Source organism: Pseudophryne corroboree, chromosome 4 (genome assembly GCF_028390025.1).
Source record: "Pseudophryne corroboree isolate aPseCor3 chromosome 4, aPseCor3.hap2, whole genome shotgun sequence".
NCBI lineage: Eukaryota > Metazoa > Chordata > Amphibia > Anura > Myobatrachidae > Pseudophryne > Pseudophryne corroboree.
Genome location: NC_086447.1, coordinates 403,368,506 through 403,512,684, shown reverse-complemented (window position 1 = coordinate 403,512,684; position 144,179 = coordinate 403,368,506).

Sequence of the window (144,179 nt, the reverse complement as noted above, 5' to 3'; positions counted from 1 at the left end):
AATCACATTGTGCAGTGTACTGTATACACATGTGGTAATTGCAGTGTTTTGTGCTGTGTACAGTACATGCATTGTATCATATTTTGCAGGGAAATGTGCAGTGTAACGTGCAGTGCAATGTGCAGTTTGTCGTATCACGCAGTGTATTGTGCAGTGTACTGTATCACATAGTGCAGTGCATATGCAGTATCATGCAGTGCATCGTGTGGTGTAATTGCAGTGTGTCGTGCAGTGTACCTGCAGCGTATTGTGCAGTGTATTGTGCAGTGTAATGTGCAGTTTGTCGTATCACGCAGTGTATTGTGCAGTGTACTGTATCACATAGTGCAGTGCATATGCAGTGTCGTGCAGTGCATCATGTGGTGTAATTGCAGTGTGTCGTGCAGTGTACCTGCAGCGTATTGTGCAGTATATAGTACATTATCATTCAGTGTAACATGCAGCTGTAATTGCAGTCTCCTGCCTCCCACGCTGAAAGTCCTGGGTTTTATTCCCAAAGTGCCAATCAATATTTTTTTGTTATAAGGGAGATTTGTGTTTCAGATAGTACAGTATTCTAAGGGACGTTACTGTGGCATAAATTATTCTAAGGGACGTTACAGTGGCCTAATGTGTTCTGACGTGCATTACTCTTGCATAATGTGTTATAAGGTTTATGACTGTGGCAGATCTCTACTTTGTGATGTGATGTGGATATACTACTGCACTACTGTGACATACAGTACAGTAATGTGAATAAGGTGACACAACGTGAAACAAGGACAGTACTGTGACGTGACGTGAATAAACTGCACTACTGTGACATGACGTGAATAAGATGAATTCAGGTGAGTGCTGCATCATTTATACTGTAAAGAACACTACTGAGATGGTTAAGAGTGGGAGGGCCACGTGTTGATGTGTGTCATAATGTTTATAAGGGCATTGCTGATGTGTGTCACAATGTCTATAAAGGTAGTGTTCTGTCTAATACCCTGGACCTACTGTACTGTAGCAATACTGTAAGTGTACTGTATGTCACATTTAGAAATGTGCCCCTTAAGTTTTGAAGACAGTACAGTACACTATGCCCTCCTGAGTGATTAGGTGCAGGGTACTAGAATGAACAATTCCACTGATTGTGATGTCATAAAGATGCTGTCAATGTTGAATTTCATTGGCTGTACAGTATGCTGCCATTATACTGTATATATATTTTACAGGGCTGGGAGCACGACGGCTCAGAAGGCGGGATAGGTGCCGCCAAGCTGGTAAGTATTGTCAAATACAATAGTGTACATAGTGATTTTTACAGTCCCACCCCCTGTCCTGACCAGCACAGATAACTCACTGCAATCCAAGTGGGAGGGAGGGTGGGACACTTCCTGTGAGATCTGGTGGCCCGTGATGTTAAGAATGTCTGTTTACAAAAATAAATGTAAATATTAAACAGTATAAATAATATTGTAGATAGCTGAATACCCGTGCTTCGCTACAGGATGAGGATGGTAATTACAGTGATAGTTGTTTGTTAATTTACGTTTGTTGGCGATCTAGTATACTGTATTCTTTAGGCATACTGTATCTTGCTTCTCTGATGCAGATTGTGTAGTGGCCAGACCCCTTTTTGGTCCCCTTGCTCTTCCCACTATACAACTCTCAGTATGTGGCTTCTTTCTGCCTCCATTCCCCTCCTCACATCATTTCACTGCCACTGTCACATGCAGCCCTGTCATCACTGACACATCACTCATCTCCTGATATACTCTGTGCTGCTGGGGACCCTGCTCCTCCCACTATATAATCTCATTCTGTGACTTCCTTCTGCCTCCATTCCCCTCCTCACATCATGTCGGTGCTCCTGTGAAATTATCTTTTTTTTATAGTTTCTTATATATCGCTGCACATTATCTATCTCCTGACATACTCTGTGCTGCAGGGGAACCATGCTACTGTACTTTCAGTATATAACTCTCAGTGTGTGGGTTTATTCTACCTGCATTCCCCTCCTCACATCATGTCACTGTCCGTGTCACATGCAGCTCTGTTATCACTGACATACTGTATCATGCATGTCCTGATATAGTCTGTGCTGCTGGCCCACCCCTAGGGGTGCTAGGGGTGTCTTATACCCACAGTGTTTGTTCCCAGCCTGTAAATCATATGTGTACCGAGTGTGTTGTAAATAGGTCCAGGCAGTCAGGAGTTATGCTGTCCGCTGATATACTCTGTGCTGCTGTCTCCCCCCTAGGGGTGCTAGGGATTTCTAATTGTATTAGTGATGTCCGCCGTGTTTTAATACGCTCGTATGACAAATTTTCCCACAGTACCACCACCACCACCCGCTGCCCGCCCGAACCCGGCGCATGGCCAGGAGGAGACGCCGCCAGGCACCAGTGCAGCCGGTAAGCTCGTTCTTCTCTGATTACTGCTTTGCTTCCCAATGGTATTGTGTAACGAGAATTCTGGTGTTACTGTCATCGTTACACTACTGTACATGTGTTCTGGATACTGTACAGTACATGTTACAACTTGACAGCTTCACTAACAGTACTGTTATTTTTTTTTCCACAGTACCACCACCACCACCACCACCACCTGCCCGCCCGCACCCGGCGCATGGCCAGGAGGAGGTGACGCCAGGCACCAGTGCAGCCGGTAATCACACTACTCTCTGATTACTGCTTTGCTTCCCAATGGTATTGTGTAACGAGAATTCTGGTGTGACTGTCATCGTTACACTACTGTACATGTGTCCTGGATACTGTACAGTACATGTTACAACTTGACAGCTTCACTTACAGCACTGTTATTTTTTTCCTACAGTACCACTGCCAGCTGCCCGCCCACACCCACCACAGGGCCAGAAGGAGGAAGTGCCACCAGGCCCCATCTCATCCAGTAAGCACACTACTCTCCGATTTTTGCCTCGCTTCCCAATGGGATTGTGTAACAAAAATTCTGTTGCGACTTTCATGACTTGGGATCACGGTGGTCGAGATCCTGGTGCTGGAATCCACACACCCCTGAAAATTGCGGTGCTGATGTCTCGAATTGGGTGGGAGACCGGCTTCATGATCCCAACAGACAGGATCCTGATCATAAGGACGCCGGATGCAATGCGTATACAGCCAGGGAAGGGAAAGTTATGTTTAGTCACCACCAGGGGGGACTTAGGGTTAAGCACCAAGGGGTAGGTTTAGGCTGCAGGAGGGAATCTTTAGGGTTAGATGGGAGAGGGTTATTACAGTCTCAGTGGTGCAAGTACAGTAGAATTTTTTTCTTAGTGGTACTGATAGTTAAAATTGGTGTCATGAGGGGGCGTGGTAACACAAAACTCGGGGAGTTGCTACATCACAATAGGGGCATGGCCACATTATGCCAGGCACCGTAATGCCCCTTACACATTATGCCAAACACCATAATGCCTTACATACAGCATTATACCACACACCATAATGCCTATTACAGTACACATTATGCCACACACAGTTATGCCACTGACACCATTTTATGTACCACACTCAAAATTACTCAAAATTACCCCTTATAAATTTTGCACCAGTGGAGGGCTGATGGTACTGTGTACCACCACCAAATTTCTTAATGGTACTCCATACCACCCTACTGTTCTTTCACAACTGCATACAGTACTATGCAGTACTTAGCGAACCATTGTTGAGATTTTTGCATTTGGTATTTTTGCATTCGTGGTGCCATCATTGGGATACTGAGTGCCAGCATCTCGAATGCCGGCATATCTTAAAGATATTTCATGATTTATTTTTATCCATTATTTATTGTACTGTATTTCATTGTACTGTACGGTAGCTTATGTTACAGTGTTATTTTTCCACAGCAGCACGTGCCCCACCCACCCAGGAGCCGATGGGTAGCAAGATCCGGAAGTGGTAATCATTATTATTGTTAGACACACTAGTTTCCTACAGTATTTTTTATGTTACAATACTTGTTATCTTTTACGCACAGACCGCCTCGTGATTGATACAGAGGCAGAGGAGGAGGAGATGGGGGAGCCCTCAGGCCAGCATGGTAAGAATTATAATCTACTGTACAGTACTCTACTGTACTGTGTTGTACATTTATTTATTCACAGTTTCTTATATAGTGCAGCATATTCCATTGCGCTTTACAATTAGAATAACAGTAATACTGTAGATCAAAACTGGGTAAAAACAGACAGACATACAGTAGAGGCAGGAAGGCCCTGATTCCCAAGGATACAGTAGATGCTACTATACCTATTGCATAATGGTCCACTAGATTTCTAGGTTCTTGATATGATCACCCTACAATGTTGTCAAAGGGTCAGGGGGTGTGAGAGTAAAGAAAGAGAAAATACTGGTACAGTATTTTAAATGCAGGTACAGTACGTCCCCTACCAATGGATGGTCATTCTACACTCCTACTAAAAATGTCTCTCTGCCTCCTGTACTCTACTTCCTGTAGCACTGTACTACTGTAAAGTATTGGACAATACTGTAGTACAGTAGTATTGGAAATAACAATGTAAAATTTTTCATTTCTTTTTTGGTTTATAATTTTTTTTTATATTCAACACAGATATCAGTTATGTGGAGTCGGGGGAGGAGGAGGAGGAGCCACAGCCACAGTATAGTAAGTACAGTAGGAATTTCTCAAGCCCATTCTTAAAAGTATTGACCAAGTCCGCCTTTATTTCTCTTTCAGGCAGGGAATTCCAAACATGTACAGTATTGCCATTACTGTGAAGAACCCTTTTCGCCTCTGTGTGTGAAATCTCCTCTCCTCCAAACTGAGCGGATGTGCACGTGTCCTCTGTGTCGATCTTATCAAAAACAGTTCTTCCGCAAGCTCTGTGTATTGTCCCCTTACTGTATGTATTTGTAAAGGTTAATCATGTCCCCTCTTAATCTCCTCTTTTACAATGTAAACATGCTTAGCCTAGCAAGCCTTTCCTCGTATTCCAGCGTCTCAATCCACTTGATCAGTTTGGTCGCCCGCCTCTGAACCTTTTCTAGTTCCACAATATCCATTTTGTAGTATGGTGCCCAAAATTGTGCATCCTACCCACCCTCCACTAGCCTAACCCTCCAATCATACTCTGATTCCGGACTCGGCATTCTGAATGTCGGGATCCCGACAACCGGTATTTTAAATACAGGTACAGTACAGTACTGTATGTCCCATACCACTGGACAGTCATTCTGCTCCTAATGTATTATGAATATCTCTCTGCTTCCTGTAGCACTGTACTACTGTAGACTATTGTGCAATTTTGTAGTAACTGTACTCTACTGTATTTTGTTTATAATATTTTTTTCCCCACTCAGTAATTATAATTGACAGCGAGGAGGAGGAAGAGGAAGGAGAGCAGGAAGAGGAGAAGCCATATCCCCAACTTGGTTAGTAATCTACAGTATTGTACTGTACTGTACATTGTGTTAAACCAATGGGTTGGGTTCGCGTGACCAGCGAACATCTGGTGGATGATCACAGGTATTACACGTAAAGGTAAAGCCAAATGCTCTGTCTGCCTCCGTGCAATTGGGCACTCCTCTCTGTGACTAGGCACACCTCCCTGCGCCCCGGTATGCTGCGTATGCCCGATAGGGACAAACGCCTCAGCCAGTCAAGATAACGGAGGCTACATCTGTAGCTGCAAACATACCACCTCCATATTTCATGACTTTTTACATTATGAGAAGGGAAATGAGGAAGGGGGTGGTGTCAAGGCTGTGATTGAAAATTAGAGAGGCACATGCAATCAGAAACAACACACAGGCTTTCACCTGCACTACTATCTTGGTGTGGAAAAGAAAGGACTTTAACCAAGCTAATGTATAATTACCACATTACTGGACAAACTGAAAAACTAGGGTCCAAAGTCTCTAAATTTGTATCCCCTTCTCCATTTTCAGGGATTACAATAATCTTGGATTTAATGCTGGGATGCAAATAAACTGGTGTGTAGTCTGTGTACCACAAGATCAAGATGGGATATATTCCCCTCCACAGAGTCTGGAGACTTATTTTGTGAAAAACTCATAGGTTTCTTTTTTTCCTTTTTTTATTGCATATTTATTTATTTTGTGCCAGATGCCTTATTTTCATTTTCACTGCTCCCAGTTAAAGGCATGTGAGCATACCTGAGTGTTCCAATTACATGCATGTGAGCATATCTGTGTGTTTTGTTTATTTTATTCATATATTATGTTTAAATAAAGCAGCCCCTTAGATGTTATAGCAGCACCTCGTGAGCACCTACAGCAGCCGCAGATCGGGCAAGTTGAGTTTGGGTGGGTTTGGTACAGTACTAAGCAGGACTGTGCAGTGAATTTTTCGTTATTGAGTATCTGCACTAGTGGAGCTTACCACTCTAGTATAAACTTATTTCATATTACAAGTAGGACTGTAGGAGGAAGCAATGCTAACCTCTGTGCCACTAGCATGCCTCAGCCTGGCAAGTCAGACTGCTTCCTGGCTGTAAGCCACCATGAGACTCCATACTAGGCCCTTATTCAGTAACTGTTTGTGCCTCACAGGAGCTCCTGGCCCATATTAGTGCTGCAGTGCACTGGAAAGATGATGCATTGAAAGATCACTGAAACTCTGTTCTTCTAACTCCGCAAGGTCTTGAGATAACCCTACACAGACCTTACATTGTACAATTTTTAAGGAAAAAACATTTACAAAATAAAGGAAACGAGCCCTGTACAACAAATGTGCATCTTGTAAATAATCCCAAAATGTTGAACATTAATAAATCAAAATTAAGGTTGACTAATTGGATCCATTAATTTGAGTCCCTAACATGAAATAATTAAGATGAACCTCTCTCTAATGCTAGGTACACAGTGCTCACTAGAAGATATATCTACTAGAAATGAAGAGGTTCAGACAGGGCACCCCTGGAAATTATATGGCAGACATATAGATATACAGATGGAGCCATGCTAGTTGTGGCTCCATCTGTGACTAGGAGTGCCCACCCAGATGCACCTAGTGCCGATGGCGTCCCCATCTGCCTGGGCGCGCACACCTGTGAGACGTGCCCCATTCACTTGAAGGGAGAGTGTCTCTGTCCGCACACCCAGACAGAGACGCTCTGAATGGGAGCATCTTTGTGCACTCCCAGCGTGACTAGGTGGACAAGTTGCATAGTCGCGCCAGCAGTGCTCATTTGTGATGGAACCACCTCAGATAGGCGTGGCTTCATCTGTAGGTGTGTTGGAAAATCTAGGAGATGTTGCCATGTCACGTTCCGCTGGATTATGATTCTGTAACTTCTGAGTCTGACTGATTTTGGCCACAAATGTGGTCCCTCCCCACTTTATTTGAAAACCATTTGTCAAACTTGGAATTTCCATTTCCACCTTTGCGTGTTTCCCTGATAATAAGCCCTACCCCGAAAATAAGCCCTACCCTTGATTTTGGAAACTGGTCCAAAATAAGCCCTACCCCGAAAATAAGCCCTATCAAAATTCCCATTACCCGAGTCCGTGCACTAAATTCAATGCCCCCAGCTCCACCCCCGCTAACCCCCTTCACCGCCACCCTGCTTGAGGGATGCTGTACAGTACTGAAGACTCCATCTCCAAGTCCCAGGGATGCATTGCGCCCTGCGCATGATGTCACCGCGCACATCACACGGCTTCTGTACACGGCGGGAGCGGAGTAGCAGTGGTGCTGGCAGAAAGCAAGAAGAAGAACTGGAACTGGAAAGTGCTGTAGGTGAGGAGCAGGACTGGGGGCATGGTGGCTGTAAAAGGAGGACTGGGGGCTGTGAAAGCAGGACTGGGGGCATGGTGGCTGTAAAAGGAGGACTGGGGGCTGTGAAAGCAGGACTGGGGGCATGGTGGCTGTAAAAGGAGGACTGGGGGCTGTGAAAGCAGGACTGGGGGAATGGTGGCTGTAAAAGGAGGACTGGGGGCTGTAAAAGCAGGACTGGGGGAATGGTGGCTGTAAAAGGAGGACTGGGGGCTGTAAAAGCAGGACTGGGGGCATGGTGACACCTGTTTTTTTAAATTTGCTGTCAATGTTAATTAAAATAAGCCCTACCCCGAAAATAAGCCCTATGGTGTTTTTTGTTGGAAAAATAATAATAAGACAGTGTCTTATTATCGGGGAAACACGGTATATGTTTTCACAAATCTGGTTGTGATGTTGAAGCTTGTTTTCTATTTTGCTCTAGGCTTTAGTTTAAACCTGGGATCAAGTACAGCAGCACCCCTGGAAATATATGGCAGCACCTCTGGACTATTCAGCAGATAGGCAACACCCTTGGATTTATACAGCATAGGCAGCACCCCTGGAGAATTACACAGCACAGCAGACAGGCAGTAGCACCCCTGGACTTAAATGGCAGTGGGGCAGCACCACATCATTCATTTATTTTTACAGCACCCAACAGAGCCACAGTGCTCCCTTATTTTTAAAGCACCCTTGTATTTTTACAGCATACAGGACAGGGCCACAGTGTTCCTTTATTTTTACAGCACCTCTGTATTTTTACATTATACAGGACAGGGCCACAGCGTTCCTTTATTTTAATATCACCACTGTATTTTTACAGCATACAGGAAAGGGCCACAGCGTTCCTTTATTTTGACAGCATACAGGATAGGGCCACAGTGTTCCTCTATTTTTACAGAACTCCTGTATTTTTACAGCATGCAGGATAGGGCCACAGCGTTCCTATATTTTTACAGCACCCCTGTATTTTTACTGCATACAGGACAGGGCCACAGTATTCCTGTATTGTTATAGCACACAATAGAACCACAGTGCTCCTTTATTTTTACATCACCCATGTATTTTTACAGCTTACAGGACAGGTCCACAGCTTGTCTTTATTTTTAAAGCACCCCTGTATTTTTACAGCATACAGGACAGGGCCACAGCTTTTCTTTATTTTTACAGCACCCCTGTATTTTTACAGCATACAGGACACGGCCACAGCATTACTTTATTTTTAAAGCACCCCTGTATTTTTAAAGCATACAGGACAGGGCCACAGCATTCCTTTATTTTTACAGCACCCGACAGGGCCACAGTGTTACTTTATTTTTACAGCACCCGACAGGGCCACAGTGCTCTTTTATTTTTAAAGTACCCTTGTATTTTTACAGCATACATGGCAGGGCCACAGCGTTACTTTATTTTTACAGCACCCCTGTATTTTTACAGCATACAGTACAGGGAGACAGCATTCCTTTATTTTTACAGCACTCAACAGGGCCACAGTACTCCTTTATTTTTACAGCACTCATGTATTTGTACAGCATACAGGAAAGGACCACAGCATTCCTTTAATTTAACAGCACCCATGTATATTTACAGCACACAGAACAGTGCTCCTTTATTTTTACAGCACACAGAAAAGTGCCCCTGTAAAGCTAGGACTGCAGCACCCCTGTACAGCACCCCTGTGCAGCACCCCAAACAGCACAGGACACCCCAAAACAGCACCCCTGTATAGCACAGGACAGCAGCACCCCTAACAGCACAGAACAGCAGCCCTGTACAGCACAAGATGGCAGCACCTCTAACAGCACAGGACAGCACCCCAGAACAGCACTTCATCTGTAAAGCCCAGAACAGCAGCACCCCTAACAGCACTGTACACCAGCAGAGGACACAACCCCAGAACAGCACAGGACAGCATCAACCTAACAGCACAGTACACCAGCACAGAACACCACCCCAGAACAGCACAGGACAGCAGCACCCCTGTACGCTAACACCCACAGCCAAACAAAGTTCTGTCTCCCTCACTCTCCAAGTCCGGAGTGAAAATGGTGGAGACATGCGGCTCCTTTTATAGAATCCAAAACCCGTGAGAATCCGACAGCAGGATGATGACATTTTCCCTCGATCTGGGATCTGAGTCTGGCGGGAAGTCTTGAGCCTAACTTGGATCCTGAAGTCCGGGTGGTTCGACTCTCAGAGATCCAAACCAGCTCATCACTAGTATGTTTAGATTTAAAGAAAAACATTATACCAACATATAATAGATAATAATAGTTCAGATTCATATGTTCATGTATGGAGTGATTGTTAAAATGTAACTTTTTTAGTATACAGTTAAGATATCAAAACGAGTTGAATAAAGTGTTACTAAGTCAAGAATATCCCCTTATAGTAAATTTGACTTCAGTGAGAATCAGCTCTCTTTCAATTGTTATATAGGTATATTGCACTGAAGAGATAGTATCAAGGTAGAGGGGAATTCCAAGTAAGTAATTAAAGATTATGACTTTATCAGAGTGAAAGTATATTCTATTTTCCTCTCACCCTATTAAATCTTGGGGATGAAGTTATATCCCAATTATTGTAAAGAAAAACAGAGGGCTGTGTTTCTACAAACACCCCCACAGAGAGCCCTTATTGCTGAGCAGTTCACCAATGTAGTATTATTATGTGTTAAGTACATTGCTGCCACAATCTTTCTTGAATTCGATTGAAAAGATTAAGAACTATAAATTCAATTCTGAACACTTGTGAATGTTGCATACTAAAATCAGGTGTTGGATATAGTTTATCTAATGCACCTTCTGCATTATGAATATACTGTACTGTATACTGTATACATGCAGTAGTGTGCAAAAGTTTTAGGTAGGTGTGGAAAAAATTGATTTTATAAATTAAAAAAATGCAATCAAAACCAATCAATATTTGTTGTGACCAAACTTTTGAAGCTCTCAGAGTGCCGATGACTGCATATATCTATGTATATATATGTATATATATATACTATATATATATAGCATATATATATATATATATATATACTATATATATATCCATTTAAAAAATATATATATATATATATATATATGGGTGGTTCAATAATGAAGGTAGTATATCATCAGTAGTACTGTATGGTCTTGGTGCAGATTATTTTTCAACAAAGTTCCCATACTTGTCTAAGCATTTGTACCAATGGTACACCAAAGCATCTATCCCGGCATATTGGTTTTGTGAACTTCTGTGAGTTGCTTTGGTACCTAGCGGGAACACTATTTCCTGTACCTCAGTTGCTCATGTGCAATGTTATGTACAGTACCTACTGAGGTGTTCAGTTTGTCAGCAATATCAATAACTAGAATGCATCTGTCCTCCTAAACAAGTAGTTAAATGCAGCACAAAAGTTCATATGTGGAGGATATTCTTGGCCAGCTGGATTGCTGCTTATCTTGAACATCTGTCCCATTATTATCAAAGGCAGTGCAATATACCCATACCTGTTTCCATGTCATGATGTTATCACTGTACGCCTTGACAAGTTGACAATGAATTGCAGCTGCTGATGTTAGATGCACTCAGAGTCTTCCAATAAACAAAAACTTAGGTGTATTGAAGCATCAATGTTTCAGGATGTGACCACCTAGGTCAAGAAAACACCAGCAACTACATTAAACAAAATCAGTGTAACTTATCCAAATCAATAGCCCACACACAGGTGTGGCCATGAGTGCCACCATTGCTGTAGGCTCCACTGCCCAGAAGGTCACAAATGACAAATTTCCGGTTGATGCAGCTCACCAGTACCCAGACGGAGCCAACATGTGTTCTACTGTTGCCATGGATACCCATAAACTAACAGGTCCAGCCACTCAGCTCTCCCATTTTGTTCGGTATGACCAACACCCGGCACTGTCAGACTGGGGTCCACTCTGGAGAGAGCACTGTAAGACAAAAGGACACACATAGTGACAATATGAAAAGACATTCATATTAATAAAATCTGTAATATTAAAAATGAAGTCAGGGAGAACTCATAACCATACTATCATATATAGTAGATATACAGAGTATATCTATATTGACTAGAGCTAGGGCCGGCTATACCATTAGGCAGCTTTAGTCAGGGGCACCAACCCCTGGAGGGTAACACTGAATTTATCTAGCGAAAAACTGAAGAATGTCTCTTTATGTGACCTCCTCCTTTTACACTGCTCTGGCTGCTGCTGGGGGTCTAATCAGGGGCAGCCGATGCTATCAGGCTGTCTCACATAGTGTCTCAATGCATACTCCATGCTGACATGTGTAACATCAAGTTATGTGAAGTGATTTATTAGTTAGTACTGTGGAAGTTATTGTAACATTACCCATTTCAAAACTCACATATTTCAAAGCTGGATATAAGAAAAATAAAACACAGCATAGAAACTAACACCACTGTATGAAAGCGGATAAAGCCATTTTTTTTCATTTAAAATGGGGTTTTTACATGCTTTATTGTCCACCTGTTTAGCTAAGTCAATGGAAATGAGCTATGATGTGTGAGAGATGTTTTAGTTATTTTTGGTTTAAGAATTTAGCTTTTTAAAGTTTGAACCTTCTTTAAAAAAAAAGAAAAGTAGGTGAACAAATGACCTTCAACCACATATAGAATTAGTTGTACAAAACATAACAAATGATACATTGCACATTTAAATCCCATGGGCATTTGTAAAACAACAAATTCCCAAGTAAACAGGAATATACAGGTTGAACACATTTAACGATAAGTCACAGAGTGTGACATCCAAAAGTCAAATGAAAATGGCATCTAGGAGGATAAGGCAGCTCAAGAAACCCATCAGCAGTCTATCTCCATGACAGTTCAAGTGATAACTGCAAAACTGCCAACACAACAAGTGCTGGAAAGTCTGCCAAAGAACTATAACTGTACAGAAATAAATATCTTAGACATCATGACATTTGTGATTGTTGTTTACAGATAAGGATGATGAATGGATCTATAAACTAGTTTATCAGCATTCAACCTTCTACTTTATACTGAATTTCAATCATTTTCTTTTAATGACAATAAAAAAAGAAATAATGTATGTCTTTGTGATTGTAAAATAAGTTTCTCAAGTCTATTCTGTTTTTTTTTGTTCGTTGTAAAAATTCATGTAGTTTTAGTTAAATTAAGCTTTTAAATGTTATTATTGAAATAATGTGAATTGTGTGATAAAATCTTATATAAACTTACACTGCATGTTTTCATAAAATCTAAATGGATAATATATGTTTATTTTAAGTGAACAATAATACTGTTGGACAGTAGAATATGCCAATCTTCCAACATCAAATAATATGCATCTTTGAAAATATATTTAATAGCAATTGATTGCTATTAAAATTATCACTTTTATGAGAAGTTTGTTACTTTTATTTGTTATTTTTAAACTCTATCAATGTATTTTATTTCTCCTTTTTTCACTTTATTTTAATAATTTACTATACAGTAGTTTACAAAAAAATTATTTTCATGCAGTACATAAAAAATAATTTTAATTTTAAAATGCATACTTTCCCACCAACACCCAATGAACTCGATTTTTAAATAGTTTATGAGAGGTTTATTTAAAGAAACTAGAGATGTGTTACAATAATCAGGGTTTTCACTATTAAGTTATTGCATTGTATTGATAACCACATGTGCATGATAGAGAATACTGTATGCAATAAGCACACTTATATTTCTAACATTAACAAGTGAGAATATTGTTTATCTAGCTTAGATAAAATACAGTATGACCTAAAGTATCATGTTGTTGTGATCTTTGCAAACAAACATAGCTATAACAGCCTTAAAGTACATTTGTCAAATTTGTCCAATTTGTCCAGTATGTCAGATCATTCTGTATCTGGTATTGACCTTATAATATACCGTAAATAAACCTAATTTGCCAACATTTACAGTTTTTGTCTCTTTATTTAGTTTGTACATATTTTTGCCTTTTTCTGTTCTTGATCCTACCATTTCCAGACAAACAGTGGTAGCTGCTCAATCATTCCTGGAGATAATTATATATCAGGTGCTAGAAAAGGGGAGGAGTCACTAACAAACAGCAGAGAGGGGGGTGCTTCCCCTCTCCCCTGGTATCCCACCAGCACACTAAAAATTACCTGTAACCATACCTGAACCTATCTGGTAATAGAATTTCAGAGAAATTGGTGACAGGCATTGCAAAGACATGTTTATCTGCTTGCCACATCAAGGTTTCTCTGATATCAGCAGTCCTAAACACTACATAATGGCAGTGACCACATAGGGCCATGTGATTTGTCTACAGTAAGGCCTCATGATAAAGGCTCATACAAAAACACATCCAGACAGAGGGCTAGCTTACCTGGGAGCCACCCCCATGATCTCCCACTAGCACTACAAGGAACAGCTTGCCTTCCAAATGCTGCTCCCATTTAATGCCTTCTCACACATGCAGATAATCAGTGGTAGCTGCTCAATCATTCCTGGAGTGTTTGTCTGCATGTGTGAGAATGCATTGAATGGGGTCGCTCCCAGGTAAGCTAGCCCTCTGTCTGGATGCTTTTTAGTATGAGCCTTTATCATGAGGCCTTACTGTAGACAAATCACATGGCCTTATGTGGGAATTGCCATTATGTAGTGTTAGGACTGCTGATATCAGAGAAGCCTTGACATGGCTCAGCAGCTAAACATGTCTTTGCAAATGCATGTGACCAATTTCTCTGAAATTATATTACCAGACAGGTTCAGGTATGGTTACAGGCAATTTTTAGTGTGCTGGGGGGATACCGGGCGTAGGGGGGGGGGGGGGAGCACCCCCCTCCATGTCTGCTGGTTATACCATTTCCATTGTGGATAAATTACATTTCTATTCCTGAAGTTTACATGCATTTGTTTGATACATATGTGCATTTAATTAGTGTGGTTATTATTTGTATATTAACGTTCATCCTACAGTATTATATCTCTTTATATTTAATTGACTAAGAAATTTTTGTTTGAAAACAGCTACTCCGCAATGATAATACCGATTTTAATATTTCAGGTGTCATTCGATATGGTGTGTGATGTAGATGTGAAATAAGGTTGCAGAATTTTCAGAAGTGGTCAGGTTGTTGAAGTATAATGCATCAAAGTCATGAATTTTTCCCAAAGAAAAAGTATTGAGTGGGGGGCACATGCTTTTTCTCTTTTAGTTGTAAACTGAAGCAATATCTTTGACAATTATTTACTGCTCTAAATTCAGTTGAATTATTTCTAAATAATATGTGTGTTTGTATAAAAGATAGATACCAGTCAAGGTTTCTGAACAGATGCTGATAAAGCCTATTTGAGAAGCAGCTACTATAAATAAGAATAGTCCCTCCCTTGAGCATAAACCAATGGTAGCAGAGTAGTAGTGCTAATATATCTTCAAATATATAAACATAAAATTGCAAATAGTCACTTACTGTATACTGTACCTTTGGATGGATACAAATCTGAAAATGTTATGCAAAATTACATACAGAAAATTAAAATTATCACTAAAATTTCTTATAACTTATATTACAGTGAAAACAACCTAATATCCCTGCATGCAAGATAAATATGGAATAGTTCAATACAATCCTTTTCCTAGATAGACTTACTGGAATTAATTTTGAAAAGAAACTGCTTTTAGCAGTAAAGGACTGTTTAATGGGTAATTAGTGGTCATACCCTATCATTGATAGAGGAGTAATCCCTTGAGTGTACAAATGTAGCCATGATAATCTTACTCCAATGTTGCATGCCACCTCATTTCATGCTGCATGGCATGCCAGGCTGTGACTATTCGCAGCCGGCAATTGCTGCATTAAATCCTTTATGAATTAATGGAGCAATTGCTAGCTGCAAGTAGTCACAGCCTGGCATGCCATGCAGCTAGCTGTGTTGCAGCATGCTGCAAGGCATGCCAGGCTGTGACTATTTGCAGCAAAGATAAGCATGGCAACATCTGTATGTCCTCAATGAAGCAAAACTGGAGCCCTCAAGCAATCACAATCACACTGTCAAAGAAAATATTGGTGATTGATGAAAAGTCCCAAAGAGAATGTTGGGCTTATGTCAGTCTGGAGGCTGGTTCAGGCATTTTAATAGCAGTTCCATAATCCAAGTGGGTAACTAGGATGGGTACACCTGATGTGTTTTGCTGCTAGGCATCTTTTTAGGTCTTTGGCAGACTAGGAAAAACCAGCACACATCAAGGATAAACTGGAGAATGTAGGCAGGTAAAAGCAGCATATGGTACTCAGAGTGAAGATGGCAGCAAGGGCTCCAAAGTAGGGAGAGCTATGTATCCAAAGGGGGAAGGCCCATCATCATAAAGAAAAGATAGAGAAGGAACCACCAACATTCCCAAATGGTAGATGGGAGACCCCATCCAGCAAAGCAATCCAAAGTGACAAAAGTATACAATAGCCTGAGAAAGGAACTGGCTTCCAGGATCCAAGAGGAGCACAGCAGCAACAGTCCACATGGCAAGAGTATCAGAAAGCACCATCAGGAGGGGCGTGACCTAGCTGCTGAGGAGACCGGTCACATTTAGCTGGAGCTCCTGTTTATCTGGCAATAAACCCTATTTGCCTCTCTCCCCTCAGATCCTACCCCACCTCATCTACCGACCTGGACCTCGCTGCACCAACTGGGAAGGACAGACACCGGCTGCGGAGCCAGGGAGCATCCTTTTGAGCTTCTGCAGACTGCAGCCTGTCCAGATCCCTCAGACCGGAACCTCGATTTGGCGCCCGGACCGCGTGCTCCTCCGGAGGCCTGTAAGCAGCTGAACACTGCTCCCACACCAACATAGCGCTCTGGCCGCCGTCGGATCCTCTGCTGCTACATCCCCAGCTGTCCATGCTCATTTACACGGCCGGAGACTGAAGGAGAAGCCCGCAGTTGGAAGGGCCAGAGAGACACCCGGCGGCCATATTAGAAGGTGCCTGGAGCTCACTAAGCTCTGCGACCTGCTCCTGTGTGTCACAACAACACAGGTACATTATCTGCAGCATTTACTCCCCCTCCTTGTTACCTCCAACCACAGCTGTTCTTTATTGAAGCAGATTACAGCTGGGCCCCACGCTATTTAAACAACTGGAGGAAGCATTCTATAGCTCTATTTGCTCTCCCCCTCTGGAATTGGCCTAAAGCTGAAAAATTTGGCTGAACATGAGCACCTATACATATACCTGTATGCTTACTCACCCTACTTATTATTTCATCCTCCTGTATAGAAATTCTGCCGGGACCCCCTGACACAGTCACTTGTGCACAGTAAGCATGTAATTTCAGTGTCACTTCCCTTCCTTACCCTCTATGACATGATATGACAGATTACCCTCCACGTAGAACTCTCCCTGATTGATATATTATACACCTTTTACCACATTTAACAGCCATTTTGCCTTTAACAAAAGACTTTGCTATGCCTCCCAAACGCAATAAAGGTGAGAAAACAGTTTCTCAGGTGACATTTTTTAGTCCTTCTCCTCTCACCACTAAGTCCAAAGAAGAGAAAAACAGGGTTTCTAAAGATCCCAGTCCTGTACCCTCGCCATCTGTGAAAATGCCCTCCCAAACCATAGCCGGCAGGCCTGCTTGCTCCCTTGAGGACAATGATTCACTTACAGTGGGCGCGATGAAGTATTTACTGGCGCAGTTCAAAGACGAGGTGGCGGCAGAATTTAGAGCCACCATGAGAGACTGCCAGAAGTCTATTGATGAGATTGGAGACTGCACCGGTAATTTGGAAACAAAGATGGGTGAAGTGGTGGCTTCCCATAACGACCTGATCTCCTCACATGAGTTGCTACAGACCAAGGTCTCAGCTCTTAGGAATAAAATCTCAAATTTGGAAGATAGATCAATACGTAACAATTTGAATTTGCGGGGGGTTCCAGAAAATGTCTCCAATAGAGCTCTGAATGAATATGCGATAGATCTTTTTGGCAAACTTCTCACTACATATAAAACTGTAGACCTTTTAATTGATCGCATTCATAGGCTCCCCAAAGCCAGGAACGCTCCTGACAGAGCTCCCTGGGATGTAATTATGAGGATGCACTACTTTCACGTGAAAGAAGCACTCTTAAAAGCTGCTAGACCCTCGAAGAAGTCCGCAGAGTCCCTCGGCTCGCTTCAGTTATTTGGAGACCTATCCCGTGACACTTTGACCCAAAGGCGATCTATACACCCCATCACCTCAATTTTGCGTAAAAGGAACATTCTATATAGATAGGGCTTCCCTAGAAAATTGTTGATTGCTCGTGAGGGTTCCACTATGGTAATAACGAATGTCGAGGAAGGTAAAAAGATCCTCGTGACATGGAACATTGCATGCCTCTCCCCGCATACTTCTCCTGACCTTGGTCTTCAGCGGGACTGGACCTAGTCGGTGACAGATACCTAAGTATAATATGCATCACATGTTTGCACTGTTCCCTTATGTGTTTACTTAAGGCATATCTCTTTAGTAGTTCTATGGAGATAGTTATGTATACTCCGAGATCTCCTTATGGTTTATACCTGTGTTTTAGCTTTGTTCGGGAAATTTAGAAGCTTTCACTCTGTGTCTTGGTTGCTTTTCCCGCCTGCTTCATTTGTTTTCAATTATATTTTTAAATAATAACTCGGTAAATTCACTGAACATTTCTCAGCTCAGAGAGAGAGCGGTCCGGAGTGCGGGACTGGAGCACTGTAGATCTATGTTTTAGACTACTTTAATCAGGGCGTTGGCAGTTCGGCCATTACCTCCCCCCTTCTTAGTTTAGTTTAGAGTCACCATGGTTAGGCGTCCAAATGTGCCCCCAAGAGGGGCGAATCCTTTCTCTCCTCTGTTATGTATTTTTTCCCCTCTTTTTTTCTGTCCTCCCCCTTTATAATATAGTCCCCCTCGGTACCGGGATTACAATGATATGCATACAATGTTTAAGCTGGTTGCATAAATTTTTGTTTTATTCTACATAACATTAATATGGTTAACATAGTATCTATGAACATGAAGGGACTTAACTCCCCACATAAAAGAAGGTTGGCACTCAATTACTTCCACAAACTTAAAGCACAGATTGTTGCTATTCAGGAGACACACTTTATTAAGTCTGCGCCTCCACAGTTCTCTAGTACGAGATTCCCTCACTGTTACCTAGCAAACGGACCAGCGAGGAACGCTGGAGTTGCAATTTTAATTTCTCGACACTGTTCATTCTCTTTTGTTTCACAATATAGTGATCCTGAGGGGAGATTCTTGATTGTATTGAGTAAACTAGAGAATAAATAGATGACCTTAGTGTCCTGTTACACCCCCAATAACAAACAGCTGACATTTTGCAAGAGACTCTGCGCTAAGGTGCAACAATTAACCAAAGGTGTGTTGCTTTTACTAGATGATTTTAATTTAACTGCGGACCCTGTGGTTGACAATTCACGCAGTCAAACTCCGCTCTCTGGTCAGCTCCGTAGGAATGCAAAGGGGTTTCACCAATTACTGGAATACGATTTATTGGATATATGGCATTTCAAACACCCGATTGATAGATGGATAAAGACTATACCTATTATTCTCATGTACACTCCTCCTACTCAAGAATAGATTTACCATTAGCAGACAAGTGGACTTCGCAGTCCATCAATAAAATTTCTATTCTCCCTATGTCATGGTCCGATCATTCGCCATTATTTAGTGGGATATACTGTAGTAAACAGATTAGTCTCCCCAGGCCCCTGGCATTTGGGCAAACAGAGTCTACTAAACCCAGAAACCAAACAAGCAATCCAATCCTTTATTAACCACTACCTCTCCGAGAATTCTCCCCAGGAAACGTTGGTGTTTAATTTTTGGTGTGCCCTCAAAGCAGTGCTACGAGGTACTGCAATACAAATAGTGGCAAGGCTCAAAAAGGAGTATCGAAAAAAAAAGTGAACTCACTGAACTTAAAGTTTCCTCCAAGAGTGACCCACATAACAAAACTCTCCTGAAAGCACTACATGATGCTAGAGATGAGGTGAATACTTTTATTTAGCAGAGGTCCACCACAACATACATAGATTAAACCAAAAATTTTATGTACAGATGTAGCCACCTTTATCTTGACCGATTCTCCGCCTAGATGGACGTTTAGTCACGCTAAGGCGATAGCTAAGGTGGTTCTAGATACTCAGCATGCATTAAACATCTCCACCACTGGGTGGCTAATGCTCCACTAATCCAGTACTTTCGATCGTACAGTATAGCGGCGGATTGATCTATAGCTCTGGCAATTGGTCAGTGATGACTGTAATGTTAATACTGTAGGCGTAACGGGAGGCAGTGGAAAAAGATGGTGATCTACTGTAGAGTACTGTATGTGTATGGAGACGCAACTAATTGTGTAAAAGGAAGAATGTACAGTACAATGTATAAACACTGTGCTTTTAAAATACATGTACAGTACATGATCGTCTGAGTTCCCTAAGGCATAATGGGAATGGTGGGCTAGCGGGAGGCAGTGGAAAATACCGTGCTTTACAAATGCGAGCGTCCGAGTCCCCTAAGGCATAAACCAACACCAATGGGGAGGGGGCCGGGCGCTGTTTGCTGTACTTTTACACATGAAATTGGGAATCTCTCATGAGGCATCGTGGGATAACGACGAAGGCTCCCACCTCCCACGCTGGGGTCCAGGGTTCGAGACCTGATGTGCCTTCTTTTTTTATTTTTTTTATTGTAATAATATACTGTATTATATTATTTTCATTGTAAGACAGTCAATGGAAAGGTGCACACAAGTTACATATAAATCAGAGTACATCTGCAGGAGCAATTCTTTACGCTAAATGCCACTACACAGCGGCAATGACAGTTTACCCTCACGACGGCGCTGTCATTCCTCCGGAGACAGTCGAGATCGGTTAATTTGCATGGGCTCGTCCGGACATGGTACAACCGCTTGCCTAGGAGGAAGAAGCCGAAACCTGGACCGATCCGACCGACTATGTTCACCACCACGCTCATGCGGAGGTCTACCTTGACGCAGAGTGAGATCAACTCTTCTAGTGGATCCGGCAGATCCCTAGTGACCAGCTCATCTTTCAGACGGTCAGAAAGCCTGTTCCAAAAGGCGGCCCTGAGAGCGTCATTATTCCAGCGTAGTTCTGAGGCAATGGTCTGGAAATGAACAACATACTGCCCCACAGAACGGGAGCCTTGACGAACATGAAGCAAATCAGAGGAAGCGGCGGTTGCCCTGCCAGGCTCGTCGAAGATTCTTCGGAAGGACGTGATGAAATTGGTGTAATTGGAAACCAATGGATCAGATCGTTCCCATAATGGAGACACCCAATCCAACGCTGACCCTTCGAGCAGGGAAATAATATACGCCACCTTAGACCGATCCGTAGGGAAATTATGAGAGAGAAGCTCAAAGTGCACCTCGCACTGGTTTAAAAAACCATGGCAATTCTTTGGATTCCCATTATAGCGGGAAGGAGTAGGAAGCTGAAGACGTGACCTGGTACCGGCCGGAGGTTGGACGTTACTGGAAACGGCAACTGGAGCAGTTACGGGAACTGAAACCGGAATTACGGAAGCTAAGGATGCTTGAATTTGATCCAATCGCCCGGACAATTCCTGGAGATATTGCATCACCTGGCCCTGTGTCGCTTCCTGAGTCTGAACTCGGGAAGCCAAACTTTGGGTGGCGCTCGACTCTGTGTTCCGATCCCCCGGGTCCATGTGGCCTGAGTATACTATCACTGACCTGGTTTGGGAGCGTTGTGGACTCTGGGTTTCTTCCGGTAACCGGGAAGAGGAACCGCAACTGGGCCGTAGCAGGGATGGCCGAATGTAAGTTTTCCTCATGCAGGATTAGGTCGGCAGACAGGAAGCACGTGTGGACGCTGAAGGTCTCCTGAAAGACAGAACTTGAAAGGCGCTGATGAATCAGTGAAGAATACCAGGTGCTGGAGGCACAAACTGCGCTAAAGTGCACTGGGTGCTTGGAGACACTGAGGTGCTTGGAGGCGCAGAGGCGCTTGGAGGCACCGAGGTGCTTAGAGGCACAGAGGTGTTTGGAGGCACAGATGTGCTTGGAGGTATAGAGGTGCTTGGAGGCGCGGAGGCGCTTGGAGACACTGAGATGCTTGGAGGTGCAGAGGCGCTTGGAGGCATGGAGGTGCTTGGAGGCGCTCAGGTGCTTGGAGGCACGGAGGTGCTTGGAGGCACAGAGATGCTTGGAGGGACGGAGGTGCTTGGAGGGACGGAGGTGCTTGGAGGCACGGAGGTGCTTGGAGGCACGGAGATGCTTGGAGGCACGGAGATGCTGAGAACACTGAAGACTGTGAGATGGAGGGCACGCTGAATGCTGAGAACACTGGAGACTGTGAAATGGAGGGCACGCTGAATGTTGAGAACACTGGAGACTGTGAAACAGGGAACACACTTGCACAAAGGGAGCACTGAAGTCTATCACTAAGGAGAGACGATACTCAGGCGCCGGGCTCTGTCCGGCGTCCACCTTTGAATTCCCCGCCTTCCTCCGATTGGTGGAGGGGAGCCAGCGACGTCACCCGCCCACCACCCACGTGACAGCCGGGCACAATGGCGGCGCCCACGCTCCGGGGAACCGCCGGGAGCAGCGCCGCCAGACGCCGGGACCCAGTGACCACCGGAGACGGGGACCGCCAGGAGAACCGGCGGACGCGCAGGGGTAAGCGCGGCGGCCGCTGCCCCTGGCGTGTGACAATGATATTGTTTAGTAGGGATTTAGGGATATCGGCTGGTTTAGTGTCTAGTAAAGCTGTAGGGAAGAATGGATGGAATAATGCCTGGTCTAGAGACGGGGAAGTGTATGTTGATATGTCTAGAGGCCAGTCACGTATATATCTGAAAAAAACTGCTAGTGTGAAATAGTGAAGAATGGGAGCCCTCATACCACTGTGTGATCTGGAAAGTTGTAGTTTAGCTAATGAAATCTGAGCCTTTTTTCTTGCCAAAGAAAACTGATTACAGACTTGTCGAAAAAAAGTAAATCAGATTTGTATAGGCCTATGGGTAACATTTGTATAAAATAAAATATCTTTTGAAATATAATGCTTTCGATGACTGCAAAATGACGTAATAATGAAAGAGGTAGAGACAACGATGTATCAAGAAGTGTATACATTTTGGTAAGAACAGAGGAAAAATAGGCTTTATATAATGTGTTGAGAGAAGAGGTGATGCATACACCTAAATATTTGATATGATCCAAGACCAATTTGAAGGGAAAAAAGAAGTATCCAGAATGGGATAGTTAGAGAGGTCAGAGATAGGAAGCAGTTCCGATGTGTCTACATTTATTCTATATCCCAAGAAATGGGCGAAGGAAGATATCAGGTTCATAATCTCAGGAATGCTAGAAGAAGGGTTAGAGATGAAAAGCAGCATATCATCTGCAAATAGAGATACTTTCAATTCTATATCTCTGATTGTAATGCCCGTGATTAAAGATGTGGTACGTATCGCTATCGCCAGTGGTTCTATTGCTACAGCAAATAGTAAAGGGGAGAGTGGGCACTCCTGTCGCATACCCCTGACGATGGGGAAAGGCAAAGAAAGGTGACCTTTACAATAGATCTGAGAGGACAAAGCATGATACAATGCCTTGAGCAAATTCACAAATAGTGGAGGAAAGCCAAACTGTATTAAGGATTGAAAGAGATGAGGCCACAAAATCAAATGAAAAGCCTTTTTGGCATCCAAGGCTAACATAACATTATCAGTATTAGACAGGGAGTCTGAGAGATGTTGAATAACTGAGAGGACACGTTGAACATTAACTGGGGAATGACAATTTGTTATAAATCCGGTTTGATCAGTATGTATAATAGAGGGAAGGATATACTTAAGGCAGTCTGCAAGAATTTTAGTCAGGATTTTATAGTCAAGATTCAGCAAAGATATAGGTCGATAGGAGTTTGGAGAAGATAAGTCCCTACCTGGTTTAGGAATGAGCTTAATTATGGCCATATCAAAGTGTAGGGCTAGATAACATAGAATTGTATGCAGAAACAAGGTGATTTGAGATCTGGGGGAGAAGAATCTTATAGAATTCCGATGTGAATCCATCAGGACCTGGAGCTTTTAAAGGTTTTAAAGTATCTAAGAAAGAAAAAGGGACTTGAGGAAAGCAGGAAGGAAATAAGCAAAAGAATTCTAAGGCATATGATGAAAAACTAGAGCCATCATCAGCTTGGACAGGGAAGGAGGGGGCGGTCGTGGGAGAGGACGGAGTGGAATATAGGGATTCATAGAATGAGCTTATCAATTGGGCTATTTGGAGATTATCATTGGTGAGAGAACCTCCCAGTAATTTGAGTGGATGTACAATCATGGTTGGACGAGAACCTCTAAGAAGAGATGTCAGTAATTTCCCCGTCTTGTTTCCAAATGTATGGAACGTATGCTCAATTACAAATAAATAATTGTCGCTCATGGTTTTTAATAAACTATGAAAGTGGTTTTTGGCTGTAATAAAAGTGGTTCTATTACCGGGTGTGGGGTGGAGTTTAAAGGTTTGTTATGAATCTGACATTGATTGCTGAAGAGATAAATATGATTAGGCATATTTCTTCTGTGTCGCAGAAGTGACCGACTTTGCCATTTTTCAGAATAAGATAGGGTCAGAGGTCGCATTCTGCCATTATAAAAAACAAAATCAATCCAGGCAAATTTTAGCCTATCATGGAAAGGTTGAGAATCTGAAAGGCCAGTAGGGAAGTGCCAAGGTTTACTAGAGTGTGATGGAGGTTTTAGCGAGAGCGAAAACCAAGTAAGTGCATTTTCAGAGATTGCAATAGGTTCAATGGAGGCTACTGAGATTTTAGGGAGAAAATGAGATGAGATAAAGGTAAAATCTATTCGTGAAAGTATTGTGTGCAGTGGATAGGCATGTAAATTCTCTTTCTGTGGGGTGTAATGCTCTCTACACACCCACAATCTGGAGCTGGTTAGAAATATTTGAAATTCCCAATTTAGGAGTAGAGGAAGTATTGCTGGAGGGATTAGACTTGTCCAAATAAGGTGAGGAAACTATATTAAAGTCACCACATAAAATGAGATTATCACGTTGTATAGGGGTGTGCAATGATAATAATGAAGAAAAAAAAGTTTTTTGTAGGAATTGGGGGCAGATACATTACACAATATAAAGGGTGTATCAGCTAATAAGACAGAGACAAGAACATAACGACCTTCCAGGTCTGTACGAACATCAGAAGGATACAACGATAGAAACTTTCTAGATAAAATCACAACTCCTCTGGATTTGGAGTTGCAGGGGGACATCACAAAACTTCCCAACCCAACATAGTAAGCTTAGCAGTTTCTATGGCAGTAAGGTGGGTTTCCTGCAGAAATGCCAAATCTAGACTTTGTTTGGTAATGTATTATTTTACGATGTTTTGGCAGGGAGTTAATACCACCCACATTTAATGAACCTATCTTCACATCTACAGGGGCCATAGTGAGTAAGGGGGATGGAGCATATCAAATAAATACCACGGTCCACATAACAGGTTCACTGCAAACATTGTATAGAAAAAAGAAGAGAAAAACAAGGGGAGGTAAAGACTTTGAAAAGAGAGAGAAACACGTAAATGCAGCTGCCACAAGCAGTATATGAAAAAGAAAAAAGACTTCTGGTGAAGAATAAAAATAAATGCATAACGTAGTAACATTATATCTAGAATCAAGATCCGGCAGAGATCACTAGGAGAGCCCTTATAAGTAAAGACAACAATCAGCTCCAAAGTGGTTAGTGTCTAAGGGTCTTAAAAGTTAGACAATAATGCATATTATTATAAGAAATAACATTCAAATACAATAAAGAGCGACAACAATTGTGAGTAACGCCTGAATAATATCAGGAAACATACAAACTTTGTGATCACAATAAGTAGTAGTATTAGAAAGCAGGTAATATGGAAAATACCATATGAACCAATAACTCGAGAAATGAGATGGGTAGAGGTCCATTTGCAGACTGGAGCAGGTATCAAGAAAGTAAACTGCATGGTGGGGATACAAAAGTTAAGGGTCAGCAATATCTTGCACTTGAGATTGATCTCGCTCACGAAGATAAGCGTTTGCATCAGACACATCATTGAAATCCACAAACAAATCACCTGAGTAAAGATGCAGATGTGCAGGGTATAAGAGTGCAAACTTCTTCTTTTCCTGGACAAGGCAAGAACATATAGGTGAGAATGCCTTCCTGGCTCTGGTCAATTCAAAAGAGAAGTCTTAAAACAGGAGCAATTTCCTATTTTCTCACTTAATGGGATGCTGCTTTCTGGAGGCCAACCAAAATGCTAGTTTGTGGAAATAATTCAAGCATCGTGAAAATCACCACTCTGGGACATTGATCTGATGATTTGCGGACAGGGCCATATACCGTGAATGCCTTCAATAATAAGATCTTTGCATTCAGTGGAGATTCCCAAGATGGAGAGCAAGGTAACACTCACAAATGTATGAAGAGCTTGACCCTTAACAGATTCCGGAAGGCTAACAATACAAATGTTGTTCTGATGAGATCTATTTTCAATGTCATCCAGCTTATTCCAAAGCTGGCAATTTTCCTTTTCAAGCCTGACCATAGCCTTTTGGATGGAAGCCATACCACGAGAAAGTCTGCCAATATTATATTCTGCAGTACTGACTCTGTGCAAAAGTTGTTGCAATTGTGACATTATGTCAGAGACTGCTTGTGTAAGAAGTGGACCAACTGTTGACTTAATAGCATCAACCATGTCAGTATAGGTAATGGGTGATTCAGTGGTACGACATGCTTTAGAAGATTCAGAGCAGTCTGATAAATATCTTTTCATGCAGGACTATATAATGCAGTAGAGAGAAGATATGTGATACTGCTCTTGTAGGACAGTAAAACTCTGTCAGCATCCAGAAAAAGGATTTGTCTGGATGCTGCTTATATGATAATATAATAGATAGCTGAAAAGTGTTTGGTGGGAGCTGAGAGTCCCAGGTATATAGAGGAGCAGTTAACAGTGGCACATTAACTGTGTGTGGTTAACCATGTGGGAGACTCTGGCGGTCCTGCCAGAGAAATGCTGGGTGGGTGTGAGCTGCATCAGCCCATCTACAGTCAGGCGATGCTGTATGGGAGGTCCCGGCTAGCAGGCTGCATAGTTCATTGGTAGATGGGTGAGTCAGCAGCAGATCTCCAGGCTGAGGGGGCCGCATGAGAGGCACTGACAGGCAAGCTGGGGAGATGCTGGGTGGGAGAACGCGGCAGCAATAAGCTCCGGTAATGTGACCCAGAAACAAGATTGTGGGAGGGGTGAGGTTAACCACAGCAGAGGATGACTGTTTGGAAGCCCAGATGGGCTTTGTAATAGATAGTTAGAAGGGGCTCTCCGGGAGATGCAATGCAGAGCTGCTCACCGCATCAAGCTGGAACCAAATTCTGTAGCCTTTTAAAAGACTATTGTCCATAGTTCTGTAGCCTTTTTGCTAGTATGTTTACTGTGAGAATTGTATTCATTAACCCATGGAAATACCATATCCAGATTTTTCCAGGTAGTAGGTGTCAAAATTTCCTGTCTATTTTTAACAATACCTTAACCCTTGCTTTTTTGAGTTCCTTGATGGGGTTTCCCCATAATCTAAACTTTTCCATCACTAGATCCAACTGCATTTCTGTTTCTGATTTCTCACTTGTCAACCTGCATATCCACAGGAATTGAGAGCAGGGTAACCCATTGATGGTTGTAGTAGGGTGAAAATGGTCATGTCATAACAACATGACCAGTGGATTTGGAATAAAAAGTTGTACTTAGCCTGCCTCACCTAATTTTAATAAGGATGTCCAAAAAACATATTTCTGTTCAAAGTCAATTTATTTGGACTGGTAGACTTCTTTTGTATCTGTACTAGGTCAATTAGTTTTTGTTCTTCAGACACCCAACTTATCAATATATCATTGATGTATAAATAATATAGAAACATTGATTGTGAGATGTCTAGATTAAAAAAAAAACAATGCTATTTCAACCTTCCACATGTAGTAGTTCAAAAATGATGGTGCCACAGGCAAACCTATGGCACAACCCTTCTTTTGTTTAATAAATTTTCCACTAACTAAAATAATTATGACATTGTGAACTCTAGTAAAGTTAGTAAGAATGCTATGCCAGAGCCATTATACTGCGTATTGTTTGTGATTGAATGTTTTACTGCCTTCCACCCAGCCTCATGTGGTATGCAAGTGTACAGGCTGGATATATCAATTATGGACAAAACCAACTAATCAGGAACAGAATCAATAGGCATAAAAATATTAAAAGCATACTCAAATCTTTTGAATGTATAAATGTGTTCTGAACACAGGGCTGTAGTAAGAGTCAAGATTGATTGCCAAAGGCTTGCACAGAGACCCCCGAGCAAATATAATAGGTCTACCTGGGGGTATCTAGGCATCCTTATCTATTTTTGGAATAGTATGAACCAGAGTTGTCACTGGGAAATCATTAGAAAACTTATGTACCACCTCTGTAGTAACAATGTTCTCAGAGCGTGCTACAATAACACATCAAGATAATTTTTATAAATCCCTGTGGGATCATTTTCTAACAAACAATATGTATCATTGTCAATAAGCAAACAATAACATTCAGCAATGTAGTCATGAGTATCCTGCACCACAATAGAGCCCCCCTCATCAGCCATTCATACCATAATGTCCTTTCTCTTTCCCAGGGCTTTGAGGGCATGGGGCCAGAAGTAATGGTTTGCAAGATGGCCTGAGCTCCGAGACTCCAGCCGAACTCAAATGTTTTTTACAACAGCAAATGTTTATAAGGCAAAACCTATAAGGATTTCAGCCGGAGTCTCGGAGTTCTGGACGTCTCGCAAGCCATTACGTCCAGCCCATTGTGTTCATCTGTAGACAGATTATAATGGACATGATTATTCAATTTCTGTTCAGAATAATCCAACACTACATGTAAGGTTTTAATCAAAGCATTTCAAAAGGCAGGATCAAATTGTCACTTGGGAACAAGTTTTTGCACCCTCAGTGGTAACTCAGTCTATCTTACAGGAGGAGGATTTTTAGCATAATGTTCCTTAAGTTTCAGGGATCTATGCAGTTTAAACATATCTACCTTCCACTGAGGGATGTTTGGTCTATTAGTTGGAATATACAGTAAGAAAGTCCTTTTCTCAGTATGTTCACTTCTGCTGATTTTAAAGGAGTAGAGGACAGGCAAAGATCAATTCCTTTTACCCTTTTGGAGGTTTGTTTCAATTTTGCCTCATCTGCCCACCCCTTGTATGTTTCTGCCTCGGGCTGATGACCCAGCCTGAGTGCTTACACCTAAAGGGGTGTCCCATTGCTGAGGTATAGGGGATGTCTTACTCTGATTCTCTGATTCACTTGCTGATGTACTGGAAAATATCACCTCAGGCTTGCATCTGTAAAAAAATGGTGCATGACTCTTGCCAGGTTGTGCATGTGTAGGCATGAAAATTAAACAGGTGTAGACCTGATGGTGAGCATAAGCCTGCAGAACTTTTCTGAATTTTTTACATTTGTGTTTTAATATATATATTTTTAGAAACTACCACATGTTCGTTTAATTTAGCAAGCCAATTAATAGATTGCTCAGACAACAAATGCTCTATTTTTGTCTCCTCAAACTTCTTCATTTTATCTATGGTGACATTGTGGACTCCTCAATAACCAATAAAAAGAGATCCATAGATCATTTACTGAGAATGGAAATTCACTGCTTAAATATTGTATTGTCCAATAGTTGGCATGTTGTGGATCCTGAACCCTCTAGGAATTTGCTTTCCTTGATAATAATCAGAAAGTCCTACTGTTATAAAGAAAATCTGATTCCAATTCTTTAAAGTTTCTACAGTTCTCTGTAAAGTTCTTCATTGGAAGTAATAGGGTATTAATCCAAAGTTGGATCTTTGTGTAGGATAATTTCTGCTTCAATATCAGAAAACCAGAGTGTTTCATAATTATCACATTGGGGGTAATTCTGAGTTGATCGCAGCAGGAATTTTGTTAGCAGTTGGGCAAAACCATGTGCACTGCAGGGGAGGCAGATATAACATGTGCAGAGAAAGTTAGATTTGGGTGGATTATTTTGTTTCTGTGCAGGGTAAATACTGGATGCTTTATTTTTACACTGCAATTTAGATTGCAGATTGAACACACCCCACCCAAACCTAACTCTCTCTGCACATGTTATATCTGCCTCACCTGCACTGCACATGGGGGGTCATTCCGAGTGGTTGTTCGCTCATTGCTGATTTTCGCATCGGAGTGATTAAGGCGAAAATGCGCATGCGCATGGTACGCAGTACGCATGCGCTAAGTATTTTAGCTCAAAACTTAGTAGATTTACTCACGTCCGAACGAAGAATTTCCATCGTTGAAGTGATCGGAGTGTGATTGACAGGAAGTGGGTGTTTCTGGGCGGAAACTGACCGTTTTCTGGGAGTGTGCGGAAAAACGCAGGCATGCCAGGATAAAACGCGGGAGTGTCTGGAGAAACGGGGGAGTGGCTGGCCGAACGCAGGGCGTGTTTGTGACGTAAAACCAGGAACGAAACGGGCTGAGCTGATCGTAGTGTAGAAGCAAGACTCGAGCTACTCAGAAAATGCTAAGAATTTTCTACTCGCAATTCTGCTAATCTTTTGTTCGCAATTCTGCTAAGCTAAGATTCACTCCCAGAGGGCGGCGGCCTAACGTGTGCAATGCTGCTAAAATCTGCTAGCGAGCGAACAACTCAGAATGACCCCCATGGTTTTGCCCAACTGCTAACAAAATTCCTGCTGCGATCAATTCAGAATTACCCCCATTGTTATAGAAATGTAGTGTAGTCACTGCCCTCTGCTTCAAATGCAGCCATCTTTTGTCATTGTGTATCAAAGTGCTACAGGTGCTGTAACGGGAAAACTGTACAAAAACGTGCACGTGCCAATAAAATGTGCAAAAAATGTGCAAATTAGAGAATCCTGCTGTACAAGGGGGGTAACTCTGAGCTGATCGCAGCAGCAAGTTTGTTAGCAATTGGGCAAAACCATGTGCACTGCAGGGGGGCAGATATAACATGTGCAGAGAGAGTTAGATTTGGGTGGGTTATTTTGTTTCTGTGCAGGGTAAATACTGGCTGCTTTATTTTTATACTGCAATTTAGATTTCAGTCTGAATACACCCCACCCAAATCTAACTCTCTCTGCACATGTTATATCTGCCCCCGCCCCCCCTGTTCACATGGTTTTGCCCAACTGCTAACAAATTTGCTGCTGCGATCAACTCAGAATTAGGCCCAATGTGTCTATATAGTCCTGGGTGCTTGAGTAGAACGTATTGCCTGCCCAGCAATGGTGAACCATATCCAAGCATAACCAAACTCCGGCACTCCAATACCTCCATGGGGTCCCTTGCTCTGGTGTTTTTCTAGGAGGACAGTGCCCCCACAAATAAAGTAATACCAGAAGGTGGCACACATAGTCTTGTAACAGCCAAATAGTTACAAAAGTGCATTTAATGTGCAGTCAACATTTTGGGGACATGTTCTCCTTCTTTAGGACAACATAAAATGACACAGCAAACAAGTGACAAATGAATACACTTACCCTGCAGATCCCTACAGCACTCATCACAGCCCTGCCATCCGGATCCCTGTTCTGTCCACTACTGGTTACTGCACATGTCAGGACAGAAGATATGCTGCCATGGGAGCGCTGTAAACAACATATATTTTCCATGAGAACACAGTACCAAATGTCTACATATCCGAAAGATATAATAATACAAAAAGTGTGTAATCAAATATATTACACACTGCTAAAACTATTATTTCTCTTACGTCCTAAAGGATGCTGGGGTCTATTTTAGTACCATTAGGTATAGACGATTCCGCAGGAGCCTTCGGCACTTTAAGACTTTTCAACAGTGTGAACTGACTCCTTCCTCTATGCCCCTCCTCCAGACCTCAGTTTAGAAAATGTGCCCGGGAGACTGGCTGCACATCAGTTAAGCTCTACTGAGTTTTGCTGAAAAAGACTTTGTTAGGTTTTTTTATTTACAGGGAAGCTGCTGGCAACAGTTCCCTGCTTCGTGGGACTTAGGGGGGATAGTAGGAACCAACTTCTAAGTTAGATTAATGGCTTTGCTTCCGCTGACAGGACACCATTAGCTCCTGAAGGGTACTGAACACAGCCCTTGCCTAACAGAGCCAGAAGTCAGAAGGCTGGTGAGTATTAACCGGAGACCTGCAGAGAGGGGCCCTCCGGTCATCATGGTGGCATAAAGGTACCAGTACAGCGCGGGATGCTGCGCAGCAACATGTCTCTCAGCATAGGGTGCAGGCCGCACGGGGGGATGCGTGCTCTGAGGGACATGATAAATCCTTACTCTCACTGGCAAAATGTACATACATGTGAGCCGCTGATGAACACTACCCCCGCCAGTATAAATATTACTGTGGCTGAACCGCACCATTACAGGGGGCGGGGCTTCACCTCAGAATTGCTTGTAACACTCATTTGGCGCCATTTTCTCCTCACAGAGATGCCGGAGCACTGATCTTACAGGCTGCTTCTTCTCACACATCGCTGATACAAGTACCAGGGTGTTGTGGAAGGGGAGGGGAGCACATAAATTATTGAAGTCTGCGGGCTTCACATTGGATATAAAGCACTGTTTTTGGTATATATGTATATTCACTATATGTAATACATATAGGGCGCGTGGTGTGGACTGGCAATCCCCTCTGGGTCTCTCTGACAGACGTTAGGTAGATCTGTCCCCAATAGCTCCCCTGTGTGTGTGAGTGGTGTGACTGTACACATTTGTAACATGTCTAAGAGAAAGTTCTTCCCCAGAGGAAACCATTTTGGAGGCACAAGAGTGTTCTGAGCCTGTATGGGTGAGAGAGCTGCATAGTAATATGTAAATTCTCTGAGTCTGAACAACAGACAAAGCAAGACAGTCTGTGGATGATGCTCTGTTTGCTGATTCCTCCACGTCACCCACTCCGGACCCCTCCTGTTCCCAGAAAAGGTCTCTGACCCAAATTATGAAAAGGGACACTGACACAGATTCCGACACTGGAGATTTGAGGGGGGTAGATCCTAAACTGGCTAAGAGCATTCAATGTATGATAGTCACTATAAAAGAGGTGTTGGAATTTCCTGACACAACATGATTATTTTAAATTAAATAAAAAAAACAGGTGGTGAATTTTCCTCCATCTAAAAATAGCGTACCCTTTCCCTGAAGAGGATAGGCGTAAGTGGGAGTCACCCCCAATGATAGACACCTCAGTCTCTAGGTTGTCAAAGAAAATAATTTTACCTGCTCCAGGGTCAGCTTCATTAAAAGAACCTGCTGATCGCAAATTAGAGACGACTTTATAGTCCATCTATGTTGCTATGGGTACGTTACTCAGGCCCGCGATTACTTCTGCGTGGGTAGGTAACGCAGTGAAAAAGTGGGCAGACAATTTAATTTTTAATATTGACACGGTCGATAAAGATGATATGCTGCAAATTCTAGGTCATATCAAAGATTCTGCAGTTTACTTGGTTGAGGCTATGAAGGACATAGGCTTACTAGGCTCAAGGGCCTCTACTATGGCGATTTCAGCCGCAGGGCGCTCTGGATCCGCCAATGGAATGCTGACGCTGAATCCAAAAGAAATATTGGGCGCTCCCCTACAATGGTGAGGCCCTCTTTGGAAATTAGATGCCATGATATCAACTACTACATCTGGCAAGTCAGCATTTCTGCCGTCGGCAGCTACACCAGCTAAAAAAAAAAGTATATCATTCTCATACTATGCAGTCCTTTCGGCCCAACAAGTACAAAAAGGCTAAGAGTACCCCTTTTGTCACAGGAAAAGGGAGAGGAAAAGGAAGAAAATCTACAACTCCGTCAAGCTCCCAGGAGCAGAAGTCAGCAACTACTTCTGCAAAAGCCAAAGCATGACGCTGGGGCTCGATCAGCGGGAGTGCGATCGGGTGGGGGCACGTCTATTATATTTTAGCCAGGTCTGGCTTCACTCAGACCTGGATCCTTGGGTATTACAGATAGTATCCCAAGGTTACAGGTTGGAATTTCTAGACCTTCCCCCATGCCGATTTTACAAGTCAGACTTGCCAGTTCTGCTCAGGACGGCACAAATGTCCTGAGCGCAATACACAATTTATGTCAAGACAAAATAATTGCCTTGGTTCCTGCCGAACAAAGAAACCAAGGTTTTTATTCAAGCCTGTTTGTGGTGCCGAAGCCGGATGGCTCGGTCAGACCAATTTTAAACCTAAAATCTCTGAATCTTTATTGGAAAAGATTAAAATTCAAGATGGAATCCTTGAGAGCGGTGATTTCCAGCTTGGAAGAAAAGTAATTTCTGGTGTCAGTGGACATCAAGGATGCTTACTTGCATGTCCCCATTTACCTGCCACATCAAGCATACCTGAGGTTTGCGGTTCAGGATTGCCACTACCAATTCCAGGCATTACCGTTCGGGCTATCCACGGCTCTGAGAATATTCACCAAGGTGATGGTGGAGATGATGGATCTCCTTCGCAAACAAGGAGTCAACATAATTCCATACTTGGACGATCTCCTCATAAAAGCGAGATCCAGGGACAAGTTACTCCAGAACATAGCATTGTCCCCGAAGGTGCTTCAACAGCATGGTTGGATCATCAACTTTCCAAAATCACAATCTGGTTTTCACTCAGAATACTCAGGAGCAGCTCCGGGAACAAAGGTCCATTAGCACAAACCATTGTTTGTGCTAATGGACCTTTGTTCCCGGAGCTGCTCCTGAGTATTCTGAGCAAAAACCAGATTGGTCTTATCCTGAGTTTGCCTGCCCGGGTGGTTTGTTCTTTGTGGATGAGTAATAAGAACGTGATTTGAGAACTGCTTTCCATCAGTTCTCCATCTATTCTGTGGACACCATACTGAATTGAATGTGGATCAGAAGATCTTGAAATGGTTGTAAGGAACGTACACTTTATTCCTTTTCACCTTTGTGGTGTCTACACTCTATATAGGTGGCGCCCATTTAGTGGAATCATATACCCCCACATTTTCCAGTATTGTATAAAGTGGTTTGGAGAGACACTTTTTTTGATTTCCACTATACAGGGCTGCCTTAATTTATTTGCGCAGGGATATATCACCATAAGTCTATTTTTTTGCATTTCCAAAATCACAGTTGGAACCGACAATGAGATTATAATTTTTGGGAATGATAATGGACACCGAGATACAGAGAGTATTTCTACCAGTGTAAAAGGCTCAGGAGATCCAGAGCATGGTCAAACAGCATTTGAGACCAAGAACATTATCAATTCATCAGTGCATTCGCCTGTTGGGGAAAATGGTAGCGACTTACGAGGCACTACAATATGGCCGATTCCATGCCAGGGTCTTCCAGTGGGCCTACTGGACAAGAGATCCGGGTCGCATCTCCACATCCATCAAAGGATAACCTTTTCAGCGAAAGACAGAATTTTGCTCTTGTGGTGGCTACAAATTTCTCACCTCGTGGAGGGATGCAGGTTCGGGATTCAGGCCTGTATCCTGGTGACCACAGATGCAAGTCTCTGAGGATGGGGAGCAGTCACGCAAGGCGAAAGCTTCCAAGGAAGAGGGTCAAGTTAAGAAACTTGCCTTCACATAAACATTCTGGAGTTGAGACAACAGTCTTCATCAAGCGGCACACCTTCTTCAAGGTCATCCCATACAGATCCAGTCAGACAATGTAACGACAGTAGCTTACATAAACCGTCAAAGCGGAACAAAAAGCAGAGCAACAATGGCAGAGATGACAAAGATACTCCTCTGTGCAGAAAGACATGCAAAAGCTCTGTCGGCAATTTTCATTCCAGGAGTGGACAACTGGGAAGCAGACTTCCTCAGCAGACATGATCTCCATCCAGGAGAATGGGGCCTCCACCCAGAAGTCTTTGTGGAGATAACAAGTCATTGGGGCATTCCTATGGTGGACATGATGGCCTCAAGCCTCAACAAGAAGCTTCAGAAATATTGTTCCAGGTCAAGAGACCCACAAGCAATAGCGATAGATGCACTGGTGACCCAGTGGGTGTTTCGGTCGGTGTATCTGTTCCCTCCACTTCCACTTATTCCAAAAGTTCTCAAGATCATCAGAAAAACAGGAGTTCAAGCAATACTCATTGCTCCAGACTGACCAAGGAGGGCTTGGTATCCAGATCTTTAGGAGTTATTACTGGAAGATCCTCGGCCACTTCCTCTTCGCGAGGACCTGCTTCAGCAGGGGGCATTAGTTTATCAGGACTTACCGCGGCTGCGTTTGACGGTATGGCTGTTGAGCGCCAGATCTTAGCCGTAAGGATATTCCCAATGAAGTCATTCCCACACTTATTCTGGCCAGGAAAGGGGTAACGTCCAAACATTACCATCAGATTTGGAGAAAATATGTATCTTGGTGTGTATCCAAGAAGTCTCCTGCGGTGGAGTTTTAATTAGGATGACTTCTCCTATTTCTACAGGCAGATGTGGATGCTGGATTGAGATTAGGATCTATCAAGGTTCAGATTTTGGCCTTGTTAGTTTTCTTCAGAAGCAATTGGCTTCTCTTCCTGAGGTCCAGACGTTCATGAAAGGGGTTCTGCGCATCCAACCTCCCTTTGTGCCTCCTGCGGCACCATGGGATCTTAATGTGGTGTTGCAGTTCCTTAAATCGGACTGTTTTGAGCCTCTGCAAGAGGTGGAGTTAAAGTTCTCACTTTAAAAGTGGTCATGCTTTTGGCCTTGGCTTCAGGCAGACAAGTGTCTGATTGAGAAGCTCTGTCACAGAGTCCTTATTTGATATTTCATGAAGATAGGGCTGAACTGAGAACACGTCAGCACTTTCTTCCGAAGGTTGTGTCTTCTTTTCATATCAACCAACCAGTGGTGGTGCCAGCAGCTTCTGACACCTCAGCCATCTCAAAGTCCTTGGATGTAGTCAGAGCGCTGAGGACTTATGTTGCAAAAACAGCTCGGATAAGGAAAACAGAATCTCTGTTTGTCCTCAATGATCCCAACAAGATTGGGGGTCCTGCTTCGAAGCAGACTATTGCGCATGGATCAGGGGTACCAATCAGGACGCTCATTCCACGACAGGATTGCCGTTACCGACTTCAGTAAAAGCCCACTCTACAAGGAAAGTGGGTTCGTCCTGGGCCGCTGTTTTATAAGTTTGACACCTTGGCTGCTGATGACCTTCAATTTGGTCAGTCAGTTCTGCAGGAACATTAGCACTTTCCCGCCCATACTGGGAGCTTTTGTATATCCCCATGGTACTAAAATGGATCCCAGTATCCTCTAGGATGTAGAGATAATAGAATTTTAATTACCTGCCGGTAAATCCTTTTCTCGTAGTCTGTTGAGGATGCTGGGCGCCCGCCCAGTGTTCTTTTTTCCTGCTGATTACGTTTATCTTCCTGCACATTTTTTCATGTGTTCAGTGTTAACAGTTGTTGCTGTTGCGTTATACATGCTGGTAGGCATGACTTATGTTTAAGGCCATGTTAGCCGACATGTTGTTTATGGATGGTGTGAGCTGGTGTGAATCTCGCCACAAGTTTAATAGTAATTCCTCTCTCGAGAATGTCCATCTCCTCGGGCACAGTTCCTATACTGAGGTCTGGAGGAGGGGCATAGAGGGAGGAGCCAGTTCACACTGTTGAAAAGTCTTAAAGTGCCGAAGGCTCCTGCGGAACCATCTACACCCCATGGTACTAAAATGGACCCCAGCATCCTCTACGGACTAAGAGAAAAGGATTTACCGACAGGTCATTAAAATCCTATTTTCAGCACTATTTATGAGTCATATAAAGCAAGGAATATTTTTATGACACCCCACTTTATATTGTTGAATCAAGGGGCCTAATTCAGACCTGATCGCTAGAAAGCAGTATTTTGAAGTGCTGTGATCAGATTGTCGCCGCTTATAGGGGAGTGTATTTTAACTGTGAATGTGTGCGAACACATGTGCAGCTGAGCAGTACAAAATTATCTTTTGCAGTTTCTGAGTAGCCCAGGACTTACTCAGCTGCTACGATCACTTCAGCCTGTCCGGGACCGGAATTGACGTCAGACACCCGCCCTGCAAATACTTGGACAATAGAGAAAAAAGAAGAAAGAAGCATTTTCCTGGACGCACTCTACCACTAATTGTTTACTTAAAATGTCTATTCTTTATTAGATATGCATTAAAATTTTTAGGAATTTGGTGAAATATTAAAATATAGTGTGAATAAGAAAAACAGAATGTGATATTAAAAACTACTCGTTTCCGAATGGTGATCCCTCAAAGTCTTAACTCAATAAAGGCTATATTGCATATGACATAATATCCGTGTCTTTTATTGGTGTTGTCCTATAAACTGCTTTTATGAATACAATAGGCTGCCTGTATTATTGCTTATCCCTTTATAACAATTTAGTATGTTCTCATACAATGTAGCTACTGATTACTGTTCTTATAAATTGTTGCTTTTAAGTGTGCTAGCTTTATTTCAAGGATGTGTCTCTTTTAGTCTTTCATACAGGGAAAATACTGCCTTCACTAATTATCCTTGATAACCACATGCAAATATATTCTTATATAATGCAGCTACTTGATAGCTTGATTCTATTTAATATTGCCCAGTTATCTGTGATTAACACACTGTCCTTTATAGGTTATGAATAATCCGTTAGCCTGTATCTAATAATCATCACATTTCTATCCCATCCCATCAGAGTGATTACATATATTTGAACAGCCGTGCACAACACTATTATTGCATTATACTCTCTCAGTATCAATACTTTCAATTTGTTTATTGTGCTGTATGATGGTACTGATTATTTATTGAAAAAAATTGAATTTAATATACTGCGATCACAGCACTATGTAGCTTATAGGCTGTGATCGTAAATGACACATGTGAGCACTGTAAACCGGCCGCCCTTCTCAATGCCGCTGGCCGCACTGAGCTCAGCGGGTGTGCGGGCTGACGCCGGGACTCCCCGCTCTCTCTCTCCGTCTGACGGTTTCACTCATGAAGCCGCTGCCGGCAACGGAGATCGTGAGAGGGAGCGATAGAGGTCTGTTCTCTATTGTTTATCACTGATGGAGGACAACACAGTTATATTACATATCTAGACCAAAGTTTGACTTTGAGTTTTTACACCACCCGGAAGCAGCCCACGGCCGTTCCACCTTAGGCTTCCTCAGGGCGCTCCTTATTGAGTTAAGACTTTGAGGGATCACCATTCGGAAATGAGTAGTTTTTAATATCACATTCTGTTTTTCTTATTCACACTATATTTTAATATTTCACCAAATTCCTAAAAATTTTAATGCATATCTAATAAAGAATAGACATTTTAAGTAAACAATTAGTGGTAGAGTGCGTCCAGGAAAATGCTTCTTTCTTCTTTTTTCTCTATTAGCTTCATATGAGTCCATGACTCAAAAGCATTTGGGTTATACAGGGTCGAGAAAACCCAAAATATTCCAAGCAATGCAGAAGGTACCACAATACAATTGAACTATATACATAAGAAAATTATAATTAAAAAACTGGTGCGGGATTACACAAACTATATGTAAATACTTGGACAAGCCTGCATTTTTCCAACCACTCCCAGAAAACAGTCAGTTGACACCCACAAATGCCTTCTTTCTGTCAATCATCTTGCAATCGGCTGTGCGAATAGAATCATCGTAAAACTCATTGCACAGCAGTACAATCATAATTTTAGAAGTGTACTGTATAATATTTTCAATCACACACTATTTGCATTATTTTATCTTTTGGATATGTAGACATTTGTTACTGTCCATTATTTAAAAAAAGATGTTCAGTAAAAAATGTCTGCCCTGCTGTCTGTCATTTCTATATATACAGTAGATGGCGCGTGCATGGCAAGTCCATGGAGTGACTCTTCCATTTTTTGAATAGCGGATCCAACATTGGTCCCAGGAGAAGTGCTAACTGTATAAACATCAGGAAGGCACCCAGACATTGACTAATTCATCCAGAGGGCCAGACAATAAGGCAGCGTGTGAGGGTCAGGGTGCAGGGGGCAGTGTGTGAGGTGCTGGGTACAGGGGGAAGTGTGTAAGGGGCATGGGGCAGCGTGTGAGGGGCAGGGGGCAGCATGTGAGAGGCAGGGGGCAGCGTGTGAGGGGCAGGGAATAGGGAGCAGTGTGTGAGAGGCAGGGTGCAGAGGGCAGTGTGTGAGGAGCAGGGGGCAGGGTGTGAGGGGCAGGGTGTGAGGGGCAGGGGGCAGCGTGTGAGGTGCAGGGGGCAGGAGGCAGCGTGTGAGGGGCAGGGGGCAGGAGGCAGCATGTGAGGGGCAGGAGGCAGCATGTGAGGGACAGGGTGTGAGAGGCAGGGTGCAGTGTGTGAGGGGCAGTTGGCCACCAGTAATAATGTCCCCCAGTAGATGCCCCCCAGTAATTATGTCCTCCAATAGTTTGCCCGCAGTAGTAATGCCCCCAGGAGTTTGCCCCCAATAGATGACCCCCTCAGTAGTAATGCCCCAGTAGATGCCCCCCAGTAATAATGCCCCAGTAGTAACACCCCCAGTAGATGCCACCTGTAATAATGTCCACCAGTAGTTTGCCCCAGTAGATGCCCCCCAGTAAAAATGTCCCCCAGTAACTGCCCCCAGTAGTAATGCCCCCCAGGAGTTTGCCCACAATAGATGACCCCCCAGTAGTAATGCCCACAGTAGATGCCCCCCAGTAATAATGCCCCCAGTAGTAAAATCCCCAGTAGATGCCACCAGTAATAATGACCCCCAGTAGTAATGCCCCCAATAGATGACCCCCAGTAGATGCCCCCCAGTTATAATGCCCCCAGTAGTTTGCCCCAGTAGTAATGCCCCCCCAGTAGTAATGCCCCTTGTTGATGGCCCCCAGTAGTAAGGTCCCCCCGTAGTTTGCCCCCAGTAGATGCCCCCGCATACTTATCAAGCCCCGTTCCTGCTTCCAGATCACTGCAGTCCTCCTCCTCTCTGGGTGTCCACTCCTCAGTCAGCACTATGAGAGAGACGTCATGACTGACGTCTCTCCCATAGCGCACGCTGCACAGTGACAGTGCCAGAAGCCAGAGCTCAGTACTGAGCTCCTGCCTCTGGCTCACGGTGAGGAGAGACGGGCGCCCGCTGGTAACACGATCTCCCTGTGCGGCATCGGGGACACATAGGGTTGGGGCCACAAATGACAGGGGGCACGGGCCCGAGTGCCTCCCTGGATCCGCCACTGTATATATATATATATAAAAAGTTCGGCACTCCCAAGGCAAAATTAATATCTGCCACTGGTGCCCTCATTACAGGATAGATACAAACATATAGATGCAGCACTGTAGGCTTTATAATGTAACTCACTGATCCGGGGGGGGTGGGGCATGGCTTGGCTGTGGAAGAGATCAGACCTGCTTGCTGTCAGCTCCCATTTCCTGCCCTGTTAAAGTGGGTATTCCCTGCTGTTTCCCCCACCCGCAGAAACTCACAGAGCCCCTGCTAGCCCACCAGGTAACTCCTGCACTGCTGGAATCTCGCCGCGGAGCCAGGAGTCAGCTAGCCTGACATTGCAGGTTGCGGCCTAGTCCCAGCACGAAACCGGGGCCTCAATTTTGTGTCCTGCCTGAATACCATGTCCCAGTTTCTGATTTCCATCTCCACAAGGTTGGGGGAATGCTCGCCTACCTGTCTGGCTGCCAGGTCTCCTGACTCTCCTCCCTGCCGCCTACTGACCTCCCGCACAAGGACACTCTGCGTCGGGTCCCTGCCGGGCAGCTGCCGCCAGAGGTGTTGAGATCTGGACTGATGAGGATACTCTGTGCTGGGTCCCTGCCGAGCAGCTGACGCCGGAGCTGTGGAGAGCTGGACTGATGCGTCCAGTGCCTCCTATTGCCGTGGCTTCCTCCTCTTGCCTCCCCGCTGCCTGGAGTGACTGGCGCCATGACACCCTGGGCAGTACTCTGCTCCTGGGCCCCTGCAGACCACTGTGAGTTATAGTTGTAGCCCCACAGCACCTTGGGAGGCGCAGGGTGCTATTTGGATTCTGTGTCCCTTGATAGCCTCTGCAGTCAGTCTCACCTCCACAAATGCACTAAGGGAGCCCTGGTTTCTCATATCATCCTAGTGACCCCCTTCTGTCAGTTTGCAACCCATATATGGCAGATGGTATTACAGTACTAATTGCTGTGTATCTAACTGGGAGGAAGACAGGGAGGGCAGAGTTAGAGAGAATAGAAAGGATTGGATGAGTTCAGGAGTAGGTTGAGGAGTAGTTGAGTCAGAGTGCAGATTATATAATTGTGTGCAATAGTTTGCAAATTGGTTGGCAATGTCTAGGGGGTTTGCTAATTTGGAGCCAGTTGGAGAAATTACATATAGACGGAGAAGGGGCTGATTTGATTCCATAAGCATTAAGGTCCTCTCCTCTACAGTTTAGCCTGAATGAAACTACCTCCCCTTGACTCTACCTTAATGACCCACCTCTACTGTTCTATCTACTGAATGTACTTTATTTTTGCAGTGTCTACTATATTGACCAATTTACAGTACCATGAGCTTTATGCTTTACCATGGCTTTTGCGCTTGTAAAATCTGCATATTTTTAATTATATCATTGTGTATATCCCCCCTTCCCTATACTTTTCTGCCTTTCTAACCCCATTCTTTTTTCTGTACCCCTTTGTTAGAATATATTTTCAATAAAAACTATTGACATAAAAAAAAGAAACTCACTGATCCATAATAGTGGTAAACAATGTTTCAGTCATCTTGGCGTCTGTCATCAGCATTGTATAGTAGTATTATATAGTCAAACTAATCTTCCTTTCTAGCCACAGCTCATCTGCTGCACTATTCGCAGACTCCTTAATTGGCTTTCCATTTCCTCCTGATTTCCTAACTTAACTTCAAACTGCTACCCCTTACTAAGCTCTTATAACTTCATCTTTTCTCCCCCAATTATATTCACCCCATCACAAAATCATTCAAATATTCTCTCAAAACCCACCTTTCATGCTTTATTGTCCCCTTTTAGACCTTTATTTCTTTTTCATCAAATTTTTCCACCTATCATGCTTGATTATGTCAAATGTGTACCTATTATCTCTCGTTACCAGCCACTTTTAGAATGTACTTTAAGCTCAACATGCAGGGTAATCTATATTCTATGTCTCATATTGTTTGCCCCTATGATAGTTGTACACAGAGTTTCTGATACAACTCTTATGCTGATTGATGTTAATACATATGGAATTTGTAGTTTATTTTTGTGCACCAATTTTTCAAGCATGACTTCAAGTATGCTGAACTCTGGCACTTTTTAAATTACAGATGATAATATTTCATGTTTGATTACATGAGAATAGTATAAAATACACAGAAATAATTTATACAAATTATATAAGATGTATAAATTTTATCACATAAATGTATAGAATGCACCAGTGAAAAAATTAATTATGCAAATAAAAGGCAATTCTAATGCTATCTATTGGTTTTCATTTCTGCATTTGAAATATCTGGTTGGTTTCATTCTGTGCAATTTTAGTGATGTAATCTCCTCATTGCCAGTGTCTTTTGATATGTTTAATTTCTGGGGGAAAAATTATAGAGGATGTGTACTGATTATAGTGTATTTTAAGTAAAATTTATTTGAAATACTATTCTACTATACAGATTTTCAGTTTATTTACTGTGCAATCAATGTATTGCAAAACATAAGGACATTGTAGACAATGTATCGCCCTTTCCGTTACAGGTCAATTTAATAGTTAGTTTGAACACTTGTTGAGTAACAAAGGAAACAATTAGACTTTGTGGATTCATTTGTCTTGCTTTTGTTTCTTCGCAGCATTTTCAATTGAAACAGTGTAAATAACCTATTTCACCCTTTTCTAACCAGGTGACGTAATTTTGGTTGCAAGGAATGAAACACATAACAAAAGCATTTTTGTAATATAAAGCCCTAGTGTATACTATCTTAGGACGTTCTAGTAGGAAATTTCTTTCTCATCCCTTGAAAAAAATCGACCAATATTCTTTAATATTTTCTCATACAACTTCAAGGCACTGTTATATACAGTATAGTGATAAAGCTTGTTGTTTCTTTATGTTCTGGAAACATTTTTATCTTTATACGAGAGAAGGGTTTCACTCTTCAATTTAATGTGTGTTTATTATTTCTGTGTTTTAGTTCTGATCTAAGAGATTTCTGATAGTGGTTTTCCTGGTTCTAAAAAGGAATTTTGCTCATAACAGTTCCTACTGATCTTTTTAAATTGCCCAAAGGTATATTACTTTAGCATTTTGATTGTTGTTTGCTGTATACTGGAATGAGATGTTTCAGTCTACCAGTTTATTGGAAGTACATGTATTTAGAAAACCCAAATTTAGCATATATTCCCAAATCAGAAATGTATTATTATATTCCTCCATGAATTTTAATTACATTTTATTTATATTTTACTTAATTTTTATTTGTTTATATATTAAAACAATTTGTTTGAAATCTATATTTTGTTCATTAATAGAAACAGTCAAAATCTTATATTATTTCTTAATACACATTTTCCGCATGTATTCAAAGAATACTCACTTAGAAACCAAACAAAGAGTAAACACCTGCATAAACAAGTTAGATTAATGTTTAACTCTTAACAATAATACTCAGAAAAGACTTACAAACACAGATCATCACACATGCATGTAAACTTATTTTTTGGCTTCTCCTTCAAACCTTGTTAGGGATCATTGGCTATTAACATTGTATTCTACTTTTATGGCCTTTTCTCTTCTCAGTTACTGCAAAACAGAGTCTTCTGCTACTTTCAAGGCCATTTCACAATTTCATTTTCTTAAACAATCAATTAGTCAATCGATCAATCAATCAATCAATCAATCAATCAATACTTTACCTCACTTCTACTACATACTCTACCTCCATATCCCTGTATTGCCCTCAGGCCTCTGATTTAGTTCTTGATTAATGAAAACATTATTTTTATGGGGTCATGTAGTTTATACATCTGCCAGCCTGTCTGCCTCTGCTGTGCTCCAATGGTACATACTGTAGATGTACTGTGTTCTTTTAAACTGCCATGTGTTTGTGCCACTTATCTGTTCTCTAGTTTAGCCAGGCAGCCTTTGGCTAATAATGGTGAACAATATAGTGAGTTGTAAGGTGGTCAAAAATTACTGGCAATTTATGAAAATTAATATTCTTGAGGTAAAAAATTCTGTATTAACAAGAACAGGCCCAAATCGCATGATTTTAGTTGTTTTTATCATTTTTTTAAACAATCCAGATCCAAAACCAAAACAGAAACACTTGCATGTGGTTTTGGAAATACCAAAATCAAAATATGCTAGACCGTGCACAACTCAAGTACCATTTCTGAGAGGTGATCCGGTATCACCATTTGGATCATTAAGAGCTGATGGTGGAAGATGTTTGTCCTGCAAACTTCCTAATTCAGTATGCTCACTATTATGTTGCATTTGGATACATTTTTGGCTATGGTTGAGTGCTAACTAGGAACATCATCATTCCTTTCACTATCCTTTCATATCGTTAAGTGGTTCTCACCACTCCCTATTCTATTGGAGACTATTGGAAAAAATTGTATGTCACTGGCCACTACATAAAACTGTTTTCCTTATATATATATCATAATGCTACTTATATTGATATTTTTCACTCAGGCTGTAAATACATTCAAAGTTGTACATAATTGTGTACCACTTTATTTTTCCACTTATGTAATTTTTTTATTGTGAGCAACAACACATACTGTACATGTTCATGTGGCTCATAAATATGCAACTTTATTGAAAGTTTCTAATTAATAGAAACAAAATAAGTACATAAAATAAAATAATTTGAAGTATTGCATACCCTACTGGTATTTGGAAATAACTCTCTCATTTAATACATTTCTATTTAAGTTTTTATTAATGGATCAGATATTGAATATATATTAGAAAATTTGACAGTAGATATCAAAATATTAAAAGAGCATATACAGTATTTGTGATTTTCTTGCAGGATATGACGAGATTTAATTTATTTAAACATTTGAAACATTGATATACCCATGATCACAATAAGATTTTGTTTACAAAACAACTTTCATTTTTGTTTCATCATCAATTGTTAGTACTGTGTATTTTTCTTGTGCCTGGGGATTGCCACCTGAAATGTTACAGATCGTTTTGCTATTTTTAGTCAGCTTCAAAATTATTTATCACAACAGTTATGATAAGAGCACAATTCAATGTGCTAAGAACTTCAATTATACTCCATTGTAATTGTGAGAGTTTATTTCAATTATTTTTACTATCAGTGTTCTTAGTGCTAGGAGTGTGCATCTGCATCTCTCTTCCAAGAGCACAATTCATCTCTGATACTTCTGAAACACTCATTACTTGCCACTTTAGTATAGCATCACCTACTACAGTGTGCCAAAGCCATGAAAAGTAGCATATTCTATATTTCTTTAATAAAAGGACATAAACCATTATCTCCCTGTATTGTACTTAATTAATCCAATTACAAACCCATTTCCATTGACAAATTATATGAAAAATGAACAAATTACTATATGATTTGGTAGAAATATCTGATATACTACCTACAGTATTATTCACCCAAGTGTACAGTACTTATTTTGTATTTTACTGTATATACTATATTATATATTCATTCTTAAAAAGTATTTTCCTTAAGCCAAGGATGAGAAGAAGCACAAATGTAGAAAATAATAATACAGGAAAAATATTTAGGTTTTTGTATTCCTAGGAGTATAAGTCTGGTATTTTTATGTTGTTTTAAATCTCCTTTCAGACACACTATTAAGCTTTTTATAAAGTCATAAAAATATATTCTCAGTCACCTGTCTTATCAGCATTACCGACATGTCAACTAAAATGCAATTTTATTTCATCTATGTTCTCATCCTTTATGTCCTGGGTTCACTTCTTAATGTATATGACAAAGTAATATTTGTAAGATTACACTTACAGTTATTTTAAATATTTGCACTTTCAATAGAAATTATTTTTGGTTAATTATACATTGGACAGTTACGTGCATATTAATTAGAACCACACATTTGCATGATTCTTTTTCTTCATACAGATGCACACTTTTTTGTGTTTACATGTAAAATATCTCAAACTTTTCATAAACGCACTAATTAGAGATTTTCTACATAGTAATACTGATATCCCCATCAACTTTAAGCCATGGTGCAACATTCTATTCACTATATACTGTACCTGCTTTATCAGCAGTTATTTTAGCAGCTATGTTAGCAAGGGGCTTGCTGCACTCACCCCCCCCCATCCCTGCTGGCATTCTGCAGCTGGGATCCTGGCATCGAGATGCTGACCGCCAGGATCCTGGCCACCAGTAATGTGCTACACACCCCATATAAGACATGATGGCTCTAAAAGTATTGTGTGAATATTAAATAATTTACTTGTCAGTGGGTGAGTAAATGCTCTCCCATATTGCAAAGGCTGGTACTTCCCATAGTCATTATAGAAAAGGTAATTTTTTAGGGTAAGCCATGTTTTATGCTCCTGGGAAAACACTGTATGCAATTTTTGATTAGTCTCTCTTAATTATAAAGCACATTATCAGTAAAAACCATAGCTGATGCATACTAGCATCAGAGAAATGTCTGATCCTCTTAGAACCGCGGTTAAACAATATTGCAAAAACCAGGTGGAGCAGACTTAAGATTTGGGAGAGCTGTGTCCATATTCAAATCTGAATTGCAGTGTATAAATGAAGCTGTCCAGCATCTGAGGGCCAAATGCAAAAGCAGACATTACAGTATTATCCTGCATGTAAAAAAAATTATTTGCACTACTTGTTTGTATTGTAACATGGCTTACCCAGGTGAATAAGTAATGATTCTTTTTTGCTTTGCTCTCAACTCAATATCAGGTTCATAATGTATTTTAGTTTAATCAACCCAAGAAAATGTGAATCAAAGTCATTAGGTGGTTAGTTGCTTTTTCCACCTTAGGTGCAAATAACTGTTATTTTAACCCCAGAATATGGGAGATAGATTTTTACTATTGCCTTGGGTTTATATCCCCACTGAATGAGGCTATTTTTTCATCTTCTGTAAAGCTTGAGTTACTTTTTTTTATTTCTGATGTTATATGCATCAAACTCAAAAGCTTCTAAAGAGGAAAGCCTCTTTTATAGGCTTGGGGTGAAAGGTATTTGCTATCATAAGGTTGTTTTATTGTTGTATTTCCTGTACACAGTGTTGTCATAAAGAAAACTGATGTGAATTGAATTGTGTAATCTATCAATAAAAGTCAAGATATGCATTTGCCACTAAACACGGTATGAAGAGAACAATAATTATTTGAAAATGTAAGAAAATTAATTGTGGAAACATAAAATACCCAAAATGTGTTAACGTTCATACTGATCTTTTTAAAAGAGATTGGCATATAAGGGGGCTTTGTTTGACCCCACTGTGGTGCCCTAAAGTTGTAAGTTAAATTAATGTAAATAGTATATATCAGAACAATCAGTATAAAAGGGCAAATAGTATTTGCTTTAAATAAACTACATGGATCTAGGCTACAAGGGACATCACATAGTGCAGTGTTCAGTTAATACCGTAGATTTGCCACCAAAACAAATCCTTCCAATATAAGTGAATAGTATAATAGCAAAAATACATAAAAAACACCCAAAAGCACATCATGGTACCAGTCAGTAGAGCAGCAGCATCTACACAATAACAGAAATAGTATGGGAAGCCATTATTTATTTCAGCACCCTTGATAAAGTTTATTGACAAAATGCATATATGGGTATCATGTACAGTTTATTGAATACAAATGTATTCTGAGAGAGTCTTTGTCACAACAAGTAAAACTAATTCAAAGACATGTTTAGCATTCTCTCAAACTAAACTACAGTATGGATACAGTATGTACCTCAATCACAAATACTATGTACATGTACATCATTAGTGAATTACCTGCTATTAAAGCCCCTTAAATCAGGGCCTGCCAAGCCACATGAAGGCATTTCCAACACAAGGCATTCCTTTATTTTCCTGTAAATACATATCTGTCCACTCTCATCTAGTGGCTATTCATAGCAAATACAACCAATTTGTCATAACTACTGTGCCTGCAACTGTGGGAGGGCATGTGCTTATGTACCTCTTCCATAAGGAATGCATTGTGCATATGTGCATCACAGCTAGTTACAGCCTGCTGTGATTATTCACTGCTATTATGCATTCACACATGGCATTCATAAATGACACATCTGTACCTTTAGAAAACTCAAAATGGCAAAAATCCTAAATTACTGTTTTTAATGTATTTAATATAATGTGTAATTGTTATGTTTCATACCCTATTGCAAAAACAATAATAAAGGTTCCATCCAGTTAGGTGTTTTTTTCAAGGCAAATTTGCACTGTTAATTGCATTTGCAATCCAATTTCAAACTAATGTAGTATTGCTTTTTCAGAGGATTTGCATTTTTATACACCTCCATGTGGGTGTGAAGAGGCAAATAATTTTTTTATTTTTAGGCAAAAATGTTTGAACTTACTCCAGAACCTCTTGAACATGCCCTGTAATGACTTATTAGGCATTTGGAAGTTTTCAAATAGCTTAATTGGGCCAACAATTACACGTATTTATTGGTGTTAAAAAAGGCATCAATAGACTGACCAAATAGGCTCCCCCCCACCCCCTATCTCTGCAGATCTAATTGGCCCCATCTAAACTGTTTGTATTTATTCAAAGCTGAACTCTCCCATGAACCCCCCCCCCCCCCCCACACACACACACTCCAGCATCCCTGCTGATCTTGATGGCCTAAGGCAGCCCTCTTCCTTCTCTGAGACTCTGAAGCCAGCCCCCACATGACACTTACATTTTGGCATCTTCTGTCTAATGCCAATGAACCACAGCTTATGGTCATCATGATGTCACAAGCGTCAGGTCAGAAAAGAAACAGACTTTATTGTATGGTGGTAGGAGATCCACTGGGTCCCCTTTTCTGTCTAGGCCCGGGACTCCTATACCACCTCCCCTGATGGTGGCTCTTTTAAATCTAATTTAAGTATTATTCCAATGAAAAATAATTGCCTTTTTAATTTTTTTTACAGTTTTTTAAATGTAGTGGCCTCAAATGACTCCAACTTTTTTTGCATTGTAGTTATATTGTTGGTAATTAAATGAAAATAGTTTGCTGTTTATCAGTTTTTACTTCAAAAATCACACTCAACCATTTGATACTTTTAAGAGTGTCCAGAACTTTCCTTATGTCCAATAACAGCCCTCTTTAAAATTCTGCTAACAGAAGTTGTCACTTTTTTGGGATCCAGGAAAGTTTCCCCCTTTTTTATGTACTTCTTCCAGGTTACATTTTTTAGAAAATTTGCACACCCTCACCACGAGTACCACAAATTAACTTCTATGATTGGATAGCGTAATTCTTGGGTATGCGCATGCATTTGAAGTCTGTCAGTTGCATGAAATGAACTCACATTTGCTGACTCACATCTAATTAGATCAAACTCTCAAATTGCTATGCAATGTTATTTATAAATACAAGTTACTAAAATAATAAATATTTTGGATTACTTCTACTGAAATTATTATTGTTATTTGAAGATTTCAGCTAAGCTTTGTAACCTATGAAATATATGTACACTATATGAAACATTATGGCAAGATCCCACAACACAATACAAGAAAACATTAGAGCATCTACTCACACAAGGACTAAAGAAAGGAATCTTGACCAAAAAGAACATGGCTTTTTAGACATCACCAGCCCAATTATACCAGTTTTCTACTATCTGCCTAAGATACACAAAAATCAGACGAGACCACCAGGCCACCCAATAATATCTGGGATACACTCACTTACGCCCAACTTATCACAATACATTGACACTTTCCTGCAGCCATATGTACAGACACAGAAATCATACATTAGGGACACCACAGACATCATAAAAACACTTAATTCAAAAGGGGTAAATGGAGCACCCCTCCAATGCGCGGAGATGGCTGCCTTAACCGTGTAAACCAGAATATGGGCGTAACTCACTCCCAGAAAAAACAATGTTGTACAAAAGATAGGTAAACACTATATTGGGCGCCAAATGACAATGTATAACAATAGAGTGTCAAGATGTACAGACAAACAATCAAAATACAATAGGTGAACGTCCCTTTACAATACTTTTAATCAGGCATGTAAAGGGTTCTCTGATTTCCTCATATGCAGACGAGCAGTCTCAGCAGGAATTCAGTTCGTGGTGTCATAGAAAATAGAGAGAAAGGAATATCTAGTGTAATACAGTTTTATTCCTTTACAAGACAATAGCACAAATATTCCATATGAACAACTCTTTCCAATGGATAAAATAGATTTTTGAATATTACATAGAGCACATGCAGCATGGAAGATGCTAGCTAAGCTGTGTAAAAAGGTTGCAATTACCAGATAGTAGGAGGATAAAATATCCTCAGACAAGCATGTTCTTAGTCACCAGATAGCCTCCCGGGAAATGGCGTTCTGGATTTTCCGGCAATAGCTCCTTCCACAAACAGCAGACCAAGTACCCCCAGCTGCACCGTCAGCTAAACCAGAGAGAAACAATACAAACTACATTATCAGGAAATAAATTGAGCAAAGGTTTCTTTTACTGTAACTCTTGCCAGTACTGCAAATGAAATCACGTTACAACCAAAGGTATCTTCAGTTTTCAATCAAATAGGACACAGGAGTCTTTTACAATTCAGGAACGCATATCATGTCAAACCAAGGGGGTCATTTATCTGATGAATGCCCCTGCCACTTACAGTACATAGGGAGAACAGTGAGACCCCTAAAAACTAGAATATCGGAGCATATAAGAAATATAAGAAAAGGTTTAGAAACCCACAGCCTTTCAAACCATTTCACAGAACCCATATCGGATGAAATCTATAGGTATTAAACTATTAAAACAGAACTGGCGAGGTGGGGATTTTACAAAGAAAATAAATAAGGAAGAGTTGAAATGGATGTTTACATTAAAAACCTTAAGACCCCATGGGCTAAATCTAGACAATGAGGTTAGAGCAGTGATTACAGGCAAGTGAATAGCAGATAATTGTTTATGGGTATCAATTAGGCTAGTTTGATTATCAGGAGCTAAATTATTTTCCAAAAAGATATCCAGCTACTTCACTTAATGATAGGAGGGATTGTGTGTGTATATGTATACATGGATATATATGTGTATGTGCATATGTATATATATACACACATTTAGTGTCTACAGATGTTGTATTTCATCATATTATATATATATATATATATATATTTTATTTTTTATTTTTGGGGGGATAAAATTAAAACAAGATTGATCCAAAATTAATGAATATCAGTATATCATTAGTGGTGCAATCTGTAATATAATGTTTCCCCCTGTTTATTGGTACAAGGTACACAAACGTTAAAAGGAAAAATATATCTTACTTTGTTCTATTGTGTACATTTTTTCTATCAATTCATCCTCCCCATCCCCATCCAATTATGGAGCAAATTGACATAGGCCCCTCCTTTCCTTATGGGCATAAATAGCCCACACCAAAGATGGCAGACAAAGACTCCCTGACGAAGGCCACTACTGGTAAATACGCATTGGAGCTTACTCAGCACTCAGTATATCCACAACAAACTATAAACCAGTAATACCAGAGTTGTTTATTAAAGAACAAGAGGAGGAAGGACGTGCGAGGAGAGGGCCGGAATCCACTGAGACTTCACTGCAGTCACATGATCGAACCAACCTGGAAGTCAGGGTGGATGCTGAGCGCAGCAGCAGCGAAGAGAATGGAGCAGATCACTGGTGGAGGGCAAGGAGACGGAGCAGAAATGATCAGGTAAGGGACTCTGTAGGAGAGGAGAAGGCACAGCGGATAGCCCAATCAGGGCTAGAAGCAGTCCCCTTCTCTCTCTCTAAGACAAGTGACCGATCCCCCATTGTCCAGGAAACCGCGGTGTGCTCACTGGAGCGACATTGGGGTAGATCAGGACACAGGCGGATACGGTCTGTCCGGAGTCCTCATTACTCAAGCGCTAGCCCTGTCCTGACCCCACACTGCCAGCGGCTACTCAGGGGTACCCCACGCTCATTTCCTGGATCCTACCTATAACAAAAGGACATTATTACAGAAATCATACTGGCTCTGGACAATCTTTATACAGGACATTATCCACTACAGAGGTGGGACGCCACCTTTCTGAGTGGAACATCAGCACACTCATTCCAGTGTGCTCTCCTATGTTTTTAATTCACGGACTTACCTGAGTGCCACTGATTTATCCTTAGCAGTGATACTTTTTTCTAAAACCCTTCCCCCCCTATTCTGCATTTAGCAGATGAACACGTTCTACCGATACAAAATAAAAACATAGTTTTTCTTTAACCCATTACTGTTTATTGTCAGTGATTATAATACTGTTAGCAGTATATCAGAAGTGCCATTACATTTAGTGTGCAATATATAACAACTAGCAAGAAGTAAGGACGCAATTCTTTCAGGCGCACTTGTGAAATTTTGTTATATTACCTTTATTGTTTATGTGAAGTTCTGGAGGTACTTCAATAACAAGTTGCTGCCCATACGAACCTAAACATCCATACACACGAGCGGCAGTTATCTGACTTGCATATATGTACACTATGTGTATAATGTAAAAAGTGCACTCAAGTAAAACATTATTATCATGAACTTAAGTATGCATTACAACTGTGATTTCCTAAAACAATAAATTGTTTAATACTACAAGAGTATTATTTATACCATATTTGTACAGCCATTGCCAAAAGTTTTGAGAATGACACAAATATTAATTTTCACAAAGTCTGCTGCCTCAGTTTTTATGATGGCAATTTGCACATATTTCTAAATGTCATGAAGAGTGATCAGATGAATTGCAATTAATGACAGTCACTCTTTACCATGACAATTAACATAAACCCAAAAACAACATTTCCACTGAATTTCAGCCCTTTTGCAAAAGTACCAGCTGACATCATGTCAGTGATTCACTCGTTAACAAAGGTGAGAATGTTAATGAGGTCCAGGCTGGAGATCACTCTGTCATGCTGATTGAGTTAGAACAACAGGCTGCAAGGCTATTACTGCAAGTAAGATTGCACCTAAGTCAAGCATTTATGGGATCATCAAGAACTTCAAAAAGAGAGGTTCAATAGTTGTGAAGAAGGCTTCAAGGCACCCATTAACATCCATCACGCGCCAGGGCCATATCTTAATGTTGATTCAGATACAGGTTTGGGGCACCACCAGTGCAGAGCTTGCTCAGGAATGGCAGCAGGCAGGTGTCAGTACAACTGCACGCACAGTGAGGCAAAGAATTTTGCAGGTTGGCCTGGTGTCAAGAAGGGCATCAAAGAAGCCACTTCTCTCTAGAAAAAATATCAGGGACAGACTGATGTTTTGCAAAAAGCTACAGGGATTGGACTGCTAAGGACTGAGGTAAAGTCATTTTCTCTGATGAATCCATTTTCAGATTGTTTGGGGCATCTGGAAAAATGCTTGTCTGGAGAAGTAAAGGTGAGCACTACCATCAGTCCTGTGTTATACCAACAGTAAAGAATCCTGAGACCATTAATGTGTGGGGTTGCTTCTCAGCCAAGGGAGTTGACTCACTCACAATTTTGCCTAAGAACACAGCCATGAATAAAGAATGGTACCAAAACATCCTCCAAGAGCAACTTCCCCCAACCATTCAAGAAAAGTTTGGGGATGAACAATGCCTTTTTCAGCATGATGAAGCACCTTGCCCTAAGCAAAAGTGATAACTAAGTGGCTCGGGGGAACAAAACATTTACATTTTGGGTCCTGTCAGGAAACTCCCCAGACCTTAATCCCATTGAGAATTTGTGGTCAATCCTCAAGAGGTGGGTGGGCAAACAAAAACCCACAAATTATGACAAATTCCAAGCAAGGATTAGACTAGAATTGGTGCCCATCAGTCAGTATGTGGCCCAGAATTTGATTGACAGCATGCCAGGGCGAATTGCAGGGGTCTTGAAAAAGAAAGGTCACCACTGTAAATATTGACTTTTTGCATACAGTAAACTTAATGTTATTGTCATTAAAGCCTTTCAACCTATAAAATGCTTGTAATTTTACTTCAGTATACCATAGTAACATCAGTCAAAAAGGTCTAAAAACACTGAAGCAGGGAACTTTGTGAAAACCAATGCTTGTGTCATTCTCAAAACTTTTGGCCATGACTATAGATACAAGTTTTGTTGAGTGTTGATTAAAAAATGTATGTTAGCAAAATAAAAGTTGTCTCCAGTAGTGCCTGATGTTGAGTCATCCATAAGAAATGAAATACACTTTGATAAGTTGTTTGCAAAGTTATACGAAAGCTACCTTAATTGGAATATTAGATTATTTCTCCAATAGAGAAAAATGTTTAAACTTTATAATTCCTGGTAGGCCAATATATCTGTGGGGCCTATTTTGTGTGTTGTCATATGTCCCCACCCCCCACATGACAGGCAGCCCTCTGCATTGTCCCATACATTCTGTTATATGTATGGCACTGTGAAACACTTGTGGCATCTTATAAATAAAATGTAATAATGTTATTTCATCTCTGCAGTACTACGATCACTACTATCCACTGATGCTGCCACGACAACTACATGACATGTTATACCTCTTGTGCTGCCCATGTTGGGTCACTTCTACAAAGTTTTACAGGGCCAATTTTAGTTCCCAATCCACCCCTGGTCTCATACACAAGTGCAGCAAAAGATGCAAGGAAGGCTGCAGTTGCATAAAATCAGGCCATATGAGGAGGGATCTCACCCCCCTCAACATACCCCATCCCATCATCAGACCACAACCCCATTAAGGTTGCTTCCATAAGTTTCCCAGGCTGGTTTTCCATCCCAATTAGCCCCTGCCTAATTCTCTATATGTTTCTACTTAAAGCTTTGGATGTAAATAATTTTCTGTTTGTAAGAAATGTAATAATTGTCAATGAAGGAACATCACAAATGTGAAATTAGTCAGATTGTGGACCCCAAATACTGCAGTAGTTTTAGCATTTTGTACACATCTGCAGCTGCTCCTGCATTCAAGCACAGTAAATATTGTGGCTTAACGTGACAGTCCCACCAGATCATTTTGTGCAGTCTTCCTTTGTTCCTATACATGGTCATGGTTTTTCTGTTTTCTGAACTATCACATTTATTATCATTTGGTGTTCACAGCCTTGCCCTTACAACTGAAAGTGTTCACCTTTATTCAGTTGAAGTAGGTCTTGCACGAACAGTAATAGTATAAGATCTAAAGCAGGGGAAGCAGACAAAGGTCTGATAAATGAATTTTATTCCAGTAGTTGCAGAATAGAGAAGTATTAATTATTATTTAGGCTTATGTACATTTTTCTTGTATGTTGTTCTGCAATTTTTTTATGATTGGATTCTTTGCAGGGGCAAATGCAGGATTTCTAGAGTGGGGTTTCCAAATGCTGATTTTAGAGCAAGTGTGGACAGTGATTAGCATTTAACATGCTATAGTTTGCCTCATAGAAAGTGCAGTTTATGTAATACTACATAGCCAATGATCACATAAAGCCATCCAAAGCAGCAGTAGGGCTATTGCTCATGCCCATATGAAACTAGGTATATGCAAAATCATAAAATCATATTATATACTACTACTACTACTACTACTACTACTACTACTACTACTACTACTACTACTGTGGTAATAATTCAATCTGCTGGCTGGGAAGGGGGTGGTGGGTTTCTGGGCAACTAAATCCCCTCACCGCCTCCCTGCATTTGCCTATACTTTGAAAAAAAAATCTTGAAATAATCAATTAAATAATTTGAATACTTAAAGAGGATTTATGACTGTTTATTATGGCCTTATTGGTTTACATTCTGAAAAAAAAGAATATAACCTATAATAAGCCAATTACAAACATTAAGAGAATAACATCCCAACAAACTGAAGTTTATGGATTGAGGAGCACCATTGGCATGTTCATGCAGACACTGGTGATCTGTGTGATAACTGTCCCACACATTATAGTTTTCAAACATAGGTGAGTGTATTTGTACAAATGTTATTGCTGCCTTCTCCATGTCATACAGAGTATACTATTTGTGTTGTCTGTTTTAATTCTCTGTTTCTTATGAGACATTCTCACTGATAAATGTAAACAGTAACACCACATAGATATTAAAACATACATCATAAACTATATTCATTAATTAAAGGAACCCCCATGGATCTACCAGCATATATTATCTAAAGCATCTTTATCAGCAATTAAAGGTGAGAACAAGATACAATTATCACTCTGTTATGCAGTGTACACTATTGTTTTATTCTTTTACAATATCAGTTGAAAGTGGAATTAAATAATTGAACATTCTGCCTGGCATATCGTCTTAATTAACAAAAAGGTCCACATGCACTAGAACAACCCCACTTCGGCCAATATATTTGCTATGTAATACCAGGAGAACAAACAGAAATTATAAAATTATTTTAATACCAGAAATGTAGTGTAAACATGAATATAATGTGTTCTATTGAACTCTTTAAACCGTGGGTCTTCAACTTCTGCCCTCCAGCTGCTGTTGAACTACACATCTCAGGATACTATGCCACAATTTCAGACCCATGCTTTAAAGTAACCCAAAAATCTCATTTATAATACTGTAGTGAGTGGGGGTATTAAACAATATTTTTCCTTAGACCTTAGAATTATTAGAATTATAACTGCATCAGGCGTCTCACCTGAAAATGAAAGTCCTTATTTGACAGAACACAAAGTAGTTGATCTGCCTCTGTGGCTTGGGCAGAGTTTTCTGATGACAATGGCTTCTAATACATTCGTGGAGCTGATGATCCACTGTACATTCTTTTTTGGGTAAATTATTAATTTCAGTTGTTTAATAGGGCTAGATTGCTTGTGCTATGATAGAGTAGTCACCAAATACAGTAATCTCTACATAAATTTGAAGACAGAGCCATAATTAAATCTTTAGTTCCATAAAAACCAAGATAGACAATAAAGTCCCTGGGAAGATTTTTCACAATGTTTTGGCTTAGATAGGTAGTTACATCTGTTAATATTAGGGATAGGCACGGATCCCCATGTTTTGGTTTTGGTTCTAATTTATCATTGTGTTTTAGTTTTGGCAAAAAATACCTTCAAGTGTTTTGGTTTCGTATTTGGATTTCGGTTTAAAATCAATAAAAAATTGATAATAATTGATAAAAATACAAAGAAATCTATAAGATTTTTGCTACCCAAAAACCAAAATTTTAAATTAAAATCCAAACTTCAAACTGTGGGAAGATTCGAACTGGGACTTGCTTTGGATTGGACCTCCTTTGGGGATTCAGAACACATTTTGGTTAGATTTGAAGCCACAAAAGTTGGGTTTCTGGAGACCCAAACCACACATCTTGTTAATATGTATCTCTGCCTGTAAGATTTTTTTTTTCTCAATATGTGTAAAACTCACGTAGTAAGTTTGGCAGAGAATATCAGTTTGAGGCATCAAGGCACCTGTATCTTGCAAATTGTGTGTCTTGAGAAGTAATATATTGGATGAGTTTACATGTACAGTTTGTTTTTCCCCATACCAAAAAGGATTCAGATACTGTACGATTTGTTACTTCGATGCAGTAGGTATAAATGGCCAAATGGCCAACAGTAAAGTTTGTTTTGAAGTTAGATTTACAGCAAGATGTCACATTTGTGCAGTACATTACATTTATATTAAATATACATGAATAGTAGAAAGATGATCCATTAAAAATGGAAGCAATAAGACAAAACTAGGCTTTTCAAATTGCTGTTAAATGGGGTAAAGGTCATATTAAAACGCACTCTTTCTCATATAAAATTTTGTATTGCAAAACAAAATACAATATTTCTAGGTGCACAATAGTGCCCAGCCTGCTCCTACTTCACCCTTCAGTAGATTCACACATTTGCATAATTGCAAATGCCTCAGTCTCCCTGCTATGAACATTACAGCACAGGACATTATTTATGTTACATATACTTTTCAATGCTCACATGGCATCATTATGTTACTATTACAGATATAGATATCAGGTGAACATCAAAATGAAAAGGTGCTCAGCCATGCTGCAGTGTTTTTTTAATCCAAATTCAGCCTTCTGATTATGCTATATCTGTACCACCTCCCAGATTGTTACTTCTTCTGACTTCTGCGCCATTCCTTGGGGACCGTCTACATTGCCAGTGAGAGAAACATCCTGAAGCCCACCCATGTAGTCCACAGGCAGAACTTCAGTGGCTTTAACTATGCTCCCTTCATTGGGTTGACCTCATTGGCTGTGCCATTCATGGTGTCAAGCCTCACCAGGTGTTTATTTCAAGCTCTTGCTGCAGGGACTAACAGGGCACTGATTATATATATATACATGAATATTAGAGTAGCATTCCCAATACTCTGTTACTGGTCCGTTGCCCTCCTAGGTACCTCAGCGGGCCCAACAATACAGTATCATGACAGCGGCACACGGTATACAAATAACAATGCATGAGCAGGTCTGTAACTCAACATTTCAAAGATATTTACTTTGTCATCAGGATAACAAGACAGTGTACATAACATACCCTTTAAACCATCACCACGCAAGTAGTCTGGTGAGCGGTCCCAGTATGTCAGCGCCCACCGATGACGCTCACATCCTGCGCCATGTCCCCATGACTACGAACAACAACAAAACACCAGTGCTAAAAACGGGAGCTCCTGAGGGACAAAAAGCCTTGGTTTCAATACATTACACTAGTATACAAAAGACATGCACAATATCGCTAATGGCAAACAGTTTAATTAAATGGATGGTAATATATCACGCCATCACATAGAAATAATTATTAAACATACAGACATAACAGGTATATTGTACTAGAACTACAATGATCCTCTGATTAAGAGAAAGTACTAGCATATCATATGATGTTCCCATTGTAAACCACATACACATACAAATATCAAGATACCCATCAAAAATTTTAATCCTATTATTTTTGTCCAACATTGTAGGCATTGCCACAATGTTGTCGATCCAATAGCAATACCTTATACAACTTTTTAATGCATTATACACCCTAGAGCCCACCCTCAAGCAAAGCAATGTAGCCCATGTGACTTATTCAGCCCTTTAGGGGCCAAAATTCCGAGTGTGTGTATCCACATCGACTCTTTTTGTAGGAGATGCAAAGAGCGATCACCCCATCTAGTCCTCAAGGGTTCATGATCGATGATCATGTACCTCAATGATGTTAACGGGTGTCTAGCCTGTGCAAAATGGCACGCCACTGGCTGTTCACTTTTGCCACTTGTTAAGGCTGCCTTAATAGATGACTTGTGGTTTGCCATATGCTCCCATAAAGTAAGGTCACTTTTGCCTACATATCTGAGCCCACAAGGGCAGGATATCATGTAGATAATGAATTTTGTAGTACACGTCACTCTGTGTTGTATTTTATATTTTCTGCCACTGTGAGGGTGGAAAAAGTATCTCCCAGCTGTGAGGAATCTAAAAGTAGAGCAATTAATGCAGTTATAGCAGCCATTTCTCAGAGATAAAAATCCTTGTTGCTCACTCTGTTCTGACTGGATATTTGTGATATCAGTTCTTACCACCCAGTCACGGATATTTTCCAAAACGTTTTCAATCATCTTATCAATGTGGCACCTCACCCGATTAGCATCACTACAGACACAAACAGCCCGCAAAAAATGGGAATATGGCAAACTGTAGTTTAAATTACGAGGATGGAAACTTTGAGCATGTAAGACAGTATTCCTGTCGGTCAGGTTACTGTACAATTCAGTGGTAATACAACCATCATGAAATGACACTTGGACATCTAGATAAATATATCTTCAATATATATATATATATATATATATATATATTGTTCATATAATTAGGAAAAAATAAATACTCATTCTTCCCATATATTAGGAGAACGAATTGACAGAATAGGAGAGGAGTGGGTTAAACCTCAGCTAGTCTGGGGGCAGGACGGTAAGGCATTATGGGAGTTTTATTGTTAGCCAGAAGGAATGAATGTTGGGGGTAGGTGGAATGGGTTCTTAAGCCTGAGAAAGGGGCTGGGTCAGCCTCTTCTGCTTTTGTCATGGTAGGGGTGAGTGCTCCTGTGTTTTTTGTGCAGCTTGCATTGTTGCTGTGTTTACACACTGCCGGCTTTTATATTGTGCCACATTACATCTGGTGCCCCCACCCCCTCTCTGTGCCCATCACTTTTATCGTTTTGGCCGCCATGTCCCGTCCCCGCCGCTCCTCTGGTGCCCCTGTGCGGTATGCTTCTCCTGCCCTCCCTTCATCCCGTGCCCCGGGCCGTGGCGCTGCACTCACGCCCGAGGCTCTGTCCCTGGATGCTGCCGCGGGTGCCCGTCCACGGGCGCGCACGGCGGCGCAGGCGTCCGCTCCTGTGCTGGCTGTGCCTCAGGCACCGGGTGGACTCTCCCGGCGCAGCGGCGGCTAGGGGGATATGAGGTGACGGGCAGCGAAGGACGCAGTCGGGCGGTCGTAGGGGGGAGCCAGCGGGGGTGCCCGCTGGCAGTAATACCTCTCCGGCTGCGGCAGCTCGGGGACGCGCGCGCGGTCCCCGCGCCCTCCACCGCTGAGAGTCGTGCAGAAAAGAAGGGATGTGGGGGACGGAGGATCCCCACTGTTTCAGGGGGTTGGTTTCAGGGCTGCGGCTCGTGGCTTGTCCACTGGTTGCCCCTGCCAGGCAGCTGCTGATTCACGGGCGCGCCCGCATGCACGTTTGACGCTGGTGCCTCCTGGGGGCTCTCCCCACTCCATTCGGGGGGGCTCCCCGGATTCTGCTTCAGTTGCTGTGGGGGACAGAAGTGGAGGAGAGGGGTCTGGGAGCGGTGGCCATCAGGTTCTCCCAGTGGGTGGGGGCGGTGGGGGCCGTGGCAGTGTGGGGGCGGCTGGTGCTTCACGCAATAATGCGGGTGCTCGGCGGCCGTCTGGTGCTGGGCCCAGTCGGGGCCGCTCGGGTCGACGTGGCAGTGGCGCGAGGGCCGTCCCTGCTGTGGACCCGGGGAATGGGGGGTCCGTTGGGGCTGCTGCTCCGGATCCCTCTGCCATTACGGCAGCAGTGACGGCAATGATGGCGGCATTCGTGCCATTTTTGGCGGCGCTGTCCCCGGGTGGCGTGTCCGTGACTCCTGCCGCGGTCGACGCAGCCGCTCGCCTGCTTCGCTGCTGGGTGGCGCTGCCCCGTCGGCCGCGGGGTCGTCTGCTTTCATCCCCGCCAGGGGGGCTTCGGCACCCGCGGCAGTTTTCCCTTCTTTTGCAGGTTCGGATACGGGGGACGATCGGGAGGAGGAGCCGGTCGTGGCGGACGTGTCACCTCCAGGAAGCGGACCGACCTGTGAGTGGGACACCGATACAGTTGCTTTACTGGTTGGCGGGTTTCTGTGCTTTCACGGCGTGCTACTTGGAGGATAGCCCTGATGAACACATGAACATCATCAGGTATATTCACCTCGTGCATGACATGCAGCGTCAGTCTAAGGACGATTCGTGGCTGCAGTACGACAAACAGTTCCGTCAGAAGCACGATTGCCTACACGTCATTGACTTCGGATGCAAAGACGTGGAGGTATGGCTTCTGGTCACGCGAGCGCAGGATGTGAAGATGGTGGCTAAGGGGGCGTCGGTGGCGCAGGCCGCAACGGCGAGTCAGTTTCGACCAGCGTTGAGGGTCCACCGCGCCGCCCTTGTAACACGGCCCGTTCTCCACAGCAGACGCCGGCGAAGGGGAAGTGTTTCGCGTTTAAAAATGCCACGTGCCCCCTGGGGCAACAGTGTCGTTTTCGACACCTTTGCTTACGATGTAACGGATCCCACCCTGCTTCCAATTGCTTCCGCGGGGGGCGACCTGGTGCCAAGGTGGCCGCTGGCCCTGCCAGAAGAGCAACGGGTGGGCTTGCCACTAGTTAGGGCGCCGACCCCGGTTCGTTTGGGGGCCATGCTAAAATGGTTAGGATGGTACCCAAACACAGACGACGCCAGATTTCTGCGGGAGGGTATTGCGTCGGGTTTTCGTTTGCCTGTGGTGGGGGATGTTTTAGTTCGGGCCGCCAGGAACCTGCAGTCTGCCCGGGATTTCCCTAACGTGCTTCGAGGTAAAGTGGAACAAGAGGTTCGCCTGGGGAGAATGGTGGGCCCCTTTGCGCAGCCACCTATCAAGGATTTGATTATTTCCCCGGTGGGGGTTGTGCCCAAAAAGGCTCCGGGTAAGTTTCGGCTCATTCAGCATTTGTCTTATCCACCGGGGTCCTCGGTGAACGATGCGATTTTGCCGGAATATTGTTCGGTGGTGTATCAGTCCTTTGAGGATGCTCTGGGCTTGGTCCGGGAGTGTGGCCCGGGGGCCCTCATGGCTAAGCTGGATGTTGAATCAGCTTTTCACTTGCTCCCTTTGCAACCGGAGTCGTTTCGATTCATGGGTTTCCGCGTCGGGAAGGAATACTTCATTGACAAGTGTCTGCCTATGGGGTGTTCCGTTTCGTGTGCATTTTTCGAAAAGTTCAGCACCTTTTTACATTGGTGTGTGGAGTTTTCTTGCGGAGGTAGCGGGATTGCACATTACCTGGATGATTTTTTGTGCATGGGGCCCGCGCATTCTCCTCGCTGTGGTATCCTGCTGTTCTCGCTGCGTGCATTGATGGGGCATTTTGGTGTCCCGGTGGCCGAGAATAAGATGGAGGGCCCCTCTCCTGCTTGTCCTTTTTAGGTATCGAGATCGATACGGTCGAGGGGGCGTGCCGGCTGCCTCTGGACAAGATCGTGCAGCTACGGGAGTCCATTGCGCAGTGCTCGGAATGAAGTAAGGTAACGTTGCGGGAGGCGCAATCCCTCTTAGGTCGGTTGAACTTTGCCTGTCGGGTGATTCCCATGGGCAGGGTTTTTTGCCGGAAGTTCGAGCGGTCCACGGCCGGGGTGTCCAAGCCGCACCATTTTGTCCGTTTCTCGGTAGAGATTAGACGGGACCTCGCTATGTGGGTTTCGTTCCTGGCGGATTTCAATGGTGTCCGGATCTGGATGGCCCCGCTCAATGACAGTTTCGAATTGCAGTTGTTTACAGATGCGGCGGGCTCCTCTGGGTTCGGTTGTTATCTGGACGGGGCTTGGTGCGTGGCCTCTTGGCATGAGTCTTGGTCGAAGGAGGGGCTGACCGGCGACCTGTTGTTGCTGGAGCTCTTTCCCATCATGGTGGCCTTGGAGGTTTGGGGGGAGCGACTGCGCGATCACAGTATTCTCTTCCTTTTCGATAACTTGGGGGTCGTGCACGCGGTTAACAACCAAAGGGCTAAGGCCCTGTGGGTCCTCCGAGTGTTGTCACGGCTCGTGCTAACCTGTTTGCGCTGCAATATTCTTTTTCGGGCGCAACACGTCCCCGGGGTAGATAATGGGATCGCCCAGGGGGCAGTGGGGTCAAAGCTTGTTTCTAGACTTCGTTTGGCAATTCTTCGTAACGGGGAGATCGAGGGCCGTGGTGTCTCGGTACCTCGCCGGGATATCCTTTTATTCTAAATTGAAGGGTATGCCGGATTTTACGAAGGGTTTCCTGCTGGCAAGGGCGCTTAGAGGTTGGGCGCGTTCGGCTCCGGTGCCTCCCGATGGCCAACGCCCTATTGATGCGTCCCTGCTTTCTTCCCTCTTAGGGGCGGTGGCGGGGGTGGCGGACTCCCGTTTTGAAACTCTCCTGTTTCAGCTGGCCTTTTCCATGGCGTTCCATGGTGCATTCAGGGTTTCTGAGCTGGTTGCGGCTTCTAAGAAAACCGAGGCCTTTATGCGGCGCGCGGATGTTATTGTGGGTGGGGGGTCTGTGCTGTGCAGGCTGCGCCGCTCCAAAACTGATCAAATGGGTAGAGGTCATTGGCTCACTTTGACACCATCGGGTGGTGGGGACTGTTGTCCGGTGGCATTGGCTGGTCGGTATGAGGAGGTCAGGCCCTCATCTGAGGGGTCTTGGCTCCTGCATTACGACGGGTCACCATTGATGAAGTACCAATTACATGGATGATGTGGCGCTGCCTGTCCAGTTTGGGCCTCTCGCCTAGGGACTTTGGTTCCCATTCCTTTAGAATCGGGGCCGCCACTTCCGCAGCATCTGCATTCAGGGCGCGCTGTGGACGAAATTAAGGCTTTGGGCCGCTGGAAGTCGGCGGCTTATAAGCGTTACATTTGGCCCGTTGTTGCGTAAGCGAGTTTGTTCTACTAACATGTTGTTTGTGTTGCTGCGTTGTGTGTTTCAGTTCAGTGTGTTCGTGCTGTATTGTTTGTCTCCCCTGTCCTCCCTACTCGGATGGCTAGCTACTCGCCACTGCTGGCAGTGGGGGTCTGGAGTGCTTCGCGATTTTTTGCCTGAACTGACGAACTGATTTGGCTTAATTTATTCAATTTGGCTAATTGGCATCTAATTACAAGTTCCTCAGCAGGTTTTTACGTTTCACCTCCAGCCGAGTTATTCTGTGTTCACCCCAACCCCCCCCTCCTCCCAGCTCTAACCTTCCCCCCCTTTTTTGTTATTTTGTTTTTTCCTTTTGTTTCTTTCTGTTGCTTCGATTGGCCTGAATCTTGTTCAAGAGGAAAGTTATAGTCCTCTATTCAAATTTTTCTTTTTGGCAGATCCTCGTTCTGATAGTTGGTTCCTGTTCTGGGCTGGGTTTGGTTTTATCTCCCATATTCACATTTGTTTATCTGTTTTTTACCTTTTAGGTTGGCGGGTGGATGTGTGTGATGTGTGGGTAATTGGCCATTCCTATGTTTATTGGGCAGCCAATTTTTTGGCTATGGAAGGGGCTCCTTGCTTTGTGGGTTCGGATGATGTGCGGTGGATAGGTGTGCGTGGTATGCTTTGGCATGACCTGAAAGCGAAGCTTATGGAGCAGGTTAGGCGGTTTGGCATCCCCAAACTGTTGGTGATTCACTTAAGAGGGAACGACCTAGGTAGGAGGAAGGCAGTGAATCTTCGATTGCCCATTATTCAGGATCTGCAAGTGATTTCGGGCGCTTGGCCAGGCTGTAGGCTTATCTGGTCTTGTATAGTGCCGCGGTTGTGTTGGCGTGGAGTGGTGGATTGTCGGGCGATCGATGTGGCTCGCCGGAAGGTGAATGCCGCGGTGGCTAAGTTTGTGGTGGCCCAGGGCGGTGCCATGGTTTGGCATCAGTGGATCAAGTTTCGGTACTTCTACTTGTTTAGACCTGATGGTGTGCACTTGACAGGACAGGGACTATCTATGTTTTTGGAGGATCTGTTTTCGGTGGTTGGTTCGGTAGGTTAGGGGTATGGTGGCGGTGCGTAGTTTCTGTGGAACAGAACTTCGCTGTTGGCGGGAAAGAACGGCAAGTTAACATTTGATGTATTAAAGAGTGGATTGGAGGTCGTTTGGTTGTTGATTTTTAGGTGCGCTCTCCTTCTGTCACAATCCTGACTAGTTTTCATATTTGGTGACTTACCTCTGCCATCTCTGTCTTGGATCCTGCATCTTTCTGCTCACTGGGATAAACAGCTTGCCAATACCATGAGTTTCCTGAGTTCTCTGCCTGGAAGGTAATAGTTAACGAGCTCCACCTGTGGTGATCTCCTGTATGAGTCTGAATTCAGCAATCTGAAGTTTAGGCCTAAAAGCCAGCATCCTATTCTTTGCAGAAGTTCAGGCTTCAGTGTTCTCTCGGCCTGCTAGGCCTCACTCCACATCACAGCCTATGCTAGAGTACTCACATGACAGTGACTGTTCACCTGACCCAGAGCTGTCCAATCCTCTGCCAGCATGAGACTCTCTGCATCACCTGACACTGCTCACCAATCACCAAGGACCAGGAAGTATAAGTCGGGAGACTGAGTTGGAAACTGGGCCAGTTCCTCGTGTCACACACAGCTCTGTGGGAGCTTCGAAGCTGAGCTCCCTAAAGGTAACCCTTGTACTTTGGTTCCTGTAAAAACTCTGTCTCTTTGTTACCTAGTTTGGATTACATTTGTGTTGCCATTGATATCCAGTATTTCCACGAGTTTCAACTTAAAGGCACAGTACAGTATTCCACCATCTCCACTTAAAGGCACAGTTGCAGTGTTTCATCTTAAAAACACAGTACAGTATTCCACCATCTCCACTTAAAGGCACAGTTGCAGTGTTTCATCTTAAAGGCACAGTACAGTGTTCCGCAGTCTCCACTTAAATGCACAGTTGCAGTGTTTCATCTTAAAGGCACGGTGCAGTGTTCCACAGTCTCAGCTGGAAACCACAGCTGCAGTGTTCTACCGTCACAGCCGCAGTATATACAGTACAGTCTCACCTATACATTCATCCTGCTATCAAAGTCCCTGGTGATCCAGTGGTCAGGATACGGCTTCTTCTGCCGAGGCCCGGGTTCGATCCCCGGTCAGGGATTGCTCCTTCTTCTCACTGATTCCTACAGACCAGCCTAATATTCACATAGTTCCCCAGTTGCAGGCACAGACTGCACTAACACTGGGTTCACAAAATCACAGTCATGACAGTAGGAACTGGCCACATGGACCCGGCCGAAAGTGTTTGTCTGACGCAGGACCTCCTAAGCAATATTGCGGGACGATTGGAGGGTTTGGAGTCGACTCAGCATCAATTGGCACAGTGTTTGCAGTGGAATTCATTCTCCAGAGATTCTCTGACCTTCTGCACTAAGACTCCTGACCAACTGCAGATTTTCTACCAGATGTTATTACAGTTACAAGAACTTTTGTCTAGTATTCTTTCTGTGATGCCTGATCTCTTCAGGAATACTACCAACGTTGTTGATCCTGTTTTGTCCCATCCATTTAATAGAGTCTCTTCCTCTGTGCAAGGAAAAGTTGTTCATCAGAGCTATCCACGGCCCAAGCTCTCTGAAAGGAGCTACATCTCTGTCTTTACTGTGGAAATGCTGGCCATTTTGTTAAAGACTGCATTCTTTGCAAGCCAGGGAATGGTGACAAATCTCAGTATCATAGTGCTCATGTCTACAAGTCATCCACAATAGCCGATCCTGCTACTGCTGACGGGGGTATCAAGAAGGCTACTCTGAAAGATACTCAAATTTATGACTGGGGTCCGGTGATTAAAAGACCTTATTCCAAGTTGGGTGTCCAGAGAAGAATGTTCAAGCCATTTAGAGTCACAGAGGAGTCCGTGTCTACAGCCCAAGGAGGGGCGTCCGTGTCTACAGCCCAAGGAGGGGCGTCCGTGTCTACAGCCCAAGGAGGGGCGTCCGTGTCTACAGCCCAAGGAGGGGCGTCCGTGTCTTCAGCCCAAGGAGAGGCGTCCGTGTCTTCAGCCCCAGGGCGGGGTTCAGAACGTGCAGCCCCAGTGAGGGGTTCAGAGCTTCCAGCCCCAGTGAGGGGTTCAGAGGGTCCAGCCCCAGAGAGTCTACAGAGTGCTGCCCAGCCAGAGAGTCTACACAGTGCTGCCCAGCCAGAGAGTCTACAGAGTGCTGCCCAGCCAGAGAGTCTACAGAGTGCTGCCCAGCCAGAGAGTCTACAGAGTGCTGCCCAGCCCCGTGAAGTGGGGGCTCTTGCCTTAGCCCAGCCCCGTGAAGTGGGGGCTCTTGCCTTAGCCCAGCCCCGTGAAGTGGGGGCTCTTGCCTCAGCCCAGCCCCGTGAAGTGGGGGCTCTTGCCTCAGCCCAGCCCCGTGAAGTGGGGGCTCTTGCCTCAGCCCAGCCCCGTGAAGATGGGGCTCTTGCCTCAGCCCAGCCCCGTGAAGAGGGGGCTCTTGCCTCAGCCCAGCCCCGTGAAGAGGGGGCTCTTGCCTCAGCCCAGCCCCGTGAAGAGGGGGCTCCTGCCTCAGTTCAGCCCCGTGAAGAGGGGGCTCCTGCCTTAGTTCAGCCCCGTGAAGAAGGGGCTCCTGCCGGTCCAGCAATACTCCAGGTCCTGCCTGGTCAGTCCGTCCCAGTTCCAGCCGGTCCAGCAATACTCCAGGCCCTGCCTGGTCAGTCCGTCCCGGTTCCAGCCGGTCCAGCAATACTCCAGGCCCAGCATGGTCAGTCCGTCCTGGTTCCAGCCGGTCCAGCAATACTCCAGGACCAGTCTGGTCAGTCTCCTTTGGCTCCAGCCAATTCAAGTATCCTCGGATCCAATCCAGTCCTACTCGTCCAGCCACAGATTTCTCCAATTTCAGTCTGTTTAAGCTCATCTGGATTCAAACGAATTCCAAGCATTGGTCCGAGTAAAGGACTTTCACCATCTAGTTCTAAAATTAGACTTCAGTCTGTCTCTGATTCTGTTTCTTCATCTTCGAGCATTGAGTCCACAGCTTCTGCAGGGAAATCTAATACCTCTTCTCATCAATGTCGGAAAAATTCTGCTGTAGCCGCCAAAGTCAAGAAAAATCCCAAGGCTACTCACTTAAATTCTGAACGTGCTACAGAGCTGGATACCGATCTGAGTACAGTTTTCTCAGCTTTGTCCCTAAGCTTGTCTGAGCAACCTAATGTTCCATCTGCTGATTCGGATAAAGGACTTTAGACTAATATTGCTGAGAAGGATACTGATGTTGCTTCCTCAATCCAGTCATCAGAGTCATTTGCCTCAGTCGCAGACGCGAGTGTCGCAGCTTCAGGGAAAATTACTAGCATCTCCATCCAGAAGGAGATTTCAAGTGATTTCTCAGTCTTATTTGAAGATTTCAGCCAGACTACTTCAGAAGGGATAGTTTCTCATCAGCCTGACGTTCCACAAACTAACTCCAATCTAGCTTCTGAGAGTGCATCATTGGTTTTAGCCTCTAAGCTTTCGTCTGATGGTTTACCACCTATTTACTTTGATGGAGATTTATTGCAATATGCCGCACTGGTTGATCAATTTCTCTCTCTGATGGAGTCTGATCCTTCGGGTGCAGTAACTCCTTCCAACGTTACTCAATATCTGTTCCTGGCATTCAGAGGAAGAGCTTTGGAGTGGGCCAACACGCTTTTTGAGAGTAATGATCCCGTATTCCATGATTTACAGACTTTTAGTAATGCTGTGGTTAAAGAATTTAGTCCTAAACCTTTGGAATCTGACTCGGTAAAAGAATCCTGCTCTAAAGGGAATGCAGAAGGAAGTTTGTGGTGTCCTCACAGGGATAATCTAAGTATCTCCTTTGGTAAGAATCCGACCATTAAAATTGCTCGTGTAGGAGTCTCTCCTAGCCCACAGAATTTAAAACTCCAGTGCACTTCCTTTTCATCTGCAAACTGTATATCTAAGGGAGATTCATATCTTCCATCAGACTTGGACTCAGACTCTGAATTTGATCCAGTTCATGATGCTACTCCTTTCATGGGAGGTCCCATGTTTTCTAAGGAAGTTTTTTCTTTACAGGAAATTCCGCTCTCCCTGGTCAAAACCAAATGTTCCCGTAAGAAGAAAAGGCATCGACGAAGGTCCTAAGCTCTTCTGTATGAATTTCTTAAGTTCCTCTAAGATTCAAGATGGGTGTCTGGAGTCCACCCTTGAAGAGGGGGGTACTGTCATAATCCTGACAGTAGTTTTCATATTTGGTGACTTACCTCTGCCATCTCTGTCTTGGATCCTGCATCTTTCTGCTCACTGGGATAAACAGCTTGCCAATACCATGAGTTTCCTGAGTTCTCTGCCTGGAAGGTAATAGTTAACGAGCTCCACCTGTGGTGATCTCCTGTGTGAGTCTGAATTCAGCAATCTGAAGTTTAGGCCTAAAAGCCAGCATCCTATGTTTTGCAGAAGTTCAGGCTTCAGTGTTCTCTCGGCCTGCTAGGCCTCACTCCACCTCACAGCCTATGCTAGAGTACTCACATGACAGTGACTGTTCACCTGACCCAGAGCTGTCCAATCCTCTGCCAGCCTGAGACTCTCTGCATCACCTGACACTGCTCACCAATCACCAAGGACCAGGAAGTATAAGTCGGGAGACTGAGTTGGACACTGGGCCAGTTCCTCGTGTCACACACAGCTCTGTGTGAGCTTTGAAGCTGAGCTCCCTAAAGGTAACCCTTGTACTTTGGTTCCTGTAAAAACTCTGTTTCTTTGTTACCCAGTTTGGATTACATTTGTGTTGCCATTGATATCCAGTATTTCCACAAGTTTCAACTTAAAGGCACAGTACAGTATTCCACGATCTCCACTTAAAGGCACAGTTGCAGTGTTTCATCTTAAAAGCACAGTACGGTATTCCACCATTTCCACTTAAAGGCACAGTTGCAGTGTTTCATCTTAAAGGCACAGTACAGTGTTCCGCAGTCTCCACTTAAATGCACAGTTGCAGTGTTTCATCTTAAAGGAACGGTGCAGTATTACACAGTCTCAACTGGAAACCACAGCTGCAGTGTTCTACCGTCACAGCCGCAGGGTTCTTCAGCCTCGTATTAGAGTTATAGCCACAGTCATCGTCCTACTTTCAGTTGCATTTCCAGTTATATCCGGTACCAGCACGCATTACAGTTGCATCCCAGTCTCACCAGTAACCAGTCCGTCTTACCATCTTGCCAGTAACCTCGAGTACATAAGCACCTACTCCTGTGACACTATATCCAGTACAGTCTCACCTATACATTCATCCTGCTATCAAAGTCCCTGGTGATCCAGTGGTCAGGATACGGCTTCCTCTGCCGAGGCCCGGGTTCGATCCCCGGTCAGGGATTGCTCCTTCTTCTCACTGATTCCTACAGACCAGCCTAATATTCACATAGTTCCCCAGTTGCAGGCACAGACTGCACTAACACCGGGTTCACAAAATCACAGTCATGACACCTTCGCTGACTGGTTTTGCATCTGCTGGACTGCCTGCATGGATGGCAGCCTCATCACCTTCACGGGTGGGTAGTCAGGATGGAGGTTGAGCGGATACCTATTTGTTTGTTGGAAGGTTTACGTCAGTTCTTTTTTATAAGATAGTTATCTATGGGATAGGGTTGTTTAGCTGTTCTTTCTGGCCACCATATTTTAGTTTAATTATTCACAGTTAATGGTTCACTTAAATAAATAGCTAACAATTTCTGCCAAATTCAAGTCTCTGTGTTTTTATTTATTATAATTAAGTGTTAAGATGTTATAGTTATGTTACGGACAATCCTCAGACTATATGAGGTTTAGGAGAATGAATTGAAATAATAGGAGACGAGTGGGTTAAACATCAGCTAGTCTGGGGGCAGGACGGTAAGGCATTATGGGAGTTTTATTGTTAGCCAATAGGAATGAATGTTGGGGGTAGGTGGAATGGGTTCTTAAGCCTGAGAAAGGGGCTGGGTCAGCCTCTTCTGCTTTTGTCGTCCCACCCTCCCTCCCTACTGGTGGTGTTTGTTTTATGTTGTTGCGTTGGCTATTTTCGTGCTGTGGGTTGTCACGGTTTGGTTGTGGTGGGAAAGAACGGCAAGTTAACATTTGTTGTATTAAAGAGTGGATTGGAGGTCGTTTGGTTGTTGATTTTTAGGTGCGCTCTCCTTCGCTGACTGGTTTTACATCTGCTGGACCGCCTGCACGGGTGGCAGCCTCATCACCTTCACGGGTGGGTAGTCAGGATGGAGATTGAGCAGATACCTATTTGTTTGTTGGAAGGTTCACATCAGTTCTTTTTTATAAGATAGTTATCTATGGGATAGGGTTGTTTAGCCATTCTTTTTGGCCACCATACTTTAGTTTAATTATTCACAGTTAATGGTTCACTTAAATAAATAGCTAACAATTTCTGCCAAATTCAAGTCTCCGTGTCTTTATTTATTATAATTAAGTGTTAAGATGTTATAGTTATGTTACAGACAATCCTCAGACTATATGAGGTTTAAGGAATAGATTGGTTTCATAATACTGCATTGAGCTCAAGTGCCTCATTTAAAATACTGGGGAATAATGTATTTAGCTGAAAGGTCCAGAATATTTCTTGCCTGCATAACCTAGTAAACCTATCAGCTCCTAGTTCGGTCCTAGGAATGTGTTCAAGGCCTATAATGCTAAGCGAAGAGGGATCTTTGGTGTGACAATTAGAAAAAGTCTGGAGACACTATGCTTGTAGACTTCATTTATGATATTCCTACGGTGTTCCATAAATCTTGTTTTCAGCAACTGTGTAGTTCTACCTTCATATTTGAATTGACAATCACTTTGCAAAATATATATTACCCAAGAAGAGTTACAATTGATAAAGCTAGTAATGCTAATAGTTTTACCATCCATGGGTAATGATACACTGGTTGTCCTATTGCATACATGTGTACAGGTTGTACATATTGTTGCCCAACACTTGTAAAAGCCCTTAGTATTAGTTTTTAACCAGGCTTGTTCTGGGCCTCCACTTGCAGTATTTGTTTTCAACTGACTTAGGGCTAATAGCGTTTTTAATTATTTATTTTTCCTGAAAACAAATCCGGCTTTAACGGTAAAATATCACATAAAATGGGATGACTTCTGAACATATGAAGATTCCGTTTGACTGTATTCTTAATCATATTTGATTTAGTATTAAACTTTGAAATAAATGCCCATTCTTTACTAGCTGGCTTCATCATATTTTTCTCTTTAGACTGTAATAGAGTTTGTCTGTCTGTTCCTATAACCTCTTTCAAAGCTTTACTGTATATAGAAATTCTTGCGGGACCTCCAAATAGCGCAATTAACACACGGCAGCCTATGGACAACCACAATTTCCAGAAGGTGCCCCTCAAAAAGCACCTCAAAATTTGAAACAAAGAAAAGCTAGGTAATGGAAAAGGGTGATCCCTCAGGCGCTCATCATATTAAACCAATAAAATAATAGGGAAAGAATAATACATTCCTCAATTCACCAGTAGCATCCAGATGACAAGTGGAGTCCGTCTTTCCTTATTGGTTTCTCACAAATGCAGAGCAATATGTAAAAGAAAAATCAAATCATGTGTAGTACAGTCACAATTTAATAGTGCACACTAACACATATCACACAAATGCATAAAAGTTACATAAAAATTCTCCCAAAGGAACTGTTGAAGATAGACAGCCAGAATAATTACCAGCATGTAAGAGAACTAGTTTTAGACAGTTCTCAAAAACAGAAGTTGGTATATCAGTCACCAAAACGTCTCTCCGGAAAAGACGACTGGAGCTGAAGTAGTGGGTAAAAGTCTCGACTGTCCAGATGTTCCACCAACAGACACCTTCGGATCCGTGAATCTGTACTTTAAATACTGACGCGTTTCTACCCGTAATGCTGCGGGTCTTTTTCATGGTAGGATAAAGGACAGTCATCTGAAGCATATATTTATTTAGGTATCCAGCCAATCGGAATCCTTAAAAGTTCATTTAAATCAGCTGTTCGTACAAATTTAATTTAAAAAAACTCCCCTCGTTGCCATGGGAACGCAGCCCAGCCAATAATGTCTTTCTGGTTGCGATACGTCACTTCCGGGGGACATGGGTTGGTAAAATACTCTAATCATTGCATTCGCCAGCCACAGACTCAGGAGGAACGTCATATCCTCCAACCGTAGCACTTCCTTTTGCCAACCAAAGGCGTCACCAGTTTGGTCTTGGTACGTCTCCCGGTACGTCACTTCCGGGAGTCCGACGGAACGTCCGCCTCCATGGAAAACGCGTTTTGCCAATCATTGGCATCATCCCTTCCTTTCGGGATCATCTCTCAATGTATAATGTTTAAAAACCCAAGCTATTAATGGATTATCCACCCGGAAATGGCGTCCCGTTCGGCTGCGTCTCCATGGCGACGGAATTAATAATAGGAGTTAAGATATTTAAAAGGGAGTCCAGACATCCTCAAAAGGACTACCAATCACCTAAAAAAGATAAAACAGAGTAAACCGCTTATATTTCAATAAAAAAAATCTCTATAAAAACAACTTTAATTCGAAGTCATTATTTAACCCAGACGGGTGTAATGTGTTAAATTCATATATAGATTTCATCTCACTTTTTGCTAAAGCTGTCATGATATTTTTTTGTCTACTAGTGGACCTAATAAATTTAAAACCGGCAAATTTTACAATATTTTTTGTTGAACTATTGTGATGCAACTTGAAGTGATTTGACAGGGCATGGGTGACTAGACCCTTTTTAATGTTTCTGCAATGTTCACCTATACACACTTTTAACGGTCTTGTAGTGCGTCCAATGTAGAATAGGTGACATGAGCACTCTATAAAGTAAACAACATTTTTAACATTGCAAGAAATAAAATCTTGTATCTTGGCCGTCTTTCCATTGATGCTAACTGCCTCCAATTTTTTTGATCCATCACTCTTTATTTCTTTGCATCCAATAGAGTCCCCACACTGATGGAAACCCTTCGTTAGAATTCTACCCTCCCTTTTCTTGGGGGGCAGGTAACTTTTTACTAGAGAATCCTTCAGATTGGGGGCTTTTCTGTAAATAAAGACTGGTTGAGCCGGAATTGTCTTCCCAATAATTGGATCTCTTTTTAAGATATCCCAATTTCTTCTAAATGATTTCTCCATGGATCTATATTGTACATTAAAACTCGTGATAAACGCCCATTCATAGTTTTTCCCTTTCTTATTGTTTTTGGGTTCAACATGCTGTTTATCACACAGTAAGACCTTTCTGTCTATCAATCCTACCTCCTGTATAGCCTTATCTATCTTTTCGCTATCGTAACAACTCATTTCAAATCTACTTTTCAGTTGATTCGCTTGTTGCTCATAAACCTCATTATTGGTACAGTTTCTCTTAAACCTTTTTAGTTGCCCTTGTGGAATACAATCTAGCCAGTTATGGTGGTGGCAGCTGGAGACGTTGATGAATGCTTGTGAATCTGTTTCTTTTATAAAAGTTTTGGTACAGAATTTACCATTTTCTTGGGAGAGGGTAATATCTAAGAAATCAACTTGTACTGTATCTATATTAAAAGTAAGTCGAATGTTAAGATCATTATTTTTTAAATAAATACAAAAACCATCCAAAGCTTCTCTACTTCCTCTCCATATAAATTAAATATCATCAATATACCTCCTCCAGGACACCAGGTTCGCTCCAAATGGGTTGTTATTCCAAATAGCATCTGTTTCCAATTGCCCCATAAAAATATTGGCGTAACTAGGAGCGAACCTGGTGCCCATGGCTGTACCAACTTTTTGTATATAAAAATCCCTTTCTACCGTGAAATAATTGTTATTTAAAATGAAATGAATCCCTTCTAAAATGAAATCTTGCAGCTTGCCATCTAAAGTGCTGGTGCAAAGTGCAGAGGCTATCACCTCTGCAACAAGCGAATCAACTGAAAAGTAAATTTGAAATGAGTGGTTACGATAGCGAAAAGATAGATAAGGCTATACAGGAGGTAGGATTGATAGACAGAAAGGTCTTACTGTGTGATAAACAGCATGTTGAACCCAAAAACAATAAGAAAGGGAAAAACTATGAATGGGCGTTTATCACGAGTTTTAATGTACAATATAGATCCATGGAGAAATCATTTAGAAGAAATTGGGATATCTTAAAAAGAGATCCAATTATTGGGAAGACAATTCCGGCTCAACCAGTCTTTATTTACAGAAAAGCCCCCAATCTGAAGGATTCTCTAGTAAAAAGTTACCTGCCCCCCAAGAAAAGGGAGGGTAGAATTCTAACAAAGGGTTTCCATCGGTGTGGGGACTCTATTGGATGCAAAGAAATAAAGAGTGATGAATCAAAAAAATTGGAGGCAGTTAGCATCAATGGAAAGACGGCCAAGATACAAGATTTTATTTCTTGCAATGTTAAAAATGTTGTTTACTTTATAGAGTGCTCATGTCACCTATTCAACATTGGACGCACTACAAGACCGTTAAAAGTGCGTATAGGTGAACATTGCAGAAACATTAAAAAGGGTCTAGTCACCCATGCCCTGTCAAATCACTTGAAGTTGCATCACAATAGTTCAACAAAAAATATTGTAAAATTTGCCGGTTTTAAATTTATTAGGTCCACTAGTAGACAAAAAAATATCATGACAGCTTTAGCAAAAAGTGAGATGAAATCTATATATGAATTTAACACATTACATCTGTCTGGGTTAAATAACAACTTCGAATTAAAGTGGTTTTTATAGAGATCTTTTTTATTGAAATATAAGCGGTTTACTCTGTTTTATCTTTTTTAGGTGATTGTTAGTCCTTTTGAGGATGTCTGGACTCCCTTTTAAATATCTTAACTCCTATTATTAATTCCGTTGCCATGGAGACGCAGCCGAACGGGACGCCATTTCCGGGTGGATAATCCATTAATAGCTTGGGTTTTTAAACATTATACATTGAGAGATGATCCCGAAAGGAAGGGATGATGCCAATGATTGGCAAAACGCGTTTTCCATGGTTGGTGGAAGTTCCGTCGGACTCCCAGAAGTGACGTACCGGGAGACGTACCAAGACCAAACTGGTGACGCCTTTGGTTGGCAAAAGGAAGTGCTACGGTTGGAGGATATGACGTTCCTCCTGAGTCTGTGGCTGGCGAATGTAATGATTAGAGTATTTTACTAACCCACGTCCCCCGGAAGTGATGTACCGCAACCAGAAAGACATTATTAGCTGGGCTGCGTTCCCATGGCAACGAGGGGAGTTTTTTACATTAAATTTGTACGAACAGCTGATTTAAATGAACTTTAAGGATTCCGATTGGCTGGATACCTAAATAAATATATGCTTCAGATGACTGTCCTTTATCCTACCTTGAAAAAGACCCGCAGCATTACGGGTAGAAACGCGTCGGTATTTAAAGGACAGATTCACGGATCCGAAGGTGTCTGTTGGTGGAACATCTGGACAGTCGAGACTTTTACCCACTACTTCAGCTCCAGTCGTCTTTTCCGGAGAGACGTTTTGGTGACTGACATACCAACTGCTGTTTTTGAGAACTGTCTAAAACCAGTTCTCTTACATGCTGGTAATTATTCTGGCTGTCTATCTTCAACAGTTCCTTTGGGAGAATTCTTATGTAACTTTTATGCATTTGTGTGATAAGTGTTAGTGTGCACTATTAAATTGTGACTGTACTACACATGATTTGATTTTTCTTTTACATATTGCTCTGCATTTGTGAGAAACCAATAAGGAAAGACAGACTCCACTTGTCATCTGGATGCTACTGGTGAATTGAGGAATATATTATTCTTTCCCTATTATTTTATTGGTTTAATATGATGAGCGCCTGAGGGATCACCCTTTTCCATTACCTAGCTTTTCTTTCAAAGCTTTGTCTAATAAATACTGGGGAACATCTTTGCTTCTAAATGTTTCCAATAATGATTCTGCTTGGTTGAGAAAGGACTCCATTGAGGAATAATTCCTTCTCAATTGCAGAAGCTGTCCTTTTGGTATGTTATTTTTCAATATTATGTGGTGTGCACTTTTGTAATTAAGATATGCACTGCTGCCAACATCCTTAACAAGATTAGACATTTCAATTTGATTATTCACTATTTCCAAGGTTATGTCCAAGAAGGTTAGCTTGGTAGAACTAAAATTAGAAGTGAAAACCAAATTATATGTTTTAGTGTTGAGAGAAGTAACAAAATCAGTGGACATTGCACAAACAGACCTGAGCTTTCAATTGGATTCCTCAAACCAAGCCATTTAAGGGTCCCACCATCTAATTCAAGTTGGTAACTATTTCCATCTCACATAAAAGTGTTCTTGGACTGTGGCTGTAACCACTAGATGAACCTGATGCTTAAAACCCATCTTAAATGATATGAAGTGTATAATGTTACAACATTTTTAATCTTTTTAATATACTAATAAATGTGTGTATTTTTTTGAATATATTCAGCTCTCTAGCGCCAGTTTTTGTTTATTCTTATGCATACGTGCACATGTCTCTAACTGTGCCAGGATTTGAATTCTGGATTGCTTATGCAATGAAGCAACAAATGGAGAGGACACAGCTGTACAAGAAAGTCAAACACTACAAGTTTGTTTAGTTTGAATTATATAGCAGCAGAAAGTTGGTCTGAAATATAAGCTGACAGTGTAACTGTCCAAACTCAACAACAAACAATTGGGGGCTATTCAAATGTTTGAGAGGCAGGGAATACTAATGGGCATCTATCAGGGCTATCAAAATTTTGCTCCGATCATACACCCATTATCCATAATGGTCACATTTCAGCTCACAGCCCCAGAGGCTGCAAGCTGAAATGTATGAGAAGTCGGCTGTTTGGGCGACTAAAAGGGATGGCTGATTGATAAGTATTATTATTATTTTTATATTACATTTAATTTATAGAGCACCACAAGTGGTTCACAGCACCATACATACGACACAAACTAGAGCAAAACAGGGTAAACACACCATCATATTACAGTAACGATAACTAAAATGGTAATAACAAATAGCACAACAAATCTCAATGCACAATACAGCTGGGATGTTAGGTAAGTGAAGGAGTAATTAACATATTACTGAGAGAGTGCAGCCAGTGGAAGAGATAAATGGCTAGGTTTAAAAGGAGATGTGGGATAGACGGTCACTTAATAGGTGAGAACTGTAGTAAAAATGTGAGAGAAAAGGGCTGTGACAGAAGGTAAGAGGGCTCTGCTCTTAGGAGCTTACAATATAGGGGAGAGGGGAGACAGGTTGGTGAAATGGGGTGTGAGCAAGGCACAATTACTCAGCATCCTACATAATTTACCCATTCCAGTTAATGTTAAATTATGTGTGACTTGCCTTCCCTCTAAATTAATGTTTTACCTTATCTGTGGTGAAGTACAGATGTGTCCACATACACCTTTCCTAAAATCTAACCAAATGGCTTAAATTGGCACACCATAAACTCTGCAATTTAGCCTTGCCTTGTGAATTTTCTTAGAATCCATACAATAGCTACTCGTGGATAAGCAGCGTAGTATGCATGTCATGCCAAATGAAGCAAAAAAAGGAAAGGTGTTAGTGGACACATCTGTATATGACTGTATTTAGGCCATACACTATTTTACTAATTTGTCAGTGTATTACCACATTTTTCACATAAATAGTACACCAACTCAGTTTTCCCTTCTTTTACAGTGTGTTATGTGTAAAATTAAATAATTACCTAGAACAGGTTTTAAAGTGCAATTATAAAGCAATGAAACAAAAACAGGCTGTTACCATGTTTTATTTTGTCAATACCAGCATACAGTATAATGTTGTTGCTGGATTTTTGTGAAAGTGATTTATAAAAAAAAAAAAATTACAGAAATAGACCACAATCAGAAATATCAGTAACTGTGTTTTTTTCTCAACATAGAAATATACATTACAGATATAAATTTATTTGAGTAATAACACATTGAATTTTCTTTTCTGCAGACAACAAAATAAAATGCTTTTGTCAGCATACAAATATTTTAAAAAACAGTTATACAGTATGTTTTAGACATACCAATATAACAAAACATGCTTTCTATAGTATATACTGTAAAAAAAACTTTTAACCATAAAAATACAACAGTACAAAGTATCTTTCATATTATTGTGAATGTCTCCAGATGACTAGGGGAAGGTGAAGAACAGTTTGGACTTGAGCATCACCTCTATTGTGGGCCCCATGCCTGGGTGGCATTTGTGCAGGTGAGGGGTTTACAGTGCTACTGTTGCTACTTGATGCCTCAGGGAGGTGGCTAACAATTTGTGCCCCCAACGACATTACCTAAGGACATTAGATTGTGCTTCGAACATCCGTATAAAACTTTCCTGAAAGTTAAAGGGTGCATTTGTTTGTGCCCTCATTATTTTTGTCATATTTGTACATTCCAAATTACTAGTTAAATTGGTATTAAGCTTAATCAAATTCTTATTTGAGATTAAAAAAAACTTGCATTAATGACAAAAAAGATGTTATGTTTTCGCACATGCCTGGTAATTTGTGACAAGTCTCTCATTTGTGTGTCCATTAGTGCCACATGCAGGCCATGGAATGCTGCAATGGAGGAGAGGAAGTATCAGCACAAACATTTGTTGGTGGCTCTGATAAATCTGGCCTAGGTGGATTTGGTGGTTGTGGCCGTTGTGGTGTGGCTTAAAAAATGTGTAATGTGAACATTCAATATTCATGTGTTTTTCTCAGGATGTCCAAGTTGCTCTAATTTTGGGGAATGAGGCTGTTGACTCTGTGAGACTACAGGAAAACATTAGGTCAATATGAGGGAATTGATTAAATACAATGGTACACACAGCAAAATGACTAATTGTGGAATATGGACAAAAAAATAACAAAGGTTTAAATATCAACAACCCCCCCCCCCCCCCACAACAAAATAAAAGTTTGCCAATCTAATACACAGATGTTTGGTTTTGTGTATCAAATGTAAACAGGATGATGTATGATGCTTTTAAAATAGTCACATCTTTGTTGAGTTGACCATAGCAACATGTAGCTTAGCAGAGCAATTTTGCAATAAGTCTGCAAATTTTTTTTTTCTTTAGATGCATATTCTTGTCTATTCTAAACTTCTCCAAAATGCAATTTTACCACTTTTAAATTCACTTCAGACATAAAACCATAAGTTAGACATTTCTAGTGTGCTTAAAAAGACATTTGCCTAAAAGAAAACATGCTAAGGCTTTTCATTCTTCTTCATAGATGCTCAAAAAATTGCAGCGCACATGGAGGTCTATGCAGAATTTGGTATTATTTTTTGTCCCCACTTCTGTCCGAAGGCGGTGGTGTGATGGTGGCTGTCTGGCAAATGGCCCATAAAGAGATGAAGCATGTGTAAATTGAAAGGTAACAGTGTATTTTATCAGTTACCAAAGCACAATTCTGCAAATGTATTTGCCTGGCTGCCCATCATCCTGACTTCAGGATGGCTTAAATGCTTTTTTCTTCTCACTAACAAATAGATATAAAAAAATTATTAAGCAATAAAGTATAATTGACTACAAAAAAAGGTTGCTAACCTCTGTATAGACTATTGTACAAATCAACAAAAGGGATCCAATGTACACTGGCCTAACCATTAACAGAGCAGATAAGCAACTATACTTAGTATAAGCCTAATGTTTTTCCTTTTGCACATGGAAAATCCATTGTACTGTAATTAGAGATGTGCAGCGGACACTTTTCGAGTTTTGTGTTTTTGTTTTGGATTTGGATCTCCGTTTGTGTTTTGGACCCTTTCAGGTTTTTGTCCTTGTTTTGGATCTGATTTTTTTAAAAACACATAAAAACAGATAAAATCACAGATTTTTTTTAAAATCCTACAGTATTATTTACCTCAATAACATTAATTTCCACTCATTTCCAGTCTATTCTGAACATCTCACACTTCAGAATATTATTTTTAGGCAAAAGGTGGCACCAAGGTAGCTGGATGACTACGGTAAGAAAAACAAGTGGGCAGCACAAACACCTGGCCCATCTAGGAGTGGCACTGCAGTGGCAGACAGGATGACAGTTTTAAAAACTAAGCCCCAAAGAGCACATAATGCAAATTAAAAAAAAAGGTACAAGACGGAATTGTCCTTGGGCTCTCCCACCTACCCTTATGTTGTTTAAACAGCACATGCACACTTTAACAAACCAATCATTTCAGTGACAGGGTCTGCCACACGACTGTGGCTGAAATGATTGCTTTGTTTGGGCCCCCACTAAAAAAGAAACAATCTCTCCTTGCACAAACTTGCTCTACAGAGGCAAGATGTCGTCCTCATCCTCCGTATCCTCATCCCTTTCAGTGTTTACATCCTCATCCTCACAGAGTATTAATTCATCCCCACTGGCATCCATCATCACCGGTCCCTCTGTACTTTCTGGAGGCAATTGCTGGTAAAGGTCTTCCTGGAGCAATTTATAATTAATTTTGATGAACATCATCTTCTCCACATTTTGTGGAAGTAACCTTCTACACCGATCGCTGACAAAGTTACCAGCTGCACTACACACTCTTTCGGAGTACACACTGGAGGGTGGGTAACTTAGGTAAAATAAAGCTAGTTTGTGCAATGGCCTCCAAATTGCCCCTTTTTCCTGCCAGTATATATAAGGACTGTCTGACATGCCTACTTGGATGTTGTCACCGATATAATCCTCCACCAATCTTTCAATGGTTACAGCATCATATGCAGTGACAGTAGATATGTCTGTAATTGTTGGCAGCTCCTTCAGTCCAGATCAGATGTAAACACTTACTCCTGACTGCCCTGCATCACCGCCAGTGGGTTGGCTAGGAAATGTTATTCTTTTCCTCACAGCCCCAGTTGTGGGAGAAAATGAAGGAGGAGCTGTTGATGGGTCACATTCTGCTTGAGCTGACAATTTTCTCACCAGCAGGTCTTTGCACCTCTGGAAAGAGGGATATAAACCTAGGACCAAGTACGGGGGCCAAAAAGTAGTGCTCTGATGTTCAACAGATTGACCACCCTTGAATCCTGGCAAAGCAAATGAAGGGCTCCATCCACAAGTCCCACACACTTAGCAGAATCGCTCCATCTTAACTCCTCTTTCAATTTTCCATCTGCTTCTGCAAAAGCCTGATGAGGGGAATGACCTGACTCAAGCTGGCAGTATCTGAACTGACTTCACGTGTGGCAAGTTTGAAGGGTTGGAGAACCTTGCACAACACGGAAATCATTCTCCACTGTGCTTGAGTCAGGTGCATTCCCCCTACTTTTCCTATATCGTAGGTGGCTTTATAGGCTTGAATGGCATTTTGCTGCACTTCCATCCCCTGAAACATATAGAGGGCTGAATTCCCCCTCATTACCACCTCTTGCTTCATGATGGCAGGGCAGGTTCAGGAATGTTTGCTGGCACTCCAGTCTTAGGCATGCAGTTGTTGAATGTTGAAAGTAGCCACAATTTTCAGGCCACCGACATCATCTCCTGCATGCACCTGTTGTTTTTCAAAAAAATCTACACCACCAAATTATTTGTATATGTGCAAACATGGGACATGCTGGAATTTGCCCAGATGTAATGCACGCACAATATTGGTAGCATTGTCAGCTATCACAAATCCCCAGGAGAGTCTAAGTGGGGTAAGCCATTGTGCGAGGATGTCCCTCAGTTTCTGTAAGAGGATGTAGTAGTGTGCCTCTTACGGAAACATGTGATACACATCATAGCCTGCCTCGGAACGAGTTGGCATTTGTGAGATGATGCTGCTGGTGCCACTGCTGTTGTTGCTGCAGAAAGCAACACATCTACCCAGTGGGCTGTCACAGTCATGTAGTCCTTAATTTGCCCTGCTCCACTTGTCCACATGTCTGTGGTGAAGTGGGCAGTGGGTACAACTGCATTTTTGATGACACTGAGGACACTTTATTAATGTCCCTGTACAGTCCGGGAATCGCTTTTCTAGTGAAGTGGAATCTAGATGGGATTTGGTACTGGGGACACAGTATGTCCATCAACCAAGCTTGGATTTGTCTGCCGGGACACCAGGCCAATCTCCGCTGAGCCGGTCCCATTGTGCCCTCAATGGCCATCAATCACCCTTCGGTTGGGCTGGACAAGGCTGCCACGAATGGAGCTCAGTGACGTGATCTGGCCACAGACTCCTTCCTATTGATGGAGAAGGGGTGGGTGGGGTCAAGGCCAAGTCCCGAAAATTGAGAAGACTCTGCTCCTCTGTTGTGCAGGGTGTATCTAGGTATCTGAGTGCCTTGCATGTTAAACTGAGTGCTGCCACTCCCCTCAATCCCCCTCTCCGCCTGATAATGGCAGTGTTGAGTACTGGCTCCACCCCACCCACCCCACATGAACACAGCTTGGGAAGTTTGTTTGGGGATGGGCCAGTTGAGCCTGGATGTGTTCACATCATTAAGCCTGTGGGCTGGGGAGGCAGCTAGTGATGCTATAGCCCCCTAGCCCCCCGTTCAGTGTGGACTTATCTGCACCCCTGCCCTGCATACACTGTCTGCTGACAGTGCTGAGTATATTTCAGTTACGAGTGCTGGCACCGCCCCTTGATTGCATAGTGTGAATATGTCATGGAAATGGGGTGGGACTGGCAGGAACAGGAAGTGCAGTACTGCCTGCACAGTGCACCCATGTGGAGGAGAGACAGGCTTTGAGCAGGCACAGAGGCAGAAGTTCTCCAGTCTCACTGGCTGCCATGGCATGGATGAATCCAGCTCAGCTTCAAAGTCTGCACATACAAAGTACTGCCATGTGAGACTGATTGAAGTGTGAGCTCCCATCCTCCTCCTGTCAGGGGAAGGTCTTAGAGAGAAAATATGTGGATTTTGTGAGATGCAGTGCTACAGCATATTATACAGAAGCCCTGTTACTGATGTGGACACCCCCTCTTACCAGCATCCCTGATCCCTGCACTCTGTAACAGGTCCCTGCCTCTGCATACTGCTCCCTGCATCCCTGATCCCTACCCTCCGTAACAGGTCCCTTCCTCTACATACCACTCCCCGCCTCCCTGATCCCTGCTATCCATAACAACTCCCTCCCTCTGCATACTGCTCCCCGCATCCCTGATCCCTGCTATCCATACAGGTCCCTCCCTCTGCATACCGCTCCCTGCATCCCTGATCCCTGCCCTACATAATAGGTCCCTCCCTCTGTATAGTACTCCCTGCATCTATGAGGGCGTGATACGGATGATGACGTTCGGGATGCTAGGGGACAAAAGACTGACAATGGCATCCTGATGGTGAGAATTCCGACAGGGGGCTGGTAAGTATATTTACCTACACCCCCAACCATAATGCTCCCTTCCAGCAGCCTAATTCTTTTGGGGGGGGTGCCCAGCACTCCCTGAGCAGCTAGGCAGGACCCAGGCTCACTGTAGTGAACTGTTTAGATGCCATGCACATGTGCCATGTCCAGTGTACCTTTATTTTCACAGCACCCCTTTATTTTTATAGCATACAGGACAGGGCCAGCACCCCTGTATTTTAACAACACCCCTGTAATTTTACAGCATACAAGACATGGCCAGTTGCTTTATTTTAACAACAGCACCCCTTTATTTTTACAGCATACAATACAGGACCAGTGTACCTTTATTTTATCCACAGCACCCCTGTATTTTTACAGCATACAGTGCAGAGCCAGCACCCCTGGACCAATTCAATTTATTTACAGTCAATGTAATAGACAAAAACAGTGCTTGTGGCTTCCAATCATAAAATACAGTATGTGGACAAACAGTGAATTCATCCCTTCAACACATAATTGTACTAAAGGATGACATGTAAACACAATTTACTTAATTCAATATTTTTTTATGAATTTCCTTAAAATAAACTTTTGGCTTAGGGGTGCTGTGAAAAAAATTCTGATCTTTTAGGGTGCCATGATTCAAAAAAGTTTGGAAACCACTGACAAAGGGGATTTCTTCATACTATTTGTCCTTGAGGAGTAGCAGCCATTCAAGACATCATAATGTCTCATTATGCCATTCACAAGGGCCACATTCTCAATATAACCTTGTTCTTGCCCCTGACCACAGAGCCAACATAAGCCTCCAATTTTGATTCCCCAAAAGGCCCCTGAACAGGAACCTCCTCCACATCAGACTTCATCCCTCCCACTACAACTCTTCTCCACAATCATAAAACATTGAACATTAATAAATAATAGAAAAAAACAAACAACACCTTCAACACCACCTCTCACATATGTCTCACACACACACACACACACACACACACACACACACACACACACACACACACACACACACCACAGACAAGAGAAAATAAAATGAAACAGGACAAAAAGGCAAACTTTAAAATGTACCAAAATGTCATAAACAGACTTAAAAACAACAACCAAACAAGCAACACTCGATTTGAATCTCCCATGCAAAACTCTCCTTTCCAAACTCTGTGCACACTGCATACAACACAAACACCATCTATCCACATTTTCAGCAGTTTGCAAGTGTTTGTCTAACAACATGTTGATGCCACTGTAAATTCTTAGCAATCAGAATATGTTTGCAATGTTCACCAATTTACTCCGATATCCTATGCTAATTTAGGTATGAGATCAATCATGATTATCTGTGAGTTCCATCATTTTCCTGTGCAATTTGTTATGTTAATTCCATCGTATCATATGCAATTTCTGATGCAGGTTCTGTTATTTTCATGATATGCATTGTAACTTGCTAAAAAATGTCCAACACGACTGATCTCGCACACACCACAAAATTACAAGATACACGATCGAAAGACAATATGCATGCAAACATGATTGTTAGTAAATGTGTGACTTGTGGAAAAAAATGTTTCCCCAATGCCCCCTCTAACCCTAACCCTCCATCCCTTCAACCTAAACCTTCCCCTATAACCTAACCTTAACACTCTCTGGTAGTGCCTAAACCTAACTCCCCCCATCCTGCAGCCTAAACCTAACCACCCCAGCAGCCTGATGCTAACCCTCCATAGGGTTGCCTAAACTTACCACCCCCCACAGCATAAACCTATCCAGCAGCCTGGTATTCACTTCTTTGCTAGGACTCCAGAGCCAGGATTGGGATCCTAGCTGGGATACCGGCACCATCATTCCGAGCAGTGTCTGGATTCTGGCTTCAGTATTTTAAGTGCTGGGATCCCGACCACTGGGATCTTAACTGGATCCCATATACAGTAAATATATACTGTATATATATATATACAGTATATATATATACACAGTATATCCTGTACTACAGTATATATATATATATATTAGAGATGTGTGCCAGACACTTTTCGGGTTTTGCATTTTGGTTTTGGACCTGGATCTGCGCTCATGTTTAGGATTAGGATTGGTTTTGCCAAAACCACTGTTTAGGATTTTAGTTTTAAATTTGGATGATTTTTGGGAAAAAAACATAAAAACAGCTAAAACCACAGAATTTTGATCTTACGGTATTATTAACCTCAATAGCATTCATTTCCACTCATTTTCAGTCTACTCTGAACACCTCACACCTCACAATAATGTTTTTAGGACAAAAGGTTGCACCAAGGTAGCTGGATGAATAAGCTAAGCAACACAAGTGGGCGGCACAAACACCTGGCCCTTCTAGGAGTGGCACTGCAGTGGCAGACAGGATTGCAGTTTTAAAAACTAGGCCCCAAATAGCACATAATGCAAAAAAGAGGTGCAAGATGGAATTGTCTTGGGCCCTCCTACCCACCGTTATGTTGTTTAAACAGGACATGCACAATTTAATAAACCCATCATTTCAGCGACAGGTGGTCCCCCTTGAAAAAGCTTGCCAAGTTCTCTGAATCATATATAGCTACATACATACCACCTCCTTCTTTGATGACTTTCACATTATGAGAAGAGGCAAGAGGAAGAAAAGATGATTAAAAATTAGAGAGGCACACACAATCAGGAACAACACACAGGCTTACACCTCCACTCCTATATTGGTGTGGAACAGAAAGGACAAGCAAATATATAATTACCACATTACTGGACAAACTGAAAAACTAGGTGCCAAAGCCTCCAAATTTGTACCCCCTTCTCCATGTTCAGGGATTAAGATAATCTCAGATCTTGGATGCAAATAAAGTGGTGTATACAACAGGATCAAGATTGGATATTTTCCCCTCCACATTGTCTGGAGACTTATTTTGCAACATTCTTGTGGGTTTCTTTTTTCCGTTTATTAATTGCATATTTATTTACATATTTTGTGACAGATATCTTATTTTTACAGCATACAGGACCAGTGTACTTTTATTTTAACAACAGAACCCCTGTATTTTTACAGCATACAGGATCAGTGCACTTTTATTTTAACAACAGCAGCCCTGTATTTTTACATCATGCAGGACCATTGTACTTTAATTTTAACAGCAGCACCCCTGAATTTTTACAGCATAAAAGACAGGGCCAGTTTACATTTCTATTAACAGCAGCACCCCAGATTTTTTCATGGCATACAAGACAGGGCCAGTGTACATTTATTTTCACTGCACCCCAGATTTTTTACCATATACAAGAAAGGGCCAGTATACATTTATTTTAACAGCAGCACCCCAGATTTTTTTAACAGCATACAAGACAGGGCCAGTATACATTTATTTTTACTGCACCCCAGATTTTTTACAGCATACAAGACCGGTCAAGTGTAGATTTATTTGAACAGCAGCACTCCAGATTTTTTAAAGTATACAAGACAGGGCCAATATACATTTATTTTCACTGCACCCCATACTTTTTACAGCCAGAACCCCTTGTATTTTCACAGCATACAGGAGGACAGTGCCCCTGCCCCCTGTTCAATACAGCAATAGCCAGGACAGCAACACCCATGTGCAGCTGCAGCATCCCTAACAGCACATGAAACACTAGTGACAGCCAGGGCAGCAACACTAACAACACAGGTACACCACATGGACAGGAACAGCACCCCAACAGAGCACACACTGACCACCACCCACACTCTCCAAGCCCGGAGTGAAAATGGCGGTGATGTGTGGCTCTTTATATGGAATCCAAAACCTGTGAGAACCTGACAGCAGGATGATGACGTTTGGCCACATTCTGGTTTCCAAGTCTGGTGAGAAGTCCTGAGCTGGACTTGTATTCTGGCTCAGAATGGGATGTTCAGGGGGTTTTGGCTCCCGGAAAACTGAACCCGCTCATCTCTAATATATATATATATATATATATATATATATATACATATATATATATATATATATATATATATATACATACAGGGACGTCAGTCCAGCACTCACGGTAAACACAGCATAAAGGCAGCGGTGCTCGCACAAACAGGTTCAAATAGAGATACAGAAGTGCAGCACTCAGCAAAAACACAGCTCAGGAGACAGCAGGGTTATGGCAACGTTTTAGTGTTATTTTTTACACTGACGATAGTGTAAATAACACTGAAACATTGACATAACTCTGCTGTCTTCTGAGCTGTGTTTTTGCTGAGTGCCGCAGCTTCTGGATCTCTCTCTCTCTATCTCTTTCTCTCTCTCTCTCTCTCTCTCTATATATATATATATATATATGTATATACACACACACACATACAGATACTGTATCTTAATTCCGCCATTACCATGGAGAACTGCTGTTATGTTCAATCTTACAAACATGCTTAAGTATAGAGGTGCAGATGTATTAAGCCTGGAGAGTGCATAAAAAAGTGCTAAAGCAGTGATAAGTGCAAGGTGATAACGCACCAGCCAATCAGCTCCAATATGTAAATTGACAGCTATGAGCTGATTGGCTGGTGCATTATCACCTTGCACTTATCACCACTTTATCACTTCTTTATGCCTTCTCCAGGCTTACTACATCTGCCCCAATGTCCCTTTCTGAATCAGGACCTTAATAATTTAACTACAAGCTCTGTGCTGTTTAGTGCTTTCCATGAATTCAATTCACAAACCATTGTTTCAGGGACTGGGGTTTAGACACATCACTAAATTTACTGTTGGATAGTGAAGTATTAATTCTGTCACTGCTGAAATCCAACACACTAAATTGTACAAAAAATAATGTGTACAAAACAATTAGCTGTTTTCCAATATTTCTACTGGATTGTCTTGGAGCTTTGTACTCTTTTAACATTTCAGATAGGAACACACATATTTAGTATTTTCCAAAAAATATATTTTATAAAAAAAATATATTTTATACTTATTCTACAATGTAACAAAAAAGGTAAAGATTATCTGAAGTAATTTGCCATGCAGTAACTTCTATGATCTGTTGTTTATGCAGTCAGAACCTTTTTGTTAAAGTTTATGTGTGTATTTTGTTACTATTATAAATTGTGTGAAAAATACACTACTTTTAGTTTCCTCTATATGTATGTTCCTAGTAAGGATTGTAAAATATTGCAAGGATCCAGGACAGAATTAAGAAGGAGAAAATGTAAACAAATAAGAGACATGCACAAATACAGTATTTGTGGAATGCAGGAATTGCCACTTGAAATGTGGTTACATTGTATATATTTTTTTAAACATATATATTGGTAGATGCTCAATTAGCTTAGTGATATCATTCAGGTGCGCGAAAGGGAGGGGTATTTCTAAGCAAGAAAAAAAGGCATTTGTTTCCCCCAGCACCCTGAATGATAACCGTAACCAGATATAAATTCCACATAATAATAGAATTCAGAGATCTTCGTTACACATATTTGTGCAAATGTGTGAATAAGCCCCAAAGCCGCATCAAGGCGTCTCTGTATATTTGGGGTCCCTAGCGCTATATCTAGGTGCAGGGTGTGGCACCCCAAAACACCAGCATAAGCCAGAAAGCCCAGCGTAGCATACCAGTGAAAAAACTATAGTGTTAAAAAAATTAGTATTTAGGAAGCCGAAGCTATAGAGAAAGTGATACAAAAATGAAATGCAATTAAAATAGAGAAATAGTGTTAAAAAATTAATAAGTGAAAAGTGTTAGTAGAATGTAAAGGTATGCCACACTAAGGCCATCCAGCTCAGCCAGTCCAGAGGCACCATACCTCACACCTCCATTACCCCAATCTGGGTCTAAGATTAACCAGCAAGGAGCCACATGATAATGGCTCCTTACTACAATATGTCTAAGCTAAGAGCTACCCACCTTGGAGCAACCCCATAATGCTCCATGTGGCATGTCAGGGCCTGCACCTCCTCCTAATGCAGGAACCTCTCTGCCTCTCACAACAAACATATATATTGGTAGATGCTCAATTAGCTTAGTGATATCATTCAGGTGCTCGAAAGGGAGGGGTATTTCTAAGCAAGAAAAAAAGGCATTTATTTCCCCCAGCACCCTGAATGATAACCGTAACCAGATATAAATTCCACATAATAATAGAATTCAGAGATCTTCGTTACACATATTTGCGCATCCTTGTGTTAAACAAGGATTATGAAAAAATGGATTCTGTATATAAATATTCACGGATAAGTTTTATCACTAGGTTTTATTTTTATATAGCTATAACCTTGGCTCAAAGAGGAAAGTATGGTCTCATAATAAATAATTGATACACACACCAAAAGGATACAAAACTTGATTTTTGCATAAAAATAAGGAAAGGATAGAAAATGTGAATACTGAATAAAAGATAATCACCAAATAAACATCAGATAAGTTTTGAACATTGTTTATTGTTTTATGCATATGTTTGCTCAACATATTGGATAATATATGTTTACATAATTACTAAACTAGTACAGTAGGTGTGGTATGAATCAGGCCACATTTATTCACTGTATGTGGCAATGTAGAAAGGTTACAAAATTCTGGAATAAGCTCATTGACTTTGACATATTCTACATGTCCACCTGGACCTTCTAGCTTGAATTTGTTCAAATTTTAAAAACTGTAACCTGGGCTTAAAAAAAAAAGTCTGATACCACTTTTTACTATTTTTGTCATTTTGGGGATAAAAGGCAATATTATAGCATTTTACTGTAAAAACTGAACCCTCAATATTTTAAGTTAAGGAAAAAACCTTGCAACTCATTTATTTTGACAGACATTCGACTACTGAAACTGTTAATGCCAGAGTTCAAGAATTTTAGAACAGATGGGAACTTAATATCGATAAACTAAATGTGTCCACACAAAATCACATAGATAAACTGTTTGAACTTACTGATTGGTACAATACCTCCTGAAATGTCTCTCTAAATCTGCTGTATAACAATCAGATGTCCAGTGTCTCTGGATACTATTTATACCCTCTAGCGATTTGTTATTATATTCGCCTAGGGTTATTTTATTTTACTTTGCAGCCCACTTACCTACAAGTATTGGATTTGATTTATTCATGGTATGCACTCTCTAGATGCCCCATCCCTTTCCCATACTTTTTGCTCCATATTTCCTTTATTTGCCCACTCACCATAAAACAGTGGTGTTTTTTTATGTCAACTTTTGATAATTTTTACAGTCCAACAAATCAAGCAAGTAAATCTGCTATGACTGCTTAAACACTACACTTTTGGCCAGCCTGTCTTTGTCAGTTCCCTCCTCTGAAGATCCACTTTTATGCCACCTCCTGTGGCCCTTTCTGTGTGCATGCAAAACTAGAAGCAAAAGTGCCAATGTTTTGGATTTCAGAACAGATGTGCAACCACTGGAGCAATGTTAATTTGCTGCATTATATTATCAGCCAATGGAAATTGCTGCAAGTTTAAAACATAATTTCACAGAGTCACTGCTCTTCCTAATAAATCTGCCCCTAAGTGCTTAACTTATGAAACTTAAAGCAAAGCTAAGATTTTCAGCTGTAGACAGAGTTATCTGAAAAAAAATATTATTGCAAATGTGGTAAAGAAAATAATTTGATGCTGTTTTATAGGATTTGCCATTTGATTGCTGTTCTATAAATTCAAATACATTTTTTCCAATTTAACTTAATAGTTACATGTGACCATTTAAAAATGTGTGTGTGTGTCTTAAACCAATTCTACAAACTTTAATATTAACTTATAATACAGTTTTTGGGGTTGAACTGTAGACATGTATATACTGTATAATCTCTTCTGTAAAGCATTGCTGTATATAATTAAAACGGAATTCATGCTTTAATTTAATAGCTTGTTTTGCTGTTGATGATCTACAATATTTGCTTAGCTATGAGTTTGTAATTGCTTCAGTGAAAAGGGTCATTTTAATGTGAACACATTATATTTCTTACAATACTGGGAATGGAAGCTTTACTTTTTTATATTCTCACAGTGTAAGATAGTACTCTATAAAATAGGAAGTAAAAAATTCACTTGATCAAAAAATAAATTATTTGTGAATATGCAACAGATGGTAAGACTTATAGTCATTCTAGCAGATTAATAGAGTTCTGTCCATATTTCATATCTTTGCTTTCCCAAAAGATGTTATTGGGTGGAGGCCATATTGACAGCTGGCATGTTCCTAATGTAGTTAGTTTGATATACCTCATCTATTAAATGTTGCACATTCTCCAAAATAACACATGACAAGTGCAATTGATCACCTGGGAAAGGGCATATTCAGCTGAAAGCTTTCATTTATCATACTTTCTTCAAGTTTGTTTCAAAGAATAAGCTGATTTTATGCTTTTGATAATTCTAGAATGATTTTTGTCTAATGCAGTACTTTTTTTTAGAAATAATACATTGTTCATCAAAACAGGGGTACTTTTTAAATATGGTTACAAAAATACATTGAAAGCAGCTGTGATGGGATTTTCTGCTATGTAATACTATCTCTGATGGCGCTATGATTGCTGGTGTTTCTCTAAAAACTGGACCAGGTTAATAATACAGATTAAATAAAAGATATTCTCAATTGCTTTTCCTGCTGCAATAGTAAGGCATACACCAGCATTAATATAAAAAGGGCATAAGAAAGAAAATAGGTATCATGCATAATTATAACCTGTTTTTTAATTATAGTATTTTTGAGATATTTTAGTATGCTTCTTCTTTTCCTGTAATTGTCCAAGAATCAAATGTGCTTTATACCATTCAAAGTTGTCCTAATACTTAGTCTGCTTTCTTTTGATAAGGAAAAATCACCTATAAAATTATTTTTTCCCTATTTCAAAGTCGTTCATTAGCAATGTTACATGGAAGATTATAAAAGTCTGAGGTATAGCAAACTAATTAGACATACAGTATGACAAGTAGTAATAAATCACAAATTGTACATTGCTCTATCAGATAAACTGTAAATAGTGTAAACCAATGTGTTTGATACATTAGGTATTGAAGTAATACTCTTTATTGTACAATCAAATACATTTTAAATAAAAAATACATACAGAAACTCATAATAATATTATACGAAAGAAAATGTTTATTTTTTCTTCAGAGCACAGACTGCAGATTAGAAGGTACAAAAAAAGATAGTATCGCTGAAATATGGCAAAAAACTGCAGAGTATTGCAATAGTGAACACAGTACAAGCAAATACAATATAATTATTTCACATTGACATTTTTGTCATAGTGAAGAAAAATTCAGAAAATACAAAATCTTTTGGGGAAGATGATGTCAAGGGGGAGAAGCATGATGAACAGTGAGCAAGAAGAGACAATCAAAACCCAGTGGTTAGAGGGATGTCTAAACAGATATGATTCCATTGACTTAAATATCTTAAAAATATTTGCCTGAATAGAACTTGGGAGAACATCAATGTACAGTAATACCTACATTTCTTATGAAACTACTTGACACCCACCTCAATGTCAAAAGTGGATACCTGCCTCTGAAACTATAAAATATCCATAATATCAGATTTTAGTAGCCCAAAACTAGGAGTTAGTTGAGAGATCCAGTGCTTTAAAATTGCCTGTTTAGCTACCATAATGACTGCTGTTAGAATAGTGAAAGATATAACAAAGAGGAATCTGTGTTCAATGCAAAGAAGTCAGCAAACAATATGGCCACAACAATTTTTGAATGATTAAGAACAAAGAAGACAGTGAGATAACTATTCTATTTTTCTATATTACCACACATTATATGCAAGAGTGGCATTGGACTAACAACAATTTCCAGTTTCAGCAGAAACAAAATGTTTCCTTTGTGCAGGAGAAATGTACATCCTGCATAGAATTCTTAGATGAGTATCCAGGAGGGCACAAGACTTCAGAAAGGACATTATGCAATCAGTATGTAGGGCAAAGTTCAAATCTAGTGACTCAGGAAGTTCTTTGTGCCATACCAGCTCAGTGCCCTTCTGTAAAGAAGGCATGTCAGTGTCAAATTTAATCTAGATAAAAAAAACTCTTTAAACCAACATGTATCTTGCCCAATACATCTGTAGTCTGATTAGGGTTTTGTTGTTGCAGAAAGGAGGCTGTGTATGACATATCGTAAAAACATTACAAAATGTAAATGTTCTGGGGTATAGCATACTTGTTGAAAGTTAGGATAACTTTCTGGGTCCAAAATCATCTTTACTAGATTAGATGCCATTAAAAGATCCACAGTTTAAAGATAGGATTTTAACTAGAGGTATAAAGGGATAAATATATAGGTACTGACCAAACTGATTGATAACAGTAAGCCAGGCTCTATGCATGTCCAATTGCAGACTATTACAAAAGAAACACAAAAAAGATTTTTCCCAGCACACCAAGGGGCATTAGCAATAAGATTTGAAAAACTACATTGTAATAGAAAATGCAGAGATTTTAGTTACACATATTTGCATACATTTATATATACTAATTTGATTGAGCAGCTTCTATTTTATACATCAGTTTAAAGAGGCATAGATGGGACATGCATATGGATAGCATGCTGATTCCTGTAGTGACATTTGGAGGACCTAGGTGTGACTCCTGGTAAGCTGTCTCTCATTTGGTTGTATTTTTGTATGTTCAATTATCATGAAGCCTTACATTAGACAATTATATACTCAGAGTGTATACTATAAACATGCAGTGTTAGAGACCTCCAGTATCAGAGTATCATTGACGTTGGCATTTTGGTTTAGCCATATTTTTGCAAATATATGTAACTAAGATCTCTTAATTTTGTACTACTATGTAATTTTTTACATTTTGTTACTGATTCCCCCTGGTGTGCTGGGGGAAATTTGTTTTATGTAATTTTGTAGTTTAGAACAACCCCTCTCTTTCTCCCTTTCAGCACCTGAGGGGATTACTAATTTGATTGAGCAGCTTCAATTTTATTCTTCTAATACCATAGAAAGATAGATGGAGCACTTCCATTGGGGAGTACAAAAATGCTGTTTGTGCATACAGTAGAAATAATTAAAGAGGTTGCTCAAGTTCAGGGTTAGTGAAACGAGTAGTGTGATATTTTAAGTATCTAATTGCTTGGCTCCTCCAACCACTTTAATAGGGTTTAAAACTGATTCAAAGTTGAATTATTGATTTACTTGGGAGGAAGGTAAATTACCTTTGAAACTCTTATTATTTATTTAATGTATAAATCTTGTTTTAAGATCAGACAACAGAACATTACTATAGGATATTCATGGATTGGAATTGAAATTAGTTGCTACATTTACTGTGTTTCAAAAACAAAATCATATTGTTTTATTACATTATTTCAAATTAAGAAAGTGTATGATATGGATATGTGGTAACACCTGCCATAGTATTGAAATTGTACATTTTAGCCATCTATCTAGAAAGCTAGTTCTTTATTCTCTGGATATGTATTTATAAACTAGTAAGACAGCCCTGCTCATACTTTCCACTAAGGATTTAATTTAAACAGAAATTAGGCTAAACAAATAGTAATTTTAGAAACCACCTTTTATGAAGATGTCGTCCTAATGTAGTAATAGGCTGGACTTTCAAATTATGTCTGCATTTATTAAACCATGACAAATTCTAGTCAAATCCTCAAGCCTACAAAAGGTCACAGACTTTCTGAGGACAGTTCCAGAAAAATTAGTGGATATACTGTATCTACTGTACAATATGAACACAAATTCAGATAAATATGGACATTCATTCAAAATGAATAACTTGCAGGGAACATTTTTTGATGTTTTTCTTTTTAAGGAGAGAATATTATCACATATTGTTATTATCATCATCATCAATCATCATCATCATCATCTGATAATGATGACAGGGACTGGCACTTGTGGCTGAAATGATTGGTTTTTTTGCACACCTGCAAAACAATATTTTAGACAGACTGCCTCCAATCAGTAATGAGGATGTTGATGATGGGGGTGTCAATTTCATTAAAATCTTGTAAAGTAAATTGCATGTCTTTACCGCAAATGATGTAACATGGAAGAGGTGCCTAGATGGCTAACATTCCTATCTCTACTAACTTTGGCATCACAAATGGAGCAGATGCTTTCACAAACATTGTCAGGATTTGGGTAAAAATAATCCCACACCCAAGAGGTGGCTTTTTTGGTCTTCTGCCAAGGTATCGCAATGGCTTTCTTTTTATCACTGTCAACAACTGCAGCCAAAGGTGGCTGACTTAAACAAACAATATCATCAACATCTTTAGTGTCAGATAGTAGTAGTACACACATCCAGTAACCTCCTCATCCTGCTTCACTTCCACACGCAAATCCTCAATTTATATTATGCTCTCCTCATCATCACCATCTTTACTTGTAATGCTCCCCACATGTGCAGATGGTGCAGAAATGGTGGAAGGAGGTGAAAGAGGCTTCTCTATGAGGACAGTGTGAGAAATGTCAGACTCACACATAGCTGATGTGGACACCCCTAAACATACCTCAAGAATGTCTGATGGTTCAGAGTCTGAATGTACAGTTTGTCTTGCTGCCTCTGCAGCTAGCTTTCCTTTTGATTTCTTTTTCTTTACCATTCTAAAATTAAATACTTTTACATGCCCTGACTTAAGCCCTCTATGCCTCTAGGCATAAGCCTTAGTAGATATAGTTGATGGACTTGTATCGTCATGACTTCTGGCAGCACCTGCTCCACTGGTATGTGCTTCCTGCTCTTCTCTCAATTGTTTGTCCTTCGCAGCTATCCACAAACTCAAATAAAGTAGGGTAGAGCACACACAATTTGTACAAAAAATGTAACACCTTCAGACTGGCAGAATACATGTATGATTTAGAAATAGTAATTAAACACTGCAGTTTAATATCAGCAACAGTGTGGCACAATATATGTATGAGTCAGACATAGTAATTAAACACTGCAGTTTAAATTGACCAACAGCATCAACCAATACGTGTATGAGTAGAAAATAAAATATATTACTGTGGCACCACCTTCACCCACAGTGTCTGATGGTTCTGATTCTGAATGTACAATATGTCTTACTGCCTCTGCAGCTAGCTTTCCTTTTGATTTCTTTTTCTTTACCACATATTCAGATAAATATGGACATTCATTCAAAATGAATAAGTTGAAGGGAACATTTTTTGATTTTTGTCTTTTTAAGGAGAGAATATTATCACAAATTGTTGTTATCATCATCATCATCATCATCATCATCATATGATAATGATGATTCAATAAATGTATTTTGTTATGTGCATGACTGGAAAAGTCGAAAGCAGTTATTTCCTCTGCTACATTTTTTGTAATCATTTTAGATATAATGAGTTTTGCATTTTTGCTCTTCTGCAGGTCTAAATCAAGTAAAATCATAAAACTATCATCATTAGAATAATGACTTTCCTTCTTGATTCATTGGAATGATTAAGTTATGTTCCTTATCTACTGTAGTTATCAATTTATTATTGTAAAGTGTTTTATAGTTGTCTTCAAGATGAGTTTAAAATATGACTTTGTTTTACCATGTCAAAACAGAAGGATTATTAAAGTTTTTCAAATTCTCCAAAACATCTTTCTTTTTTTTACCAATGAAGATTGTGCATCATTGAATATTTCCTAATGATTCCCTCTGCATCTCAACCAGAAACCAAGCCTTCTTTAATATTCTATCCTTATTATTCTCATTTTCTATAATTTAACAACTTCTCATATTATTCTTAATGGAAAAGTCATGCAATATTGAGCAGTAACTGCTGTTAATTTCCTGCTGTATATCATTTGCATTTTCTCACTGCTTGTGGAGACTAATTAACATGCTCTAATTATCATACTGATTGTCTGCTTTAGCTTATTAGAATATAGGCATCTCAACCCTCGTTGATCTTACAATGGAAGAATTTATTGTTTTCAATAAAAGCATTAGAATAAAATCGGGATTAGATTTTTCCCTGGAAATGTGTGCCATCTATCAGTATTACAGTTGGTAAATGATTCAATTCAAGAAGTAATGAATGTTGTTGCAAATCTAATATAAACCAGCTAATTCCTTTAGTGGTAAGAGGATAATAATAAGCAGAATTATATGGCATTTCACTATCATTACAAGAAAAAAACAGTTGGGTCTATTCACATTTTAGTTTGGGTTATATATTTAAGTATGTAAATTTGATCTACCTAAATTACAGTTATCTAATTTATCTAATAATTCTGCTTTCTTAACTCACATGCTTTTTCTCTGTGTAAATGTTCCTGCAAACCTGTAATTATTTCATTTTAAAGCCAATTCACTAATTTTTACTAACTTGAATTCAAGAAAATATCAAAAAGGCATTTCTAATTATATTGTGAGCGCAATCAAATGTTAAATTCTTATGCTTGGTAGAGATATGCTCCGGGCCAAATCTTGGGTTTTGGGTTCTTGTTTTGGATCTGTATCTCCTTCATGTTTTGGATCTGTATTTGTTTTGCCTCTAACTCCCTTATGTGCTTTGGATCTGTATTTGTTTTGGATCTGTATTTTTTATAAATCTTAAAACAGCTAAAATCACAGAATTTGGGACTGTTTTTTGTTCCTACACTATTATTAACTTCAATAATATTCATTTCCACTCATTTCCATTAAATTTTGACCACCTCACAGCTCACAATATTGTTTTCATACAGTTTAGGCCAAAATATTGCACAGATGTAGTTGGATGATTAACTTAAGCAACAGCAGTGGGTGGCATAAACAAGTAACATAGTAATTGAGGTTGAAAAGAGGCAAAATGCCCATTGTGTTCAACCTGTATTGTGTATTAAGTTGAGTTGATTTTACTGTAACTGCTGAAGAATGTTTTATGACTAGTTAACAACTATAAATCATGTTACACCCGGATTAACAACGCCAATATTATAAATGTTGTAACCTTGGATATCCTTTTCAATCAGAAATTCATCCATTCCTTTTTAAAATGCATTTACAGAGTCCACCATCACCACTTTCCCTGGCAAGGAATTTCAAATCCTTATTGCCCTAACAGTAAAGAATCCTTTCCTCCTTGCCATATGGAATTTTTTTTACTCCGGCCTCAACGAGTGCCCACATGTCCTAAACAGAGTTCTTTTAATAAATAATTCCTCTGATAACTCTTTGTAGTGCCCCTTTACATATTTGAAGACATTAATAATGTCTCCTCTTAGACGCCTCTTTTCCTGTGTATACTGTACATATTCAACCTAGTAAGCCTTTCCTTGTAATCCAGTCCCTCTAGCCCTTTAATTAATTTAGTAGCTCGCCTTTGAACCCTTTCGAGTTCACCAATATATTTTTTATACAGTGGTGCCCAAAACTGAACACAATATTCCAGGTGCGGACGTACCAATGATTTATACAGCAGCAGGATTACATCCTTGTCCCTTGTCTCAATTCCCTGTTTTATGCACGCTAGCACCTTACTTGCCTTCTTTACTGCACTTTGACATTGTAGATGGTTATTAAGCTTATTATCAATGAGTACCCCCAAATCTTTTTCCAAAACTGTTACCCTTAGACTTTCCACATTTAATATGTAGGATGCAAGTTTGTTTTTAGTCCTGAAATGCATAACCTTGCATTTTTCTGTATTAAACCTCTTTCTCCATTTAGGCACCCACATTTTAAGTTTAGATAAGTCATTCTGCAGAGACTCAACATCTATTTCTGAATTAATTACCCTACACAGTTTAGTATCATCTGCAAAGATTGAAACTGTGCTTTCCAGGCCTATTTCTAGGTCATTGATAAATATGTTGAATAGTAGTGGCCCAGGTATGGACCTCTATGGTATTCCGCTGACTACTGGTGTCCAGCTTGAAGACTTCCCTTTGACCACTACTTGCTGCACCCTGTTGTCCAGCCAGTTACTTATCCATGTACAAACAGTTTTTCGTAGGCCAAGCTCCTTTAATTTTATGATTAGGCTCCTGTGAGACACTGTATACAATACTTTTGCAAAATCTAAGTAGACCATATCCATTGCTTTTCCTTGGTCAAGATTGTCGCTCACTTCCTCATAGAAGTTAACTAAGTTAGTTTGACATGATCTGTCCCTCACAAACCCATGCTGGTTCTTGCTAATAATCTTAGTAGTCTGCAGATACTCCTGTATGCTATCCCTTAGAATTCCTTCAAATATTTTCCCCACTATAGATGTCAAACTAACTGGTCTGTAGTTACCCGGATGATTTTTGGATCCTTTTTTAAATCATGGCACCAGAGGTGTATCTAGGGGTCCGGACGCCCCTGGCAAAGTAAGAGACTGGCGCCCCCATATTTGAAATAGGGAAGGCGCATGTGCAAAAAAGGGGCATGATCTTGTGGGAAAGGGACATGACCACACACTAGTACTCCCAATTAAAATTATGTTTCACAGCAGTACAGTAGTAATCCTTGTCACAATGTGGAGAAATCAGCAGTGCCTGGCGCGGCCAAGAAGGGGCACCGCCCGGCAATGCCACCCGAAGCCAATGGGGTATAATCAAATATTAATGGCAATGAAAAGGTATCTCTGCTCACTACCCAGTGGTAATGTAGTGATATATTAAGGATATTATTCTAGTAGTTTATTTTGAGTTTCTTCACTATGGTGCATTGTGGTGTTGAACACCGGTGCCAGCTCCTGGCTGCTGTGTGAACCACCTGCCCTGGCACTGCCACTACTAAGTAATTCCACACCTGTCCAAGGGTGGCAACACCAGGAAGCACCCCCTACTCGGCCAGTGCACCTGGTGAGTGCCATCCTGGCCAATGGGTACTGTAGATAACCTCCTGTCCCGAGCACACAGCTGTAGTCCCCACATCCTTCCAGCATAGAAGTAGTCCCCATCCCCCTTCCAGCACATAGCCATAGTCTCCACCCCCTCCCAGCACATAGCCGTACTCTCCATCTCTCTATCAGCACATATCCATAGTCTCCCCCAGCACATAGCCATAGCCCCATCCCCCTCCCTGCACATAGGCATAGTCTCCCCCCTCCCTGCACATTGCCATAGTCTCCCCCCCTCCCTGAACATAGGCATAGTCTCCCCCCCTCCCTGCACATAGCCATAGTCTCCCCCCTCTCTGCACATAGCCATAGTCTCCCCCTCTCTGCACATAGCCATAGTCTCCCCCTCCCTGCACATAGGCATAGTCTCCCCCCTCCCTGCATGTAGCCATAGTCTCCCCCTCACTGCACATAGCCATAGTCTCCCCCCTCTCTGCACATAGCCATAGTCTCTCCCCTCCCTGCACATAGGCATAGTCTCCCTTCTCCTTCACATAGCCATTGTCTCCCCCTGCACATAGGCATAGTCTCCCCCCTCCCTGCACAATGTCTTCCCCCTCCCTGCATATAGTCCTCTCCCCTCAAAGAACATATCCGTAATATGTATACCTAGTGTGATGAGCTGGGCATCATGTGGGCTGAAGGATCGCACAGTAGGCAGAAACACCACACTTCAGTACCGCACCACACTTCCGCACACTTTCTGAAGAAAGTGAAAGTAAACTACAGCTCCCAGCAACCCTTGCTTGCAGGAGCTCCCGACAGTAAGGGCTGCTGGTAACTGTAGTTTTTTTTCACTTTCTTCACTAGTGTATTGCGGTGCCGAACACCGGTGCCTGTTCCTGAATACTGTGCAATCCTCCAGCACAGGAGATGCCACTACTAAGTGATTCCTCTCATTGGCCGAGGGTGGCACAGCTGGGCGGTTCCCCCTCCTTGACTGGTGCCCCTGGCGAGTGCCATCCTGGCCAATGGGTAGATAAACCCCTGCATGGCACTACCTCTGCTATACGCCAATCCATCAGTACCATGCCAGATATAATTGAACTATTGAAAATCAAGGTATAGGGTTCTTGCTAGTTGTGACCTATGCTCCATAAGAACCATCGGATGAAGTCTGTCTGGGCCAGGTGATTTAGTAATCTTTATATTGCATAATCTCTCCCTGACTACTTCTTCACTTAAGTATCTAACCACGAACCCTTACTGTCACTATTGCTATGCACTACTCCCACCATCAGTTCATCTCTGGTGAACACTGATGAAAAAATGTATTCAGTATTTCAGCTTTTGATTCGTCATCATTTATCAATACTCCAAATTCATCTTTTATTGGACCTATGTTCTCCGTTTTTAATCTTTTACTGTTTATGTATTTAAAAAAAAATTAGGATTGGTTTTACTCTCTATAGCAATTTGCTTTTTGTTTTCAATTTTAGCTGCTCTTATTGCTTTTTTGCATCTTTTATTACATTCCTTGTAGTACTGGAATGTATTCTCCTTTCCATTAGATTTAAATGCTTTGAAAGTGTGCTTCTTTTTATCGATTTCTGCCTTGACCTTCTAGTTAAACCACATTAGTTTGAGTTTGGTACTCCTGCGCTTACTGCCCATGGGAATAAATTTGTGAATATTGCTATCTAGCAACCCTTTTAAAGCATCCCACTTTTCTGAAGTGTTCTTACCATAAAACAAGACTTCCCACTGACACTTAAACTTCCAATATGGCACATCTGGGAAACAGAATGGCTCTGCAGTGGCAGACAGAATGGCCATTTAATAAACTATACAAATGCTATACAAAGTGCAAGATAAATTTGTAGTTGGGACCTCTCACCCTCCCTTGTGTTGTGTATATATTAAACAGGGCATGCACAGTTTAACAAACCAATCATTTCAATGACAGGGACTGTCACTTGTGGCTGAAATGATTGGTTTGTTTGCACCCCCGCAAAACAATTTTTTAGACAGACTTCCTCTGATCAGTATTGAGGATGTTGATGATGGGGGTGTCAATTTCATTAAAATCTTGTAAAGTAAATTGCATGTCTTTACCGCAAATGATGTAACATGGAAGAGGTGCCTAGATGGCTAACATTCCTATCTCTACTAACTTTGGCATCACAAATGGAGCAGATGCTTTCACAAACATTGTCAGGATTTGGGTAAAAATAATCCCACACCCAAGAGGTGGCTTTTTAGGTCTTCTACCAAGATATCACAATGGCTTTCTTTTTATCACTGTCAACAACTTCAGACACTGGTGGCTGACTTAAACAAACAACATCATCAAAATCCTTAGTGTCAGATAGTAGTAGTAGAACACACATACAGTAAACGCTCATCCTGTCCACTTCCACATGCGAATCCTCAATTTCTATTATGCCCTCCTCATCACCATCTTTACTTGTACTGCTCCCCACATGTGCAGATGGTGTAAAAATGGTGGAAGGAGGTGAAAGAGGCTTCTCTATGAGGACAGTGTGAGAAATGTCAGACTCACACATAGCTGACGTGGACACCCCTAAACGTACCTCAAGAATGTCTGATGGTTCAGATTCTGAATGTTTGTCTTGCTGCCTCTGCAGCTAGCTTTCCTTTTGATTTCTTTTTCTTTACGACTCTATAATTAAGTAAATTTGCATGCCCTGACTTAAGCCCTCTATGCCCTTGGGCATCAGCCTTAGTAGATGTAGTTGATGGACTTGTATTCTCATGACTTCTGGCAACACCTGCTCCACTGGTATGTGCTTCCTGCTCTCCTTTCAATTGTTTGTCCTTCACAGCTATCCACAAACTCAAATGAAGTAGGGTACAGCACACTCAATTTGTACAAAAAATGTAACACCTTCAGTGTGGCACAATACGTGTATGAATCAGAAATAGTAATTAAATGCTGAGGTTTAAATTGATCAACAGTGTGGCACAATACATGTATGAGTCCAAAATAAAATATATTACTGTGGCACCACCTTCACCCACAGTATCACACAATATGTGTATGAGTCAGAATTAGTAATTGAACACTGCAGTTGACCTTCACCAACAGTGTCACATTATATGAGTACAAAATAATAATATACTGTGGTCTGACCAACAGTGTCACAGTACTTATGAAAATAATATCAAAATTGTATAATTCACTGGGGTACAGCACAAACAAAAAAATAAGAATTTTTGATAATTATATTTTTAGGCTTTTAGTTTTTTGCTTTTTTTATTTTAATTTTACACTGGGCGGAGCAGTCAGAGCACCCCTGGACTGATACAGAAGACAGAGCACCCCTTGACTGATACAGCAGACTGGGCACCCCTGGACTGATCAAGCGGTGAGAGTACCCCTGGACTGATACAGCAGACAGGGCAACCCTGGACTGATACAGAAGACAGGGCTGTCCTGGACTGATACAGCAGACAGGGCACCCCTGGACTGATAGAACAGACAGAGCACCTTGCCTGGACTGATACAGCAGACTTAGCACCCCTGGCCTGAAACAGCAGACAGAGCATCCCTGGATTAATACAACAGACAGAGCAGCTGCTCCATGCCAAACAACACAGTACTGAGACAGACACATCCATCCAGGACACACTCCACAGCTGGAGTGAAGATGACGCCAACCACTGGGGACCTTTATAGAATCCAGAACCCACTAGAATCTGACAGTAGGATGATGACATTCAGCCTCGATTTGAGATCCTAGTAATGTGGGAAGTTCTGAGCTGTATTCGGATCTGGACTCAGATCGGGCAGACCTGCTCATCTCTAATTTTTTATAACAAATACTTGCAAAAGAGTATTAATTATGGGCAGAAAAAATTATTCTTTTTTTAACTATATATTCTATTCTCCATTAATGGCACTATACACTACTTTCCAGTGCAGTATTTAAAAGTATTGAAAGAGACAGCTTCTTAAAAAAATAAATTATTAAAATGGCTGAATTTTTTAACAATTTAAAAAAAAAAAAACATTTATTGTTAATGTGAATATGAGAGCAAAGCAAATGTTAAAATTAAGATGGGGATTTAATCAATCAGAAACACATTTTTTTGTGATTTAAGTAGCACGCAGTATTTCCTGTGTTGTGATACTGCTGCCAGCATTCTGCTGTTTATTTTGTCACTTACTGTATATGATTCCCCTGTTATCCATCAGGCCCCAGGACCTTGGCAGATTTAATGAGTGTTATAGTTTTGGTAATTTCCTCTGGCACAAAAGGAGCAGTCAGAACAGAGACACGTTGAGAAGAGATTTGAGTAAGCGATATATCTTTCCAAAATGAATGCAGCATTTTGACTCTATTAGGCTATTTACCCTATGTATACAAAAGTGATTGGATCCCCCACCCCCCACTGCGCAAGTGAAATGGTGTGCTGCTGCAGAATACACAAGTTGGTGAAGGTGTAAAATGGGTATAGGGGCACTGATTTTCTAATGAAATGGCTTGCTGGAAGGAGCTAACCGAGTTTGAAAAGGGAATCATCGCAGGCTGCACAATGTAATGTTTCCAAGGTGATGCTGGACTGGTATACAAAAAATTTGGTAACACAGATGAACTGGCAAGTTCAGAGTACAGATATTAACCCCGATGAGAATCTCTGGGTTAAAATGAACAGGTGCATTCTAGACTGACTTGACCTTCCTCAGCGTTGCAGTTGGTCACTGTACTTAAGGGTGAATGGCAAAATATATTGCAGGCTGATGTCCAGGAACTGGTGGAAAGTTTGCCAAGAAGGGTGTCTGCTGTAAACACTGCCTATGGTGGATCTACAAAGTACTGATGTCAATAAAATCTTGTTGATCTATTGACTGTCAGTGTCCAATCAGTTTTGTCTACATATATAAAAGAAAGCATAGAAAGACTTAAATATTTCTGATATCTGTTTACCAGAATGAACACAAGAGACATCAGCTGCTTGCAGGGACTGAATAACAGTAGGAATTTGTGCTCCTTGGAGTAAATTTGTAAGGGGGTGACCAATTTTGTTACCAAACCTATTAAAGTTGCAGTTTCTTTATATAGAGAATGGTCACCTTAGTGGTATAATTATCCTTATCAACAACTTATATTATCAACAACATATTTCCAAGGTAAACAGCTTTAATGGCAGCCATGTGTGAGGCCTAGTATGTCTGGTAGGCATTAGTAAATTCCCCTTGGGCAGTAGTATAAGTAATAAAAATAGGTCTGTTTGTATTGGTTAACATAAGAGATGATCACCTCTCTAAGCACCATAATGGAGGTCTGTCAGAACAAAAAAAGATGCTGCTATGCATGCTCTAAATCAGGCATGTCCAACTGTGGCCCTTCAGCTGTTGAGAAACTACACATTCCAGCATGCCCTGACACAGCTTTACCATTCTCTGACAGCAAAATTGTGTCAGGGCATGCTGGGATATGTAGTTTCACAACAGCTGGAGGGCCGCAGGTTGGACATGTCTGCTCTAAATTGTGAAATAAATAATCCTGACAAGTAGATTACATTGATTGAAATTTTACTGAAATAGCCAAATGTATAGGAAATCTCCATTATAAATATGGCCAGTGATCATAACCCATACTAAAACATAATCTGATATAGAATTAGGTTAAATTGTGTTCACAGCTTAGCATACTGTATACTGTAGGCTGGATAGCTCCTGATCCAAAGGATAATATGCTCACTATACTGTATATCTCTCAGGCCAAATTGTCATGCAAACAACTTGCCTTGAAATTACCCTCAACAATCAAAGCAGAATGTGATGGGGACTATCATTTAGCAAGTAACTACTGGAAGAATTGCTTAATGTATATATTAGGTTACAAAAAATATATTGTTTATACTGTATAGTAATTAATTAGGGGCAAGTTCATACTGGGCGCTTAGAGGTGAAATACAGATGTGTCACGTGAATCCATCATGGCAGTGTGTATTCACACACAGCCACTTTAGTCACAGGTGCGAATGCACCAATGCATATACTATGGAAGCAGGTGTACACATCCATGGGCACACTAGTCACTGGCTCCATCCCAGAGACACTTTATTATGTGTCTATTGGCTTCTCTTTTTTACCCTGTAGGTCATATGCCTTTAAACAGCACAGCGTGATGTCATGACATCATGCATGCTGCATTGCAATGAACAAAAACTTTATTGCACCAGCTGTCGACAGTGCCTGCAGATCAAGAGACAGCAGTGATCAGCAGGGTTGCAGTCAGCAGTTATAGATAAACTTATCTGTGAACCTCAGTAAAACTGTTCCCTTTGTATCCCTCTGTTTCTAGGCCTGCTCATCAGTGCCCCCTGACAGTTGGCACCCAGAGGATAAAGTCTCCCTTTTCAATAATAGATAACTCTGGAGGATCCAAAATGCGTGAATTAATAATTTGCGGTAAATGCTTATTAAATAGTAATACAACTCCACAAGCTTTAGAGTTATAATCGGCAGAGGCATATGCATTTGGGCAGCATGAACAGTGTAATAGTTAGCATTACTGCCTCACAGCACTGAGGTCATGGGTTCGAGTCCCACCATGGCCGTAACTGTGTGGCGTTTGAATATTCTCCCCATGCTTGCATGGGTTTACTCTGGGTACTCCAGTTTCCTCCCACAATCCAAACATAAACTGGTATATTATTTGGCTTCCAACCAAAATTAATCCCAGCATGAGTGTGTGTGTGTGTGTGTGTGTGTGTGTGTGTGTGTGTGTGTGTGTGTGTGTGTACATGTGGTAGGAAATATAGATTGTAAGCTCCACTGGGGCAGGAATTGAAGTGAATTTCCAAATATTCTCTGTAAATCACTGTTGAATTTGTGTGCTCTGTTTAAATAACTTAAATAAATTATAAATAAATTAAATAATAATTGGCAGAGGCATTATAGGTGAACACCCCTTTACATTTTATGAGATAATTGATACCTTCAATATTCCAAGCGCACACTTTCAAGGATGCCATAGGAGTAAAGGAGAGTAGGATTCATAAAGCCACATCACATAATCCACAACATTAGAAAAAGGGGAAAGTAATGCCTATGGCACAGAAAAAAATAAAAGTACCCTGAAACAAGTACAAACACTCATGCTGGAGATACAAGACCATCCCTCCAACAAAAAGGTAACAAATAGTGTATGCAGCAGTCTTGGTAAGATGAACCATCAAAGAGCTACTGTCTGGCAGGATAGAGCAAGAACAATTTGTGACCATCCTTAATTATATAAGAATAAACTTGAGAAATCTCCTTGTGGGTGTGAGTAACTTCCACAGAATAGTCCTGGATGATAAAGAAATTAGCTCCTTCCCATTCAATGTTGTGATGTAATTTAGATGCTGTCCATAGGGCTATCCATGAGTAAAATTTAGACACCAGAAAATTACCACCTGATGATCAGCTATTTCTACCTCCAGGTTAGCACATATTTTATGCACACCTAGAATGTCAGGAAAGGTGACCTTTTGGAAATGATACACTATATAGACAAAACTGATAGACAACACTGACAGCAAATAGATCAGTTAGATTTTATTGACATCAGTACATTGTAGGTCCACCAAACTCAGTGATTATTCTTGTTGGCAAACTTTACACAAGTTCCTGGACAACAGCAGGTGGTATATTTTTCCATTCAGCCTTAAGTAAAATAACCAACTATGACCTTGAAGAAGATCAATTCGGTCTAGAATGCACCCATCACTCCCATTCATCCCTGAGGTTCTCATTGGGGTTAGGCTCTAGTCTCTGAATGGGCCAGTCCATCTATGTTACCAAATTTTCTGTATACAAGTCCAGCATTGCACTGAAAATAAGACATTGCACAGCATATAATGATTCTCTTTTCAAACTTAGTTAGATCCTTATGGCAAACTATTTCATTAGCAAATAATCTAATCAGTGCCTCTCTACCCATTTTACACCTTCATAAACAGATCTCTACTGCAGCAGCACAACATTTCACTTGCACAAGGGGTGGTCCGATCATTTTTGTATACATAGTGTATAATATAGTGCTCTTTAGGTACTTCAGTAGACTGAATACCATTAAATTATTTTATATGGACCTATTTTCCCAATCATCAATCTTGTTACATAACATAGTTTTCTCAAGGTGTGCACAGAGAATTTATTACATTTGTAAACATCATTAAAGTCATTTCCCTTTTATTGTCCATGGTGTATTTAATGTCTTGCACCTTCAAGGCAATAGTGACAGAGGAATTCAGGAATGGCACCAAGGGGGGCAGCTGTTGAAGGTGAAGGTGGTTTAACATTTCCTACCTACATACTGGTCAAAGTGACCATGTTGGAACTGCACTGTTTGTCAATATTATTCCCATATTTTTCCACTTGGCGAAAATCCACAAAAATTTGGTGGCACTTCAATGAATATCAGTAATTGCTGGTATAGATTCATTAACAGCACACATCTCTGAATATGTAGATGTGTTTTTAAGATACCATCAGACAGTTTCTTTAAGACACCACAAATGTACTGAGTTATCTGGAGAAAGTTAAATGGAGAGTGGACACATGTGGCCACTATAGACTTTCAGTCATTACACATGTCTATAGTACATGATAAAGGCATATAAGAATAAAGAAGTAATCTTGAGAAAGATCCTAATTTATCAGATATACAGATGGAGCCTCACTGATCATTGCTGTTGCTCCTCCTAAACGGAGGATTAGTCATGCCTAAGCGATAGCTCAGGTTGTTCAGTTGTTGCATGGACAGGCACGTTGAGGCATGACTTCATACACAACATGCAATACACATCTTCACCACTGGGTGTCTAATGCTCCACTTATCCAGTACTATAGAGTGAATAGTGGTGGATTGATCTAAAAGCTCTGGCAAATGGTCAGTGATGACTGTAATGTTACTGTACACTGTACACACAGACCAATGATCAGACAGCGAGTCAATTTAAAAAAAACAATAAATCAATCAATAAAATTAGTGTATACATTAGTGATGAGCGAGGTTCGGTTTTACTCGGTTTTACTCGGTTTTACTCGGTTCTCAAAACGGCATCTTATTGGCTATCCAAAACACGTGACATCCGTGAGCCAATAAGATGCCGTTTTGAGAACCGAGTAAAACCGAGTAAAACCGAGTAAAACCGAATCCGCTCATCACTAGTATACATACACAAGCAAACATGTTAAAGCAATGGTCCAGTGACATTAGGGTTATGTGAGTGTCCAAGTCCTGTAGACTAATCAATAAATAAAAAAGTGTATACAGACACAAATGAACATGTTAAAGCAATGGCCCATTGATGTTAGGCATACAGTACTGTATGTGAGCATCCAAGTCTCGTAGCCAATATAGCAAAACCCATAGGAAGGGATCACTACTTACATTTACACATGAGCTTGTTTTTCTAACACAAAGCATCATGGCCAAGTGGTGAACTGTCCCGCGCCCCTTGCTCAGAGTCCTGGGTTTGATTCTCAAAGTGCAAATGCCTTTTTTTTCTTGAAACTTTTTATTAATTATTTTATTCATTATTTTTTATAACATTCATATATTTAATAACCTTACATTCAATAGATTTATGCACACAGGAAAATACCTGTTTCCATAACTAACTATAGAGGCATCTGACAAGAAAATCTGTAGCACAGTACTATACTGTTTAATGTACATTCACTCTAACCCTCTCTAGTCCTTTCCCCCAACCAATGTGACTGTAGTATCTTTCATTACATAGTAGCCCTTCATTTACATACAGTACTGTGTTTGCAATTTATTGACTGTATACTAGCCTCTTTGTCTGAAAAGATCAGTCTCTCTGGGGAAAGGGAAGGGTGAGGGGGAGGTGAGGATTAACCAGCAGAGTTCAGAGATAAAAATATAATTTTTTTGTCAGGACCCAAAAAAAGAAACCAATAAATAAAAATAGTGTATACAGACACAAATGAACGTGTTAAAGCAATGGTCCGTTGATGTTAGGTTTATGTGAGCTATTAAATTAAATTCAATTAAAATGAGCTTAAAGCTTAATATCTCTGATTCTGGGGTCCAATCTGCTCCAATATGTGATGGTATGGAAGGGGAGATAATTAGCTATCAGAGGATTCTGACTCCAAGTTTCTGTGACCCCCACAAGGCTAACGGCAAGCATTGGAACTATGGTGGGTCTGAATTAACAGGCCCATTATAGTGTATGGGAAAATGGGCCCACTTTGCATCCTGATATCTCCAGTTTTTATTGTCCAGAGACTTGAGGCCAGTACCATACAAAAGAGGAGACTCTTGGCTTTCAGGGTAGACCAGCCAATAGTCGGGGTGTGGGATTTCTGTCTAGACAGAAAATACTGTAGAAATGCTAAGCACTGTGTTTTGGCATCCAGGAACTTAGAGAGGAGCTTTTATCTCTCTCCATTATACTTAGATAACATTTGCTGCTGTAGACTTTAGTGCAGAGTACATTACAAGCTGTTCATGCTATTTAGTACTCAAACAGAAAATACTGTACAGATATGCTAAGCATGGTGATTTGGCATCCAGGAACTTAGGGAGGAGCATTTATCTGTCCCTATTATATTTAATACTATGGGATTAGGATGCTCACATATCCCTAACATCAATAGATCATACCTGTAACACGTTGATTTGTCTGTGGAACTTGGATGCTCACATATTCCTAACAACAATGGACTATACTGTGGCTTTATCATGTTCGTTTGCATCTGTATATACTGTACTATTTGTGTCTGTACTGTATATACTGTAATATACTGTATGACATACTGTAGCATATTGTAGCATAATGAGATGCAACAGTAAAGTAGTTCTTACCCTGTTGTTCAGTATTGTATTTTTAATAGAGACCACATGCAATGGTGATTTTAAAAAGTGACATCTGGAGGATAATTGCAGATATTACACTGAAAGGTAATGCCAAATGCTCTATGCACCTCCCTACATCTAGGCAAGCCTCCTTGCACCCAGGCATGCTGTGTATGCCTGATTGTGACTAACACCTCAGCCAGCAAAGATAACGGAAGCTTCATCTGTACATAAGGATTTTATGTGCACTCTTATTTATTTTAACTCATAACTATTTTACATTTTTAGATAAACCTTATCTCCAGATATGTGGAACAGCAATAGGCACATAATTTGCACCCAGTTATGCAAATGTATTGCTTGTCACATGTGGGGGGGACATTAAAGGATTCTGAAAAGTCACAAATCCAGTATCATCATATCAGATAAATTCAATTGATACATATTTTAACAAGAGTTTATAAAATTACAACAACCTTGAGTATACATACTTCAAGTAGATATACTCTACTAGATGAGTACCATGAATGAAGTGGAAAGGTACAATAAATATATGGTACAGAATAATGGATTACAAATCACATGTAGAAACAGACTCAAGCTTCTTCTCACTCAGTCTAAATTTATGTGGGTCAGATTGATACAATTTGGAAAAGAACCATGCTCCCTCTCCTGTTCCAAAATCATGCCAGGACGACTAGTGTACTAAAGTGTAAGTAGATGTATATGAATAAGGCATACATTCTGTTTCCATTGTAAAATGGAAATTAACTTTATGTACAATTTTTAATAATGAAGGGGGAGCTGGTTGCCTCCAAACATGAGCTAAGGCAGCACAATCTGCAATGTTAATATGAGCCAAAACATATCTGTGGTGAGGTATGATGGTATTTGGAACAATGGCCCTCATTCCGAGTTGATCGGTCGCAAGGCAAATTTAGCAGAGTTACACACGCTAAGCCGCCGCCTACTGGGAGTGTATCTTAGCATCTTAAAATTACGACCGAAGTATTCGCAATATTGCGATCACAAACTACTTAGCAGTTTTAGAGTAGCTCCAGACTTACTCTGCCTGTGCGATCAGTTCAGTGCTTGTCTTTCCTGGTTTGACGTCACAAACACACCCAGCGTTCGCCCAACCACTCCCCCGTTTCTCCGGCCACTCCTGCGTTTTTTCCGGAAACGGTAGCGTTTTCAGCCACACGCCCATAAAACGCCGTGTTTCCGCCCAGTAACACCCATTTCCTGTCAATCACATTACGATCGCCGGAGCGATGAAAAAGCCGTGAGTAAAAATACTTTCTTCATAGCAAAGATACTTGGCGCAGTCGCAGTGCGAATATTGCGCATGCGCACTAAGCGGAATTTCACTGCGATGCGATGAAAAATACCGAGCGAACGACTCGGAATGAGGGCCAATATTTAACAAAGCCAACATAGGAATCGGGACGAGTGACAAGTTTAAAACTTTGTTAATCAATACAAACATGTCTGCCCAAAAAGTTCCAATGACTGGACAAGATCAAAATATATGGAATATGTGACCCACACTGGCACCAACAGAATTTGGAGCCAGAAGGCCAAAAGTATGAAGTCTGTCTGGTGTTAAATATATCCTGTGGAGTAGTTATACTGTATGTGCATTTCAGAATGATTTAAACATCTAGACATGTTATGCGACAATAAATATATTTTACTCCATTGATTATCGGATAATGTGATACCCAAATCTTCCCATTTCTTCTGGGCATTGGATTTAATTATAGTAATTAATGCTATAAGGCTTTTGTAACAAAACGATATATCTCCACTAGTATTTTCTGTGATAATTGAGCCATTACCTTAGATGTTAGGGGGCTGGTAGAGCACATTTGTCTGGGAATATTTTTCCAGCAATATTGGATTTGAAAATAGTGAAGTAGTTCTGTAAGGTAGAAAATGGGAGTAATAACAGACCCCCCAACATGTCTCCAAGAAAGTTCAAACCATGGATACACCATTGCAAAATGTTTAAATTAGGGATAATTTTAGCTAGAGCCCTTAAATAAATATTTGAGAGGTAAGAGAGGGAAAGAGATAGCTTTGAGATTAAATAATACCATGTCTGGAGTGATGCTCTTGTGAAAGGTAGAAGCGGGATGGAGATTTAAGTATTTTTTTTTAAATCTATATGGAATAGTTTGGAAAATATAAATTTTTTTAGTTAAGAGGGACATTTTAAATGCAGCTAAGTGCCCTAACCAAGAGATATTATTTGACAGCCATGATTTAGAGAAACCTGAGAGAGAGCAATATGGTGTGGTAAATTTTCTTCAAAAACCAAAGAAGTATACAATGAGATATTAATACCCAGATACCAGATCAAAACACCCTGCCAATTATAATGATAAGAAGAATGGAGAGAGGCAAGATAATTGAACAGATTAATAGGGATAGCATCAGTTTTTGTTGTGTTCAACTTATAATATGAGGTCTCACTGTATTTATCCAGTATTGCATGCAAATGTGGGAGGGTAGAAATAGGATTAGATACAAAAAGGTGGACATCATCAGCAAATAAACATAACTTGTGGGAAGACAAGCCAATAGATATTTCCGGGAATGTATTAGCACCTCAGATCTTGGCTACAAGGGGTTTGATGGCCAAAATAAAAACTTAAGGGGCAAGAGGGCAGCCCTGTCTAGTGCCATTTGAAATGGGAAAAAAATCCAATAGAAACCAATTACTGAGCACCTGGGCAGAAGAGGAACTATATAAAGCAAAGATAGATAGTCAAATTTGACCTTGGAATCCAAAATTAGTAACCACATCCCGCATATAGGACCAGTTCAAGCAGTCAAATGCATTCTCTATGTCCAGAGATTGCAAAAGAATGCCCTGATCAGCGGAAAATATATCTATTAAATTGAATATCCAACACTTGTCTTCCAGGGACAACCCCAACCTGATCTTGATGCATTAATGATGGTAAAAATGTGTTAATATGAGTAGCTATCAGTTTTGCATAGAGTTTAATATCACCCTTCAATAAAGCTATTGGACAGTAATTTGACAATATGCCGGATCCTTCCCAGATTTAGTTAGTGTCACTAATTGTGCTTCAAACATTTCCCTTGGAAGAGCCCCAAATGTGGAAATTTCATTAAAAATAATAGTCAAATTGGGTGTCAACAGCTCCCATAATAATATATAGAAGTCAATAATAAAGCCAACAGGCCCTGGAGCCTTACCATGATGTTAAGACTTTATGTAATTTCAAGATAAGTCCAAGGAGCATTCAACACCTAGAGTTGATCTGTAGAAAGAGATGGTAAATCAACATTATCCAAAAAAGAAGTTATAGAAGATAATGAGGGCTGAGATATGGAAGAGTCTTGAAAAAGATTATAAAGTTGAGAGTAATAACTGGCAAAGTGATTTGAGATATCTCATGGGTCCAAGACTTTAGAGTTTGTATGCAAAAAAATATATGATTCTATTATGAGCTCTTAGTTTATGAGCTAACATCTTATCAGATCAATTACTTAATAATTACAATTTTTAGTGGTCTATTTAATGCTGCTTGTGTTCGAGCCATCAACAAGTTTTGTAAATGGTTGCTAGTCTCCAATAATTCCTTATGAAAGAATTTAGAAGGCAAGTGATTACTCTTATTCTCTAACTCTTTGAGTTTCTTTTCTAGCTCCAGTTGTCGTTGTGTGTTTTCTTTTAAGTTTTGCACCAGCTTGAATTGCAAAACCCCTGGCTCAAGCCTTAAATGCGCACCTGGTTCAGGGTGGCTGTGTCTGGAGTAGAGTTAGTAGACAGCCTGTATAAAAGGACACACCATCAGAAATTATTTTCCTCTTCATCTGGTTAGATAACAAGTGGGTAGATAGATGCCAAGGGCAAGGTGGACTAGAGTAATGGGAACTGTTCCAATAGAGTTACAATGGGGCATGGTCTGACCAACTGACAGGGAGAACATCCAATGATTTAGAATGCTGGAGGGTCCACTTACCACACAAAATTAGATCTATCCTGGAGAAGGAATTATGGACCAGAGTTAGTATATTCTCATCCAGAAAGGTTCTGGATCCTCTTGGTGTCATATAGGTCAAACTCCACTAAAAGATTGGATTGCAGAATGCGGTGGGAGGACCAGAAGGGATAGGTGGCCCTGCAGGAGCAGTTCTGTGAGCTTTATCTAGTTTGGGGGTTAGAACTAAGTTAAAATGCCACAATACAATCAGAGATCCCTTATTGAGCTCCTGTATTGTCAGCCAAAGTTTACAAATAAAAGATACTTGATTAGAGTTTGGGCCATATACAGAAACCAAGGTGACCAGCTTATCAACTAGTAAATCAGTTATGACTAAAAAACAGCCATTTTTATTGGCAATTTGAGACTGTAAAACAAAAGATCCTTAGCTGCCAAATAATATAGCAACCTCATTACATTTGAAAGGGCCATTTGTGGAATATCCTAAAGGGTATTAATGGTCTTTAGATGATGGAGGGCACAAAGCGGAGAAGTGGGTCTCTTGTAGTGCCACAACATCAGCCTTCTGCTTATGAAAAAAGAAAAGTGCCAATCTGTGCTTTTTAGGGGAATTTAATCCCTTAACATTTACTAATAGAACTCTTGTCATTTATAAAGAAAAAAAGGAGAAAATAGGACACAACATTACCATGTATCTAATATATCCAAAAGGGTAGATATAGTACTGTATATGCCTTACAATTGTAGATCAGAATCCAAATAGAGAAAGGGTGAAGAGGAGGATAACAAGAAAGAAAAACAAAGTCAGAAGAAGGAAAGGGAAAAGAGAAACCAAAACAGCCCAGTGTATCAGGCCTGCATAAATACTGCAGGGGCAAGTATGTATAGGCAGTAGTATGAAAAAGGGATTGTGGCCTAGTGCCACCAACCATGTATATAATGCAGAGATTACTAATAAAGTGCAATAACAGATAGCAATTCAAACAACAGTGGGCCGCTAAGCTATTCACTTAGAAGCAGATCAAACTTACTGTATATATATTAACGATAGAGATGAGCGGGTTCGGTTCCTCGGAATCCGAACCCCCCCGAACTTCACGCTTTTTACACGGGTCCGAGGCAGACTCAGATCTTCCCGCCTTGCTCGGCTAACCCGAGCGCGCCCGAACGTCATCATCCCGCTGTCGGATTCTCGCGAGGCTCGTATTCTATCGCGAGACTCGGATTCTATATAAGGAGCCGCGCGTCGCCGCCATTTTCACACGTGCATTGAGATTGATAGGGAGAGGACGTAGCTGGCGTCCTCTCCGTTTAGATAGAGAGTGAGACACTTGATTTACTGGAGCATTAGGAGTACTCAGAGAGTGCAGAGTTTTGCTGATAGTTATACTAGTGGTGACCACCAGTTTTATTTATTATTTAATATAATCCGTTCTCTGCCTGAAAAAAAACGATACACAGTCACATACCATATCTGTGCTCAGCCTCAGTGTGCTGCATGATATAATATCATCTATGTATATCTGACTGTGCTGAGTAGTGCTCACTGCTCACACAGCTTAATTGTGGGGGAGACTGGGGAGCAGTTATATCAGGAGTACATATTTAACAGTGCACACTTTTGCTGCCAGAGTGCCAGTGTGACTGACCAGCAGTGACCACCAGTATATTGTCTGCCTGAAAAAGTTAAATACTCGTGTGGTGTTTTTTTTTTTTTTATTCTATAAACGCATTCTGCTGACAGTGTCCAGCAGGTCCGTCATTCATTATATATCTATCTTCTTCATACTAGTAGTTTAGGAGTCTGCAGTGCTGACAGTGTCCAGCAGGTCCGTCATTATACAATATATACCTGTCCTGCAGTAGTGATATATATATAATTTTTATATCATTATCATCCAGTCTATACTAGCAGACGCAGTACGGTAGTCCACGGCTGTAGCTACCTCTGTGTCGGCAGTCGCTCGTCCATAATTGTATACCTACCTGTGGTGGTTTTTTTTTTTCTATCTTCTTCATACTAGTAGTTTAGGAGTCTGCAGTGCTGACAGTGTCCAGCAGGTCCGTCATTATACAATATATACCTGTCCTGCAGTAGTGATATAAATATATTTTTTATATCATTATCATCCAGTCTATACTAGCAGACGCAGTACGGTAGTCCACGGCTGTAGCTACCTCTGTGTCGGCAGTCGCTCGTCCATAATTGTATACCTACCTGTGGTGGTTTTTTTTTTTTCCATCCTCTTCATACTAGTAGTTTAGGAGTCTGCAGTGCTGACAGTGTCCAGCAGGTCCGTCATTATACAATATATACCTGTCCTGCAGTAGTGATATATATATATTTTTTATATCATTATCATCCAGTCTATACTAGCAGACGCAGTACGGTAGTCCACGGCTGTAGCTACCTCTGTGTCTGCAGTCGCTCGTCCATAATTGTATACCTACCTGTGGTGGTTTTTTTCCCCCCATCTTCTTCATACTAGCAGTTTAGGAGTCTGCAGTGCTGACAGTGTCCAGCAGGTCCGTCATTATACAATATATACCTGTCCTGCAGTAGTGATATATATATATTTTTTATATCATTATCATCCAGTCTATACTAGCAGACGCAGTATGGTAGTCCACGGCTGTAGCTACCTCTGTGTCGGCAGTCGCTCGTCCATAATTGTATACCTACCTGTGGTGGTTTTTTTTTTTTCCATCTTCTTCATACTAGTAGTTTAGGAGTCTGCAGTGCTGACAGTGTCCAGCAGGTCCGTCATTATACAATATATACCTGTCCTGCAGTAGTGATATATATATATTTTTTATATCATTATCATCCAGTCTATACTAGCAGACGCAGTACGGTAGTCCACGGCTGTAGCTACCTCTGTGTCGGCAGTCGCTCGTCCATAATTGTATACCTACCTGTGGTGGGTTTTTTTTTCCATCTTCTTCATACTAGTAGTTTAGGAGTCTGCAGTGCTGACAGTGTCCAGCAGGTCCGTCATTATACAATATATACCTGTCCTGCAGTAGTGATATATATATATTTTTTTATATCATCATCATCCAGTCTATACTAGCAGACGCAGTACGGTAGTCCACGGCTGTAGCTACCTCTGTGTTGGCAGTCGCTCGTCCATAATTGTATACCTACCTGTGGTGGTTTTTTTTTTTCTATCTTCTTCATACTAGTAGTTTAGGAGTCTGCAGTGCTGACAGTGTCCAGCAGGTCCGTCATTATACAATATATACCTGTCCTGCAGTAGTGATATATATATATTTTTTATATCATTATCATCCAGTCTATACTAGCAGATGCAGTACGGTAGTCCACGGCTGTAGCTACCTCTGTGTCGGCAGTCGCTCGCCATCCATAAGTATACTAGTATCCATCCATCTCCATTGTTTACCTGAGGTGCCTTTTAGTTGTGCCTATTAAAATATGGAGAACAAAAATGTTGAGGTTCCAAAAATAGGGAAAGATCAAGATCCACTTCCACCTCGTGCTGAAGCCGCTGCCACTAGTCATGGCCGAGACGATGAAATGCCATCAACGTCGTCTGCCAAGGCCGATGCCCAATGTCATAGTACAGAGCATGTAAAATCCAAAACACAAAATATCAGTTAAAAAAGGACTCAAAAATCTAAAATAAAATCGTCGGAGGAGAAGTGTAAACTTGCCAATATGCCATTTACCACACGGAGTGGCAAGGAACGGCTGAGGCCCTGGCCTATGTTCATGGCTAGTGGTTCAGCTTCACATGAGGATGGAAGCACTCAGCCTCTCGCTAGAAAAATGAAAAGACTTAAGCTGGCAAAAGCACAGCAAAGAACTGTGCATTCTTCGAAATCACAAATCCACAAGGAGAGTCCAATTGTGTCGGTTGCAATGCCTGACCTTCCCAACACTGGACGTGAAGAGCATGCGCCTTCCACCATTTGCACGCCCCCTGCAAGTGCTGGAAGGAGCACCCGCAGTCCAGTTCCTGATAGTCAGATTGAAGATGTCAGTGTTGAAGTACACCAGGATGAGGAGGATATGGGTGTTGCTGGCGCTGGGAAGGAAATTGACCAGGAGGATTCTGATGGTGAGGTGGTTTGTTTAAGTCAGGCACCCGGGGAGACACCTGTTGTCCGTAGGAGGAATATGGCCATTGACATGCCTGGTGAAAATACCAAAAAAATCAGCTCTTCAGTGTGGAAGTATTTCAACAGAAATGCGGACAACATTTGTCAAGCCGTGTGTTGCCTTTGTCAAGCTGTAATAAGTAGTGGTAAGGACGTTAACCACCTCGGAACATCCTCCCTTATACATCACCTGCAGCGCATTCATCATAAGTCAGTGACAAGTTCAAAAACTTTGGGCGACAGCGGAAGCAGTCCACTGACCAGTAAATCCCTTCCTCTTGTAACCAAGCTCATGCAAACCACCCCACCAACTCCCTCAGTGTCAATTTCCTCCTTCCCCAGGAATGCCAATAGTCCTGCAGGCCATGTCACTGGCAATTCTGACGAGTCCTCTCCTGCCTGGGATTCCTCCGATGCATCCTTGCGTGTAACGCCTACTGCTGCTGGCGCTGCTGTTGTTGCTGCCGGGAGTCGATGGTCATCCCAGAGGGGAAGTCGTAAGACCACTTTTACTACTTCCACCAAGCAATTGACTGTCCAACAGTCCTTTGCGAGGAAGATGAAATATCACAGCAGTCATCCTGCTGCAAAGCGGATAACTGAGGCCTTGGCATCCTGGGCGGTGAGAAACGTGGTTCCGGTATCCATCATTACTGCAGAGGCAACTAGAGACTTGTTGGAGGTACTGTGTCCCCGGTACCAAATACCATCTAGGTTCCATTTCTCTAGGCAGGCGATACCGAAAATGTACACAGACCTCAGAAAAAGACTCACCAGTGTCCTAAAAAATGCAGTTGTATCCAATGTCCACTTAACCACGGACCTGTGGACAAGTGGAGCAGGGCAGACTCAGGACTATATGACTGTGACAGCCCACTGGGTAGATGTATGGACTCCTGCCGCAAGAACAGCAGCGGCGGCACCAGTAGCAGCATCTCGCAAACGCCAACTCTTTCCTAGGCAGGCTACGCTTTGTATCACCGCTTTCCAGAATACGCACACAGCTAAAAACCTCTTACGGCAACTGAGGAAGATCATCGCAGAATGGCTTACCCCAATTGGACTCTCCTGTGGATTTGTGGCATCGGACAACGCCAGCAATATTGTGTGTGTATTAAATCTGGGCAAATTCCAGCACGTCCCATGTTTTGCACATACCTTGAATTTGGTGGTGCAGAATTATTAAAAAAACGAGAGGGGCATGCAAGAGATGCTGTCTGTGGCCAGAAGAATTGCGGGACACTTTCGGCGTACAGGCACCACGTACAGAAGACTGGAGCAACACCAAAAACGCCTGAACCTGCCCTGCCATCATCTGAAGCAAGAGGTGGTAACGAGGTGGAATTCAACCCTCTATATGCTTCAGAGGTTGGAGGAGCAGCAAAAGGCCATTCAAGCCTATACAACTGAGCACGATATAGGAGGTGGAATGCACCTGTCTCAAGCGCAGTGGAAAATGATTTCAACGTTGTGCAAGGTTCTGCAACCTTTTGAACTTGCCACACGTGAAGTCAGTTCAGACACTGCCAGCCTGAGTCAGGTCATTCCCCTCATCAGGCTTTTGCAGAAGAAGCTGGAGACATTGAAGGAGGAGCTAACACAGAGCGATTCCGCTAGGCATGTGGGACTTGTGGATGGAGCTCTTAATTCGCTTAACAAGGATTCACGGGTGGTCAATCTGTTGAAATCAGAGCACTACATTTTGGCCACCGTGCTCAATCCTAGATTTAAAACCTACCTTGGATCTCTCTTTCCGGCAGACACAAGTCTGCAGGGGTTCAAAGAACTGCTGGTGAGAAAATTGTCAAGTCAAGCGGAACGCGACCTGTCAACATCTCCTCCTTCACATTCTCCCGCAACTGGGGGTGCGAGGAAAAGGCTCAGCATTCCGAGCCCACCCGCTGGCGGTGATGCAGGGCAGTCTGGAGCGACTGCTGATGCTGACATCTGGTCCGGACTGAAGGACCTGACAACGATTACGGACATGTCGTCTACTGTCACTGCATATGATTCTCTCCCCATTGAAAGAATGGTGGAGGATTATATGAGTGACCGCATCCAAGTAGGCACGTCAGACAGTCCGTACGTATACTGGCAGGAAAAAGAGGCAATTTGGAGGCCCTTGCACAAACTGGCTTTATTCTACCTAAGTTGCCCTCCCACAAGTGTGTACTCCGAAAGAGTGTTTAGTGCCGCTGCTCACCTTGTCAGCAATCGGCGTACGAGGTTACTTCCAGAAAATGTGGAGAAGATGATGTTCATTAAAATGAATTATAATCAATTCCTCCATGGAGACATTCACCAGCAGCAATTGCCTCCACAAAGTACACAGGGAGCTGTGATGGTGGATTCCAGTGGGGACGAATTGATAATATGTGAGGAGGGGGATGTACACGGTGATGAATCGGAGGATGATGATGAGGTGGACATCTTGCCTCTGTAGAGCCAGTTTGTGCAAGGAGAGATTAATTGCTTCTTTTTTGGTGGGGGTCCAAACCAACCCGTCATTTCAGTCACAGTCGTGTGGCAGACCCTGTCACTGAAATGATGGGTTGGTTAAAGTGTGCATGTCCTGTTTATACAACATAAGGGTGGGTGGGAGGGCCCAAGGACAATTCCATCTTGCACCTCTTTTTTCTTTCATTTTTCTTTGCGTCATGTGCTGTTTGGGGAGTGTTTTTTGGAAGGGCCAGCCTGCCTGACACTGCAGTGCCACTCCTAGATGGGCCAGGTGTTTGTGTCGGCCACTAGGGTCGCTGAGCTTACTCACACAGCTACCTCATTGCGCCTCTTTTTTTTCTTCTTTGCATCATGTGCTGTTTGGGGAGTATTTTTTGGAAGGGCCATCCTGCCTGACACTGCAGTGCCACTCCTAGATGGGCCAGGTGTTTGTGTCGGCCACTAGGGTCGCTGAGCTTACTCACACAGCTACCTCATTGCGCCTCTTTTTTTCTTTGCGTCATGTGCTGTTCGGGGAGTATTTTTTGGAAGGGCCATCCTGCCTGACACTGCAGTGCCACTCCTAGATGGGCCAGGTGTTTGTGTCGGCCACTTGGGTCGCTGAGCTTACTCACACAGCTACCTCATTGCGCCTCTTTTTTTCTTTGCGTCATGTGCTGTTTGGGGAGTATTTTTTGGAAGGGCCATCCTGCCTGACACTGCAGTGCCACTCCTAGATGGGCCAGGTGTTTGTGTCAGCCACTTGGGTCGCTGAGCTTAGTCACACAGCTACCTCATTGCGCCTCTTTTTTTCTTTGCGTCATGTGCTGTTTGGGGAGTATTTTTTGGAAGGGCCATCCTGCCTGACACTGCAGTGCCACTCCTAGATGGGCCAGGTGTTTGTGTCGGCCACTTGGGTCGCTGAGCTTAGTCACACAGCTACCTCATTGCGCCTCTTTTTTTTTTTTGCGTCATGTGCTGTTTGGGGAGTATTTTTTGGAAGGGCCATCCTGCCTGACACTGCAGTGCCACTCCTAGATGGGCCAGGTGTTTGTGTCAGCCAATAGGGTCGCTGAGCTTAGTCACACAGCTCCCTTATTGCTCCTCTTTTTTACTTTGCGTCATGTGCTGTTTGGGGAGTATTTTTTGGAAGGGCCATCCTGCCTGACACTGCAGTGCCACTCCTAGATGGGCCAGGTGTTTGTGTCGGCCACTTGGGTCGCTGAGCTTAGTCACACAGCTACCTCATTGCGCCTCTTTTTTTCTTTGCATCATGTGCTGCTTGGGGAGTGTTTTTTGGAAGGGCCATCCTGCGTGACACTGCAGTGCCACTCCTAGATGGGCCAGGTGTTTGTGTTGGCCACTTGGGTCGCTGAGCTTAGTCATCCAGCGACCTCGGTGCAAATTTTAGGACTAAAAATAATATTGTGAGGTGTGAGGTGTTCAGAATAGACTGACAATGAGTGGAAATTATGGTTATTGAGGTTAATAATACTTTGGGATCAAAATGACCCCCAAATTCTATTATTTAAGCTGTTTTTTAGGTTTTTTTGAAAAAAACACCCGAATCCAAAACACACCCGAATCCGACAAAAAAAATTCGGTGAGGTTTTGCCAAAACGCGTTCGAACCCAAAACACGGCCGCGGAACCGAACCCAAAACCAAAACACAAAACCCGAAAAATTTCCGGTGCACATCTCTAATTAACGATAGAGCCAAGTGTATTTAAATGTCTAAAACACAGTATAAAAATGAGACACAGAAAAGGACCTTTACATTTAACTTCCATATCCAATGCTTAGCAACTGGGGCCTAGCATCAACAGGATATTGCAAGACCTAGTAAATAGCAAATATTGAGTAAAAAGAGTCAACTCAAGTGTAACCCATTCCGTGCAAGAAGGTGAGTTCTGTTTAGGACCAGTAGATATCCCAGTCAAGAAGTAATTTACTGTAACACCAACATCCAGGGATGAGATAGTGTATGAGGAATCCTCATAGGAGATGATAAGCTTTACTGGGAAACCCCAGCAATATGGGATGTCATGTGCATGGAGTGTTGTTGTAATAGGGGCCAGCACTCTTCTTTTTGCAATCGTTAAAGCAGAAAAATCCAGAAAAACCTGTAAGCCAGCCAGAATGTCTGAGGGGGTAATTCAGAGTTGATTGCAGCAGCAAATTTGTTAGCAGTTGGGCAGAATCATGTGCACTGCAGGTGGGGCAGATATAACGTGCAAAAAGAGTTAGATTTGAGTGGGTTATTTTGATTCTGTGCAGGGGAAATACTGGCTGCTTTATTTTTACACTGCAATTTAGATTTCAGTTTGAAGACACCCCACCCAAATCTAAATCTCTCTGCAAATGTTATATCTGCCCCCCCCCCCCCTGCAGTGCACATGGTTTTGCCCAACTGCTAAAAAATTTCCTGCTGCAATCAACTCTGAATTAGGCCCTGATTCTCTAGCAGATCTCACTGCCCTGATAATCTGCTCCTTGGTAGTAAAAAATTAACGAAGAAGCGTGTCACTCTGGAGCGAATATGAGACTATGCAAGGTCTTGGGAGGTGATGTATACGGTAGATCAAAACATCCCTTTCTTCCATTTGAGGTAGCAGCTTTAGAAAAAGAGCTAGGACATATTCCTCCAGTTCAGAATTGGACACCAAATTCAGGATTCCTCAAATTTTGTTGTTGTTACATCTGGATCAATCTTCCAAATCCACCATTTTGTTCTTGAGTGCCTCTATCTCATTTTGGTGTTGATCGTGGCCCGAAATTAGATCATTATGGGAAGTTACAAGCTCTTCCATTTTTCACTCCAAATGATCTGTATGGTCTCCTATCTCAACTAATTAATTTTTATCTTCATGAATGGTAGCCATGAGATCATTAGTCAAGTCTGTTTTAAAAGCTGATAATATTTGACATAAAGACTTGAAAGTTAAGGTGCATCAAAATCACAGTCCATTTCTATATTAGAAAATAGATTTTGAGAGCTACCTGAGGAAGCACTACTGGAAGATTTAGAGCCTGATGCACCAGGAGGAGAGGAGGAGGCACTTGCTGTTTTCTGGGTGGGAAAGCATAAGCAAGGCGGGAGCACCCCTTTAGGTTTCTTAGGAGGCATGATGATGTATGAGCTCCTGTGAGAAGATCTTTCCTGAGAAATTTATTTTCCAGTAGCAGGTGGAATTCACTGTAATAGTATAAAAAGAAGTCATCCACTTGAATCTTAAATGAACATATGATACATGAGTGGAGGGTTTGAAGACGTAGAGTTACATTGGAAGCTCAGTGTTCAAGTTCATCACCATAGAAGCACCTTAGGAAAATAGCTGATGCAGAGAACCTTTTACAGAGACCACAAGTAAGAGACATTAGTCATGGTTCAACCAGTGACCGAGTCATTCATAGAGGTCACTGTGCCCGTACCTCCCATTTAAGCGAAGGCAAATGCTCAAAATATTATTTAAGAATTTATAGACCAGGCTGGAAGCCACAGCAGTGACTCTGGGACCATATAGGCAGAATAACAGCTGGCTAAGACTACAAGTACAATGGCTGAGAGACGCAGCCTATAATTAATTATGCAGCCTGCCACTAGCTTCAGTTGCAGCCAAGCTGAGATCCCCTTGAGAAAATGACCCACTCCATGTGGTTAATAGTGCTCTCCCCTCTAGCGGTTCCCAGGTCTATGTTCTGTACCTGGGATGGGTGGGGGGAAAAGTCAAGCCACCTCATATGGGGAACATTGGAGCTTCCACCAGAAAGGAGATCCACGCTGCTTCCACTAGGCTGCAAGATGGCAGCTTTCCTCTGCAGAGCGGTCAGGTCTCCACTGGTCTCAGAATGTCCAGGAGGTAGGCAGCGGGTCTGGGAGCCTGGCACAAACATTGCACCTCAGCAGAACCATGGGAACAGGCAGAAGTTGTCCAGTTGAAGCCAGAGCAGATGGGGCACGACTGCGATGGGCAGTTTCTAAACTCTGGGCCTTGGCTTCAGGGTAGCTGGTAGGGCACATGTGCAGCAGTGGTCTTTGAGTGTCTGGGGCTCCAGATGGCAAATTGGTGTGTGGCAGGTGTTAATAGGAGTTCAATCAAGCAAAGTCAGCCCCAGTAAAGTGCCTGTATCTCCCCTAAGGAGAACTAGTTTGAGGAGCAGAAATTTCACTTTTAATCTGAGTAGCTCCAAGTTTGAAATGTTAGATTTGGTTCTAACCAATGAGGGGGATAAAGTTATTACTAAGAATTTATAGAGAAGGTTGACACCAATAGTTAATTGCACTATAAGAGTGGTCATGCTATTTGATGACAGAACAATATTCCCTATTCACAATTCCATAGCATGAAAAGAAATTGTAGCAATTCAGAGTCATATGAGTAACAAGTAAAACATATATGCAAATATGTTTAGAGAAAGGGCATATCCAGAAGATATAATTTCAAATACCATAATCAAAAGTTAGAATCTGGACAGAAAGGTACTACTTCAATACAGTCAAGAGAATGAGAATAAAAACAGATCTAATCACTTTCATCACCAGGTCAGCAGTGCACAATCAAAGATCAAACAGATGAGCGGGTTCGGTTCCTCGGAATCCGAACCCCCCCGAACTTCAGCCTTTTTACACGGGTCCGAGGCAGACTCGGATCTTCCCGCCTTGCTCGGTTAACCCGAGCGCGCCCGAACGTCATCATCCCGCTGTCGGATTCTCGCGAGGCTCGTATTCTATCGCGAGACTCGGATTCTATATAAGGAGCCGCGCGTCGCCGCCATTTTCACACGTGCATTGAGATTGATAGGGAGAGGACGTGGCTGGCGTCCTCTCCGTTAGAATAGATAGAGACACTTGAGTTCATTTACTACTAACTTAGTAATTTTGGGGAGCATTAGGAGTACTCAGAGTGCAGAGTTTTGCTGATAGTTACTAGTGACCACCACCAGTTGTATTTATTATTTAATATAATCCGTTCTCTGCCTGAAAAAAAGCGATACACAGTCACATACCATATCTGTGCTCAGCCTCAGTGTGCTGCATGATAATATCATCTATGTATATCTGACTGTGCTGAGTGCTCACTGCTCACACAGCTGAATTGTGGGGGAGACTGGGGTGCAGTTATAGCAGGAGTACAGTGCACACTTTTGCTGCCAGTGTGACTGACCAGTGACCACCAGTATATTGTCTGCCTGAAAAAGTTAAACACTCCTGTGGTGTTTTTTTTTTTATTCTATAAACGCATTCTGCTGACAGTGTCCAGCAGGTCCGTCATTCATTATATTATATAAATAATTACCTGCAGTAGTGTTATATTTTTTTTGTTCATCTCTATCATCTTTATCATCTCTATATTAGCAGACGCAGTACGGTACTCCACGGCTGTGGCTACCTCTGTGTCGTCAGTGCTCGTCCATAATTGTATACCTACCTGTGGTGGGGTTTATTTTTCTATCTTCTTCATACTAGTAGTTTAGGAGTCTGCTGACAGTGTCCAGCAGGTCCGTCATTATATTATATATACCTGCAGTAGTGATATATATATATATTTTATATCATTATCATCTCTATACTAGCAGACGCAGTACGGTAGTCCACGGCTGTAGCTACCTCTGTGTCGTCAGTCCTCGTCCATAATTGTATACCTACCTGTGGTGGTTGTTTTTTTCTATCTTCTTCATACTAGTAGTTTAGGAGTCTGCTGACAGTGTCCAGCAGGTCCGTCATTATATTATATATACCTGCAGTAGTGATATATATATATATATATATTTTATATCATTATCATCTCTATACTAGCAGACGCAGTACGGTAGTCCACGGCTGTAGCTACCTCTGTGTCGTCAGTGCTCGTCCATAATTGTATACCTACCTGTGGTGGTTTTTTTTTCTATCTTCTTCATACTAGTAGTTTAGGAGTCTGCTGACAGTGTCCAGCAGGTCCGTCATTATATTATATATACCTGCAGTAGTGATATATATATATTTTTTATATCATTATCATCTCTATACTAGCAGACGCAGTACGGTAGTCCACGGCTGTAGCTACCTCTGTGTCGTCAGTCACTCGTCATCCATAAGTATACTAGTATCCATCCATCTCCATTGTTTACCTGAGGTGCCTTTTAGTTGTGCCTATTAAAATATGGAGAACAAAAATGTTGAGGTTCCAAAAATAGGGAAAGATCAAGATCCACTTCCACCTCGTGCTGAAGCTGCTGCCACTAGTCATGGCCAAGACAATGAAATTCCATCAACGTCGTATGCCAAGGCCGATGCCCAATGTCATAGTACAGAGCATGTAAAAGCCAAAACACAAAATATCAGTAAAAAAAGGACTCAAAAATCTAAAATAAAATCGTCGGAGGAAAAGCGTAAACTTGCCAATATGCCATTTACCACACGGAGTGGCAAGGAACGGCTGAGGCCCTGGCCTATGTTCATGGCTAGTGGTTCAGCTTCACATGAGGATGGAAGCACTCAGCCTCTCGCTAGAAAAATGAAAAGACTTAAGCTGGCAAAAGCACAGCAAAGAACTGTGCGTTCTTCGAAATCACAAATCCACAAGGAGAGTCCAATTGTGTCGGTTGCAATGCCTGACCTTCCCAACACTGGACGTGAAGAGCATGCGCCTTCCACCATTTGCACGCCCCCTGCAAGTGCTGGAAGGAGCACCCGCAGTCCAGTTCCTGATAGTCAGATTGAAGATGTCAGTGTTGAAGTACACCAGGATGAGGAGGATATGGGTGTTGCTGGCGCTGGGGAGGAAATTGACCAGGAGGATTCTGATGGTGAGGTGGTTTGTTTAAGTCAGGCACCCGGGGAGACACCTGTTGTCCGTGGGAGGAATATGGCCATTGACATGCCTGGTGAAAATACCAAAAAAATCAGCTCTTCGGTGTGGAAGTATTTCAACAGAAATGCGGACAACAGGTGTCAAGCCGTGTGTTGCCTTTGTCAAGCTGTAATAAGTAGGGGTAAGGACGTTAACCACCTCGGAACATCCTCCCTTATACGTCACCTGTAGCGCATTCATCATAAGTCAGTGACAAGTTCAAAAACTTTGGGCGACAGCGGAAGCAGTCCACTGACCAGTAAATCCCTTCCTCTTGTAACCAAGCTCACGCAAACCACCCCACCAACTCCCTCAGTGTCAATTTCCTCCTTCCCCAGGAATGCCAATAGTCCTGCAGGCCATGTCACTGGCAATTCTGATGAGTCCTCTCCTGCCTGGGATTCCTCCAATGCATCCTTGCGTGTAATGCCTACTGCTGCTGGCGCTGCTGTTGTTGCTGCTGGGAGTCGATGGTCATCCCAGAGGGGAAGTCGTAAGACCACTTTTACTACTTCCACCAAGCAATTGACTGTCCAACAGTCCTTTGCGAGGAAGATTAAATATCACAGCAGTCATCCTGCTGCAAAGCGGATAACTGAGGCCTTGGCATCCTGGGCGGTGAGAAACGTGGTTCCTGTATCCATCATTACTGCAGAGCCAACTATAGACTTGTTTGAGGTACTGTGTCCCCGGTACCAAATACCATCTAGGTTCCATTTCTCTAGGCAGGCGATACCGAAAATGTACACAGACCTCAGAAAAAGACTCACCAGTGTCCTAAAAAATGCAGTTGTATCCAATGTCCACTTAACCACGGACATGTGGACAAGTGGAGCAGGGCAGACTCAGGACTATATGACTGTGACAGCCCACTGGGTAGATGTATTGACTCCCGGCACAAGAACAGCAGCGGCGGCACCAGTAGCAGCATCTCGCAAACGCCAACTCTTTCCTAGGCAGGCTACGCTTTGTATCACCGCTTTCCAGAATACGCACACAGCTGAACACCTCTTACGGCAACTGAGGAAGATCATCGCAGAATGGCTTACCCCAATTGGACTCTCCTGTGGATTTGTGGCATCGGACAACGCCAGCAATATTGTGTGTGCATTAAATCTGGGCAAATTCCAGCACGTCCCATGTTTTGCACATACCTTGAATTTGGTGGTGCAGAATTATTTAAAAAACGACAGGGGCGTGCAAGAGATGCTGTCGGTGGCCAGAAGAATTGCGGGACACTTTCGGCGTACAGGCACCACGTACAGAAGACTGGAGCAACACCAAAAACGCCTGAACCTGCCCTGCCATCATCTGAAGCAAGAAGTGGTAACGAGGTGGAATTCAACCCTCTATATGCTTCAGAGGTTGGAGGAGCAGCAAAAGGCCATTCAAGCCTATACAACTGACCACGATATAGGAGGTGGAATGCACCTGTCTCAAGCGCAGTGGAGAATGATTTCAACGTTGTGCAAGGTTCTGCAACCTTTTGAACTTGCCACACGTGAAGTCAGTTCAGACACTGCCAGCCTGAGTCAGGTCATTCCCCTCATCAGGCTTTTGTAGAAGAAGCTGGAGACATTGAAGGAGGAGCTAACACTGAGCGATTCCGCTAGGCATGTGGGACTTGTGGATGGAGCCCTTAATTCGCTTAACAAGGATTCACGGGTGGTCAATCTGTTGAAATCAGAGCACTACATTTTGGCCACCGTGCTCAATCCTAGATTTAAAACCTACCTTGGATCTCTCTTTCTGGCAGACACAAGTCTGCAGGGGTTCAAAGAACTGCTGGTGAGAAAATTGTCAAGTCAAGCGGAACGCGACCTGTCAACATCTCCTCCTTCACATTCTCCCGCAACTGGGGGTGCGAGGAAAAGGCTCAGAATTCCGAGCTCACCCGCTGGCGGTGATGCAGGGCAGTCTGGAGCGACTGCTGATGCTGACATCTGGTCCGGACTGAAGGACCTGCCAACGATTACGGACATGTCGTCTACTGGCACTGCATATGATTCTCTCTCCATTGAAAGAATGGTGGAGGATTATATGAGTGACCGCATCCAAGTAGGCACGTCAGACAGTCCGTACGTATACTGGCAGGAAAAAGAGGCAATTTGGAGGCCCTTGCACAAACTGGCTTTATTCTACCTAAGTTGCCCTCCCACAAGTGTGTACTCCGAAAGAGTGTTTAGTGCCGCCGCTCACCTTGTCAGCAATCGGCGTACGAGGTTACTTCCAGAAAATGTGTAGAAGATGATGTTCATTAAAATGAATTATAATCAATTCCTCCGTGGTGACATTCACCAGCAGCAATTGCCTCCACAAAGTACACAGGGAGCTGAGATGGTGGATTCCAGTGGGGACGAATTGATAATCTGTGAGGAGGGGGATGTACACGGTGATGAATCGGAGGATGATGATGAGGTGGACATCTTGCCTCTGTAGAGCCAGTTTGTGCAAGGAGAGATTTATTGCTTCTTTTTTGGTGGGGGTCCAAACCAACCCGTCATTTCAGTCACAGTCGTGTGGCAGACCCTGTCACTGAAATGATGGGTTGGTTAAAGTGTGCATGTCCTGTTTATACAACATAAGGGTGGGTGGGAGGGCCCAAGGACAATTCCATCTTGCACCTCTTTTTTCTTTCATTTTTCTTTGCATCATGTGCTGTTTGGGGAGTGTTTTTTGGAAGGGCCATCCTGCGTGACACTGCAGTGCCACTCCTAGATGGGCCAGGTGTTTGTGTCGGCCACTTGGGTCACTGAGCTTAGTCATCCAGCGACCTCGGTGCAAATTTTAGGACTGAAAATAATATTGTGAGGTGTGAGGTGTTCAGAATAGACTGAAAATGAGTGGAAATTATGGTTATTGAAGTTAATAATACTTTGGGATCAAAATGACCCCCAAATTCTATGATTTAAGCTGTTTTTTAGGGTTTTTTGAAAAAAAACACCCGAATCCAAAACACACCCGAATCCGACCAAAAAAATTCGGTGAGGTTTTGCCAAAACGCGTTCGAACCCAAAACACGGCCACGGAACCGAACCCAAAACCAAAACACAAAACCCGAAAAATTTTCAGTGCACATCTCTAGTAAACATTGGAATGTTCTAAAGATGTACCCAATACTAAGTACTTCCGAATGTTATATTAAAAAATTCCTAAAATCTATTCTGGACCCAAGTCTACTAAAAACAATGGACTCAGTGACATATATTAGCTCAATGGGTAAATGTTTAGATTCCTACAAATGTGAAATCTGCAATATATGTACTGTAGATATATGACCACCCTAACAGAAGGAAATTCTTTAACTATAATGACTTGAAATAGTGCACTATTAAACATTTTATGAACTGTAAAACAACATTGGTGGTATATCTAATAGAGTGCCATTGTGGGTTAAAGTATGTGGGGAAGATAAAAAGTCTCCTTATGTTAAGAATACAGGAGCACACAATATAAATATAATAAAAACAAGATTATAAATTACACCCTATCAAGGCACTTCCTTATGCATCATAATTCATCAATAGAAGGTATGACTTTCAAAGCCATAGAACATGTCCAACTAGGACAGAGAGCTGGTGAATAATTAAAATTATTATCTCAATGTGAGATGTATTGGATTTATGAACTGAACATTTTATCACCGTTTTGACATAATGAGGAATATGAAATTGCACCATTTTGTAACTACAATTTTTATATCTAATTTTTAATCTTACTTACATATGTAGCCAAGTTGGTTGTAGCTGCAACCATCTGTGGGTTTACTCATTTGGTGTGATATGCATTCCGGCATCTGCATGGGATATTTGCAGCTGTGGTCCATATGCATTACATTGCCTAGTCAAGGGTATGAATAGTCGCAGCCTGGAGAACCAAGTCGCACCCGCGGCACGTGTGCCCATGTGGCCATGCCGTGGGCTAAATTAGCATACTTCTGTATATTGGGTACATTGTTGTACCTTGGCTTCTTTTATCACAATCTTTTTCTATTAATTTTTAAACATTTTTTATACATTTTTTATTAATTGTATTTTTTTTCATCTTTCAACAAAACTGTAGTGGATGCTGGCAGAGAGTATATAATGTGTGTGTTTTTTTCAATAGCAGTTGATGGACACTGTTTATTTGGGTACAACTGTCTGCACCTGTACCATTTCCCAGATACTAAAAGTCCTACTGAACCTCTAGCATGTTTCCTCTCAGGTGGCAACCATTTTGGCCGGGACATTCTCAGATGTATTCCCTGTGGACAGCCAGTCCACATGAAATACTGCTGCAAACAGTGGCTGCAGGTGCATGTGTGATTGCAATGCTTACCCGGCTCTAGAAACTACACTGGTGACAATGGTGATATCTACTGTGTCATACTGAAATGTGTTGTGTTTTGTTCTGGGTTTCTGTCTTTTAATCCTCTGTGGATTAAGAGAACTGTTGATTCACATTTTTGATTGTAAGCTTAATCATTTTTATTTAATGGTATTTCATTATACCTCAACAGGATTATCCTATGTAGATTTTCTTTTTTGATCATTGTTAAATAATTTTTTTTAATGCAGCATGCAAGATATGAGCCACAATATTATCCACAAAAAACTGTACACAATTGAGATTAATATTTTAAGATAAACAGAAACTGAAGCCCATAAATGTTCATATATTAACACTAAGGGAAGTATCCTATTAGTTACTGTAATTTACATTGGCTAAATAGCATTGACGTGGCTATCCTATTAGTACAGATGGAGCCACGCTCATCTTGGCTTCACTGCTGTGCCTAGGTGCACCATAGTTTATTAGCATAAGGCTTTCATCTATTGTTCTCAGCTGCAATAGAGTACAGAGAGAACAATACAACAGGGGATTAAGTCATTACAGCAGGGGATTAATGGGGTAATTCAGAGTTAATCGCAGCAGCAAATTTGTAAGCAGTTGGGCAAAACCATGTGCACTGCAGGTGTGGCAGATATAACATTTGCAGAGAGAGTTAGATTTAGGTGGGTTATTTTGTTTCTGTGCATACTGGCTGCTTTATTTTTACACTGCAATTTAGATTTCAGTTTAAACACACCCACCCAAATCTAACTCTCTCTGCACATGTTATATCTGCAATGCACATGGTTTTGTCCAGCTGCTAACAAATTTTTTGCTATGATTAACTCTGAATTAGGCCCTAAATCCGCCTGCCTTAGCTCAATGAATCATATTAAAAGCAAAGATGAAAAGAGCTCCATCTGTAGTTGGAATTTTGTTTTGCCTGCATCCTCTCCAATTAGTAACTATTTTTCCATGATAGTTTCCATGACACATAGGTCCATAGATTTTCATGTTTTTGTGTAAATAAGGGTAATTTGTTGCACAAAACAGGGATCTGAGGTGGAGCCAGCATCATGTCAGCCCCCTTCATCTCCCAACTTGCAGCAATGGCTTACATTGTGCCCCTTACTCTCTCACCCAGCAGATGCATGTAGGGAGGCCAGGGACACACATCATGGGAAGGTGAAATGGTCAGTGTGTCAGCATTTGTGTACCTGTGTGTCAACATCTGTGTGTCAGTGTCAATGTGTCAGCATCTGTGCTTCAGCATGTGTCAGTGTGTCAGCATCAGTGTGTCAGCATCTGTCTGCGTGTCAGTGTGTTAGCATCTGTCTGTCAGCTTCTTTGTGTTTGCATCAGGGTGTCAGCATCTGTCAGCTTCAGTGTGTTTGCATCAGTATATCAGCATCTGCCTGTGTCAGTTTCAGTGTGTCAGTGTCTGTGTATGTGCCAGCATCTATGTGTCAGTGGCTGTTTTTGTGTCAGTGTCTCTGTGTCAGTGTGTCAGTCACCTAGACACAGTAGCTCCCCCAACCAAGGGACATACACTATCCACCCCATATTTTTATTATGGATGCCAATATGTTTTTATTTTTTACATGTGGGGGCCAATGTGATTTTTGTTTTTCTGTGAGGGATTTTTTTTGTCAGAGGTTAATGTGTTTTTTTTTCTGATGGGGTCAATTTGTTTTACTGTTTTCTGCAGGGGATAATGTGATTGTATTTTTGTTTGTGGGTGCCAATATGTGTTTTTTTTTCCTTTGGTGTCCAGTGTGTTTTTTTTTTTCTCTCTGTGCCATTATGTTTTTTCTGTTGGGGGCAATGTGTTTTTCTGTATGTGGGCCAATGAGTTTTTATTCCAGTGGGGACCAATGTGTTTTTAATTTTCTATTGGGGTCAGTGTGTTTATTTGTTCTCCTGTCGATAGTCAATTTGCTTGGTTTTGTTCTTGTGAAAGCCAATGTGCTTTTTTTCCTGTATTGGGCAATTTTTTTTCTGTATGACCATTGTTTGCGTGCTTTTTTCCTGTGGGGGCCAATGTGTGTTATTATTTTTTCTTGTGGCGGCCAATGTGTTTTATTATTTTCTGTATGGGCAAATGTGTTTGGTTTTTTCAATGTTTTTTTGTGTGCAGGGCAATGTGTGTTTACTGTTTTTTCTGTGGGGCCAATGTGTGTATATGCATTTTTCCTGTAGGTTATAATGTGTGTGTTTGATTTCCTGTGAGCACCAATTTGTTTTATTGTTTTCTGTGAGGGCCAATGTGCTTCTCTGCTGGGGCCAATGTGTGTGTGTTATTTACTGATTGGGCCAATGTGTTTTAAGTCTGTGCATGCATTGGTGTTGCAACACACATGCTACCTGATGCTGTTCGTACAGATTTCCAGTATAGATTCAGATGCATGTACCAAGAAGTGTATTAGAAATGTGTTGGGCTTCCCTAGGTGGTAACAGGAGGTTGGCTAACCAGATACAGAGGTAACACAGTATGGGTGTGTTGCTGATAGTGTTTGTGTACAGAAATACTGAGTCACTCACATTGGAGGCCATACTTGGATGATCTGCACCTAGCATAGGGTCAGTGAAAGTTTCAATGGTGTGACCGATGGTAGCTTCTAAAGATGCCCACAGTATAATTGCAGAGTCTGTAGACACTAATAGTGGAAGTCTCAGTCCTTGCATATTATGAGGCATGAATGTACACCAGGGAAGTGCATTGTAGCAGCATTAGTATAAAGTCACAGATGAAACTGCATCAAAGATGAAATGAAGGCCACAGCTGCATCCAGGTCAGTATCAGGCACTATAAGGAAGGATTACACACCCCATAACATACCCAACCCTGACTAGGGCTGCTTCCATCAATTTCTTGGACTGGTTTTCCATCCCAATCCGCCCCTGATCTCATCTCATCATGATTTATAGATCCACATTAGGACACATATACTTTATGAGGGAATGGGACAGGGAAAGTACAGTAGATAGTCCTTTTCTCTCTGTCTTCATCTGGAACATACTCCTTGTACTGTGTGCTAAAGTCCACAAGCAGAACAGCTTAGTATATAGGCTAAATTTTAAAAGCATATCTTAAGGGTGTGCAGACTTAAACTATTGAGTAATAAGAAGAAATAAGCAATGCATGTAATTAAGTTTATACAAGTCCCTAATTGATTAACCATATTACCATCTATAGCATGAGTAATTCAAAGGCTATTTTAAAATGTCACAGCAAGTTCTTAAATTCTATTTTATGTTTCTAGTTTTGTTTCCTGGAATAGAGGTATGTTCTTATGATGCAACTTTTTTCTTCAGAGCAAATTTTGTAATGTACTATAATTTTAATTGTACAATGACCCTTTTTTGAAATTGCACAAATACTGTAATAGGGTTCAGTATGATTTGCCAGAATACCGACATTTGAAATGCCAACATGTCAAAATACTGACATGAGTTTTTCTGTTTTTGTGTCAATGTTGACATAGGTCGACAAGGACACTGTCTAAGTGTACTGCTGTGCTCGCCATGCTTCGGGCATGGTGCTTTGCTGCCCTTTGCATACTATTATATTCCCCCCAGGTCCACTGGGATGGTAAAGTATGAACAAGTCTGTTTTTGGGCAAAAATTCCTTAAACGCGCATGTTCACATTTCAAATGTCGGCATTCTGACTATGTCGCATTTTGAAAATGTCGGCATAATGAATGTCAGTATTTTGCCATGTTGGTATTTTGACTGTCGGTCAATGGCAGTCAGGATTATGACTGTTGGTATTGTGCCCATCTGTAAATCAACTGCTACCCTTATAAAACAATATTTGTGCTACTTCAAAAAAGACTCATTGTACAATTGCACAAAAATGTTATATGCCATTAAGTACATACATTATATTGTCTAGACAAACACATTTTCTATTGATAGGCTAAATCAGGATTAATAAAATAGCATTGTAAATAACTGATATTGTAAAATAAATCATTGTTATTATAATCATGCTATAGTCACATATAGTCATATGTACTAATTTGGGTATACATCATTGAGGGGAAATAATGGACACAAATGCATATTGAAGCTATTTTTTACTTTTTGTACACTGTAGTTTATGTTTCATTCATGATAGAGAATTCAGCTGCAAACAATAAGTATACCCGGTGATCATATTTTTCCAAAAATATGATTATTCAAACGTGGTTTTGCTTAGCATACAATTCCTTAATTGTACATAGATGTAATTGCCCAGCTGCAATATGTTATTTATAGAACATTTTGAGCATCTGAGGAAGAGCACATGGGGTCTTTAGCTTCATGCCTTATTGGACCCAAGTGATCCATAAGCAATATAAAACTAACTGATTTTGTTAGCTAGTCAATCACAGCACATGTTAAAGTTTTATACAATGGAGTACATGAATAAAGGAATCATAAAGGAATCATTAACTGATAAAGAACTGCAATAAATGTCATACTGGGCAGTTATAAAATCTGTCTTATTTTGAAGACATTTCAAGGTCACACATTCTTCTGTAAAGTATGCAACAAATATGATTAAGCTTTTTTGGTAGACAATCATATGACACAGGAACTAAATAAAAAGTCCTTAGTGAACCAGATAATATAATTTATAATTTGGCCAATCTGCTGGTAATGATAAAATGCTTTTGCATGCCAGATCATCTCTGATTACTCCTCCTGGAAAGCTAACTAGTAAAAACACTATGTATTATATGTTGACAATGATCAATGACTTTCTAATTGATCACAGCAGATCATTGTCAACTTCAAATGACGGATCCCTATATTTCAGCATTCACTATTGATAATACATTAAGTCAGGATAAGCCCAAAATAGCATTTTGGAAGTAGTTTCTTTATGGTAAGCTTGCAAATGAATCACTCTATGTGCTTATTGCCTCTTCCAGTCTTTGTCACTCTGCAATAAATTATACTGTAACTCTTTACAACTATCAAACTTAAAAGCAGAATACAAATGCAGTATTTGCTATGTGTTCTTTCCCAGATAAATCTTGCATGCAACAGAATCTAAACTAGAGAACAATTTATAAATACACAAAAAATAAAAAGATTCACAGTAAAATCCCACAGTGTATTGATTAGATGCAGACTAAATATGCCTGAGATACATTTATAAATCATTTCTATTGCTATTATGTATAAAAAAAAACAAGTTGAGAAATACAGATTTATTATAGTTTATTATAAGCAAAGAATCACTAGTCCGGAAAGAAAACTGTTCATACAGGATAGTTGTAACATACAGAGCAGAAGAAAGATGTGTTTGCAGATGTAATTGTAGCTGTAACTTTAATATGGTACAGCATGGATTATGTGTGACTGTATCTGTCTTTCATATATCTCTTTTTTATGAAAAAAAAATGAAATAAGTAAACAAGGGTTTGTCAGAAGTGGGGATTTTTTCAGCACCCATAATAGAGCTTATGGTGGAGGGCGGTATTGGTGACCATATGTAGTTTATTAGGTTTCTCCACATGGACTTAGCACTGAGGAGACTACTAGGCACTGGATAAATAAGTAGAGGTGAAGGACTTGATAACTCATCTTGACAGGGTCTAATATTGGACACTGGGCTGGAATGGTAATGCATCTGGTAATCGAGCTGGAACTGGTAATAAGTATCAATAATAGGGATGGGACAAGTAATGTGTATAGTGTAATCAGGCTGGGACCAGGAATGCTTATTAGAATACCCAGGCTGGAACCAGTAAGGCAAACTGGAGTGACCAGGCTGGAACACAATTCCACAAACCAAACTCTTCAAAATGTTCTTAATCAACACTCAAAAAAGGAAAACCTACATAGTGTAATACTAATAAGTTATAATAAAATACAATTAAATAAGAATTATTAAGCATACAATCAAGAAAAGTGAATAAGTATTTATCTTAGTCCACAGAGGATTTAAAAGCCAGTAACCCATGCTCTGATACAGTGCCTTTCTTTAAGGCACAGTAGCTGGTGTCGACAACTTCCTCAGAGACATTTAGGCAGAGACTGACACAAGTGTATATAGCACAAAAACAATCATTGAAACAAGTAACAATTGTCACAGTTTGAAAGATGGTAGAAACTCGATTCACAGTATTTTGAACAAGGTATATATCAAATCATTACTATATTAATAAATTAATAACCTATGTCATCATTATATATATATATATACACACACACACACACATAACATATATATATATTTTTTTTTATCTATCTATCTATCTATCTATCTATCTATCTATCTATCTATCTATCTATCTATCTATCTACATATATATATATATATATGTATATCTTTATACAAAGACCTCCGGGTGCGGCACTCCTGGACTTAACTAGACTACAACAGAGATCCTAACAGATGTCCCACTCATTATATAAATCTATTCGAGGTTTAACCAGAAATTAAACAATTCCCTAATCTGTCAAGAATTTATAAAAAATGTATACATTTTTTTTTTTTTATAAAAAATTTATTAAACTTAAACTGTCATTTAGGCCACCTGGTCTTAATGTGTTTAAACTATGTATCCACATAGATTCTAATTGTAGAAGCTGTTTGCCTCTATTGTCCCCTCTAGGTGACTCGGGGACATGGTCAATTATTCGAAGTTTAAATGTTGCCATGTCTATTCTCCAGATAATGGTGTGCCATTGGCTGATCTCTGCTACCTGTGGCTAACGCATTCCTGATGGCCTGTCTGTGCTGTGCCATCCTGGTTTTAAATTGGCACTTAGTCTTGCCTATATAATAATGCTTACAAGGGCATATGATGGCATAGATTACATATTTAGTACTACAGGTTAGAGGCCATTTAATGGAAAATTTCTTGGCCGTAAAGGGATGGGAGATGCTATCTCCTGGTGACATATGTGAACAGGTAGTGCAACCAGTGCACTTTGAACACCCGTTCTTGTGTGTCAAAAAATTAGTAGGGTTAGTCCTAAACTTTGACATATCTGTTTTTACAACTATGTCCCTATTACTTCTGCCTCTATTATAGTTTGGCATCAACCATTTCTCATGAAAGACTTTCAGTTCAGGATCAGACGCTACCATAGGCCATAAAGTTCTCACCTTTTTACTAATGTTCTTACTTTTAACAGTAAATTCAGTTACCCATGGTATTGCCTTAGACATGTCCTTGGGACTAGAGGATTGGTGCAATATCTTCCATTTATTAAGCAGTGCCTTCTTCCAAGCTGTTCTCAACAGTTTCAACGGGTAGCCCCTCTGTAAAAACCTACAGACCGTAATACTATCTTAAGACATGACAGTTTCCATCCCCCAGCAACGGTCAAGGGTCTCCCATACTTCTGGTTTCTAAGAGTATGTAGAGTCAATAATGATGAGAATTAAACTGTAAAACGAGATGGAGCAGAGGTTTTTACAGAGGGGTTACTAATCTAGCTGCTATTACAGCTTGTATGTGCATAGATTAATACTGTAGGAGCTGCTAGGAGTTTAGCTCAGTGATTTGTGCTCTGTAAATTTGCCCTCACTTGCTCTACCACATATGTATTACACATGCTCATGTGCCCATGTTGCCTCTCGTATGTGGGTAAAACACATTTCCAGTTTAAAGAAAGAATAGCACAACACTGTATGGCCATACATCAGGCATTACAGAGTGGAACTAGCAATCAGCCAGTGGAACGCCACTGTGCATGTTTAAAACATTGGGTGGGGGGCCACCATAAGGGCTATGATCATTGACCATGTGCCACCTTTATTTCGAGGACGCAACCGAAATAAGATTTTGATGCATAAAGAAAGTAAATGGATCTTTAGCTTGAACACCATCTTCCCCAGAGGTTTGAATGAATCTCTGGGACAATGTTTCCTCTGATACTGTATGTGGAGGTTATTTTCATTAGGCATGAGATATGTTGCAGATAGGTATTAACATTACACAGTTAATTATTTCTAGCTTTTGCTAGCAGAGGCGTAACTAGCACAGGGCAAGCAAGGTGTGTGCCCTGGGCACTGTGGCAGGCCCAACAGAGGGGGGCGCCACCAGCACCTGCACAGCCTGCTCGCCCTGTGCGCACACCACTGCCGAAACTCTGCCCTCCTTATTCGTACTGCCATGAGGCTCCGCTGTACGTGCAGGGGACAGACATTACTCCGCAATCCTGCCCACTGGCTGCAATTAGAATTGGAGCCTGGATCACCCACGATGTGGATGCATCCCATACAACCCCAAGTAGCCACATCTCCACTCAGCTAAGCATCAGAACTTGCACCCTGCTTGGACAGCAGCCGCTGGCGCTCACACACACAGCAGCTTCTGAAAGGACAACTTTGCCCGTCCTCTCTCCTGTACACCATTATTGTAACTGGGTAAGGAGACATTTTCTGTATCATATACCCTATCCTGCTTGATCTGCATTCCTGGCTTCATTAGTTTGTCACCAAAGGGGTTACTGTGCAGCATCTCTCCATAAACAACATAGGACAGAGATGAGTCTGAATTTAGTCTGCCACTGTTGTTTACATTATATATTTTTACAATGCAGTGTAAAACAATGTGAGATGCTATCCTATAATTGCACCTGTACAGTTCCCTTTATAGTGAAATGTGAGCCATATAGCAAGTACTAGGACAATAAGCAGAATAACTGGTGCATACTGCTGTTGCTACTCCTTTGGATGAAAGGTTTCCTCAATATTTGTTATGAGCCACGGCTGTGGCTCATTCCTGTTTTGCATTTTGGTTATGTATTTTATGTTATACTTCTGTTTATGTTCCCCGTGGGTGTCATGGGGTGCTCGGAGCTCACCCTTAAGGAGAGGATACTGTTATGAACCACAGGTAGTGGTTCATTCCTATTTTATGTTTTTAGTTCTCTTGCAGGCCAGGTTTTCCCTTTGCTCTGGTTTAGAAGATTATTGTTTTTCTGTCAGTGGTGAGTCTGTGTAATTGCAGCCTGTTTCCATGTGGTTGGCAGCACCTGTCTGCTAATTGCATCTTGTCAGTTTGGAGTCATGCAACAGGGCAGCTGCACGACATAATTAATTAGGCCTCTCTGTTATATGCTGGCTCAGTGCAATTCACAGACGCTGGTGATATTTCCTGTGTTCCAGAGTTCTTGAGTTCTGAGCTAGTCCCTGCCAGTGCCTGAGCTCCTGTCTAGCAGTGTCTGTCTAGCTGCTTCCGGTGTCGGTTCCTGAGTCGATTCCTGTGTAAGTTCCTGTGTCTGATTCCGTGTCCTGCCATGAAGCATTCCTGTCCAGAAGTCCTGTGGCTTTGCCTGTGCCTGGTCGAATTTCTGGCTTCTTGGTGTCCACCGGTCTGTTGTTTGGGATTCTGCCTGTCCTCCAGTTCTGAGAGTCTGTGT